The following is a 144,179-nucleotide window of genomic DNA, read 5'->3' on the forward strand; positions in this document are numbered from 1 at the left end:
TACATTTTTTATGAGTTTGGATATATAAGAACACAATGGAACAGCATATGCAAGCGTGGGTAACTAAGAAATTGCCTCTAGAAGAAAGATGGACTGAAATATTTGTAAAAAATTCAAAGCTTCAATATTTTTTTTCGAAAAATCGGATGAAGCAATTAATTTTGCATTGTGCCTACCAGGTACAAATGCTGCGGTGAAAACTATCGTTATAGTGGAAAACTTATTTCAATCTATCATGCTCAGAATTTGTTGGTTATGTCCTTTCAAACACAGTGATTCAGTAATTTGCAATAGCCTTTGCACCACAGTAAATATACTCAGGCTATTATATTTTTATTTGACCAAATGTATTAAAATTTCTGAATTATTTATTTTTTTTGTGTGTAATACAGATATCAGATTGCTAACAAGGTATGACTTCAGTCTTTTTATTATGAATCCATCCATACGAATACTGTTAGGGATGTAATAAAGTTTGTAAAATGTAAGATTTTCAGCTGAGAACAAAATAATGAGGGTATATTAGTGGCTTTGTGATTCAAAATATTAAAAATAATTTCCTATTTCTCTCAAAAATATTTCGTGAAAATTCTGTCATAGGCCATTGCCTAAACCAAGCATTTTCTAGATGTGTAAATATGAGGTTCGATAGGAAAGTATGAACATGGCATAATACTGTGGCATGAAATAATTTAAAATTAATACACACTATATCATCAATATGCACTGAAAATCATGCCAAAATATGAGTTACATTAAACAAGACAGGAAAAGAATATACGAATAATTGCATGAAATTGGAGTGTTCACTGGATGTCAATCACATCATGCTAGTGTGACTGTAATTTCTGGCTTTGTAATGAATGCTTCTCTCAAAATACAAACAGCCAAACACAAATTAATGTTATTATTGCCGCGCTCTCATGGTTAACATGTCGGGATCATACAATAACATGTGGTGTGCTTTTAAAACAATTTTGCCAACCGATTGTTGCTCTGTAGGTTTCACTCTAACCATTACATTGTCATGTCTACTTCCTCGATAAGAATAAACACGTTTGTTATATTGTTAAATGGCTATTATTATTATTATTATTATTATTACTATTATTATTATTTCATATACGAGTACGTTGACATTCTTAACTATTAATAATAACTCTTATATAATAATTTTTAATCACATACCTTAATGTTCGTCCTCAGCACAAGACATTGCAACCTCGGTTTCAGTCCACGTGGATTAGACAAGTAGGTGTCATTTAATAATGGAAGCAGCTTATTTGTTGCAATATTGAAATTGAGGTGAGTGATTGGAGCGGCGACATAAGAAATTGAAAACAATAATGCAGTTAAATTTCAAAGACCTGCCGAATGTTATGCACGAGGCCGCTCAAAGACCTGCCGAATGTTAACCATGAGAGCAAGGCGATAATACACTCAACACACAATTTTATCATAATCAGATTCCACTCCACTGTTAATAAGTTACTAATTATATTTCACATATAGTTTTGTGAATATAAATAGAAGGGTTGAGAGTTATGAGTGGACTATATACCAAATGACCAAAAATGATGTTTGACTTTATCATTTTTTTAGTGTTGGATTCAAATCTGTCATTGTAGTTTGCTTTTTAGCCCCTTTCAGTACTGTAGACAAGAATTAACCCTTCAATTTGCCAATAATAATGGAGCTAACGACAATTTTCATGCATCTTCTAAGAATTGTAAGTGGGTTTATATTCAGTCTGCTAACAGGAAGCTAGCTCGTGTACTACAAAACTTAAACAAGATGGTTGCTGTGTGAAGTTCAATTTGTGTGTTCCTTTGGCTTTATTCAAAGTTTATGATTTTTTTGCTTGAAGTTGGTTTATTTTTATAGCTGAATTGTTGTTCAGGGTTGCCTGCAACCTACTAGTAATGAAATTTAACATATCGACAGTTCAGAGCAATACTATCGAACTATTATTATTAGCACTGCTAGTTACAATAGTATTGCTCTGATGTGTTGATATGTAATAGAATTCTATTATTTACTTAACATTCTATAAATTATAGGTGTATTAGAATATATTATAATATATCAGTAAAATTTTATTTTACACACATTAGGAGAGTTATTAGATAACAACATCTACTTCTGAAATGACTAAAAACAATTTCACATATAATGTGAAATAAATCACCCAACATCGTCATCTACAGAAACTGAGAAGTTCTGTCACTTTCGTTTTATTACTCTAATTAGAAACCTATCAAACATATCATACATTGTGCCTCCCTAGCTGTCATCTAGCCACCGGCGTAGCTCAGTCGGCTAAGGCGCTTGCCTTCCGATCCGAAGTTGTGTTCGGGGCGGGTTCAATTCCCGCTTTGGCTGATTACCTGGTTGAGTTTTTTCCGAGGTTTTCCCCAACCATAAGGCAAATGTCAGGTAATCTATGGCGAATCCTCGGCCTCATCTCACCAAATATCATCTCGCAATCATCAATCCTATCGATGCTAAATAACCTCATAGTTGATACAGCGTCGTTAAATAACTAAGTAAAATTTAAGAGCTGTCATCTAATACAGGGTGTTTATTTGTGAGTACAGGAGGTGTATGCAGTACTGAATTAATATACAATGATGGAACTTCTTCAAACCCTGATACAGATGATGACAATGACACCGAAAATGCTATTGCAAGAACTTCAATAGAAAATGAGAGTTCAGACAAAAAAAAAAGGTGTCGTAACCAGAAAACTGGAAACAGAATGTGAGGAAAATATTGAATTTTTCTGAATAATATTAACCAGCCATTGGATATGCTAATGTTCCTGCGAAAAGTAAGTAGTTGATTGCTTTTATGGATGATATTTGAAGATATCAAATAGATCAGCAATATATTAGCATTTTAAAGCACTAGGAGATCATGATCAGCAGAATGTGTATTTAATGGGACTTGTATCAAAAGCGGAAAAACCTTGTGATCAAAGTTACTACTCTAGAATACAGAACATACCTGTCTTTAACACTAAATCTAAGTAAGATGTACTCATATTTTAGACGAAGTTCAATCAGAACCAGTAAAGGAGAGGCTCTATAGAGATATATTGTTGCATGAATTTAACTTTTGGCATCTCTCACAGTGACAATGCACAAGTTTCATAATCTCTCACAAATCCCAATCTTGCAGCTTATCAGCAAGAGAAATTTATCAGACAAAAAAGCTTCAAAAACTTTCAAGAATACTGCAGTAATGGCATTCGATATGCAACAGATTTTCTCAGTTCCCAGTCATTCATAAGCCTTCTACCAAAGACAACTACGGGTTTGCAACGAAGAGATACATGTGTGCTCCAGCAATGAAACATTCATGGTTGTCTGGGTAAAGAGTCAGACAAAATGAGATATATTCTGCTCTCCTGAAGTAATGAAAACTCTAACAGCAAAGAAAGTTTTGCCAGTTTGGGAATTAATCTTACAGAGTGATGACTGTACAGGTCAGAACAAAATTGTATTTATCTTGTCTCTTTGATCTTGCCTTGTACAGAGAAAGTTTGCAAAACTATCAGGCACAGATTCCTAGTTAGTAGCCACACATACCTACCATGTGACCAAGACCTCAGCCACATTGAGCACTGCAAGAAAAGTCCCATCAACCTTATTTACACTCCAGAGGATTCAGTGAACATTATCCAAAAAGCTCGTAGGCAGAAACCATTCACGTTTTGCAGTTTGACAATGATAGTGTCTCTGACTTCCAGATGCTCAGCAGAGATGCTTTTCAAAGGCCCAAGACTTCTTAAAATGTTCGCATGAGAGAGCTAATTGAGAAAAAGGTTGACGATTTTTTCTAAGTGAAATACAAACACACACTCGGACCTGGAAGACTATCAGTCATTTGCAACAGGGAAACCAGGAAACTTGAGAATCTTTCCAGCACTGAAAAAAGGTTATTGTCAGTTCCAGTTAACTCTGCAAAAATAAAGGATCTAAAGAGCCAGCAGGACTACATTCCACATTGTAAAAAGATTTCCTGGAAGCCATTTTTTGACTTTCAAGATATAATTACCAAGAAGGAAACTTCACATGATGCAGACGAAGATGAGACAGAAGGTCAGATAGGTTACTGGAGTGAACAAGTACCTAATGCACTGTAATGCCAAATGTTAAAATGTTTAGGAGTTTATCAATCTTCTTAATGTATCCAGCTGTTTGCTGACAACATATAGTCCACTGTAGTCTATTCAGTTGTTGTTTTTCACGAGAAATGAGGGGTATTTTGATCAATGTTCATTATAGATGCCTGTTGCTAGTAGCCAGAGGCGTAGTCAATATATACTGCAGAACTGTGTCTTCTGCAACTGGTACTGATGATTTTAATTTACTTCTTTTGTGGTTTATGGATGGACAGTATAGAAGAATGTGTTCCAGATCTTCATCATGATTATTACACCACAGACAAGTAGGATTATCAGAAATGTGAAATCGGTGTAGGTACAATTGTGTGACAATGTGACCTGTTCTGGCTCTTGTTAAAAATGTTTGAACATGTCTGGGCAAGTTTTTGTACATTTCCAGGTCATTTGGTTTCTTTTGTACAGACTGTAAAATTTTTCCTTTGTCAGAAGAGAGCCAATTGTTGATCCAGAGGTTTGTAAAATAAGACTTTACTGAAGCAAAAGCATTGGATAGAGATATCACTTGAAGAGGTCTTGGTTGCAAATATGTTGCCTGTTTTGCAATATTATCGACTTTCTCGTTTCCAAGTATACCACAATGACTAGGTATCCATTGAAATGTTATTTCCTTTTGGAGTTCTTTTAGTTTACTTCGCAGTGTCTACCACGATTAAAATGTTTAGGAGAAAATATGATTCATTGTGTTATTTTACCGTGAGTTATGTTGTTTTTAACTACATTAAGTCCACTTATAATTTTTTGCCATTTCACCCATGCATATTATAAGAAAAACAAAGAAATTAGCTTACATTCTAACTTCAAATGTATTTTTGATTTTACTAACTCATGAATGAAACATTTACAGTATTTTAAAATAGTGGTAGTAGAAGTAGGTGTGGATGTGGCTGTGGTGGTGGTAGTAATCAAATGTTTGGAAGCTCTTGACTTAACATCATTGCAAGCTTTCTGGTAGTATAGCTAGAAACTTGGAATTCTTCTGTACCAACCATTTTTTGTAGTTTGGTGCAGAGTAGTAAGTGTTCCATTGCTATATTTGTATTGTTGCATATTACACAGTGTGGTGAGTCTAACAAGTTTATTTGATAGAAATATGCTGTTAACACAGTTATGGCCAGTTTTTAAGTAAAATGAGCAACTATATCAGATCGAGGACTTTAGTAGTGTTTTCCAATTTTTATTTTCACATTGTTGTTTAATCAGTTCTTCTACAATCTGAAAATAGTTGCATAAAGAATTTGCATAGGTTATACAGAAATTTATTGTAAAACTTAACTTTGTTTTTGCTGTTCTGAAAAATTAAAAAATTGTGGATAGCCTACTTAAAATTCTCAACCCTTCACTTATAAAATCATAAGTGCGACACTTTGACATGTGTGAATATTATGAAATATATAATTACAAAAGAAAGATTACTTTCTGAGTTACATCAGAGAGAACCATTAATTTTTATTGCATTACAATGTTTGTTCTCCTTCATCTTCATCATCATTATAATCAGCAGCAGCACCATCCCGATAATGATGATGATGATGATGATGATGATGATGATGATGATAATAATAATAATAATAATAATAATAAGAAAAACAACATAATTGTCGTTGCCGTCATTATGACATAAGTGTTTGGAAATGTCTAACCAGATGATCCTGTTCTCTCGAAGTAGCATTGACTACAATAGAGAAGTCTGTCATGACTGGAAGAAAATGATGACACGACACAAATCTGAGCCAAAGAATTTCCCAATGTAGAAAAAAAAGAAGTTGTGTGTTAAATAATAGATTTAAACAGATTTAAGAATGAAAGAATGAATGGTTATGGCTGAGAAGCATTTTTAGTGATAGGAACAACGTCAACAATCATGGGGGAAATGAAAAACTTACAATTTGATAAAATAAGATGGCAGGGGATTCGTGAAACCTTTAAGTGTTTCGTAGTTTTGTGATTTATGGGTTTGCAGGCTATAATGTGTATGAAATAACTGTTAAAAGGTGTAATCTTAAAGAACATTTGTTAAATTAGTTTTAAACAATCGTAGGTCACCATTTGATGACAATTATCTTAGCATAAACATAAAACAAAGAACTTGAACTTTTAATGAATATTATAACCAGTGCAAGAATATAAATGCAGCATTCACTGCCCAAGTCACTAGTAATATCTTGAATGTAATACATATATACTAGTGACCTGCAATGTTCGAACATGAGAGGGGCAACTAAGAAATTACAAAACTTCGTCTTATTTCAAATGAAAAACTAATCGCAAGATCTGTGCTAAAATCCTTAAACGGTTAAACATGAAGGAATGGGAGTGCATGATGGCGAATATTTTGAAAACAGGGTGGAACAAACACGACAGGCCTCCTTCTGGAGAGCAAACATCGGCAAATGTCGAACTTTGCCATACTTGGCAAACTGGAACCAAACATAGCGCTAGTACATACTACAGTATATATATGATGATATTCAAACTTAATTTAAGTTTCTAATAATGGTGTCTTGTGGGCTGCATCGGCCTGCTGCTATTAAGAAGTAATAAGTTGTGGGTTGCATCGTCATGCTCCTGCTAAGGAGCAACATGCGCATAGTGTATTGCTTTTTCCTTAATATTGTGCACAGGAATTTTTCGTACACTGTCTCATCTTGCATTATTATTTCAAGATACACCAAAATTCCCACTTGTGTAAATTCAAGGACTATTCTTTCATTAGACCTCAACGACGTATTCTATATATGTACACTATTTTCCTCAACATTTTACACAAAGTGTTTAATTAATAATCAAATCTATTGTCAAGTTTTCATTTTATTATTTGAAATCCATTGTCACAACAGAACAAAGAGATGTTTCAAAATATATTAATGAATTCTCGCAGGGAATGAAAAGGTGAATTTTCATTCACACCTTTAACATCAGGAACAGAAACAGGCATCTTGGCAAAAGTAACCAGTGAAACTGAAGGTATGCTGGATAAAAATTGCCAATTTCATTGAGAGAATAACCTCCGAAATTGAAGATTTTAATCAATTTATAAGTGAGTAGTCTGTGTAATTCTGCATTTTCTATGAATCAGCAAAGATGTATCATGTTTGTACATATATTATGAAACCCGTAACTAATAATAAAACATACTTTATTATTTCGGACAAATTAAATATACATGTAAATTCATTTTAAATTTCATATGAAATGGATGACCAGTACCTAGAGATAATCAGAATATAATAATTTCTGTATCATAATATATGCATTTATAACCAACCAAAACTTAGTTTTTATAACTTAAAACGGTTCCATGCCAAACTCAAAGATTTGATTAGATTTTTTAAACATATATACGTATTACATTTCCATATTTTTTATGTGGGACCTACAAGAATAGAACGCGCATAAAGTTTTAGTATATACTGTATAATAAATACCGGTATGTCATTTTATTCAACATTCCGTGGTGCAACAGCCTATGAAGAATCAAATGAGGTTAATGATCATCAAATCAGTATAGGATAATGTGTGGTCAGCATAATGATAATCCTCTCCCAGCTGTTATAGCTAGTTTTTGAAACCAGATTATACTATCTAGTGTAGCTCCCCAATTCATCATAATGCTGGGTAGCTAGCGGTCCCATACAATGGTCGAAATTTCATGAGAAAATTTCTTCCTCATGAGGACTCAAACTAGTGCTCATTCGGTAAAGTGAATCCAGGCATGATGCCTTAGACCATGACACTATGGCACAGGATTTATTCAATAATGATAATCTGTTATTCTGGTTTCTTTCTGTAAATAAGTTAAGATAATTTTAATTAAAAACATGTATTTGCTAAAATATTGTCACCTAAATAAAGTAAAACAAATTAACAAAGGAAAAAACTCTTCATAACACTTACGTTATTTAAACTTCTAAAGTAATACAATTTAGTTATTATTCTAATTTCGTAAACGTAAAAAAACACAAATTCAACTCCAAATTAAGTAAACTTATATGTACAAGAATTTCAAAATGCATCTTACATAAAATTGGGCAAAAAGTTTACTTTAATGGAAAACATGAAGTGCGATACATATATGAGAAAGAGGAGCAACAATTCAAGTTTATACAATGTTAAAAAATGAAGAGCCACATACAAAAAGTATTAAAACATATATTAAAGCTGCTTTCTTTCAGAGCACGTTCTGATAACACAAGAGGCCAAGATAATTTGCATCCCTGAACAATGTAACAACAAATATGCAACCCGTACGCCAATAACTTCACTTACATAGAGATTTATGTACTTCTTTCCAATGCACAAAAATAATTCTATGGTGCACGATAGAAAGGGTGTAAGTGGTTCTGAGTTATGATCTCCATGTAAATACAAAAAATTTACTTCTTCGGATGGTATAATGGGCATATGTCTATCCTCTTCCATAATGTTGTAGAGCTTTAGATTTCCATTCCATCATAATGCTTTTCTTCTATTGAAAATTTTCAATTTGTGACTTATGGCCTTTTTATTGTACACCATAGAATTAATGTTGACTCTGTCTACACAAATACTATGGAATTCTTACAGATATTTTTGCACAAAAGAAATTGTTTTCTGTGCTGCATTCAGAGAGATTAATTCCATACGATTAAAGTTATGATATTCAATTATATGTATAGTCACTCAATGAGGATTCACACATTAGAATTATCTACAAAAGTAACTGAACTCCGTAATTTAAGAATAGCATTAACAATATATAAGAATTTTACCAATGAATTCAAAGGGAAATTAAATTACATTATGAATGAAAGTGGATTCATACTATTAATCCAATGAAGGGTACTTGACTTTGAGTCCTTCACCCATGTAAATTACTTACTACAATACACAAATGTCTTTACTTTCCTCTTCCAACCTTGATTTCATATTGCATTAAAGTATAAAAAATAATACATTTTCAAAACCTCAGTGACATCTATTATATATTTCAACAAAATGCAGTAGTTATGATGAAGTTATCTTCTTTTATCCCAAAATTTTAAATCACTGGGTACTTTTAAACCATAATATATCTGCCATTACAGTTCGAATGATGCAAGTTAGATAATACCGGTACTTTACTTGCCAGAGCTGAGGTATTTGTGTATATTCTCGCGATCACGCTGTAACCAAGCAGCATTGAGGCGTATTGTTTCACAGCTCTGCTGCACTGTGCGCTCTGTTCCTGGTGAGTAGTGATCACGAAAGAAGGCCTCTACCTCTGTTGCATGTTCTTCACTTGCGAAATTTTCAGTTGTGTATTTCACCAGACGTGCCAAAAGGAAACCTCCCTGAAAAAGAACCACGTTAAAGGCAGTGTAGACAAATATGACTGTAACATTTAATTAACCCCTTGCTGACTAACATTGTGTCAGAGATGTGGTACGCTCCCAAGCAGTGCCGTCTAAACACGTCTGGCAGATGCTGCAACTTTCATTTTCAGTATTTTTAAGCTGTCAGTTTAGAGCAGCGATGGGGAAAAGTAGCACAGTGTGTTCCCTTCCCCTCAATCATAGTTGAACCCCTCGCACTGCTAGCTAGCAGACTACTCATTCCTGTATCTGTTCCCGTCCAAATCGCGACCACAAGTCTGCGAGTATCAGTGGTGGAATCATGTTCCACAGCAAAGTAAAAAGATACATTTACAAAGATGAATGGGAATATAAGTACCTTTGTGTTCCTCGAAACAACAAAGCATTGTGTTTGTTGTGCAACAAGGAGGTATTCTGCTTCTTGTTTAGTGTGTTCCGGCATTTTAAATCCCTCCATGAACAGAATTATAGCGAAGAGAATTTGGCAGATAAATGTATGAATTTGTATTTTTATCATGGTGACATTATTATAACAGAAATCCTAATATTAGAGTATCGTGACGGTTTTGTGTAGTCGTTTTACAGATTAAACGCTAATTTATGTCCTCTTTAAATAGGACCAGAAATTGAAAGAATTAAAATATTAATTAAAAACTAAAGACGAGCCAGCTTCAGTTTGTTTAGCAACAAATATATTTCGTGTTAGTTATCTTTTCTCAAAACATATAGTAGAGAAATTTAGATGTTCTCGGAAGGCAGTAACAACTTCGGCCCCAGGTTTTATAACATGATAATGCTGAATTCCTAAACATACAATTTGCTAATGCCACTTATTAAAAAAAAATCAATTAAAAAATTGCTGTTAACAGAGAAAATTTAAATTCAATTATTGTAATATCTGTGTTTTTCTTTTCTTCTTTTTTACTTTTTACTCTATTATTTAATAAAAATATCTTAACATTATGTGGAATGCTCCCTGAGCACGAGTATGTAACTTACTCTTTCTGGGGCTGCTAGAGTGTTTTATGTTAAAAAATCAATATGTATCTTTGTTCTGGCAATAAGGTATTATTATTATTATTATTATTATTATTATTATTATTATTATATTATTGTTTCTTTTGTAACATTATTTATATATTTGTTAATTGTTCGTGCTATCAGTTCATTTGTTGCAAGAAAAGTATTTGCATTCTATTTACTTTATTCATTACTCATTCGATCTGTCTACGGAATGAAGTAACACAATTATTATTTTCGTTCTATTTATGTAAATACATTTTAATTGCTCAAATATAAACGCTTGTTTCGTCCTATTAACATTTATCAGCACCCTATTAGTTTAGGTCAGGAGTATAACAACACAACTATTACATCGCGTTTCTACTGGGTTACGCCACTGCACAGCTTTGGACTCACCTTGTAAACAATCAAACGAAATACGCTTGACCTGCTGTTTTAGATGTGGAGTGAGTAAGTTGCTGCTTATGTTCGTTCCACCCCTTTTCCCCATCGCTGGTCTAGAGGCTTGTTGTAAGCTCTAAACAACCTTCTGTCAACAAGGGGGGATATTTTCCTACAAGTACACAGGAAAGGTTTTGCAAAATTCACAACTGTTTGGAGAAAAGTAGCCTACATTGAATTTTCCTGATGGTGCAACCCAAGCAAAAGTGTTCGCCTGGTAATGTAAACAAGTGGTTACAGTCATCAGTGATTCAGATACGGAAGAAAATAGAATTTAGATGCTACTGTACATAATTATAGTTCTAGTGACAGTGACAGCAGCAGGTCTAGCTTACTTGCAAATGGATTTTAGAGAACTCAGAGGTTCATTGCCACCCTCACATAAGCCCGCCATTGGTCCCTATCCTAAGCAAGATTAATCCAATCTCTACCATCATATCCCACATTCCTCAAATCCATTTAAATATTATCCTCCCATCTACGTCTCGGCCTCCCTGAAGGTCTTTTTCCCTCCGGCTTCCCAACTGACACACTATAATTATGTATTTCTGGATTCGCCCATACATGCTACATGCCCTGCTCATCTCAAACGTCTGGATTTAACATTCCTAATTATGTCAGGAGAAGAATACAAGGCGTGCAGTTCTGTGTTGTGTAACTTTCTTCATTCTTCTATAACTTCATCCCTCTCAGCCCCAAATATTTTTCTAAGTACCTTATTCTCAAATACCCTAATAGTAGTGATAGCTCTTGTGATAATGAAGATAATACAGTGCAGATGAACAAACATACACATAGTGTGCTAAATTGCAAGGACAAATGGCAGTGGAAGAAAGAAGAAAATAATCCGCAAGTGTGGAAATATCCAGCTCTATCTTGCACTTCCGCAACTGTGGCATGTGGATTAGGTGACGGTCCCTCTGCAAGTGACATGTTCAGGCAGTTCTGTGAGTGACGATTTCTGGGAGCTGATATCTTGCAAGACGAACCAATATGCGACATAGACTTTGTGAGATCCAAATTACAAGGAGAAAATGTATGACGATAAATGGTTTGACACAACACCAGACAAAATAAGAGCTTACTTTGTTTTGTGTATAATCATTGCGCAAGTGAGAAAGCCTGAAGTGAAACTTAACTGGTCAAAGAGGGGCATCGTGCGAACACCAATATTTGGTAAAACAGTGACCTACATTAAGTTCCTATTGCTATCATGTTGTCTGCATTTTGGAGACACTACAATAACAGGCAAAAATGACACAATTATAAAATTAGGAATGTAACAGATTTTGTGAATGATACATTTAAAAAAAAAATCTAAGTCTCAGCAGAGCATACTGCTATTGATGAAAGTCTAATGAAATTCAAATATAGTTTGTGCAGTTCAAACCAAGTGAGAGAGTCAGGTTTGTCAGTCCAGATCTGGGTATTACATCAATTTCAAAATTTAAACAGGCCAAGATGCAGATTCCAGTTCAGACGTGACTGCTAGTGAATGAGTGGTTCTTCAACTCACAGAGTCAGTCTTGGACAAGGACTACACAATCTTCATGGATAATTTGTATTTAGCACACGGGAGAGGAAGACAAATGCAGTGAGGACTGTTCGTAACAATCGAAAGAATATCCTAAGAAACTAGCTTTGATAAAGTTGAAAAAAGGGGAGGTAGAATTGAAGTCCTGCAAGGGGTTATTGGCAGTAAAGTGGCATGACAGAAAAGCTGTAGTGTTCTGTTTACAAAGGATGACAGCATTCATATGGTCGACACAGGAAAAAAAGGAAAGAAAGAAACACTGGTGTAACTGAAGTATGTAATAGAGTACAATAACGGTATGTTGGGGGTTGATCGTCAGGACCAAGTCCTCGCTTCCTTTTCCATTATGAGGAAATATATAAAGACTTACAGAACAGTCTCCTAAGTACTTTGAAAATGTCTGGAGAAGAAACCCCTGCTGATCCTGGCATCCAGGAATCATGAAATAGAAGTTGACTGCATTGATATTAGGTTTTAAGTAGGGTTGTAAGATTAATTGATAAAAATATTTAATCGAATAATCGAATTGATTAAAATTAATCGGTTGTAGTTGATATTAATTATTATTTTGTTGTTATTTCTCTCTCGCAAATTGCTTACTTAAAAGCACAATAGTACTGTTATTTTCTAACTGTATACCAGGTAGCATAGGGAAAAACTTTGCACAAACACTTCAGGAAGAGATGGAGATATGAGGACAGTGACCTAGTCTACCTCTATTGAAAGTTGAAACCCTTATTAAGTTTTATGGTTTTCCAAGAAAACTTCCATCTTGTCAGCTCATCTTCCTAGCATATGAAATACATACTTTTCTGGGATTCGTCCCCCCTCATCCCTTATAAAATAGCCATGTCTACACTGTGTGCAAGAAAGAGCATAACTACCTTCTAAAATCTGGTAATTCGATTACAATAGGAGCCAGTCTTCTGTTTCGACCGCTGTACTTTTGCAGTTGTAGTTTCTGTACTGAGTTTGTATATGAAGGTTGTATGTTTAGTGTGATAAAGAAAAAAAATCAGTTTTCTATGGTTTGTGAAAAGTGTAAACTCCCATTATGTTATATGAGAATTTGAGATGTAAACTCGGTGAAATGTTTGGATTTAAATTGAATGATTGTGGAGAAGTGCTTGACAGAAAAAAAGTTTTTTCGTGTTTAGTGATGCAGGAAACATAGTTACTAAATGTAGAGCAGCACTTAATTCGGAGCATGTGAATGCACTCACATGTTTAAAATCATGGATGAAGCAGTATTAACTAGGCGAGTCTTCATACTTTTTGTTATTTATGTTTGTCTCAAAAATTCCCTGAGAAATTGACACAATAAATTATAAACCTCATAATAAATATGTTAGTAAGTAATTAAAATAGTTGTTTTGTACTATATAACGATAGCCTATGGCTATTTAACACAAGTTAAATTTAACAATAATTGTGTATTACAGTATATTAAAACATTTTTTCAACTCGATTAATCGATTAAATTCAAGCAGTTAATCAATTAAATATTTTGATCGACCAACAGCACTAGTTTTAAGATATATTTAATACTGATGAAATAGTTTTTTTTTTACAATCTGCTTTCCAGCTGTACTTTGGCCTTGAAAGAGGAAAGTTTCCATGGTAAAGCAAGGAAAGGAGAGATTTACTGTTCTCCTCTGCACCAACTCTAATGGATCACAGAAATTAACACCACTGATACAGAATAGGAAAATTTTCGAATCTAGATGCTTTAGGAATGTGTGACAGTTACCGTATACTTAAAGGCATAATTCCAATTCATGCATGACAGCATCTCTGTTCCACGGATGGTTATACAGCATTGCTGCAAGAATGGAAGAAAAACAAAGGAAAGACTGTTGCACAGCACACATTACATTTGATGACAAACTTCGGAATATCAAGGTATCCCCCCCCACACCCCCCCCCTGCCAAATTGCACCAGCAAACTCCAAGGTATAGAAGAGGGAATTATTGCACAAATGAAAAGCAGTACAGGTGTCAACTTGTACAGTACTGGTACCTACTGAGACAAAAGGAGAATGGCAGCAATAGCATATCTATGAAGTGGAACATTATTCAATAGCTTGGCATGGGATAGTATTCAGGGAGTCCCACTCGCCTACTGCTTTAGACAGGCAGATTTTGAAGGTGCTGGAGAAAAAAACAGTAGAAACAACAATTCAAGCAGAAGAACAGAATGAAGTAGCTAGAAACTTCATTCAGAAATATAGTGAAGTTGACCATGCACTCATAACATGTTCTGCGAAGGCTGAACCAGAACCTGATGACGAAGATGAGGTGGAATTAGTAAGCTCGAAAAGAAGTGGAATTAATGTCTGAAAACATTAAACATTAGTCATGGCTGCAAAAGGGTATCTGTCGAATACAGGGGAGAGAGCCATTAATCCTTCCCATTGAAGGCTTTAAGGAACCAACCTGGACAAATACCCAATGTCCCATCCCTACCTTCCTGTGGTGCAGCTGTTAGTACACTGGTGAGAGAACATCTAGAAGCTTGAAGACCGTTTCTTTTAAGCGGTCCGACCACCCCCTCCTCCCGTACTAGCAGGTACGGTACCATTCAGCTGCAAAACATTTTCTGAACAGAAGTTATTGTATTTGAGAGCGCAGCTGGATCAGTGAAACTAAGTGGTCAACGTTTTCAGTTTGTATTGAAACGAACAATTCTGTTGTGTGTGGGCTCTTCTGTAGTGACGTCACTGAAGCCTCTAGTTGTTCTGTCCCCGGTGTAAGCATAATTTTACAAGCTGAACTATAGGGAGGGGCTACTCATCAATTAGCACTGGTCAGCTTGATGAGTTAATGACCGAATTTGGTATAATTTTTCTCTATTCAATACCTAATCTCTCTTTACCCTTTCCTATCCAGTCCTCTGACTGAACTCTTACTTTCTTCAACCCCCATGGTATTAGAGCATTCGAGGCCTAGGGGTTCATATTTCACTTTCCTTCCTACCTTTTCTACTTTTCTGTTCCTAGTGCTGACCTGCTATGGCACTAAAATCGTCCTCCAGTGGCTTAAGGAGGGAAAGCTGGTGATCAACAAGATCTCCCAATTAGGTTTATAATGAGTTTCGGTCACAACTCTGATGCAATATGATCGAACTCAATAGTAACCTAAATACTTAATTTATTCAATCCTTAAACGTTGCACCAAGCAAAGAAGCTGGCAAACAACCTGGTCTTTCTTGGGATAGGACTCAGGTCAAGAATTTTATGACAGTTATGTTGGAGTAACACTTCTCGAATACTGCTTAAGTGTCATTAAGATATTAAAAATTGACAGAGCTGATGTTTAAATCACAAAAAAACTGTGTGTGTTTGTTAGAAAGAAGCAGGGCCATGAATGTTATAATGTGGCAAAGACTTTAGTAATCCTTATTTTTGTCTGGCTCTGGGAAGCGTACTCGTGATGGATATCACCTTTCACAAATGAAAAAAAAAAACCGCCAATATGTCCTTGATATTGCTCCGACTTTGCCATGCCTTCTTCAGTTCTTCAGATATGAAGAACTTAGGCAATTTCCATTGGAAAAACTAATCTTTTGTTTCAGAGTCATAACTTATAACCCTAAACCCATGACTCATCTCTGGTTCTTACTGTTTTAAGGAAATATGGTTCATTGTTTGTGGTTTCAAGCATGTTATGTGCAACTTCAGCACGAAATTTCTTCTGCTATTTTGACAGAAGCCAAAGAACGAAATTTCCTTCATATGTTTCATGCCAAGTTTCTCCGTAAAAGTTTCTGAAAGAATAGTGTGCGAAATCCGTAGATCTTCCTTTCATTTCTGCACTGCAAATTGCTGTGTTTCATCACTGACTGCAGCCTGTACATATTCAACATTTTCGGGTCTTCCATTTGTTGTACACTTTTCAAAACCAGTGTCATTTTCAACAAATTCCCAGCCATCTCTTAAGTGTTAGTACCATAATTTTATCTGGGCTTCACTCACTGAATCATTACTGAAAGCCCTCTTAATCATTCAAATAGTTTTCATAGAATGAAGGTCCAAGCTGGATACAAAACGTGATACTGATTCACTTCATACAAGTGTGTGGACCAGTAGATTGCTTCTATTTTTTTACCATCAGAACTGAGTAGCCTAGTAACAGTAAGCGTGACTCATAGTTTTGCCTTTGTCTTTGTTCGTGAGAAAAGAAACAAAGGATTTAGTTCATCTGACAAGAACTGCAGTTTACACTTTTTCAGCTTAAAAGTTACGTTTGAACTCATGGTATTTGGATTCAGACGCACACACGATGATCACTGGACCATCACAGATGATTTTCATGATAAATATTTACTTTACATATAAAAATTATACTGACATACCACGTCCATATTTTATTTCTTTTAACAAGTAAGCAATAAGCAATTAATTATCTCTGAGTAAGTCTATATAAATTTTCCAAGCAGCAAACAATGATTACTAGTGCTGTTGAGTACTTCTTAAAATTATGCCAAGGAAACTAAAAATATTTTTAATATTACCTGATATCTATTCATTAGCTCTTGCCAGTTTTCTTTGAAGAAACTCCATGCAAGCTCTCTCCCTCGTTTAGTCATGGCAACTGAGATAATGACAAATACTGTATCTTGAGACCGTACCTCATCCTGAAATGCAAAAACAATCATACAAAAAAATATTAGCTCTAAATTGTTTTTAAAACTAGCTGTTTCGTCTTGAAATCAAGTGTGAAAGTTAACCTCTTTTTGATGAACTGGTATGATTACAATCTCTATCTATCAACCCTTTATCATTCTTCCCTTATGTATATCATCTTTTCTCATCATCCTCCTCCTCCTCTTCCTCTTTTCTGCTTTCCACCTCACTTTGTTAAAATGTTATGTCTTATTTAACGACTCTCGCATCTGCCGAGGTTATATCAGTGTCGTCGGTGTATTGGAATTTTGTCCCGCAGAAGTTCTTTTACATGCCACTAAATCTACTGACATGAGCCTGTCACATTTAAACACACTTAAATGCATTGACTTGGCCCGGGATCGAACCCGCAACCTCAGGCATAAAGGCCAGTGCTACACCAACTGTGCCAACCAGGCCAACTCTCAACTTGTTCATATACCATTTTGACACACCAGAACTCTGACAGCCACTGAATAGAAAAGTGGGTTCGTAATGCAAGAGCAGCTAGATACCATATAGTATACATGGTGGAATGATATTTTATGGCAGTGATATGGTTGGAAATTATCGAACAATTGCCGACTTCTGGAGACAGAATGTGTATTTTTTTGTGTTAGACACTGTTACAAACAATATCACACACAGATTTAAAGAAAGTTATTTAAAAATGCTTCATTTACTGCCATCAGTTTTAAGTAAAAATGACAGGGATGAAGATGTGAACTTAGTATGAGCCACCTATAAAATACCAGATAAAGAATTAAATTCAGAACTGAATGTGGTCTCATGTATACAGAGTGTCTCAGGAATGTAAAATACTTCAGGATAATAATGTAGTTTGGGTTAACCTACATCGATATAATCCTATGTCTGAAATGTAACGGTTGGGAAGTTATTGATAGACGAACTTTTAAATGGAAAGAGGCATCACAGACGTATTTCTACGTTTTAGAACATTGTGATATGATACATTATTGAAAATGAGTTAATTTCATACTTAAGTACAAACTCAGTAAGAAAATAAAATAATTACAAAAGACAAATTACTAAGGTTGCCTTTCTTAAGGATTCCATGAATTATACATTCATATCAGATACTAGTACTGGTTCTCTATCAGACTTCAATGAAACACTTGGTAGCTCGCCAGTTTCTGATAACATCTGATAAACACGGGAAAACACACAATTACATGGAATCCTTCGATTGGGAAGACGACATCTGTATTCATCAACAGCAGCCAATGCATTACCACACAAAATTCATAAATAAATGCATGTCTGCATATTCATTATGTGAATACACGAATTAAATATCAAGAGAACATGTATTCAATTGTGTGTGTTGGGCAGGCGATGCGGTACCCAGATGCTATCATGTGCAAAAGATATGGCGTAACATGTCAAGTATAGTACATAGAACCATAAGACATTCCAGTATTTCCCCCCCCTCCCAACTGTTAGACTTCGGATATAAGTATATCAGGTTAATCGATATAGGTTAACCCAAACTACATTATCCTGAAATGTTTTAGTCAGTATTAGTGGATTACCAATAAAGAACTTGAGGATGTAATTTGTAAAGTACATTAAGTAGGGAAAGGGAAGCAATCTCGACTGCTTTGTATGTTGTTCTATGAAACTTTTTCTAAGCTATGTTATCATGAAATAAAGTCGGCCTGGATGGCATAGTCGGTAGAGAGCTGGCCTTCTGTGCCTGAGGTAGCAGATTCGATCTCAGCCCAGGTTGGTGGCATTTAAGTGTGTGGACAAAATTAATAACTTCTCTGCATTCCAAAGGATTGTTATGAAACTTTGTACAGACCTTATGACTAGCACATATTTTTTGTGTACTAACTCTCACTACGTTTATGTACGAGGAACAACCCCTTTATAGTGGGTGGTTTTAGACTAAAATAATAACTTCTCTCCTATCTAACAGATTTTTATAAAACAATGTACGGAAGTTACAGGTAGAATATAATTTTTGTGTACAAACTATATTTACGGTTCCATAAGAGAAAATACTCCTTTACAGGGGGTGCATTTACGCAAAAATTAACTTCTCTCATACATAACAGTTCTTTATGAAACTTTTTACAGGAGTTACAGGTAGCATTATATTTTTGTGTACAAATTCTGTTTACATCTGTATGCTACCTGTAGGTCTAATTATTGTACAAAGTTTCATAAAAATATATTATATAGGAGAGAAGTTATTAATTTTGTATAAATGCACCACTACAAAGGGGCAGTTCCTCTTACAAAACATAATCAGACTTTGTAGATAAAAAATATATTCCACCTATAACGTCTGTATAAAGTTTCATAAAAATATGTTAGATAGGAGAGAAGTTATTAATTTTGTTTAAATGCACCTGTTATAAAGGGGTAGTTTTTCTTGTGCAAACGTAATCAGAGTTTGTACACAAAACATGTGAGCCCTCAGAAGGGCCTTTTCGGACAAACCACCTGCCGAGGAACAAGAGGAGATAAAGGGTATGGCATACATCCCGTTCTACGGCCCCATCTCGGGCAAAATTAGCAAAATGCTAAGAAAACACGGGATTAAAACCATCCATAAGCCGCCCACAAAGATCCAGAACTTACTGAGACCTGTTAAGGACGACCTTGGTCTTAGGACACCTGGTGTCTACAGAATACCTTGAGAGTGTGGGAAATGCTACATCGGGCAGACGGGACGCACTATTATGGAACGCTGCAAGGAACATCAACGCAGCATAAGACTATATTATCCTGATAAGTCTGCAGTAGCCCAACACAGCCTAGAAACTGGTCACAAGATAGATTTCGGCGCCACCACCATCTTGGACAAGACATCAGGTTACTGGGACTTGGTTATCAAGGAAGCCATCGAAATCCAGCTAGATGGCAATAATTTCAACAGAGACGGGGGTCTACAGCTGAGTACAGCATGGAAACCTGCCATCAATACGCTTAGACCACCAGCACACGGCAGACAGTCGGGACCAGCAAGTAGCTCCTGATTGGCTGCTGCATCCACCAACCAGAATGTGCCTGGCAGTCGGGACTAGCTCCTGATTGGCCCGCAGCAGGAAGCTCTACTTTTGCATATATACCAGCTAGACATGGTCCCACATCACTTCATCCCTGAAGAAGATGGCAGAGCTAGCCGTCGAAAGCTTGGAATCTAATCTCCAACTCACCTGGCTGAGAACCCAAGAAGAGTTATACTATATCAAACGACGGGAAAGCCTCAAGTCATACACGTTTTACATTTTTAATTTTTTCAGGTCCATTTAAATGGCGGTTCTGCAGCTCTGCAGTTCTTATTGTAGAGCCACCCCTGGTAAGAACGTACCTCTCTGAACAGATTCCATGTGTCACAACACAATAAATCACTAACAATTGGCTCTTTCATCCACCTAGTAAGCCTTCCTGTCTACGACTGAACAGGAGTGAGAAGTGTTAGGAAGAATTCATTGTTCATAATCTTCTAAATATAGCTTGCCGCTGATAAAACAGTAAAAGCTATTATCTCACAACATTCTTCAAATGTTAAAGAACATGAATTCATATTCACCTATGCCTAAAGAAACAAGTCGAAATTAGATTTTTTTCCACCTAGACTGGGAAAATTGTGCACTGTGCGGCAGTTGCGAGCATCATTAAATAAAACATTTTTTTTTTATCATGAGATAAAAGACAAAGAGAGGAAGGAAAATTAAAGGGGAAAACATCTAGTAAATTTCAAATCCTGAAATACTTACCTAAATGAATGTGTTGGTATTAAAACTTACATAAAATTGGGTGAAAATTATTAAGAAAGACAAGCAGAAGTACTCACTGACATAGCAAACTGCAACACTTTCTTTAGAATAGTCACGTCACCAATGGCCCCAAGTGCTCGTGAGATACGATCCTTCTCTTCATGGAGATCAGCTTCTCGATACAGCTGAAATATAATTAATCTTCAGTCAAGAAAACGATAATATGTAATGTAATGTTATATATATATATATATATATATATATATATATATATATATATAGACACACACACACACACACAGAAATAGTTCTAAAGTTTTGTATTCAAAACTGCACCCTCTTTTTGTTTTATTACTTTGAAAACAACTTGCATGGTGTCCATAAGTTTTTTCAAACAGCTCAGAACACGGAATTATTTATACTGTTATTTTTATATAAAAATTGCATTTTTCTTGAAATTTGTGTTTTATACAAGTACTCTCAATATCTTCTTTGTTAAGTGGAAAAAAAAAGGTAAATTATTCTGCCTTTTGGCAAACACATATTTGTGTCAGATTCTAAATACAGGATGAAAGAAGTATAACTGCATTAATTTGAACTATTAATAGATAATAACAAAACTAGTAGATAAGTTCGAATAACCGTTTCTCTATCTATAATGATTATGGAAAAAATCTAGTTTCTATTGAGAGATTGGAAGTGGATATGTTGCAACAGTGCAGTGCTTTGTTTACAGCTGCGGGAGTACGAAGCCTATTCGGTTGAGAAGTTTTTATCATCCAGTCCGCTCTCAAAAAAAACTGAAAGTTAGAATTTATAAAACAGTTACATTACTGGTTGCTATTTGTGAAACTTGAACTCTCACTTTGAGAGAGGAACATAGGTTAAGGGTGTTTGAGAATAAGTTTCTTAGGAAAATATTTGAAACGAAGAGGGATGAAGTTACAGGAGAATGGAGGAAGTTACGCAACACAGAACTGCACGCATTGTATTCTTCACCTGACATAATTAGGAACATTAAATCCAGACGTTTGAGATGGGCAGGGCATGTAGCACGTATGGGTGAATCCAGAAATGCATATAGTGTGTTAGTTGGGAGGCCGGAGGGAAAAAGACCTTTAGGGAGGCCGAGACGTAGATGGGAAGATAATATTAAAATGAATTTGAGGGAGGTGGCATATGATGATAGAGAATAGATTAATCTTACTCAGGATAGGGACCAATGGCGGGCTTATGTGAGGGCGGCAATGAACTTCCAGGTTCCTTAAAAGCCAGTAAGTAAGTGGTTTTTATGTTTATAATATGAACTTTTAGTCTGTCTGCGTGATGGTTATGCTTTTGAGAAGCTAATGTTTAGTCCCAAAAGCTACTGTTGAAGTCAGGACCACTGTCAGATTAAAGAGGACTGTGTGGTCTTCAGCAGGTTTTGTGTGCACCTCTTAGTTAACTTGGATTGATTTTCTTTGCTTAAACATGTTGATGTTCAACTTCAAGTGCCCTCATTGTTGTCAATTAAAACCAAATGACCTGGAAATGTACAAAAAATTGCCCAGACATGTTCAAACATTTTTAACAAGAGCCAGAACAGGTCACATTGTCACACAATTGTACCTACACCGATTTCACATTTCTGATAATCCTACTTGTCTGTGGTGTAATAATCATGGTGCTGATCTGGAACACATTCTTCTATACTGTCCATCCATAAACCACAAAAGCAATAAATTAAAATCATCAGTACCAGTTGCAGAAGACACAGCCCTGCAGTATATATTGACTACACCCCAACTCTGGCTACTAGCAACAGGCATCTATAATGAACACCAATCTCGTGAAAAACAACAACTGAATAGACTATAGTGGATTATAGGGACTTTATGTTGTCAGGAAACAGCTGGATACATTAAGAAGATTGACTGATTGATTGCTTGATTGATTGATTGATTGATTTAAGAATAAGAAACACATTCTTCTTTCAAAAAGAAGTTCATGAATTGAAAACTAGCAGCATTGTTTATAGTTTTTACCTTTCCATATCTTTTATGTTAACTGAAGGAACTCCTGCTAGGTTAGTTAAATAAAAATAAAGTACTGATATTGTCAAATTAATATTTAAAAATTGAAATACAGGGTGAACTTGATATAATTGTGCAGATTGAAGTGGGCAATATAATAAATTAAAATAAATAAAAAAAATCCGTTATGCATTTTGTAATTAAATGCATGGTTAATTAGAAAATTAGGCTGAAAGTCTGTGTAGTTTGGCAGCAGTGCATCACAGACTCACCTATGAATACAACACAAACTCAGTCTGGACAGCAGCATTCTGGCCCTTAGTCACTGCAGTAAGTTTGTCAGACTTCTTAATGGCAGAAAATAACGCTACATGTTAATCATTTTATTTAATTTGCAAACAAACTGTCCATTTCATTGAAGAGCTGTAAAGGAATAAATCATTCCTTTGACTTAGCTCTGTGGTAACGCATCTGCCTCCCGAATAGCCGACCTGACGAGATGGAAAATTTTCATGCACAGCATGGCCCGCCAAAGTGGTGTGCAACTTGAAAATGGGTCACAGTCATACCACCTATCCGCAATATGCAGAACTCGAATCACGTAAATGAAGTGGTTAGGTATTGGATACATACATACATACATACATACATACATGAAAGCTATCGTTAAAAAGAATGTGAACCCAATTGAAATGAAGGTAGGCATCAATTCATTCAAGGGACTACACAATGGGCAGTTACTAATAGAGTCAGGAAATGAAACGGACATTGATACAATTTGTAAAACTATCAATGAAAAGTGTGGAGAAGAGCTTGAAGCAAGGGCATCAAAACTAAGGAATCCCAGAATAATTATCTTCAACGTACCAGATGAAATTACTACCGACAACATAGTAGGCGCCATTACAACACAGAACCCGGAGTTGGGACAATACGAAAAAGAAGTGCAGCCAAAGTTTAGTTTTGAAGACCGAAAGACAAACACAAACATAGTTATTGAAGTAAGTGCAGAAGCACGAAAACAAATTATAGGGCGAAAGTTGAAAATTGGCTGGAATATGTGTAACTGGGATGACTATATAAGAATAAGCCGTTGCTTCAAATGCTGCAAATATAACCATAGGGCTCAAGAATGCAAAGGAAATCAAACATGTCCAAATTGCACCCAAACTCACGCACTGAAGGACTGCAAAGTGAACAAAGTAGACTACAAATGTATCAATTGCGTAAACTATAATAAGCATAATAAAGAGAATGTAGTTAACGTCAATCACTCCACGCTCGATTCAAACTGTCCTTGCCATCAGGCCACAATATTAAGGTATCAACAAAGCATTGGCTACTAACATGGCTCATAGGAATAACCATAGGATAAATTGCTTCCAGCTCAATTTACAGCACTCACGAGCAGCCACTAGCAATCTTGTGCAACTTCTAAATGAACACAGAGTCGATATAGCCTGTATACAGGAGCCATACACACTGAACAATAAACCTGCGGGATTACCAAAATCCTTAAAAGTGTACGTCTGTGGAAATGGAAGGAAGAGATCAGCTATTATTATAAACAATGCCCAGATAGATGCCACATTAATCACACAATTGTCCAGCGAGGACTGTGTCGTCGTCGAAGTAACGACGGGAGCGATCAAGTTCTGTGCTGTTAGCATGTATTTCGATTGCAGAAGAGACATAGAAGAAGATATTCGGGAACTGGAAAAAATAATAGACTACGCTAAGGGAAACGGTTTGCTCATAGCCATGGACAGTAATTCTAGAAGCAGAATGTGGCATGACACTGTAACCAACCAACGCGGACAAAATCTGGAAGAATTTTTTATTTGTAACAACCTCTATGTTATGAATGAAAGTACCGATGCTGCAACTTTCCAATCCAGTAGAGGAAGTAGTCGCGTTGACTTAACAATAACTAATAACAAATTGCTTCGTTATTTTTCTGAGTGGCAGTGCGGGGAGGAAGAAAGTTGCTCGGACCACAACATCATAAAATTCAGAATTGAAAGTTCTAACAGTGGAGAATGCAAGACGAGCTACTTGGGAGTATGTTACATCACTAAGTAGGAAAATTATAAGAAGTTTCAAACTAGTCTGGCCAACAATTTCATTTCTACCTTCAACTGCTCCAACCAACTAGAAGTAACGAAGCTCGACAAGGAATTACGAGAAAAAACTAAACAGTACAACGCTGAAGCATTAATACAGGACTGTTTCTCGTGTATAACAGCAGCATGCAATACAGCTTTTAGAATCTCAAGAAGTAAAAAGCAAATAACAGGTAGAACTGTTCCATGGTGGTCCACAGAACTACAAATACTACGGAAAAAAACAAATGCACTACGTCGAAGATACCAACGAACTCGGAACAATGAAGACCTAAGGAGCGAGCGGAAAACACAGTACATGGAAGGAAAAAGATTATACCAATCCAGAATAGAGGAAGAAAAATTTAAATCCTGGCAAAAACACTGCTCCTCAATTGAAGGGAACAATCCATGGGATACAATTTATAAAATCGCGTCTGGAAAAGCAAGAACCATGACCTGCCTCTCAACTCTTCAAACATCAGATGGAACCTTCACCGATAATGCAGAAAGCACGATTAGTCATATGTTAGATGCTTTCGCCCCCAAGGACGAAGAGATCAACGATAGTGCAAGTCATAAGCGAATTAGAGAGCTAACAACGGAGGCCATACGTACTGAAGATGATAAACTCTTCACTCGTGAAGAAATTTTATATACGATAAAACAATTCAATCCTAAGAAAGCACCCGGGGAAGATGGACTGACAAGCGAGATACTCCTTCAAGTTTTCAAAGCTTTTCCAGCATTTATGACTGAGATATACAATAAATGTCTCAAAGAAAGCTGTTTCCCACAACAATGGAAGAAATCTAACATAGTGGCGATAATTAAACCTGGCAAAGAAGAGGTTAAGGACGTGTCAAAATATCGACCTATCAGCTTGCTAAACGTGGCGGGTAAAGTCCTAGACAAATTAATGATTAACAGAATTCTGCATCATGTGCATACTAATACTGCTGGTTTGAACAGGAATCAATACGGTTTCATGCCCCAAAAAGGAACAGTGGACGCATTGATGGCGGCTAAGGAGATCATTGAAGAAAACTTAAGTGAAAATAACTGTATTGCAGTAGTTAGCTTGGACGTCCGAGGAGCATTTGATGCGGCTTGGTGGCCAGGCATTCTTTACAATCTTAGAGAATTGAAATGTCCTAAGAATCTCTTTAATCTTGCAAGAAGTTATTTCAGCAATAGAATTGCTGCTCTAGGGACTAATACTTTTAAAATAGAGAGACCTGTGACTATGGGATGTCCACAAGGTTCTTGCAGCGGTCCTGGGTTCTGGAATATACTGTATAATTCGCTGCTCAATTTGGACTTCACTCATCGTACGAGGGTCATTGCTTTCGCGGACGACTTAATGGTTCTAACGCAAGGAAAAACCACTACGGATGCAGAGAATTATGCCAACCTAGATTTGAAGAAAATTGAAAAATGGGCGAGAGAAAACAAAATGCACTTCAATGAAAAGAAGTCCAAAACATTATTAATATCAAGGAAAAGATCAGGAGACGACAAAACACTGAACATCTACTTAAACAATAAACGTCTGGAGCAAGTATCCGAACTAAAGTACTTGGGTATCTATCTCGATAACAGATTTAATTTTGACAAACATGTAGATTACATTACAGAGAAATGCACTCCGATAATAAACATGCTAGCAAGAGTAGCTAAACTCAAATGGGGTCTAGAACATCGGGCACTAAAAACCATATACATGGGTGCAATTGAACCAGTACTAACATATGGCGCACCGATATGGGAGAAGGCCTTAACAAAACAAAACAACTTAAGGAAATATCAACGTGTTCAAAGACTAATGAACATAAGAATAGCGAAGGCATTTAGAACACTTTCATATGACGCCTCATGTGTAATAGCAGGAGTTCTTCCAATTCGTCTAGTCATAGAAGAAAAGGTCAGAATTTATAGAGCCACCCACAAAAACATGGAGTACGATGCACCTCTGGAAGTGATTCACTGGCCACACCCAGCTGAAGAACCACTCATAAGAGCGCCTATGGAGGATACGGCAAACAAAATAGATATATACACGGATGGAAGTAAAATCGGAGGAAAAGTTGGAGCTGCTGCGGTCATAATCCAAAACGACATGGTCATCCACCGATCCAAATACAAACTGCATGAAAAATGTTCTAACAATCAGGCAGAACAAATAGCAATCTTGAAGGTACTACAACACATTGAGAATGTAGAAATAACAGAAGAAACAGAGAATATTGCAGTAGTTAACACAGACAGCAAAGTGACACTGGACACTTTACAGAACAAGAATAAACATAATCCAATAATTGAAAATATAAAGAGAGAATTGAAAAAATTGGAGAGACAGCAATGGACAGTTCTCTTTAGGTGGGTGAAGGCCCATGTCGGAATAGTAGGGAATGAGATAGCTGACCGTCTTGCCAAACAAGCCGCCATAGAAGATGAAGGGGAAATAGCTTATAACAAAATACCGAGAGATACCATAGTAACAGAAGAGAGAGAAAATACCTTAAGAAAATGGCAAGAGCAGTGGACTATCTCAACTAAGGGCGCAATAACGAAATCATTCTTCCCATCAATTAAAGATAGATTGAAGATAAATTTACCTGTCGGGGCAGAATTTACTTCTATTGTGACAGGTCACGGCTTCACAAGATCGTACCTTCACAGATTCAAGATTATTCCAACTCCAACGTGCCCTTGCAGACTAAAAGAAGAACAGTCTACCATATACTACTAAGATGTGCCACACTGATAAAAGAAAGAATCCTACGAGCTAGTATAATACGCACAGGTCAAACCTGGCCTCCACCTTTTGATCAGTTCACAACAGCATACCTCAAAAGCTTCAGAAAATTTATAAAATCCATAGAATTTGGCAAAATGTAACAGAATTGAAATTAGAAATAATATTAACAATGATGGTAACCTAAAATATATAGAAGTACAATTAGGCAACACTTGTATCTATAAGAATTTCAAGATCGCAATCAAAATTGTAAATATCTTGTTCTCATAAATTATGTAACTAATTATTGTAATATTTTATGTAAAGCATGTAGTATTACTCCAATGCAATGGAGCATGCTGATATACAAAAAAAAAAAAAAAAAAAAAAAAAAAAAAAAAACATACATACATACACACATACACACATACATAGGTCAGACAAGCAGATTTAGATGTTGTAACCACCATAATGAATAGGATAACCTTTTCATCCCATTTTTCACCTGAAGTCGAAGACAGAACCAATCTTCGAAACCCTGTGAATCCCTTGTTCCTTAACAGCAACAGAAAAACTCTAATAAGTTACCTCCATTGCTTTCTCCCTCTCTTAAATCAATACAAGTTTGTCATGCTTTCTTCCTCTTTTAAATCAATACATTTTCGTCATTGGCATAACTGCACTGCAATGTTCTCAATGAGCCACAACTTCAAAACACAAGAAAATTTGAAAATGATGGTAAATTCCTTTCAATTTTTCCTTATTTAGAATGATGCACAGTGGTTCCAAACTAAAATCTGACTTGACAAAAGGTATAAATGTTTGAGCTTCAAAACAACATAAATACTGCAGTTCTATAATCCTAAATGGTTATGTACCTACTATTTGCATTCAGTTTTCCATAAGAATTAATATGGTCTGCGCAGGAACAGGTAGAAGTCATGTGTTCAGCAAATTACTTCTCGTTAGCATTTCTCAGCAGTTACCTTCGGAACATTGATGTGTGACGAGATAATATATTGCCAATCCTCTTCGAGTTTTTGGTGAATAAAACTATAGGTATTTCCCTATATTTTTAGTGCACTTTCAAACTTTAACATTGTGTTATTTAGGTTACAATACTCATTAATAGACAGAGAAATGTTCCATGAAAATCTTTAAAAGTTTATTTGCTGTAGCAGGCCTGCAAAACAAAGGTCATAAAAGTCCATTGTTGAAGCAGGTTCAGCATTTACATTACTCATTTAGGTATGTAATTATAAAGGTTTTATAACCAACTTCAACCACCTTCTCCTCTTATTTATATTTTAATGATGGTGGATGGAATTCTAAGAGAACTGTTTGACATTTGGTGGAAAGAAATTAATATTATAAGAAGATTAGCCTGTATGTGTGAGTATGTATTAATTTAAATGATTTAGAAGATCCTGAGGGGCATGATCGTGAAATAGTGCAAAAAAAAAGTCCTGAATTCTGAATAAAAGTTAAACACCGATGGACTAATTGCCACTATGTATCAAAAAACTTCGTAAGGAAATACAATTGGTTAAGTGTTAAAATGACTTTTGTTTTAAATAGACTGTGTCCAGAATGAAAAAACAAAGATCGTCCACAAAAGCCGTTTCATGAACATGCTGAGAAAAGTCAGAAGAGGAAGCTGAAGCCTTGGAAACACACTCTGTTCATGAGATTGCTCTTGCAGCAGAAATGGGTTTGGGATCAACAGGCAGGCGTGATGCAGCAGAAATAGTAAAGCAGTGTTAAGATTTTACCCAGAAAGGGCCAAGAAAATGAACGAAAGAAAAGAATACAAGATCGCTTCAGTAAAGAAATGGGGCTTCTTGTCAACATTCCCAAACCAGAATTTGGTACGACCAATGACAGGAATAGCGTGTGGAGGTTCTTTGAAAGTCCAGGTTTGGCATCAGAAATTACTGGCGTAGATGAAGACTAGATTCGGAAATTTGGAACCATCTTTAAAGCCATTGGTCTGCATTCTGTAACTCGCGAGTCAACCCCTTAATATACAAGCAGGGTGGAGGGGTAAGGCCTGATCTCCCTCCCCTTAGCCAGCACTTGTTCATTCAACGTTAAGATGTTTGGGTATCCTCCTCTCCTACGTTCCCCTTTGCTATGTACTGTGGGCTGCATTTTATATGATGTAATCTTTGCCAACCACTGCTTAAAACAATCGCCAGTGGGTACAACATTAATGTTGGAGAGTTTGAAAAATACTGTTTGGGCACTGTAGAATCATATATCCAGAAATATATGTGGTATTATATGCCGCAAAGTGTGCATAAAATACTTATCCATGGTGTGCAGTTGATAAAAGAGGCCGTACTTCTTGTTGGGATGATGTCCGAAATAAAGATTACAAGAATTTCAGGAAATATCACATGCGCAAATTTTGTAGAGCCAATACGATGACGAATTTGACGCACACACTCATAATTTCCTCTGATCAGATGGTAAGCAATCTTCATATCAAATGCCAAAAGAGAAGAAAAAGTGTATCTTCTGATGTAGGCCTACTGAGACTGTTCCAGGATCATGAATGCGATAATGTGATGGTGGTGGTGATGATGATGATGATGATTGAAAATTAATAGAGAGTTATATCTCTCTAAAATATCTATAAATATTTCAAATATAAGTTTATTTAACCAGAGTTAGCGGTTTTGTTAAAATTCTATTAATATGTAGGCTATTTTCTTAAAAAAAAAATTAAATATTTGACTGAATATGTACGATTATTGTGTATTTTTAGCATCTTTCACACAGTAAAATTAAATAGAAAATATATAATGCACTTGTGATTTCGTTCTAATCACTGCAAAAATCTATTTTATAAAATTATTATTATTCTTTTAAATTCAACCCTATGAAAGGGTGGTTTGTCTTATCCAAACGTAATCACAGTTTACACGAAAATGCAAAATGCCATTTGTAACCTGTATACCAAATGTTATGAAAATGTGTTAGAAACAAGAAAAGTTACTAATTTTGTCCTGCTAGATTTGTATTTGGAACCACTGTGCGATGTCGATATTACAGGTCGAACCAGAAGCTCATTACACTAAGAAATAAGTAAAATAAAAACAAAAGCACACAATTTCACGAACACTTTGTGAGTAAATCCAACATGAACAGATGAGAGTAAAACAACTTACCTTAAGCATTGTATTGTAAGTAGACTCATCACCAACAGAGAGTACAGCTTTGTAAACAGGACTTCGCAGGTCAGCAGGTAGTAAAGCTTTTCCGGAAACATGATCCTCGAACCTCTTTTGAGCCTCAGCTACTATAGCTTCGTCTCCAAACCAACCCAGTCGACTGATTACAAGAGATCTTAATAACGTATCTAGATGACCTGTAACAGTGTGATCAATCAGTGATAAATCTTCATTACATAAAGCAATTAGCCTTTTAAATTATATGGGCTCTTCAGAGTGGATTAATAGTAATAATTGAGCCGTTCAGAGCAGAAGTGGTGTAAGTAAAAAATAGGTAAAGAGGGTTAAAGTAAATATTCTGTAAAATATAGCGCAAAGTAGCAATTAATATTCAATTTATTTAAACTATTAGTAGTCAGTGGATAGCAAGAAGGCCATATTAATTGTTTCTTTGCACTGTATTTTACAGAATTTTTACTTTAAACCTCATTACCCAATTTTGACTTACATCACTTTTGCTATGACTGGCTCAATTGAAGAGTATATACATAATTAAAGACATTTATGCTACCTTTTATATATTCGCAATATGGTGAAACCTCTCATTTACGGACATCGAAGGGACGTAACAATCTGTCCGCATCTGGGAGGTGTTCTTTATTGGGAGGGAGGCTCCCGAATCTAACAGTAAATTTATAATAATGCATTATTTATCCCTTCAAGCTTTAAATGAAACGTATTACTGCAGTTTAATTCTAAATACAGTATACTGTACTACTATAAATTCTTTGCAACTTTGAACTACAGTAGATAAAACTGAAAAAGGAAAATACATTACAGTGCCATACAATTTTATTCTAGGTCTACAGTTATGCAATACTGTAATTTACAGTTTTCAACTTAACCTTTACGTTCAAATGCCATGTCTCTCGAAACAGAACAACTGATTGAAGTGAAGAGAATAATCCTACTAACTCCATCATGTGTCGAATACAATTTCACAATCGCGGAAACCTTGGACCCATCAGAAAGGTTAATTTTATGACTTTGTTTATCCTCCCGCTTCCAGCTAACAAGGGATATCCAGCTGGGCTAATGGTAGCCTACAAGACCCTTATGTTATGTTTCATGTTAAGGAATTTCTGGACAGTTCTCAAAACTAAATTTTCCATTATTGTAACACATTTGGTCTTGAAATCCAAGTTCTGTCTGGAATCAGGAGGTACAACACCTGTCCGTGTCAGTGTCTGAGATTGTCTGTAAACGAGTGTTAAATTTATCATTATTTTTATATTATTTCAGTTGGGACTTAAAAATCTGTCCGCATATGAGGAGTGTCCGTATCTTGGAGGTGTCCATTAGGAGAGGTTACACTGTATATCTCGAAGCATGGCATTAAAAGGTTTTTATGATTTACATGACACTTTTTAATCTTGTAGATAGGTAAACTTGGAAAAGGAAGGAAGAAAAAAAAAGGGAAGGAAAGAATAAATGAAGAAGTTAGAAAAAGAAAGGTAAAGGAAAGAAGGAAATAAAGAAAGAGAAGCAGAAAGGAAGGTCCAAACAAGTAAACAAGAAGAAAGGAAAAAATAGAAAACTCCATTTGGAAATTCATGCAGCCATCGTCAATATTACAATTAAGTTTCAAAAGTTGTTTAATTAATCGTTATATTATATATTCAGTTGGAACGTAAGTAATTCATTCGGTTTGATTCACTGACCACCTGGAAACAAGGCATACTTGCTGCACAGCTAATGCTGAGAAGTTGTCAAAACATCAGACATTAGGATTTGAAATTTGTAATTGGAATTAAAAATTAAACACAGAGTCATTGAAAGCAAAATAAGTTACTATATTTTCATTAAACACATTATATTAGTACAGTATGTGCCAGTGTTATCAACATGTTGTCTGGCAGCTTAAAAATTCCCTCTCTCCAAAATGTTGCAGGTATCTGTTTGATACGGTACTGTGACTTTTAATTCACACAACAATGTTACTTTTATTCACAACAATTCTATTTCTGAATTTAAACACTCCCGTCAACAATGCATATTTCACTCCACACAGCAACACAGTATTCGTTATTGCACTCCACAGACGATAATGACAATTCACTTGGATTATTGAGAACAACAATGTACTCCTAATCTCAACAAATGTTCACAAAGCACTATTTACAAAACAAAACTGTCAGTTCTCAGTTCGTTTGCCTTGGCTAGTTCTTCTAGCTCATTCACTCAAGTTAACAGTATATCGAACCCAAGACTTCCAGAGACAGTCCACTGAACTTCGAACTCAAGACTTTCAGATAAAGTTCACTGTACGCCGAACTAAGGACTCTCGGACGCGTTGCTTCCGCCAGGACGCTGCCACAGTTACTCAGCTCATAGCTCGATGAACCCAAGACTCCTGCACAAGTTGCTTCCGCCTGGGTGCTGCTACAGTTACTCAAGTTCACTCGCGTGTCGAACCCAAGACTGCTGATTCACAAACTGAACTCGATGTCTAAATTGGCTTCACCCCGGTCTCGAAGGCTGGCTTCCTTGCTGTTTCACAAGACTGACTGAACTCGCTGTCCAAACTAAAACTGGCTATGCTGCTCCGCTCTCCTATTTATTGCTAAACCATAGTTTCCAGAAAGTACTGTTTCGAGTATCTTCCACCCGATCGGCTCGCGTCGCTTTCCAGAACAATCTGTTCGGGAGATTTCGTTCCCCCCTTCACCTCGCACAGAGCAGCACCTGCAGCTTTGCGTCCCCTTCTCTCCTCTCTATGCCGCACTCGGTGCCCACCGACTTGCGTCTTTCCCCTCTCTGCCGCCTGTCTTCTCGCATGCCCTCCTTTTGTTTGGGATGAGTGCTCAATTCCCGACGCGGCTGTCACAGTACATTCAGTGTTGATTCTGCAGTCCTCCGTCATTATAGCAACATGTGGTCTTGCATTGTCATTATGAAAGATGATTCATCAGTGCTTTCTAATTCCAGCCTTTCCTCTTCAGCAACTACATTCAGATGATCTGAAAACAGTATTTCTCTGAACTGATGGTCTCCCCATTAAAAAAAATTCAAATACACAATTCCTTTCCAATCCCACCATCAAATGTAAATTATAATCTTCCCTGGATGAAAACATGGTTTAGCAGCTGTTAGTGGTGGCTCTCCTTTCTTGTGCCATGTATATAATCCATTACATTGCGTCTGAACAAGGATGCACTGAGCCAAACTCTGTTCAATCCAGAGTGCTGCATTGGAGTTAAATCACTCGCTTGAACTCGGTTGAGTGTCATACCCTCGAGTGAGATACGATCGGTCGTGATACGCTCGTAATAAATAGAAGCACAGTACAAGATCATCTCATCGATGTGTCTTATCTTGTATGGAAAGCGACAGATAAGATACACATATGTTTTGCTCATACGGTAAAAATAAGGCTTTATTTTCTGCGTTTATAATAAACGTTTAATGGAAAAGTCAATGGAACGTAAAAAAACAGGAACATGAAGTTATAAATAAAATAGTATGAAAATCTTCGATATACAGTTATTATTGCTAATTAATAATTATTTATGGTATATTAGATTTACGAAAACATTCTGTAAGGCTACTAAATAAATAGGCCTATATCTAAAAATTTCGCTTTTCTGTAAAAAGAAGTTGAGAAAATATTTCTTTTGAACGAAAAAATCAAACTTGTGAAAAATGAACACTAAAATTAAAACTTACATTCTTATAATGCACTCATACTTCTCAGACAAATCTAAAAATTAACATGGATATAGTTTTAATAAGTTCCCTTCCCTTTATCCATTGAATCAGTGTTGGCCATCCCTGTATACAGTTCGACTAAGCGGCATATACTACCTCACTCGTCTATCTCTTTCCTTTCCGCTGTAAAGCACTCAGGCTCTCCTTAGCTCTAAAGTGCGAGCTTGTGCCTATGGGCATCAGTTGACATGACTGGTCTACACTGAAATACTGTAGCTTTGTTTAACTCTAGTTCACCATGGTTTTTTGGCAACCAAGAAACATTAGCTGTGCAGTGGGTACACAGTGTTCTCAGATGGTTACTGAATCAAAATTAATTTAGTTCCCTCACAGACCATGAGGAAGGAGCTGGAGCAGGAGGAACTTGCCAGTTCTTTTCTTTCTACAAAAGAGTTGGTAAGCATACTACAAATTTTGATGGGAAGATAGATGCTATTTATACATCGCTCCAAAATTTATTCAATTGGATACACTATTGCAAGAACATAGTCATCTTATCAGACTCCAGAACAGCAATCCAGGCAATAATATCAATAAATCACCCAAAAATGGAAGAAATTAAAGAAATACATTCTATGATTAAACAATTTCAAAATCTAAATAAACACACAATTCTTCAGTGGATACCTGCACATTGTGGCATAAATGGGAATGAGAGGGCTGATATATTGGAGAAAAAAGGCTCCAAAAATTGAACAGAATACAAGTCTAAAATAATATATCCTATGAATCTGTCAAACAAATCATCAAACACCATAACCGCAATTGCAACCACAATCACCACCACCATAACCATAATTGAAACCACCACCATCACCACCACCACCACCATAACCGTAATTACAACCACAATCACTACCACCACAACCTTAACTGCAATTGCGTCCACACCTGTGGAGTAACGGTCAGCGCATCTGGCCACGAAACCAGGTGGCCCGGGTTCGAATCCCAGTCGGGGCAAGTTATCTGGTTGAGGTTTTTTCTGGGGTTTTCCCTCAACCCAATACGAGCAAATGCTGGGTAACTTTCGGTGCTGGACCCCAGATTCTTTTCACCAGCATTATCACCTTCATTTCATTCACACATTAAATAACCTAGATGTTGATACAGCATCGTAAAATAACCCAAAAAAGAAAACTACAATTGCAACCACCACCACCATAACCATAATTGAAACCACAATCACCACCACCATAACCGTAATTGCAACCAATCACCACCACCACCACCACCACCACCACCACCACAACCTTAACCGCAATTGCAACCACAACCACCACAATCACCATAACCGCAACTGCAACCACATCCACCATAACTGTAATTAAAAACACAATCACTACCACTAGCACCACCACCACCACCACCACCATAACCACAATTGCAACCACAATCACCACCACTATAACCGCAATTGCAACCACAATTACCACCACCACAACCGCAATTGCAACCACAACCACCACAATCATCAACACCACCACTTCTACTATTGTTTTTTAAACAATATTCAGATATGTCAAGTAGCACGAAATAAACACTTTGTAAACTTGCTAAACCAATGTTCAGCTTAAGTTTCTTGTTGTATTATTATATTGTTCCATTTAACTACTAATTTTAGCCATTACTTTAACTTGAAAGTTTTTACTGTAATACATCTTGATCAATGCAAGAATTTGTTCAATTACTGAACTTCAGCTAATTACTAATTGTCATCCATTCCTAAATACACTCAAGTACTAGGTACTTACTTTCATTAGCCTGTGGATCCCAGCCCAGACGTGCAGCAACCCCTTGCATAAGCTGTCGTCCATAAGCTTTAAAGAGATCCTCATACTCTGTATGCGATAGTAGAATAGAAAGTTTACTAAGACAGTTGCTAATACTAGACCACACTGTGTAATTATCTTCATTGCTAAATGCCTTCATCAGCTTTAACACTTCCACAGTAGGCGTATGGCCCGCTTGAACCTATAAAATAAATACAGAATTCCATATACAGTTCAAAGTCTCAATAACGAAGCATTAAATAAGCAATATAATAATAATAGTCTTTTAGGTGCCCAATTTTTGTTAAATGGGTTCCATAAATGAATTCATCTTGTACATAAAGTACATCAATTTAATGTTTCTACTCATATCACTAAATAATAAATGACGTATGAGTACAAACATTGGAATTATATGAGAATTTGATCACCTCAGAATTCAACAGAACTAGGCAAATCGCTGGTTGTTGACAAAATAACACTTACATTATTGTACAGCTAAGTAATTTTAGTATTGCATATGATACAATCAGGGCTTTGTTAATCAGTGATCATTATTTTCTAGGTTTTTTTACTTATAGTATGACAAAAAATAAAGTTAATCATTAGAGGTTCATGAAATTACTGGCATCAGTGAAAAAAAATTATATATTTTAACCATAATTACTTCACTTCCACAACTACAACGTATTATTAATGTGTGATGTAAAACAGAAAGGTAAAAGTGTTCCACACTTGTATGCTAATCAGAAGGACATAAAACATAGAGTGGCCCTTTCGAATTTCCCTGAGTTTGTTTCACAAAATAAAACCAAAGGCACAGGGTCACTTGTCATTTTTATTCGGATGTAACACTCATTTTCCAAAAACAAACCAATAGTTTTCTATATTAGTTCTTCGTGTGGTATGGACAATGTTCAAGCAGTAACCAATTTCAGTTCAAGTTGGCTCCAGCATATCATGTTTGCTATTGCTTCTATGATGCATGCATATATGTAAGTTGTTAATGTTACGTGCCCTGATGGAATAGTGTCCTTGACATAGCCCCAAAGAAGAAACCTATAGTCTATTACAAATTCCTGCAATGGCAAGAGTCAAGAGCAAAACATCACTGACTGGGAATAAAACAATTCTTGAATATTTAAATACTTATATAGTCACAATCATGCCATAGTATGAAAGAAAAACTTCACAACCTCGAGCGGGATTCGAACCTGCGACTTCCTGTACTCCGGTCAGGCGCTCTACCAACTGAGCTATCGAGTTCGTTTCATGCCAAAGGCTCGAAATTCTCCTCTCATACTGGCGACTCTGTTATAGAGTACTGTCCATAGCATCTGATCTAGTCAGCACTGCTTATGGGTGGAAAGAAACATTGTAAATATATAGTCACAATCATGCCATAGTATGAAAGAAAAACTTCACAACCTCGAGCGGGATTCGAACTTTGAAGACGCAGGTTCGAATCCCACTCGAGGTTGTGAAGTTTTTCTTTCATACTATGGCATGATTGTGACTATATAAGTATTTAAATATTCATTAATATGTCACATCAACGGACGTATATACGTCATCCAACATCGTAAGATGAAGTTTACAAAACAATTCTATCTGCTTTTTTTTTTTTTTTTTTTTTTTTTTTTTCATATTTTGCATTTTCAGGTTTTACATAAGTCATTCTGTATGGACAGTAATTAAAAATAGCATTTTTTAATCTTTGAATAGTTTAAACCGTTGCTAGAAGAAAGTTCTAAGTTGTTGAATAAAAAGGTTCTATCTGAAAAAAAATTAGGTTAGCCAACATGCGACTTGTGTCACTGACTTCTTACTTTGAAGACCTTAATTTTTTTCTGTATAATTATGCTTCATCTTCTATAAAATTGAGTACCGGGTCTTTCCCGGGGGTAAAAGGCAGTCAGAGCGTGGTGCCGACCACACCACCTCATTCTAGTGCCGAGGTCATGGAAAGCATGGGGCTCTACCTCCATGCCCCCCAAGTGCCTTCATGGCATGTTATGGGGATTTAAAAAAATAATAATAATAATTATGCTTCATACTACAAAATTTTATTTTTATAATTGTTCTTGTTCATTGTAACTTAAAATAATGCAGTGAGTCAATCAGAAAAATCAAGAAACAGGATTATTTTCTTTTCTAAGTTGGAAGTCCTGTTTGCTTACCATTGCTGCAAAACGACAGTAGATTTCCTGTTTTAAAGCGATAATGTTGCTATTGTGGCTTGTTTTAGTTAAGTACCAGCATATTAGAGGCATGGCCATGCATGGCGTAAGTAGAAGCATAGTTGCAAGGAGGGATCTCCTATCAAAGTTAAAAGTTCATAGCTCTTCGTGGATTCCAGAAATAGAAAAACTGATGCAAACAAAGAGATATTCAGTTTATGATAAAATGGATGTCAAAAGTGGACAAGGACTATCATTCTTCTATGTAAAAACTTAACTGAGAACAATCGCTAAGGGTTGGGTGCTGTGATTTCTGATTTTGTGTCACTGTGAAATTTTACTGAAGAAGTGAAATAGTTACATTAGTGCTATTATTTCATGTTACAGTTTATCCTTTCTTTCAAATTATTTACTCAAGAAACATGGCTTAAGTTGAAATTAACGATGAAGTTTAGCCCATCTTTTGGTACTGTAAGTTGAATTTTGATTAGTGTTCTATTTTATGTCAATCTCATCCCAAAACAAAAAATCGGAAGTAATTAAGAGATAAATCATAGGATGTCTAAGCTCAAATTAACAGTTAAGTCTCACTTAAAAGAGATCACAAATATTTCGTATCGTTATTTACAGTAAGCTTTTAAATGTGTTTAAAAAAAGGTTCTAATTGCAAAGTTGTTGTCTAGTGCCTTGCATTTGGCAATGAAGCCATTAGCAGTTCTAATTGCAAAGTTGCACTTAAATATCTTCAAACTGCAATATGAGAGAGATGTGAGAAATAATGGAAAAAGAGAGCATGTCCATACATAAATTTAGGACAAGTTAAATTTATTCTCCGAATATATATTATGTTTTAATTTTAGAAGCTGAACTTAAGCGTGCTCTCCTGAAAAGTGAAACTGAATGAGACAACCCTCTTATTTTTGCCCAGTGATATTGCAACACACCCCTATGAGAGAGGAAGAGGGAGTGCAGAGAGAGGGAGGGAGAAAAAGAAAGAAAGAGAGAGAGAGAGGGGGGGGGAAGTAATTTCCGTGTTGCATTCTCTCAGAGTATCTAACAATGTACAGATACATGCAGTTAATAAGTGAACAAGGGTTATTGTACAGGACTGCTACTTATCCCTTACTGACTAAAACTGTCCCGAAATTGAGTATTTTGACTTGATGGCAATGTCCTGAGCTTTTCTGTTGAATTTTACCATTACCATTACAATAGGGAGAAATCCATAAGATCTATATATATAATTTGAACTGGTAATGGAAATTACGGGAAAAACAGCTGAACAGATTTTAATGAATGATCCGTCATTTTGAAGCTTGGCATTTAAGGATTTTCAGAAAAATAGTAACTTTCAGTGAAGCGTTAGTTTTCCTACATAATTTTGCCATTTTCCAATATCCATCTTTCGTCAGTTTTGAGAACTAATTGCATTTCAGAATAAAACAAAACACACACTACAATAAATAATAGGCTATTACACGAAGGCCATGACCTGCAGGATTCCTGACATATTTAGAGTTCAAATTCAATTGGTTATTAAGAACTTCAAGACTTTGCTAAAAATAATTTACAGGTCTGATTCTGCGGTGTGTAATTTTCGGAGTACAACTGTGTATTGGATACTAAAATCTACAAAACTTGAGGTGGTTTGATGACATTATTACCATTAGAAATGAAATATTATTATAGGTTAATGCCATGATGTGACCATTTTTAATCAATTATACATATTAATGCTATATTGATGATATGAAAGTGAAACGTTTTGGGGTTATGTAAGTAGCTGTAGAGAATATCTTAAATTAGATCTTCATTTCTATAATTTACTGAGTGGCGGTTATTATATATTATATAAACTACAAAACTTACGTAAGATGATAATATTGTTATTAAAAATAAAGTATTTTTATAGTTATTAATCAAGTGAGGTTGGGTCTTTTTCATATACTTAATGACAGTGTGATGTAGATATTTATATGCGTCATGCTCTTCAGTATTGGCTCGAGAGAGCGCAAAAATTGCAGTTCCTAAGGAAAGACCAAAAGGTATTACTTAATGATAAAATAAGAGGCTTACAAAATTTTGTAGTCTCCCAATCATTTCAGCAAGATCTCTTGGCAGGATAAAATGATTTTACCCTCTATGACCTGAAATAGCTATTGCACTTCCACATGAAAAACCCACTGATCGATCTGGACATTGTTACTTGCGTTTTCGCGTTGAAACTCAAAAAACTGAAGGTGGATAGGTTCAAGAAAACGTATTTTGATAAAAAACATTCAGAGGGAGTATGTTTCATTATTATGGAAGCAAATAACTTTCAAAATGTCTGGTATTCTTCATTGAAAGTAAATCTGAAAAATTTTTGTTTCAATGTCTAATGAACTTAGTTCGCAGCATTTGCTGCACAAGCCACTAGTGTAATAATTATAAACCAGTACTGTACACATGAAAATGTTCAATTCATTCTTATGCAAGTATACGACATCAAAAGCATGACAGATCCTTGAATGTACGTTGAATTTAGATTGAGTAGTTAATTTTTAATCACAATATAAAACAAGTTTATTTAATACAATAATATGTTCTTTTAGATCATGCATTTTGAGTGGATGGTTGGATGGAAAGTGCATATGTATCCACAGAACCAGGAACTTCTTGTGGTGCAATAGGACAGAAGGGAGGGCCACGACCAGTGAGTAAGCAGAAGCATGTGTCTTTCATTTCTTATAATCACGCATCTGGGCAATGCAGGGGTTTGAAGCAGCTCTCTATTTTGAAATGCAATACATACTTATAAGCTCCTACACTTGGAAAGGAAATTAATACAAATGCATGGCACTGTGTTTTGTCTACTGTGGCAGTAACAATACCTACCCAAGAGCATTAGAAAAGAATTATTTCTGTCACAAGCTGGCTTCTTTTGCTCTGTCATATGTAGCAAAAACGTTTAATTATACAGCAGAAACAGTTTGAATTTTTTTTTGCACGTAATTAATTTCTAAATTAATCCTCTTTACACCTGGTAAGCTACGGAATTTCAGAATGCAATATTTATACCTGAGTGCTAACTGTTCTCCTTAATAGCAGAGACATGACAATGCTGACTAGGCAATGCCGCACGTCTTTGATTCACTGCAGCTGTTAAGCCTTTTGAAGGTCATATGCAGAAGGTTTGCAATCTAGAATAACAAAATAAAGTTGGATGAACGAGGAGGCCATGCTACTGGACTACTGCACCCAAACCAGTGATGTTCAGAGTGGTACAAAGCACTGTCATTCCAATGGGCGCTATCTAAGGAAATGTGTATTATTCCAACATGTCTAGGTGCGTAAATGATACAGCAGTAGCCTCCTTGGGGGGAAAAATTTATTATATGTAAAAACTATGAATGAATGAATGAATAATATTATTTATAAAACCATGTCATACACTTAATTTAGAGCTATCTCAAATGTATTCTTGGACTAACAGCTACATGAGAGTATTCTATTCGAAGTTAGTGTCAGTTAACTTTCCCAGACACATGGAATTTTGCTTTGTCAGGAAATATAACAAGATAAGGAATCATGGTTTTGGTTGATGCATTCTAAAATGTCAATTACAAATAATTGATTAAATGGCGATCTTACTCGTGGTTTGACACCATCCTCAGAGCCTACTAGATCTTGGCACTATTTCAACTTCGCTGCCTGTTGTGTGGGTGCGTTCATGTGATGAAGAGTTGTGTCAAATAGTGTGTGTGTTCTGAAATTGATCTGTGTGTTGAGAATTTGATTAGGGTGTGTTTTAGTGTGTCTGTATATTTCATATTGTTCTATTGTGTTGAGTTTTTGGTTTTTGGGTTGTATGTGTAGTAGGATAACCGCATCTGTATTTATGTTACTGTATGTGTGGTTAGCATTAGTTATGTGTTCGGCATATGTAGATGTACTGTGTCCTCTGGTTATTGCTTTAATGTGTTCTTTGTATCGAGTTTGGAATGATCTGCCGGTCTGTCCAATGTAGAAACTGTCGCAACTATTGCATGTGAGTTTGTATATGCCTGTGTGGTTGTATTTATTTGTTTGTGTTGTTTCTGTGTTAAGATGTCTTTGTAGTATGTTTTCTGTTCTGTATGCTATGTTGTATTTCTGTTTTCTGAATGAGGATGCAATCTTGTGTGTGTTTTTGTTTTCGTATATTAGTGTGATGTATTTCTTGTGTTCTTGTGTTTGTGTTGTGTTTTGTGTTTGTTGAGTTTTTGTTTTGTCTTCCTTATGATGTTGTCTATTATGTTTGGGTTGTAACCATTTTCTTGTGCTATGTATTTGATTGTGTTCACTTCTTCATTGTAGTGTTGTTGGCTCATAGGTATGTCGAGTAATCTGTGTACCACTGTCCTGAATGCAGCATGTTTGTGTTGTGTTAACACGAGTAAGATCGCCATTTAATCAATTATTTATATTCAAGTGTTAAAAGTAGTGTACGAAAGATTCAACATGGATTATCAATTACAAATTCTGTCATTGTTGTTTGTCAACAAGTATGATTTCTTGAATTAATTTGCATTTTATACATGTATAGAAGTTGTTTTGCAATGCTGTATGGGGACATCTTCAGTTCATCTGGTGGATTTCTGTGGCTTACAAGCAAAGAAAACTCTAACCTCTTCTATTCACTCTACAGAGACAAGTCGACCTGCTTCTTGCCACTCTGGAACACTACCTGTCATTAAAAAATTCACGAATCAATGCCTTATAGACTCTGGGTTACGAGGATGTTTCTGGAATACACGTCTAAATTATCTCTGAACAACGATCATAGATTTTTTTTCTGTAAACCTTACCACTCCCTGCACTTTCTCTTGCACTGACGTCATGTTTTAACTACATTATTTCAGCAACAGCCACATCAGTAATGGGAAGTTTAAGAAAATTATTGATGAAACTTGACCTTACCTTCGTCCTTTAAATCTTACTGGAATGTTGTCAGCAACAACCAATTTAAAACCACGTTAAAATCAGAGAAATTCGAAAAAGTCACCCTGTATAATCAAATAGTAGATTAATTAGAATAAAATTGTAAGTGAATAGTGGAAGGTACACTCCTGAACACAATGTATGATGCTTGCAAATGACAACAAAATTTTTAAGGACAGAAACAACATTCCTGAACAAATATCTTACAGGTGAACTATTCAAAAAGTCATAAACACTGTAAATATGTCAGTGAACTTGTTAATCAACATATTTTATATAGGCTTTATTTTTGTATTGTATTGTATTTATTAACGTTCCATGGTATTCATACATTGCTTCACAGCTAGAATATAGAACAAGTCAAAAAACTTAATACTATTATAAAGTCTTAATTTATAGTCATAATCTAGATGAAATATATACAGAAGAGATTTACAATATAGTCTACTAGTACAACACAAAGTTTTAGTATCAATTTCATGAAGTGTTATTGAATGTAATGAATTCACCTACAGAATAGAAGGCGTGAAAAATTAGGTACTTCTTTAATTTGCCCCTAAATAATCTTATGTTTTGAGTTTCATTTTTTATATCGATAGGGAGGCTATTAAAAATTTTTACTGTCATATAACGCACTCCTTTTTGATAGCATGATAGACTTGCCGATGGAGTATGAAAGTCATTATTTTTGACGTGTATTTATGCTATGAACTTTTGAATTAGTTACAAAGTTTTCACGATTACATAAGAGGAAGATTATTAATGAAAAGATATACTGAAAAGCCATGGGCATTATTTGTAGTTTTTTGAAAATAGTCCTACAAGATTCCCTAGATTTTGCACTTACTATTATTCTAATTGCTCTTTTTTTGTAATAGGAATATGCTGTTCCTATCTGTGGAATTTCCCCAGAATATTATTCCAAAACTCATTACCGAGTGAAAGTATGCAAAGTATATTGTTTTTAATGTATTTATATTTACTATCTTTTGCATAGATCTAATAGCAAAACATGCTGAATTTAGTTTGGGGGTAATTTCTTTAATATGATTTTTCCAGTTTAACACATTATCGATTTTTAAGCCAAGAAATTTGGTTGTTGTTGTTGTTTCTAATAGGGATCTATTTTTAATTATTGCCCTAGAAATTTGCGAGGTTGAATTTGGAAGGATTTAAATTGAATTATGTTAGTTTTGTCACAATTGAATACTAATTTATTGACTGAGAACCAGTCACATATTTTAAAGAGAATTTCCTCTGTTGAAGATTGGAATGTGTTGGAGTTATTGGCTGTAATTACTATATTTATATAGGATGACCTACATCTTCTATTAGGGGGGCAAGATCATTTATGAACACTAGAAAAAGTAGGGGACCTATAATTTAACGAGTAATACAATCCCTTTATGTCTATTCTTGCAGCAAATATTGGTATATATTTACAAAAGAAATGAATTAGATATGAATATGTAAAGTATGCTAATTACATTAGGGACTATCTTCTTCATTGGATCATTTCTTTCTAAAATAACAGAATTTGTTTCCTTTTCAGAATTATTTATTACGTAAGAAAGAAAAAAAAATGTTTCAACTGATTTCAAGTAAATAACAATTTCAGCCAAACAATACTATTTTCTTAATACAAATTTTGAAATTATATGTATACAAGTCTGGGACAAATCGTAAATACTGAATATGAATTATGAAAAAAGTCGTACAAAGACAGACAGACAGACAATTTGCTAAAATCGAATTTAAGATGTTGGAAATTGTATTTCTGCCACAAATTCAAAATCTTCTTCAAGTATTAGAATACAGTAAAAATTCATTCATACGTTTTTATGGAAGTCTTACTTGTAAGTGAGAAAAATATAACTGAATGGCATTTAATAACATCTGAAATAGCATTTGAAGACTATATGGGAAGGACACCTTAAATCAATTTAGTATAATTCCTACAAGAGAAATTTAGAACTTCATAGCTAAATTAATTCTGAGTCTATAATACAGTACTGAAATTTATAACACATATTCTTGATTAATGTAAGACTATTTGTAGAAAATTTTAGCTGCTTTGAGCCAAAGCTGGCTGATGCATTACATTTCCATCTCCAACCCAGAAAATTTACGAAATTGACTTACCTTGTTAGGAAAGTTATTTTGTACTACTTGCTTTTGTTTGCTCCTAAGGAATAAACCATTCCTCAAATTGTTATAATTGTTCCCTAATCAGTTACATAAATATGTATTAACGAAATGTTTCACTGTTTCTAAAGCAGTAACAGCATCATTAAAGGACACAAGATTGATTGAGGCTGGCTCATCATCTACATTACTGCCATCTTCCTCACACAACTCCTGCTGAATGCCTTCAACAATTTCGGAGATTGTCATAGCTTGGGTAGGAAACCTAATTTCGAACAAAATTGATTTTGAATGTATAAATGACGTATAAGTGTAATCAATCAATCTTCTTAATGTATCCAGCTGTTTGCTGACAACATAAAGTCCACTATAGTCCACAGTAGTCTATTCATTTGTTGTTTTTCACGAGAAATGAGGGGTATTTTGATCGGTGTTCATTATAGATGCCTGTTGCTAGTAGCCAGAGTTGGGGTGTAGTCAATATATACTGCAGGGCTGTGTCTTCTGCAACTGGTACTGATGATTTTAATTTACTTCTTTTGTGGTTTATGGATGGACAGTATAGAAGAATGTGTTTCAGATCTTCATCATGATTATTACACCACAGACAAGTAGGATTATCAGAAATGTGTAGGTACAATTGAGTGACAATGTGACCTGTTCTGGCTCTTGTTAAAAATGTTTGAACATGTCTGGGCAAGTTTTTGTACATTTCCAGGTCATTTGGTTTCTTTTGTACAGACTGTAAAATTTTTCCTTTGTCAGAAGAGAGTCAATTGTTGATCCACAGGTTTGTAAAATGAGACTTTACTGAAGCAAAAGCATTGGATAGAGATGTCACTTGAAGAGGTCTTGGTTGCAAATATGTTGCCTGTTTTGCAATATTATCGACTTTCTCGTTTCCAGGTATACCACAATGACTAGGTATCCATTGAAATGTTATTTCCTTTTGGGGTTCTTTTAGTTTACTTAGTTGTTTCTGAATTGGAATAATTCTATGTGCATATAGGTTTGGTACATATTTAATTATATTAAATATAGCCCCCTTGGAGTCGGTAAGTATGCAAATAGATTTTTCAGAAATTTGAGTAACACACTGAAGAGCAGCATCAATAGCTAGCAATTCAGTGTCAAGACTGGAGAAGATGAACATGGTATGAAATAACTTTCTTGATATTTTGGAATATAATACCCTGCTCCTGATGTCCCATTATTAGGATTTAGAGATTCATCTGTATAAATTTGAAGGTGATCCTTATATGTACTGCAGAGTAGTTCCATGGCATCTAACTTAAGAATGTATGGAGGATCATTTTTGGAATGATTTCCTGGAATTTGTATGGTATGTTCTGGAATCACCCATTTCCTTGGAGGAATTTCGTTCACAACTGGAGTTTTAGCAATGAGTGTGTCTGTGATATAGATTGGTATTTCTCCTTTTTTTATTTTATAGAAATTACACAGGATATCATCTGACAATTTGAAGTATATCTGAGATCTGGATGAGGCTTGCAATTTTTTTAATGTATTTTTAGATCCTTTTGTAATATATAGTGTCCGAGTGGTTGAATATTACATTCAATTTCTAGGGCAACAGTTGACGTGGTTTTTGGTACTCCTAGGCATAATCTTTAAGGCTGAGTTTTGAAGAACAGAAATTTTTTGTAGATGAGTTGCTGATGCTCCTTCCCATATTTCACATCCATAGGTCAATTTTGATCGTATATAAGCATTATAAAACAGACGCACTGTCGTGATATCTGATCCCCATTTCCTATTAGCTATGATCTTCAAGAGATTTAATGGACGTATAAGTGTAAAAAAACCTCAGAAAAAAAAAATAAGTATTAAAAATGCATAAGTGCGAAATGTAGAAAAGAAGTTTCACTTTACAATGTCGAATGATCAGACCTAAGCAGAATGGCTCACTTCAGCTTTCATTTGTACAGAATGTATTTTATTTCCCTTCAAAGTCTATTGCATTCAACCATACTTTTTAATCTAGTCATAAACACAAATGAGAACGTTCAAAACTACTGTCATTACATAATATAATTACATGCAGGATGTAAGTAATGAACTTAGTAATTACCATGGCAAATAGATCATCAAGCAATCCTAGTCTGTCTAGTGGTGGAAGTGTCTTATCACGAATTGCATCCACAAATTGAGCCAACATGTCTGGTGGATATTGTGTGCGATAATAGCCCACTGTGCCTGGATTCACTTTGACCCACTCATGAGAGGCCACATTCTTTAATATCACTTCCACAGAATGTGTTTGAAGAACTGTATGATGGACTACTTCACCTGGTTTCTCAGATGTACTGATCATGACAGGGATCATCCAAAGGCACCCATTACCTTAAAGTAAAACATAACATATTAAAAATACAGACTACATAAAGAAAGACAATAGAAATCATCTTTCACCTTCCAGAACACAGCAAATGCCCATCACAATGAGGGATGGCTGTCGATAATATCATTCAATATATAAACACTTCTGTATTACAACTGTCATAAAAATGGTCATTTACTAACCTACATTTAATTAATAAGTCTTTCAAAATAATATACAGTGTACTCTCGACTATCCAGACTAATGACTGGGAGACTGGATACAGATAATTTGGAAACACAAATAATCAAAAAATTCTGCTTTTACTGCAAATATTTGCAGGGATCATCAGTGTATTTATTTAGCTTTAAATTTCAAATTTATTTTAACATAAACTAAATATTTTACATGTAAGTATGGTACATGTAATAATAATAATAATAATAATAATAATAATAATAATAATAATAATAATAATAATAATAATAATAATAATAATAATAATGTCTAAAAATGGAAAACATAGTTCACTTTCAGTAACTGAAATTATTATGTGAAAGATTTTAGAGAAACAAAACACGATATGTCACTATTAAACTTAACAGAAATTTAAAATTAGATGTAATAACGTTTGCAGATGATCTTGTTTTACTAGCAACATCAGAAGATGATTTGCAATGGTCAGTATATCATTTAAGTTTAGTAGCTCAAAAATATTCAATAGAAATATTCATTAACAAAACAAAAATAATGGCTTTTTACGGTAAATACCCAATACCAAGCAAAATTTGTTTAAATAACACCATTTTGGAAAGAGTTAATGAGTTTAATTATTTAGGATATAAACTTTCTTTTGTTGAAAATTTGGATTTATCAGAGAAAATTGTAAAATTTAACAAATCAAAGGGCATCATTAATAGAGTTTTAAAACCTTCATTAGTACAAAAATCAACTCGTACTCGTCTTTATCAAATAATAGCTCGACCAGTCTTAAGTTATGGGAGTGAAGCGTGGACTGTAAGGACAAAAGATGAAAACAGACTAACAGCTTGCGAGATGAGATTCATGCGCCGAACTAAATGGGATCGAAAGAAACATGAAGATATCCTTCAAGAACTTAATGTGTCATCAATACTGGACTATATCTCCAGATATCAGTTAAACTGGAAGGAACACGTTTCAAGAATGGTTTCATCCAGGATCCCTAAGGCAATAATGAAGTATCGTCCAAATGGGAAACAGTCACTTGGTCGACCTATGAAAAGATGGCAAGAAAATCGCTTTTTCAGGCCGTAACAGTTCTTTTGGGACTAGTATTTGACAGGATGATGATGATGATTATATACACACACACACACACACTATTTGCATTAGTTAGGATACAAAATACGCAGTAAGGCGATTTCAATGTTGTGCATGTTGAGTTTAGAGAGCAACACACTTCCCTCATCCTCCAAGCCAAGTTAAACATCATTACGACATAAAAGTAATTACTAATAATTACTGCAATTTATTGTGAAAAGGTAACTATCACACTGTGTGATGTATCAAAGTGTTTTTTTTTTTCGTACTTTCATTAAATTTATACAAGTCATGAGTGATGACAGATAACACCTCAGAGTGGGGGGGGGGGGGAGATGCGCAAGTGCCTATGGACAGCAAAATTCCAAGAACGTCCCTGAGATATTTAAGTTTTGGGAAATCCTCAAATACGTATGGTACCACATTACGAAGGAAACGTTTTATGGTTATTCTAATACTAAAATCAGCTTCTGTGAATGTCTGCTGCAGAACATGACGCTTTGCTTGGGATTCAGAGTCCCTGGTTTGTCCCTTTGGCGACAAATCGCTGAACACCACTTCTTCCTTGGTCCATTGTCTTGTGGAAAATAATGAAATGACAAATCACATTCATACATGTGTGCGTGTGTATACAATGTCTACTCACTTCACTTGCATGGTATGAGTTCCCCATATTATGGATAGATGGCAGGACTGTGACCCATTTCAAGTTGCACACCACTTTGGCAGGCCATGTTGTGCATGATGTGTATCTGTGGGAAGTTATGTCGTGTACTAAGGTGAGTGTATATGTAATTGTTCGTGTAAGTTTAGTGTAGGGAATGGGTGAGGATGATGAGGAAGAGAGAAGGGGAAACTCGGTGCTGGCATGTTGTCTACTCCTGTTGAATAGCACCAAGGGGGCTGGCAGGCTTAATATCCCCATTTGACAGACGAATCATTATCAACAGTGACATACAGTATATATATACCTTTTCTTCATGTGCACTGTGGAGAGATTTGGGATTTAAGCCAGGCATATTGGTTCACAATCTAGTGATCAGAAGTTGTGCACCATCACCTCTCCTAGTCCTGAGGTAGAAATTTTACACGAAAATCTCTGACCCCACTAGGAATCGAATCCTGACTGGCTAGTCTGGAGGCAGACGTGCTACCACAGATCTAACCCGGCGGACTTGGAGTATATTTGCATTTCACACAGTTTTAAACAAATTCAAATATTTTGTAATGGAGGGCACTGGCTTGATCTATAATTTATACACACATATTATATATGATACAGTAAAACATCTGTAATTTGAAATCAGTTAATTCGAAGGATTGTGTTTTCCTCATTTTGAAGTATAATACTGGTGACAGACTACAGTCACTAATCGCGATTATAGACCTAATCGCGATCGGGTTTGTAGTGTGTCACTGTACCGATCGTGATCAGGAGCTAAATCCTGTTTCCAGAACAAGATAATTGCGCTGAGGCATGGTCCAGTGGACGAGAGTAACTTTTTAGTAAACTTTGGTTTCGAATCACCTTGATTTATATTATTTAGGAAATCGTGATAGCTTCTGCTGTGGAATTTTGTTACCCCTTCCATTGTATTATATGAAATAGAAACGAAAATGAATGGCTAGAAAATTAATTTGGCTCCTATTAGACGTAGTGGAGAAATTTAATGCAGATATGAGAAAAGTAAAAAGAAATATATTAACAAATGTCAGACGAATTATTCATATTTCATTTATATAGAGAGCAATAGAAGGCTGCTGAAAGATGTTTAATTTCAATAAATAATGGATTACAAACTGGAACTGGTTTCTTTTTCAGATTTTCAATTTCAGTCTCCATTACGATGCTCTCATTGAGGTTAGGGTTGATTTTAAAAATATGTTTTATTACAAAATAATATAAATTTTTGGCATGATGATATAAATTTTATAGATTATAAAAGTTCTTTTCAAAATAATCTAAATAATAATTATATAAATTTTAGAGGTTATAAAAGTTCTTTTCAAAATAATCTAAATAATAATAATATAAATTGTATATAACAATTTTAACAAATAAATTCCCATAACAAGCAGCATAAAAAAAAAAAACCAATGAACAAACATCAAAAGAAAGTATGAACTTTAGATGTTGTCCAGGAGGTACACAAACATATACATATGTACATAGAGAAAATTGTTTCCTCTATGGCAGCGTTTCTCAAAGTGTGTTACCCAGAACCCCAAGGTTCCGTAAGCAACTCTTAGGGGTTCCGCCAATTCCTGATGTGTAATTATTTACTTTTTAATCTCTAAAATATAATGTTATAAAACATGAAAAAGATTAAGAACAGAACTATAACTGTTTATTCAGCCATTCTATTGACAATTATCAGGACAACAATGGGTACCGTTTGTTGAAATAATAGTAGGTGCGCTTGAAGTAACTTAAGTGTTTGGAGCTAAAACATTTTCCAACAATAATGCACATGTGTAAATTGTAGGCCCCTACGGAATTCATTGAAAATTCTGTGAAGGATATTTCGCAGAGTTGTTTTGACGTTCCTTCAAGAAAACACAGGAAACTTCTTCTAGAGAGGAAAGACCATTATTTTGAAGTTCAAGGTGAGTTATGTGTTAATTTTGTCTCAAGGTTTATTTAATAATATCAGAAAATGATCAAATGTTTTAAAGAAAAATTGTGAGTTTTGTCATCCTTCTTCAAAATTGTGTAAATATAGGGTAAGACCGATCATTGTGAACTACACCATCGGATTTTAATACAGAGTGATACCGGTCCTAACTCTACTTTCTTTAATACAGAGTGCCACCGAATCATGGATCGGTGACTTAAAACAGGATCATTAAAACAATCAACATCCAAGTGTGCCACTACAACTTCACCTATCCCTAAACAAGTATATGGGTCTGATGAAGGCGAAATGGAAACACCAGGTTTAGAAAATAGCTACTCATCATCTGAAAATGTGAAGGAGCCAACATCCAAAACACAACATGAATCTGTAATTAAAAAACGTAAATATAATGAGTTACTTAGCATTGGGTCCATGGATGCTGAAAATTGTCCTAAGTGTGTAATATGTAGCAGAATTTTATTTAATAGTTCGATGACACCTTCAAAATTACGTCGCCATTTTGAAACAAACCATGCTCAGTTTCATGACGAGAATATTGATTTCTTTGATAGGAAACGTCGTGAGTTACAAAATTCACGAATGTTTTTAGCTCAGACATCTTATATTACAAATGAAGAAGCAACAGAGGCATCTTTCATTGTAAACTACAGAGTGGCTCAGGCAGGTGAGTCCCACACAGTAGCCTACAAATTAATAAAACTCTTCGCGATTGGCCTGGTTAAGTGCATGATCAAGGAGGCTGAACAGTTATCTTCCGTGCCGCTTTCAAATGACAGAGTGGCTCGTCGCATTCAAGACATGACACCTTATGTCAAGAAAGAATACAGTAAAACCGTCTGTTCAGATCATGTGAATTTGCACTACAGATAGACGAGTCAAGTGATGTAGCAGATCTGGCAGTTGTAGTAGTGTTTGTCCGTTACCATTATGAAGATACTATTGAAGAAGATATGCTATTATGTAAACTGCTGCCAGCTAATGCAACAGGAACTGAAAGTTTTTAGACATGTTAGTGAGTACTTGGCAGAAAGTCATATACCCTGGGATAATATTGTATTCATATCTGCACGGACGGTGCAAAGGCAATGGTTGGGAAAACAACTGGTGCAGTATCGCACATAAAGTCAGTTGCAAAAAAATTTAAAAGCAGTCATTGTATATTGCACAGTCAAGCTTTGGCCACATCAAAAATGCCACTTTCCCTCAAAAATGTTCTTAATGAAGCAGTAAAAATCGTTAATTTTATCAAATCCAAACCACTAAATTCAAGACTCTTCAAAATCATTTGTGAGGATATGGTAAGCCTTCATAAATCTCGTCGCCCTGAGTAGCGCAGTTGGTATAGCGCTGGCCTTCTGTGCCCGAGGTTGCGGATTCGATCCCGCCCTAGGTCAATGGCATTTAAGTGTGCTTAAATGCGACAGGCTCATGTCACTAGATTTAGTGGCATGTAAAAGAACTCCTGCGGGACAAAATTCCGGCACACCGGCGACGCTGACATAACCTCGGCAGTTGCGAGCGTCGTTAAATAAACCATAATTTTTCATATATCTCTACTTCTCCATACAGAAGTGAGATGGCTTTCTCACAGAAAAGCTTTAACTAGGCTCTTCGAACTTAGTGCTGAGGTGATGACTTTCTTAATTGATCACTATTTCGAGTTGGACGATTGTTTGAGTGACAAACAATGGCTCTTGAGACTTGCCTATTTAGCTGACATTTTTGTCAAAATGAACGAAGTAAATGTGTCATTGCAGGGGAAAAATGCTAATATATTCACTGCAGCAGATAAAATCATGGCTTTCAAGAGAAAATTGTAGTTCTGGATGAGAAGTCTAGCCGGCCGTGAATTTGAGAGCTTCCCTGCTTTGAAAGATTTCCTTGAGGAGAACGGAGAAACTCTCCTAGAACTTGATGAAATCATTGAAGACTTTGTAAAGCGTTTGGAGGATATGGGCCATACAGTAGTGCAGTAATTTCCAGAACAGAAAAGTGAAAACAATTCTCAAAACTTGTGGATCAAAAATCCATTTGACATCAAAGAAAAACCTTCTTCCCCCGCTTCTGAAGAGTACGAAGCGTTACTGGAATTGATGTCAGATTCATCCTTGCAACCTCAGTTTAAGAATCTCCTTATGATGGATTTTTAGCACAGCCTGAGAAGAGAGTATTTAGTGTTATCACAGAAAGCTATTACAATTGTACTTCCTTTTGTAAGTACTTACCTATATGAAAATGGGTTTTCTGTGTATACGTGTATCAAAACTAAATACCGAAACAGACTGCTTACAGAACCAGACATGAGACTTCAGCTTTCCAACATTAAACCCGATATTAAAGAAATATGCAGGCGTAAACAACAAAAACACTCGTCCCACTGATCTATTTCAAATAGGTGTTCTTTCTGAAAAAACAAAAGATTAAGTACCTGAAATTTAGTGTGAATTACAGTGTTAACAATGGAGGTGGACTTAATTTCATTTATGCTTGTTATATATTTACTGATCTCTATAACAGTAGGAAATATATTTCAGAAAACATTATAATTTTTAAATACGAGTATGTATAATGTGTGAGTTCAAAAAACATGTTTAATGTTAGTGGTAAAAATAAACCAAGATTATTAATCTTTGTAATAACAACAAATACAGTTCAACAACATTATTTATAATTTTTAAATATGTATAACATGTGACATTAATAAAAATATGTAATGTTAGTGGTAAAAATACATTTGGTAATTTAATATTTGTAATGTATATACTATATATACACAAATCCCTAATATTCCGCTGGGTTCCACAGTTTCATTTTGAATTTAAAAGGGTTCCGTGAGTAGAAAAGTTTGAGAAATGCTGCTCTATGGTAATTCAGCTGTTGACCAGACAGGACCAAGCATGACCTAGTGTGTCACCACTTTTTCGGTAATCCCGATAATGCTGATTGCGATTAGCAACTGTAGTCTATCACCAGTATAAGGTTTCATATTTGCTTAATTCACCTAGGATTACCACAAAGTGAGTTCTTAGTACAACAATTTTTAATATCAATATCCATAACCTACCACAAACAATTAAAAAATCTGAAGTAAAGTGTGCTCTTTTAGTAGATGATTTAGCAATGCGGACCTCCAAACCAAGAAATAAAAAAGCAATGAAGTTAAAACAAGCAGCAGCCCCACTCTTTTGACACAACTGATAGACTTTCTGTCTTAATGGAAAAAAAAAGTGACTTAATAGAAAGAAAAAATTAAGCAGGGTTGCAAAAATGCTTCTGACTATACCCAGATCCTAAGTTCTGTTGCCATTTCACCTTCACCTCCATTTGGATGACAGCAAGTCAAAGAGCACTTTTTTATACTGAGGATGCTGATAACGTCCATTTACATTAATATTTCAATTTTTTTGAGGACTACAATAATTACTCCTCTCAACTTTGTGAATTTATGAGGTTAAAACAATTGTAATTTTATTGTACTTCCTGATCACATGTTGATAGTTCCGATCTTTCACAACATAAAGCACAATGAAAAATCCTTTATAAAAATTAACAATATCCATTTCTCAGGTGACTTAGAAATGAAACTTACTGTTAGAACTTCCATCGGCACAGAATTTTTCTTGAGTAATTACAAGTTTGCGGTCATTTCCCATTTGCTCATTAGTCACCTTGACTACTGGGAAGCCCATCTGCTTGGTCCAAGTTGACATCACAGCACCAACAGGCTTATTACTAGCTTCCTCAAGAGCAGACCAGAGATCTTCTGTGAAAGTATTCCTGTACTGGTGACGTGTCAGGTACAGGTTCATTCCTTTTCGGAAATCCTGAAAAATTAATGTATAATTACGTACACTCAAAGTTCTTCAATAATGATCCAAAGCTAATTAGTATATTCTTGTACTGTAATTGAATATCGTGTATTACATGACAGGAAGTTACATCTCTCTTTTATGGATGGGGATGATATATGATAGTTTCCATTCACCTGGTAACTTTTCCCCTTTCCAAATTTACAAAATCAGTTCAAAAATATATTCATGTAATAACACTCCACTATATTTCAGAAGCTTTTATATATTATTATTATTATTATAATCCAACAGCTTTGTTGTTTTTCAATTTTTCAATACATAGTTCTATATCCATCAAGTCTGACTCTTCAATATTTTGTTCACTGTTTTGTACTTGGTGATTATTTTTATTATTTACTAGCCATACCCGTGCGCTCCGCTGCACTTATCAGAAATAAATATAAAGTAATTACATAATTAAAATAGACATTTGGTCCAGAGAACATCCGTGTTTGATAGAAGGATAAATCGTTTAATATGTTACTTAATTTAAATTGTATTTAAATAATTAAAATGCGATCACTGCCACCACCACTCGTTTGGTGCAATGATAATTCCTTTAACATGTTTCTTAATTGTTATTACTAGAGAAGGGAGATGCACTATCACCTTTACTTTTTAACTTCGCTCTAGAATATGCCATTAGGAAAGTTCAGGATAACAGGCAGGGTTTGGAATTGAACGGGTTACATCAGCTTCTTGTCTATGCGGATGACGTGAATATGTTAGGAGAAAATACACAAACGATTAGGGAAAACACGGAAATTTTACTTGAAGCAAGTAGAGCGATTGGTTTGGAAGTAAATGCCGAAAAGACAAAGTATATGATTATGTCTCGTGACCAGAATATTGTACGAAATGGAAATATAAAAATTGGAGATTTATCCTTCGAAGAGGTGGAAAAATTCAAATATCTTGGAGCAACAGTAACAAATATAAATGACACTCGGGAGGAAATTAAACGCAGAATAAATATGGGAAATGCGTGTTATTATTCGGTTGAGAAGCTCTTATCATCCAGTCTGCTGTCAAAAAATCTGAAAGTTAGAATTTATAAAACAGTTATATTACCGGTTGTTCTGTATGGTTGTGAAACTTGGACTCTCACTCTGAGAGAGGAACATAGGTTAAGGGTGTTTGAGAATAAGGTGCTTAGGAAAATATTTGGGGCTAAGCGGGATGAAGTTACAGGAGAATGGAGAAAGTTACACAATGCAGAACTGCACGCATTGTATTCTTCACCTGACATAATTAGGAACATTAAATCCAGACGTTTGAGATGGGCAGGGCATGTAGCACGTATGGGCGAATCCAGAAATGCATATAGAGTGTTAGTTGGGAGACCGGAGGGAAAAAGACCTTTAGGAAGGCCGAGACGTAGATGGGAGGATAATATTAAAATGGATTTGAGAGAGGTGGGGTATGATGATAGAGACTGGATTAATCTTGCACAGGATAGGGACCGCTGGCGGGCTTATGTCAGGGCGGCAATGAACCTTCGGGTTCCTTAAAAGCCATTTGTAAGTAAGTAAGTAAGTAAGTAAGGATTCGTATGTAGTAAAAACTAATATTTTTAGTCGGTATAGTTTATGAAGATGCAAGTCATGCTCCCCACTCCTTATACTTGCCATTTTTGTCATTCAGTACTTCCTTTAGTTACAGTTTAAGGGTCTTTAATTCTCTTAACCACCACTTACAAAACAGCGGGGGGGGGGGGGGTTTAAAAGCTACATAGTCTAGTTCTTGTGACTTTTCTTATATTTCGAGTCTTGTCAATTGGGCTTAAAACCTTAACCGGCATCACATCGACTCAACTATACTCGGCGTCATTCGTAACTCTTACTACATATAAATCCTAGCTCTAGTTATTGTATGCAAATAATTAAAATATGATCATTTGGTTCAGAGAACATCCGTGTTTGGTGCAAGGATAATTCGTTTAACATTTGTCTAAATTAGTCTTGACTGCATCCTTTAATAAATCACTCCAAATTAACGGAGTTGATTGTCTACGAAGAAAATTTTATGTTAACCTTACTGTGCATCTTTTTTTTTTTTTGTTAAGTTTCTTTTATTCACACCTTAACATCTGTGGTCATGTCGCGTATTTAGAATGTGTGGCTATATCAGCAGGCCATTTTTACTCTTGTTGAGTTCCTGTTTCTATTGTGTGTTGTAGATGGCTTGTGTTCATGTAACTAATTATAGACTATGATTAATGTTTTTGGTATTGGTAATTGAGGCGGTGATGAATCATGGCATGTATCTTTCCAATCCGGCATTTGTCTTTATGACTAAGTGAAATCATGAAAAACCCCAGTCAGATTGGTCGGCCACGGGGTTTGAACCCGGGACCTTCCAAATGTGTGTCTCAAATGCTACCGTCTGAGCCAACTCGCTCGTTTGTATATCATTGTTTATGCAAATAAAAAAATGAAGTATCCTACATAAATATTATTTTAAGAAACACAGGAAATTAATATGGTAAATTATGGGTGCAGAAATGCCATTTCGTGACACCTTTTAAAATAACTCAGCTCCAGTGAGCTCTATGGTAAAATGCTTATTTATTATGGGCTATATGGTCCAGTAAAAATACTCATCTTTACGACAAAACTCTTAACTATTATGTTCTGTGAACAAAAAGAAATTTAAGTGTATAAAATTAGAGTATTTTATGTGGAACTAAATAAAGTTGCAATAATCAAGTTATACAATATTTCGACAGAATATCAAGTTTTCTGTGCGTAAAGCTCTATTTTCATCTTACCGCAGTCCTCTATGTAGTATTACATCATCTAGAGACACTACAAATTTCAAATAGTGAAGGAATTATCCAAATTAGCTTCTGAGATTACTTCATACAAACACACAAATATTCTTTGTATAGTATTATTGATAAATGTCAAGGCCGCCTTAAATAGATGGAGTCATTTGTTTTTATTTCATTATAGCCATTGATATCATTCCTGAAATAACTCCTATGTGATGTATCGATTTTCAGATTTTTGCTCTATTAAATAACTTAAATAGTTATACAGCAAATAATACAATCTCCTATATGTATTTATATTTCTTTCTTTCGAAAATGTAAGAATTCACGATCCCCTATGTATCACTGCCATAGAATGAATAAATCTGTTCTTTCTTCCTACTGAAAAATTTTATATTTTGCACATAGGAGCTACGGAACGACACCATAATCTGAGGCGGTGGTGAAAATGTATTGTATTGTTATTTTAAAACTCTTGTATATTCTTAAATATCAGTCCTATCAAAATTTTGCTTGGAATAAAACTTACCGGAAATCATTTTTAAAGAAACTTTTGTTATGTAACATTTTTCACAAATTGTTCCGGGGCCGGGTATCGATCCCGGGACCCTTCGCTGAGTGCACGAATGCTCTTCCGACTGAGCTACCCCAGGAACTATACACGACACCATCACAATTTTTCCTTTGTATCCACATGACTCAAATAAGCTGACAAGACGCCAGAACTCAACTATGAGTGCACACAAATACTTGTGTGACTTAAATTGTGGCTTTCTGTTAATGTACCTCCAGTCGATACCCGGCCCCAGAACAATTTTTCCCTGAAATTATTGAAACCTGCTTTACAGGGAGCTACTACCTGAAAGCCAGATTTGTATAATACATTCGTTACTGGAGATACGTTAACAGAAAGCCACAATTTAAGTCACACAAGTATTTATGTGCACTCATAGTTGAGTTCTGGCGTCTTGTCAGCTCATTTGAGTCGTGTGGATACAAAGGAAAAATTGTGACGGTGTCGTGTATAGTTCCTGGGGTAGCTCAGTCGGAAGAGCATTCGCGCGCTAAGCGAAGGGTCCCGGGATCAATACCCGGCCCCGGAAGAATTTTTCCTTGAAATTATTTTTCACAAAAATCAATAAGCGAGATATTTTGATTTATTTAATTCAGGCCCCTTTATAAACCCCCTTTTAAATAAATTATTTTGAATGTCATATAGCCTAAAATCTAAGTTACAACGAACTTAATTTATATTTCAATTTTCATTGAAATCCGTTCAGGCATTATCGCGTGAAAAGGTAACAAACATCCAGACAGACGGACGGACGGACGGACAGACATACAGACAGACAGACAGACATACAAACAAAAATTTCAAAAAAGCGATTTTCGGTTTCAGGATGATTAATTATACATGTTAACGCCAATTATTTTTGGAAAAGCGAAAATTACCAGAAAGAATTCGGTTACAAATTTATTATTAGTATAGATTCCACACGCGGGAAATCTGGCCATCATCTACAGCTGACCACTAAGATCCAGAATACAAAACAAAGGTTAACTTAAAAAAAAAAAAAAGTTAAATTTGGTCTGTGGAGGAACACGAGACAAAAATTCAAAAAGGAAATAATAATACTATTAATGTTATACAAGTGATTGTGTAAAATGGATAATGAACCTCAGTACCATATTAGACAAATCTTGTTAATATCCTTGTTAGAAAATTTAAGAGAAAGGAGGATGATTTTAGTTAACTTAAATAAAGTTCCCATAGCACCAAAAAGAAGCCCTTTCACTTCCCATGTATTAATACTCACTTTGTATTTCTAACTAAAGTGAGGAATACATAGGCTGTAAATAGACTTCTTTTCACTGTTAATATTACTAGCTTGTTTAACATCCTCCTCAAACTGGACAGTGAGATCAAGAATGAGGCTTCTTTGATTCTGGCGACGGATGGCTTTATGCAGTATCTATGAAGTTGTCATCTATAAATTAATTATATAATTCGATTTGATGAAAAATTACCTCATCGCCTATATACTTGTGAAGCATTCTGATAACTGAAGCTCCTTTATTATATGAGATATCATCGAAAATCTCATCAATTTCTGAAGGATGTCCAACAGGAACCTAAAACAAAATAAATAAAAATCAGTTTAATGAGCTAATGACCTAATGAGGTACATGTAAGATAGACAATAAAACACTCAGCCACAGTATGTTTCCATAACGTGCATATAAAAAGCTATACGTTACAGAAGGGAAGGGGAGGCAAAATTACTCATGTTTGTAGCAGCCCATAAGCAACATGTGTCCCCTGGGTGGTGTTAAATGAGTAACAACTACTGGAAATTGCTGACTTCTCACAAAACAGTCAACAAAGCAAAAAGAAAATTGTACTTTTGAAAACAAGAACATCCAACTTAACATACTCCACTGGAATACCAAAGGACTGCCATCACCAAAAATGATAGAAATAAAACACACTTTGGAAAAAAGATAATAGAATTTCACTAATAAATGAACAAATGTTCGAATGATAATTCACGATATATTCACTGAACAAAGGCAGAGAGGTTGGTTGGTTGCTGATGTTCGGCATACTTGGGTTCTTCCATTTACCTTCTTGCTTCCCAGTATCGTAATGACAGATCTTTAGCTGTTGAATTTTTAGTTCTTGAGGTGTGTCATATCCGTTATAGTATTATCTTCTTTACAAAGTAAACAATTAGGAGTAGGAAAAATATTTATTTTATATATATATATATATATATATATGAATTTGTAATAAAATGAACAAAGGTAGATCAATAGTAAGCAAAATACTGATTACTGTGAATATAATATAATAATTTTGTATCAACAAAAGCCACCCTAAATAAGGGTTCAATAGATCGGCCTACTAATTAATTCACAATGAACAATGATTAAAAACAATTATGTGAGTGACAATTTGAAAGAACAAAAACATTAAGATAAATGATAAGAAAACATAGGAAATCATTCACAATAAAAGTTTCCTGGGTACAAATGATTACTAATTATAGCTAAGGATGATTTTAACACAAGAGATCCTATAGCATCAATCATTGCATCAGAAATGTTAAATTAAGTTGATTTAAAGTTTCTCTTGGGATCATGCCACGGGTACCGAACATGAGTCCAAAAACTGTCCAATGTGTGATGTGGTATTGTGCTCCGAGATGCTGACAACAGGGCTCATATATGACTTAATTTAAAAACAGAATTCAAAGTAATTAAACATATTAATAATTTTGATACAGCAGAAATAACAGAACTATCAACATGAAGAGAAATAAGTTCAGTATATACTGTGTATAACTTACCTAACAAAAATCTAAACCTAGATGTGACAGATATTTCAAATGCAACTGCAGAAGATTTCAACACTGCACCCCCAACTTGCATATATAACTACATTAGATGTCCATTACAGCACAGTTGTTGGGAAACATAGTTCACCCCCCCATGATATAACTTAACTGTGGTACATCGGAATATGGCTATAGAGAGAAAAATGATGTGATGAAAGATAAGGCAAAGTACTATAACATAACACTCTTATATAAATTACATACTGTATATTGAAATAAGTAGTTACACAGAGAAATTTAAGTTTATGGCTGCCTGATTTGTTAATGGCAAAAAGGAGGTAACTCTATCTTTATTCACTTTTAAGTCAGATTTGTTTATTGAATTCTTTATGTCTACAATTCTGGTAGGAAACAATCGAAAATACAGTGCAATTGCATTACAGTTATACATTTGACGGTTATTTAAATTGTTATCAATTCTCACTTTATTTCATTCCTGCAGTGCTGCAGATCCTCTGTTACATGATCATGCTTCCCTTCAATGCTTGTCTGGCTTGTGATTATTATTAAATCACAAACACAGCAATGACCCTAGAAAAGAACTAAAAGTAACAAATACTAATGTTACAGATACAGTTAGATAATACAGACGAAGATGGCAAGAATATGTGTTACATGTGAGACCATCTATATTGCCTCATCAGCTATAAGCAGTCCCTACAGGGCTAGGGAAAGAGGGGACCAAGAAGACCAAAGAAACGATGGAGTGATCAATTTTGAGATATGTGGAATCAGAACAGGCCTCATGGCCTAAACCGAAAAGTTTATGACGAACAAAATGTAGAACAAAAAAACATACAGATAACATGGATTCTACAGAGTGATTTATATAGAACTGACACATATCTTTCTTTAATTATTCCATTGGAAATTCATTCAATGACTCAATTTTAGCACCAAATTAAGCAGAATGTTCTGGAGTTTCGATTCCTTGTCACTAGATGCGCAGATGTTTATGTTTTATTCCTATTGTTGGCAGCTGTTTTCGACATTTTGTGACCAGATAAGGATAAAAGATTGAATTATTGTCGTTGGTTTCGGACGTTCATTGTGAAAAATCCTGCCATATTGTCCATCACATGGTTCACAGACGAAGCATGGTTCCATTTATCCGGTTATGTGACGACCGAATAATTTCCAGGAACCTGTGGCCACTGAGATCTCCGGATTTGACAACGCCGGACTTCTTTCTATGGGGTTACTTAAAAGACAGGGTTTACGCCACACGTCCCCAGACATTGGACGATCTGAAGCACATCACATAGGAGATTCAAGCTATTGACAACAGAGTCCTCAAACGAGTGGCCAGTAACATGGAAAGATGTGTTGAGTTGTGCTTTATGCAGGATGGAGGACATTTTCAACATCTGCTATAGAGGTAAATAATCTCCCAAAATTCCTCTACATTTTAGGTATAATAAGTTGTCGCTAGCACAATTCGTTTTGAAACAATTAATGAAAGAAATGTGTCAGTTCTATATAAATCACTCTGTAATAGGAAAAACCAAAAAGAGAGACTATAGTCATGTTTAGTCTAATATTGGCCACGCCTGCCTTGTAGCTCATCTTCACAAAATAAATACACAGGACCACCTTATGGAATCCAGAAGCCTTAACCACCTGCAAGCACCAACTCTGACCACATTGTAGTGGGAAGCCAGAAGAAAGAAGCCTCCCATTCATCAACAAAAACACTTTACAAGGGACTATGACACAATCAGTACACTCAGGTGTTCAGAACACAAAAATTGCTTTCAAATATAACGGACTGCTTTCAGAGAAGGATATGCGTATATATGCAATTTTTTGTGGAAAGTGATACGACATGTTGACTGGCCAAGAAATAGCCTTCATGTTAATTTCATTGAAAATGTTAGGGCAAGAAAAATTAACTCAATCAATCTAGGTAAAATTCAAACTGAAAACATACCTAGAAAATTTAAAGTACTGTTAGTTATAAATACCACGAAGATGCATAAAAGAAAAACAGATGAAAAATTACTGCAAACAAATGTGGTTAACAGTTAACAAATAATACTAACAAAAATGTTTTTCATATGAAAATTAAATACTTATTCTGGCAATCTGCACATGTCTCTGTATATTACAAAATTTATAATAATAATCGAGCATTAAGGCATAGTTCAGTATGTTAATAAATAAATACAGCTGGTTCTTCTAAACTAATGAATCGCACAATTTAAAAAAATATTACTCCTTACCTCAATTGGATGGCTGTTTTTTAAACAATCCAACTCCAGTGCTCGTATGTATGTATCAGTAACAAACTGCGTCCAAATGTCGTACTCCGGGAACAGATGAGCAACACACAAAAACTCAACAAAGGATGCATAACCTTCATTCAACCACAAATGTGTCCACCATTCCTACAAAAAATTATATAAAAGAAATACTTTAAAACAGAGTTTCTCAAAGTGTGTTCTGTGGAACCTCGGGTATTCTGCAAGCAAATCCTAGAGGTTTCACAAGTCCTAAATGTTTTTTTTTATTTTATTTTATACTTACAGGATATTATAAAATACATACAAAAATCACAACATGGATCAATAATAACATGAAATATCACAAATATCATCATCATAAACTAAAGTCTAAAAGAAAAATACCGATCACTTATCACTTTCATCACTGGATTTTCTGCATATGTGTCCACCAAAACAAAATACTCCGAAACCCCACAACATATACATAAGTGTGCAACACACACACAAAATACAACTCACCATTGTGACTAGATTGCCAAACCATTGATGAGCTAATTCATGTCCTACTACAAGTGCAATCCATTGTTTTCTCACAGCAGATGTGTTCTCAGGGTCCACTAGTAGACATGTTTCTCTGTAAGTAACTAGACCCCAATTTTCCATAGCACCTGTAAAAGGAAGATAAGAACTTAGATTTCGGCATCACCAAAAAAATAACCAATTTTAATTGTTTATTACTAAACAAAGAAATATAATAATACATATCCCACATTTACTTTTTAAACAAACTTGTTTCATACTTTACAAATGGCCTCTTACAGTCTCACGGTTGAATTTTCAATCAATAATTTATTGAATGACCTAGAGATCTCTTCCCATTTGACAACAGTGAAACATAGCTTTTGAAATTCAATTTGTATACATGCAATGCAAATGATTTATCCATTTGTTCTGATAATGTTGTATGTGATGCATTACAGGTTCTATAGTCCCGTCACTCTTATTTCCGGCAGCCAATCACGTTGCAGGTAGGCTACATTTAAACGTGTGCGTCTTGTGATTCGCTGATAATGATGTTATGCATTTCCTAAGGCTCGATAAATACTTAATATAATCGCCCGCCATTTTGGCTCTTTCGTTGGCGTTCGCAGAAAGCACACGAGGACGTTATTTGCCGCTCAGTTATTTGCTGAATTACAGTGTATTTGATTTATTATCATAGGAGCTGCGACATGATAATGATTAACAGTGTGGCAAATAGATTCTCGTCTGGTAGCTTGGCAATGAAAGAACAAAAATGGCGAACGATACTACCTACCTAGACTTTATAGAGCCTTCATTTTCTAAGACGTAAGCAAAGAGGAGGAGTCACGTCGGGAATAACAGCGTCGCGACTATAATAATTGTATTTCTTCCATTACATCCTCATTACATTTATAATCCCATTTGGTGTATCCTGCTGTATATCTCATAAATTTCCTTTCATTAGCCATTATTCTGCTTTAGTCCTTCTTAATGTCCGTGCCTCACTACCATAACAGAGTATGGGTCTTGCCAAGGTCTTGTATAAGTGAATCCTAGTATGTCTTTGTATTAAAGGTTTCAAAATATTGTTAATCTTCTTCTTCTAATGGCCAACATTGGAGGATGTCCATTTGTTGCCTACAGTCCAATAGAGTGCACTGATGTTCCCAGCTGCTTGTAATTTTCTGTCAAGACCAGAACAGACTATATGTGGTTGTTGTCCATTCTTCTGTTGGGTCCTCTGCATATGGTACGTTCGTCAGATGAATATATGCCAACATTGTAGAGGAGAGCAGCTAGGCTAGTATGTTCGGTGACTAATCCAAAGGCAGCAATACTTTCTTCTTTTGGTTGGTTTTTGTATTTTTCCCAAAGCTTATGTTTTTCCACGATTCTCCTTGTGTCTGATTTCGGAGACTTGTGTTGTAGTGTGTCTGCTGTCCTTTTAACTAACTGCTGAAATGAATTTTTTGTCAAGTTCTGTAATTTGGTGTTGTAATTTAGTTCCCTTTTTGGCAAGTAGATCAGATGCTTCATTGCCCACTATTCCAGTATGCGGTAGTATCCTCTGGAATATTACTGTTTTTTTTTTTGTAGGTTTTATAAGGTTTTAATTTTCTTCCCGATTTCTTCTATGGTTGAGTTTGGGTGTTACTTGTTACTGCTTGGATTGCTGCCTTGGAATCGACTAGAAAGACCACTTTCTTGAATGCGTTTATTCTTAATAGGTATTAACCGTTGAATGGCAAAATGTATGGCCTCTATTTCAGCTATGAAGTTTGTCTGGTATTTCCCCACTGAGATATAATGGAAAAACAAGTTTGCAGTGTATACCTGTTCCTGAGTTATTTACTGTTCTTTGTTGTTGATCGATCAGTATAGATTTGAAGCCAGTCTCTTGTAGGAGGAATGGTTATATAAAGTTTCAATTTTTGTAGGTAATTATGGATTTTTATGATTAGTGTGTTTTGCGTTTTTAATTTTGTGAGCTGCTGTGCGTTATGTACTCATTTTATCTTGGAGGGACTTTGTATTTACCGTATGTATGTTTTTGTTGCTTGTTTTATTTCTTCACTATGGGTATGTTGCTTGTGTACTTTTGCACTGTTGTAATTGGTGGTATTTTAACTGTTCCTGATATTAATTTGAGTGCACTGTTTTGACTTTGTTCAAATTGTTATTGGATTGGCTGTTATTAGGGCTTCACTGCCATATTTCATAATAGGTTTGATGTATATATTGTAGGTTTGGTTCAGCATTTCATTTGTACTTTCCCACTTGGCTCTACTTACACGTTTAAATAATTTAATATTGTATTTACTTTTTCTTGAACTTTGATAATGTATTGTTTCCACTTTAATTTACTATCCAGATAGGTATCTAGTTGTTTCATTTGTTGCTAGTTCATGTTTTTTAAATTTACTTTAAGATTAAATGTGTTAGTTTTATGTTGGAAGGTGAAAATTTCATATACTATTGACTTTCACAGAGCACAGGGGAACAGGTCCTCTGGGCTTTCCAAGAGGCCCGCACTCAGCCCCGCTCAGCACACGAGAACATATCGACCGTGTTCATACCAGGGTCTGCACAGCCTGAAACACAACAAACCAATCAGCACCTAGCTCCTCAGCTGGCTCCTCCCCCCAGCACTATAAATACAGAGTACAATACTTCCCCAGTCATCAGTTCAACCTGAAGACGAAGATGATGAACATTTTTGAAAAGTTGGTTAATCATCAACTATTTACCTGGCTGGAAGCCCAAGAGATTTGAGTTTTCATATTGTTTTGTTCGATCCAATCTTGCAGTGCTTTTAATGCAGAGTTTATTTGTTTTTCACTCTATTATGTTCAGATTTTGTTTTCATATGTAGTCCATATTATAATATTGTCTGCAAATAAGCAAATTTTGATTCCTTCTACTGTTTTGAATCTTGTGTACACCACTTTTAACACTTGAATATAATTAATTGATGAACTAGTGGACTTACTCGTGTTAAATATGTAATATTTGTCCGGCTTACAGCTGTTTCAGTGCTTCACGCATCCAGTGATCTGATGATGGTGCGTGAAGCACTGAAACAGCTGTAAGCCGGACAAATATTACATATTTAACACGAGTAAGTCAATTAATTACCTTCTACTGTTTTTCAATTAGATCATTTATATAATGTTGAATAGGATTGTACACTTAATGGCAAAAAGAATGGGCCGCCGACAATTTCTAAGTTCCAGAGACATAACATTGCGCATGCTCGTCTCGTCAAAGCTGTAGTTCACCAGGTAACACATAATTAAACCATTTAAATTTGCTGTATTTTGTTTAAGAGTCTAAAAAATCGAATGGAGGGTTGATTCTAGATACATCATGGCCTCTGGAGAGTGAAAATTGATAAATACAAATCAACAGAAGCGAATATGAACAGGAAAACCACATATTATGCCGAAATAATATTAACAGTCTCAGCAGCGAGTCGTTATGGTCTATTGAACGAGTTAATAGTAATAGCTCAAGATTCGAATCTCCCACAATCTTCTTTTTTAATTACAAATTTTCCATCATATATGTCTCGCAAAGCTATATTTATGTGGCTACATCTCTTAGAATACGCCCAAACTCTAATAAACAATAAACCTCCCTCGCTCTTCCAAACAATACTCCTGTTAATAAAACGTTCTGTCTCATCATGACGCTTGAAAATGGCAGAGAGACAACTCCGTCAACAAGTCATTGCCCTGGTTCGCGTAGGTTATTCTGCGTCGATGGTGGCCAGAGAGATTGGAGTCCCATAGTCAACTAACTGCTAAGAAGTGGGCTAAATTTTTTATCGAGAATTGTGAAGTTGTGAATCATCCCATTTCTGATCGGCTGCTCATCTCTATAAGAAAAGAGGACACCATGTTATTTAGAGAAATTGAGAACCACCCCTTTAGAACTGCCTCTCAACTCAAGATGGCGTCCAAGTTTCCAAATTCCCTACACACCATGAGATGTTTTAGAGAGTGTGGCATTCGGTGTCGTCAAGCTGTGAGGTGAGAACATTTGACGATGGAGCATGCCGTGGACCATTTAGTGTATGCTACTCTCCGACAGGACTTCGATTGGAAAAATGTCATTTTCTCCGATGAGGTAATTGTCTCCAGTAGCAATGATAGTTCTGCCCTAGTTTATCGTATGGATTGTCACCAATACTATGAACGCTTCGTGAGACAACTTAACAGGTCGGATAGCATGAGTGTCACGTGTTGGGAGTGGATGTCATACAATGGGGCAGAACTTCTGGAACGCATCTACAGTCAGTTTACGGCAGAAGTCTACAAACACATTTTTGGCAAATGTAATGATCCCTCCAGTCCGAGAACGATATCCAGAAGGAACACTTTTCTTGCAGCAGAATAATCACCCAGTATACATCGCCAACCTGATTCAAAGATGATTTATGAGGAGGACTGATGTCGACCTAGTCGACTGGCCTCCAAAATCCCGGATATGAATCCTATTGAAAATTTATGGGCTACTGTCAAACGGATCCTACACTCTAATTGGGCAGAACCACACGTTCGGACAGCCGAGAATTGTGGGACAGAGTTCTAGATGTGTGGGAGGAGGTGGCCATGAATTTTGACCTGTTTCATAATCTTGTGGACTCCATGCCGCGCAGACTGAGAGCAGTTGTTGATACTAGTCCCCACCACAGGACTTTTTTTCTTGTTAATATATTTCCAAATTGTTTGTTTTTGTTTATTTAACTATTTATTTGTGTTTGATATGTGTCCGGTTTTTTAGAATATGAAACAAGTATTTTTGTTTATACAGGCCAAGTCTTGCCTATTCATAAATCCATAGGTGATGGGCAATAATATTTTTACAAGGCAGGCATAACAAAGTTCATGAACAAATGCCATTTCACATTTAAACTGATAAATTAATTAAAAAATAATAATTTTACCATACCAGGAGACGAACTGTCAAACTCTGGTACGAATGTTAGACATCTTATCACTGGGCCTCACACAGCTCGTAAGGTTGACTACATTGTAGATGGACGACTTTCAATGAAGAGACACCACAGCAATGCCTTGAAGTGCAGTGTGTTTAAAGGAGTGAACCGCGCGATAAAACTTAGCATTTCTATCGACCAAGAGTCGGCCCATTCTTTTTGTTGTTAAGTGTACATGTGACTGCTCTTTGTGGTAGTCCTACATTCGTTTGTTGAAGTTTTGACATAAATTTCTTCTGTTTTGTAGCTATCTTTGTGTGAGGAATCTTTTAAACTGCATGAGCATCTTACCTTTTAAGTCTGTGCCTTTTAGTTTGTTTCTCCAAATGGTGTCATAGACTCCTTACAGATCTATGAATACAACTAGTGTATTTTATATTTTGTTGAAGGTTTCTTTTATTTCTTGTGTAATTTTCATGATTAATTGTGAAATTGATCAATTTTTCTTGAATCCTGTTTGTTCTGAATGTATGATGCTGTATTTCTCTAGATACCAGTTTAGGCATGTATTGATATTTTTTTCAGTTGTTTTTGCTATAATTGAGGTATGTGCAACAGGTCTAATGAGCTGAGTTCTTCCTTTGATTTGTCTAGTTTGAAAATTGGTATTATTTTTGCCTTCAGCCAGTTTGCTGGGACGTACACAGTTGAGTTCCAGATTTGACTGTATATGTTCAGTAGCACTTCCAGAACTTTGGGGCCTAGATGCTTTAAGAATTCATGGAAAGATCTGGGCCTGACTGTTTCTTCATTTTGAGATTCTTATACCAGTAGTTTCTTTCAGTTCTGAATACTAAACTCTTTTGTAAAGGTTCCTTCGTTTTGGATTTTTATTGTAGAATCATTGTTCATTTGCTTGTTTATTATTTGTAGAATTTATCCTTCCTCTTGTTAGGTTGTGTTATTTAGCATACTTTGTATTTAGTTTCTGGGCTACAACTGCATCTTCTGTACATTATTATTGTTTTTTGTTTTGAGCATTTGTTATTTAGAGAGTTTAAGAATATGTGTGTTTTGATTCCATCTGTTTTGTAGTTCAGAGCATTAAGGAATTTGTTTCACAATTTCTGTCCCCCCCCCCTCCCACCCTTCTGTGATGACTTTGCATAATATTACTGATTTTTTTCTTCAGTTCTGAATGTTTTCTTTTGATGAGTTTTCTGCAGCTAATCTTGCTTGATCTCTACTTTGCTTTAGTTCTTTTAATTTCTTGGTCCAAAATGGTTTGTAGTTGTGTTCTTTTCCATACTGTTAATTATTCCCATTGTTTTGTTGTATTTAAACATTTTCTTCAGAATGTCTACCTCATAAAATGATAATGTGTATATGAGATATGTAAATAAATCTACTCTTTCTAATATTTTTGAACCCAAACAGATTTTTTTTTTTCTGTATTGCTTTCCTTATCATATTTAAGTCCAATTTTGTTAAAATTATGTTCAATGTTGTTAAATGATTTTCTGAGGATGCCATCAAAGCTAAGTCGTCCACAAAAAGTAGTGAATCTAACTGTGCATTTCTATTGAGTTGTAAATATCCGTGAGGCAATTGCTTCCATTCTCTAATTATTTGATTCATATATATATATATATATATATATATATATATATATATATATATATATATAAAGAACAATAGTGAAAGGCCGACATCCTTGTCTTACTCCTGTAAGTATTTCTGCTCACTGTGATAATCTAGTGTCACATCTTACTGCAATTAGATTTGTTTACAAAGATTATATGTATATGTTTATTCTAAGTTGTTGTGAAACATGGTCTGTGGCTAATAAATTTAACAATTTACTTCTATTCAACTTATCGAATTTTTTTTCAAAATCATGAAAGCAGTATGTATTTCCAAGTTGAATTCCCTATATTTTGCCATTAATAATTTTAGTGTAAAATATCCATCACAACTTGATCTTTTTCTTTTTTTCAGAAGCAGTTTTGTTCTTCTCCAAAGGTGTTTCATAATGCTTATTGAAGTTGTTCTTGATTATACTGCTAAAGATTTTACATCCTATACTCAATAAAGTGATACCTCTATAGTTACATGATTTTATATCTCCTTTTTTAAATATAGGAACTACGACTGATTTTATCCAACTAGTTGGTACATCATCTCCTGTTCATATCTTATTTAGAAAGTGAAGGAGTCTATCTATGAATGTCTGGCTTGCATATTTAAAAAATTCAGTATTTAATAAGTCCTCTCCTGGGGCTTAATTATTATTCATTTTCTTTCAAACTTGATTAAGTTCTAAATTAGAGATAGGTTTAACTTCAGTATTATCAGAACTGGTAATTTAAGAATTAATAATTTCTGAAAATAATGTACCGGTAACCAATTTTATAATTTAGCTTGATATTTTATTTCACTTCGTTAAGATTCTTAAGGATCTTGTATGTTCGTGGTTGAGGTCTGTATACAAAGCAAGTGAAGATAATACCAGTAATTTCAGTTTTTCCTTTTATGAAGAATAAGGAAAATACTGTGATGCTGCAAATCTCCGATTTCAGGATTTCACAGAAATACAAAGTTCAAACAAGATATTTCAGCATGTCTTTTGTGTAGAGCCTTTGCTTCTACACTACCGAGCAGATGAACGTCACATTCAACATATACTAATCCATTCGTCCAGAAAATATGCACATGACATATTACTCCAAAAATATAACTTATTTGAAATCACTGTGCCAAAAGACCCAACAAATTATATTCAGAATAACATTTACAGTATCTACAGAATTATGCTCATATTTATAGCTTCAAATAAAAAGTTTAAGACTTAAAAATGTCTACACGAAATACTTGACAATATGACGTAAAGTTAGTGACTTAAGAGATGAATTAAAAATGGCATGAATATCACATGTTGATTACTCTGACCATCTGAAAACCTATGAGGTGTTTTAATGAAGTAAACTTCACATTAATAATATAATATTGAAATACATACAACATAATCCTGTACTAAAAAATAACATATACTTATTTCTAGCACTGCTACCCACCAACACAAACATTTAAGACTATTTACAATAATCATTTGTGACATAACATAATAATTATTACGAGGATATTACTGATGTACCTAATTTGAATCTCTATTGATTTTAACTATTCGTTACTTTCTTTTTCTCCCCCCCCCCCTTTCTACATCATCTTTTCTTATTTTTCTCTTATTTTACATTCCAATAAAAATTTACATAAATAATCCAAAGTACATATTTCACTATTAAAAATGTTGTTTATTCATTCATCTAAAATGCTGTCCTAAGAGAAGTTAAATACACAAAGCAACTAGATAAGTGGAAATTCTGATTTTCCTCATGTCAGAGCAAACACTTTTAACAATATAATCATTTTCATGTATGAAATACAATGCATGAAAATTAATCCAAGTCTTCATTATTTTCATTAAATATATAATTGTGGAAAAAATGACCAGTGCACAGTGGACCAGATGTTAAAACTGGCGGGAAAAAATTATAATTAAGTCACAAATACCTTTGATAGGTATTATATTAATAAACATATTACAAATTAATATATACAAATATGTGGCTAGATAAAGGTAAAAATAATATGTAACTTACGTTGTTTCTCAAGTTAAGATTTCTTAAGGAATATAAAAATTAACTTTGTTAACCACAATGTTATTAAAAACAGACCTGGCATGTTCAAAGTTTGTGTTAAACATTCTAACAGTCACCATCATAATCATCACTACCACAATCATCTTTGTCATCATCACTGTTGTCTGTGTTGCTATCATTCTCTGTTTTGTCACAGCAGTCACTCCTATCAACTTCCGACCTTTCCACAATTTTTGGTTCCCTTAATAACTGTCGAACTCCTACGGAAAAGATTCTTATGTCTTCTGTGGGAAAGAAAAGCATTTAAAATCACAGGATCAGAGCTTAATAGAAGAAAGTTCAACACATTTCTAATATCGTCTTGTAACAATGTTTTTGTGCATGCTCTTCTCTGTATTACCAAATTTGTTTCTCTTTCTAGCTTCTTTAGCTTTTTTGGAGAGCAGTGCAATTAGTAATACTGGAGATTTAATTATTCTATCCCCATGTATAAAAACTTTGTGCACAATGACCAGCATGAAATACCACGAGTGAAGTTTGAGATATAATTCTGTGGTTTTCAAAATAAATTCACCAAATTTTCCTATATCAACTGCAAAACCACTCAATGTAATCTAAATGAGGGGTTGGAAAGCAATGGTGGATTGTTAATGTTTAGGTGAGGGGTTTGGACTTTTTCCATTGCTGGTTGTCACAATCAAAAAATTAAGACACAACGTTTCGAAGGGTGGTTCTCCCTTCGTCTTCAGGTGGAAGGAAGGAGAGAAGAGAAAAAACCTATTGTTGGGATCGTTTACGTACAGCTATTCTGTATGACTGATCAGTCATTAAGACACAACATTTCGAAGGGTGGTTCTCCCTTCGTCTTCAGGTGGAAGGAAGGAGAGAAGAGAAAAACCTATTGTTGGGATCGTTACGTACAGCTATTCTGTATGACTGTCTCTTCTCTCCTTCCTTCCACCTGAAGACGAAGGGAGAACCACCCTTCGAAACGTTGTCTTAATTTTTTGATTGTGACAACCAGCAATGGAAAAAGTCCAAACCCCTCACATAAACATTAACTCAATGTAATGCATAGAATAACAGAAAAGTGCCTTTTAACTGTTCGATTCCTGTAATTGATTCAGATTTAGCTAGCTCACTGAAGAATCACTGAGCATTCTTCCCATCATTAGAGTTCTATTCATCAATTTCTGTAATTGATGCAATTTAACTGGCTGGTTGACGAAGAATCACCAAGCAGTATTGACATTATTAGTGTTTCCAACACCTTCAGTCTGTGATTGGTCAACAATCCATTCTATTTCAATACAAAAGCATTGTATTACCTTTTGCCTTCTTATAGAGATTTTTTCTTTTTCTTTCGTTTTCCCACCAGCTACTTTTGTATATCAAGTTGGTAAATAATGTGTAAAAGGCATTCAAAAAACTTAATCCAGGGATGAAAGATAGGTAGTCCAAATCTGAACAGGGTACAGTTCTCTGTTTCTGTCCTATAATGAATGCTCATTGTTTTGAGGATAGTGCCACACATGTAGCACTTTTGTGCTGATGTTTTTGTCATAGAATTGCACATTTTACAGTCAACCATTGTGGATATTAGTTATGAAAAAACATTTAGTTCTTTGTCACACCCAACTACTTTGGTAGGGCTTGAAGTTTGTATTTGCTCTTCAATCCAATTGATTTCTCCCTTAGCTACTGAGCTGATTTTCTCTCGTACAGAAATTTGATTGGCTAGTAAAATCTTGATTAGGAGGGTTGAAGGTTTTACCACAAAACTGTCCTGATGGTATCACGATTTATAATGAACAAAATTGATTACAAGCATATAGGAATCACTGCATTCTGCTCTGCCAGTTTCAAATTTCTCCTTGTATACACTGTGAATGTTGCTATCCTATTTAATTACTGCTTTTATAGTTTCATCACCACTAACACACTTTCTAAATAAATTAATCTTCTTGCACAGTCAGTATAGTATGATTAACTATAAACTGCAGATGTATTTCAATGGAAATATCAGTCACTTCTATACTCTCTATACTGTAGTTTGCTTCTCTTTCCATATTGTATCCAGGACAAACGTCACATCACTTTTTAGATGGAGGCAAATGTCAAAATACAACATAATTTAATAATGGTCTGCTGTCAGACTAGCCTAATCCTAGATATTTGAGAAGTATGTAATATATTTATATATATTATAAACCATTACTAGCTTTCAGTATTTCTATTAATTTTTTTTGTAAATAACAAGATAAAAGTAGATGAAATAAAAATAAAATAATAGCTAGTTTATGTAAATTGATGCAAAATTAATTCGTACAATGTACAAGTAAAGTGATATCTTACTTTTTTAATTAGGCCTATATAAAAATGTATTCTGTATGCAAATAAGAAGCGAAATTGTGTCTTATTTGAGTGTATAGAAAATGATTTCATTATGCATGTCTTTTGAATGATAGTTCAAGAAAATAAATTATAAGCTGGAATATCAATGGTAACACGAATTACTGCAAAATACAACATATAGCTAATGGCAGAGTTATGTGTCATCTTCATGATCAGGGCACTCGTCTGGCCATCTGTGTAACAAGTGAAAATTTTTACTTGAGTTAAAAAAAAAAACTTCTACAGTTCGACCATGCTGACAAGTAGAATTTTTACCTGACTGATGAGCCACCATAATAGTTTTAAATCCCTGTTCATGACATAATTTTTTTATAAGCATACTTTTCTGAACACATAAAACGCTCTTTAAAGAATTTAACAAACTCTCTTATCATTCTTTAATACAATTTAAAGTAATTAAAATTTCAAACCCTTAATAAAAAATCATTTACACGAAATTATGTGAAGAAGTTGGGTAGGGTTATCACTGTCAAAATTCCTCAAAATTCTTAACTATAAAGTTACATACAATATGAAAGAGAGAGAGCACGAGAGAAGAGAGCGAGAAAGTGAGAGAGAGCGAGAGAGAGAGCCCAGGAGAGAGAGAGCGAGAGAGAGCGCGGGAGAGAGCAAGAGCGAGAGAGAGTCTAGTTCCAAAAGTTTCAGAAAATGAACCTTAGAATATTATTTTCAGAGAATATCATTAACTCCAGCAATAATACATCTAACTTACTCCAAGACTAAGAAAACAATTTATTCTTTCAATACGAGGGCTTTTCAACAAGTTTTCGCACTGTGAATCTTGCAGTGGAGACGGTGTGGTAGGATCTAGTATGACGAGTCATCATAGCAAGTCTGTTGTCTTAGCAGTTAGTCTGACGGTTGCTACGCGAGGTAGAACATGGCAGTGAAACTTGAAAATTGCACCAAAGTCGAACAACGTTCAGTGATACAGTTTTTTGTGGGCAGAAGGTGTACTAGGTTCACAGATCCATCAAAGAATGTGTGCTCAGTATGGTGACAATGCTCTCTCATGTAGAGTCGTATATGAGTGGATAGAAAAATTTGAAAATGGCAGAACAAGTGTGACTGATTCCGAGCGCTAGGGTCATTCGGTGACAGCCTCAAGCATTGAAAATGAAGAACAAGCTAGGGATATGATCCTAGAAGACCGAAGGGTGATGATAGAGGAAGTTGCACAAAAACTAGATATCAGCATTGGATCTGTGTATTCTCTGGTCCATGATAATCTTGAATTCCGGAAAGTTTCTGCCAGGTGAGTTCCAAAGCAACTGACAGATGAGCATAAGCGCAACTGAGTATACATGTGTTCCCGCCATTTGACACGTTATCGTGAAGAAGGTGACAACTTTCTGCAGAGGATTGTGACAGGTGATGAAACGTGGGTTCACCATTATGAACCCAAAAGCAAGAGGAAAAGCATGCAGTGGAAACATCCAGCATTTCCTGTCTCCAAAAAATTCAAGACAACCATCGGCAGGCAAGATGATGTTGACTGTCTTCTGGGATTCTCTAGAGCATATTCTTTAGACATACCAGGAACAGGGAGTATCCATCTCGAGTGGATCCTATTCTCACATGCTTCAGACGGAACTGAAACCTGCAGTCCGCTCTAAAAGAAGAGAGTACACTACTTTTAACACTTGAATATAAATAATTGATTAAATGGCGATCTTACTCGTGTTAATTATGTAAGCATGTGCAGCTTACAGCTGTTTCGGTGCTATTCGACACCATCCTCAGAGCCTACTAGATCTCGGCGCTTTCTCAACTTCGCTGCTTGTTGTGTGGGTGCATTCATGTGATGAAGAGTTGTGTCAAATACTGTGTGTGTTCTGAAATTGATCTGTGTGTTGAGAATTTGATTGGGGTGTGTTTTAGTGTGTCTATATATTTCATATTGTTCTAGTGTGTTGAGTTTTTGGTTTTTGGGTTGTATGTGTAGGATTTCCATGTCTGTATTTATGTTTTTGAGTTTTTGGTTTTTGGGTTGTATGTGTATGATTTCCATGTCTGTATTTATGTTACTGTATGTATGGTTAGCATTAGTTATGTGTTCGGCATATGTAGATGTATTGTGTCCTCTGGTTATTGCTTTAATGTGTTCTTTGTATCGAGTTTGGAATGATCTGCCTGTCTGTCCAATGTAGAAACTGTCGCAATTATTGCATGTAAGTTTGTATACGCCTGTGTGGTTGTATTTACTTGTTTGTGTGTTGAGATGTCTTTGTAGTGTGTTTTCTGTTCGCATCTTCATTCAGAAAACAGAAATACAACACAAAATCGCATCCTCATTCTCAGAAAACAGAAATACAACATAGCATACAGAACAGAAAACACACTACAAAGACATCTCAACACACAAACAACACAAACAAATAAATACAACCACACAGGCGTACACAAACTCACATACAATAGTTGCGACAGTTTCTACATTGGACAGACAGGCAGATCATTTCAAACTCGATACAAAGAACACATTAAAGCAATAACCAGAGGACACAATACATCTACATATGCCGAACACATAACTAATGCTAACCACACACACAATAACATAAATACAGACATGGAAATCCTACACATACAACCCAAAAACCAAAAACTCAAATACATAAATACAATATGAAATATACAGACACACTAAAACACACCCCAATCAAATTCTCAACACACAGATCAATTTCAGAACACACACACTATTTGACACAACTCTTTATCACACGAACGCACCCACACAACAGGCAGCGAAGTTGAGATAGCGCCGAGATCTAGTAGGCTCTAAGGATGGTGTCGAATAGCACCGAAACAGCTGTAAGCCGCACATGCTTACATAATTAACACGAGTAAGATCGCCATTTAATCAGTTATTCAAAACTTTTTATTCTGATGGCATTAAGTTGGTAGGATACTGGGAGAAATATATTGAAAAGCTCGGTGATTGTGTGGAAAAATAATTTTGTTTGTTTGTGTATGCTGCAAAAAATAAAATAATATGTCGCAAGTGTGGAAACTTTCTGAAAAGCCCTTGTAGTAATGCTAATAATTGGCTGATGTGTTTACACATACTGTGTGCAGGATATATTTACCTTATTTCTAAACAATTCTCTTACAATACATACTATTTAGAAAATGATAATTATAAACGTCTCATAACAGCATAAAGATAGAATTGCAAGGGGATAAAAATAAAGAGTACGTAGTCACATATCTCTCTAAAAATTGTTTGCTTTTTTGATACAGAAAAAAGATCTGAACTGTTGTACTTTCAAACCCTTATGCTTATTTTCAGTTTTACTAAACCATAACATTATATTCATATATTCTGAAATCATTATTGGTTTAACATAAATTATTTCAGGATATCTGTATGTGTACAGACCTGCTGTACGGAATCTCCTGATGAAACTTAAGTACCTGCTGAGAAATCTGCTATAGCGATGAGATCAATCTTTGGCAATGGATATGCGATCTGAAAGTAGTCCTTGTAATATGGGAGCACTTTGGTGGCGACATACAGTGCAAAACGACCTTGTTCACGCTTCCCAACAGGTGTATACACACGCACCAATACACCATCATGCGACTTGTCTTCCACATAATCATACTCTCCTACTACAACTGCTACAAGGTATGTTGACATGATTGGTGTAGTATCAAACTTCACCACTCGCAGACCAGTCTCAGCTTCTATGTCCTCAGATACTGCCGGCTGGAATAATGTTAAAACATTACATCACAAAATTGAATAAGGCACAAATTATTTCATTACATGAATAAAGAAACATTCAGAGAATTTTTTCATTTAATCTTTCTTTGTAACATTTTTAATTATTATTTGGAAGTTTTAAGAAATTCGGGTGAAAGATAACTTTTAAAGGCATTTTCATTTACAAGCCATGATTTTCTACTGAATATAAAAATTTATATAGAAATAAATAATACCAACATTTTGCAAGAATTAATAATGTAATCACTAATCACTAACATTTTTACATTGACAAATGCAAAATCTTCATATTCACTGAGCACATACTCCTTGGCAGATCCTAAATTACCATCTAAGAGGTAAAAGATGTTTGAGGATATCTCTAAAATGCTAGTAGGAGATCAGAAAAAGTCACCAGACTCAAAAAGTGGCAATGATGATATTGATGTTTATGTTGGTGGTGCTGGTTGTCTCTCCTAATTTAGATCACTCCAGGTATCCTGTAGTTGTTTTGCTTATCTTGATTTTTTAACATATATAAGAACAGCTATAGGAAATGGAAATCAATAAGCAAATAAATTTGTTAGTAAAACAAATTCTACAGGTCCAATTTGGAAACAATCATTCTGTCGTGAAATTAGCGTTCAGTTTTTCGATCTAAGAAATTAAATTTGATAGATATATAACAGACTCCCCTTTTAAATATTTATACATAGATACCCATTAACTTTTTCATCCTGAATACTTGGGACAAACTACAATGACACAGAAGACAAAAAAATGAGGTAAATACCTCCATATAAGTAAATATCAACACGCAAAAAAAATAATACAAAATAAGGGATATAAATGACAGCTTGAACATGCAGGTTCACATTTTCATATGGACAGCACTTTTTCACATAAAATAATTTATACAGAGTGTAAGGGGTATAAGTTCCATCCTTCTTACAGTGGTCGGGGATGGTCTACAGCATCAAAAAATGAGATTGAAAGTTTGTATTTTCTGAGCGTTTTATGTAAACAAAAGCTGGCCTGGTCCAGCCCTGCATTAGAACAGAGCATCTGTTTTGTACCAGTACGTCTGTTCCCACTTCAGCTGTACTGTGTACCTGTAAACCCCCTCCTCCCATCCAGCAACAATGCCAAACGTCTAATATTGTAAACTTTAATAATTCGTTAAATATTGCAATTATAAAAAAATGTGAGGACATTTTTTGTTCCTCATGACATGACTAATCATCAGTTAAAGTAATGGCACTTATACTCCTTACATCCTGTATAATGAAAGAGGAAGACAAATTTCCACATCTAAACTGAAACATGCATAAAAAAATTGGTATACGAGCTCTGCAAAATCTATAAACTTAACAGCCGACATTTTAACATGGGTAAATATTTATTTTCTTACATGCAACAATTTAGAAAACAAAACTCTCACAATGTAGAGAGGAAGAAAGGAGGAAAGATTTAATTTATAGATATAAACTGAAATATAAGTTTAAAAAAAAAAACACGAGATAAATGATCTGCAGCTGATCAGAGATTTCCAAAATGTCTCTAGAATGAACTATTTTAGATTCAAAACTTTAGGAAATGTGGAGGTGAGGTGTGATGGAGGATCTCTTATCCTCGAGTCAATAGCCATAAAAAATATCATTAAAATATAAAACTATGAACACCATAAGAATTCAATTTATTGAAACTGCTTGTACAAATCGACTGTTTGTGTGAAATGTGCATAGACTAATTAAATAAAAATATAGTTGAACCTGCTTCATAAGTAACTCTGTTCTATGTAATTTGTATTTATACGTACACTTTTGTAGGTCCCGGCAAAATTACATTTAAATACATGTTAATTAAACCTTATCTATACGTAATTCGAGGTTATATGTATCAAATTTCAGTGAAATACAATTGAGTTCTGCGAAACTGTAATAAGCACATTATGCTATTTTAAAAGAAACTCTGGGTGAATTTTCCTTATATCTGTTGACGTAGATGCAAGTCGAGTGGCGGTTTTCGGCGTGAAAATAAAGACAAAGATTGCAATTAGAGCTGGCGGCTTTCAGCGGAGAAACAAAAGACAAAGAGTGCAAGCAGAGCAGGCGGCTTTCCGAGGGAAAACAAAAGACAAAGAGTGCAAGTATAGTGAGTGGCTTTCGGCGTGGAAAAAAAAAGACAAAGAATGCAAGAAGAGCAGGCAGCTTTCGGCGCAGAAACAAAATACAAAGAGATGTGTTGACACTTTTGTTTAGAATATGAGAATTTCTTTTGTGAGAACAATCAAAAAGTAAAGAGTACAAGATAAAAACTTCCAGCATCAAGTGTATATTGTTGAACAGTGGTTGTCATTCAGCTGCCTTCGATCAGCCAGGGAGAACAGAAAAAGAAAAAGCTATACACTATACTTCGTTCCATAATGTCTGACAAGAGAAGTAAACATTGCCAGCAGAGGAGGAGAGAACTATAATTGCTATTCAACCAACAGCAGAGGTCTCATTCCATGCTTGACTTGAAATGGATGGGAGGTAGAATGCTTCAGACGCCCAACTTCAAGTCAAGCGTGGAATGAGACCTCTGCCATAGGTTATAAAGCAATTATAGTTCTCTCTTCTCTGCCGATAATGTTTACTTCTCCTGTCAGTCATTATGGAACGAAGTATAGATCAGAAAGTAAAATTCATATGAGAGGTGGGCGATAAAAAAAACTGAAATTGCTTCACACTTAGCAATTTCTTATATCACACTATGTACAGTCATCAGTAAAAGAAACGCTATTTTGGATGAGTGTTTAAAATTGCGTGCAAAATCAACAAAATGCAGTTGCCAGCAAGGGAGATACGTAGATTTGGAAAAGGCACTTTTCACATGGTTCCAGCAAAAAAAGGGCTGCAATCTATCAATCATTGGCGACATGCTGAAAGCAAAGGCGATAGATTTAGCTAAAATTATGAGCTATCACTGCTGATTTCAAGGCTTCATCAGGATGGTTGTAAGGATTTAAAGCTCGTCAAGCGAGAACAATTTGCGGTGAATCAAAAGCTATGGATGAAGTTATGATGCAACACTGAAATGAAGAGGTTTTGCTGGGTATTATAAGTGATTATCAGCCTCAAAACATCTACAACTGTGACGAGACAGGCCTATTCTACAATCTTCTTCCTAATAAAACATTAGCTGGAAAGGGTGGCCATGGAGGGAAGAAAAGTAAAATTCGCGTAGCAGTTCTTCTCGCCACCAATGTAGATGTATCTGACAAACTTCCCCCACTTGTGATAGGAAAATCTAAGAATCAGAGATGTTTTAAGGGTGTGAAAACAAAACCTACGGAATATGAACCCAATAGAAATTCTTGGACTATGATTTTAATGAAACAGTGGTTAAAGGAACTGAACTTTAGAAAGAAAAAGAAATTGAATAAGATCCTTCTTCTTATGGATCAATGAGCAGCACATTCACCTCAAATAGTTTTGGAAAATGTTCGAGTGGAATTTCTCCCTTCTAACTGTACCAGAGTTCTACATCCCCTTGATTTGGGCATCATTGCAAATTTCAAAGTGGATTATGGTTCTACATTGAATAACACTGACTGATGCAGGAAATGAAAATCTCTCAATTAAGTTACTACAAGCCATGGAATTTATTTTGGCTGTCTGGAAGCAGGTGTCATCCTCCACAGTCAACAACTGTTTCTATAAATTGGAAGGAGCTACCTATGATGATGGTGATGGTGATGGTGATGATGATGATGATGATGATGATGATGATGATGATGATGATGATGATGATGATGATGATGATGAAGAAGTTGAGTCTGGCAATGAGCTAGCTCTACAGAAGGGTGCAGATTTCAATACTTCTGTGCATTTTGATGATAATCTGGCTGTGTGTAGGGAACTACAGGATGAGGAGATAAACAACGCGGTGGTGATCAAGAAAGTGGATCAGCTTCAAGCGACAGTGACAGTGATGGAGATGACGACTTTAATCTTGAAACACCTAAACTAAGTGAAGATTCAAGTGTAATCGATGTTTGTAGGCATTACATCAATGCGAAAAGTTGTAGTCAAAAAGCTCATTAATAAGTTTGCAAAATAAGATGTATACACTTAATGCAAGAAAAGTGAAACAAACCAAATTATCTGATTTCTTTGAGGCAAGATCAGATTCAAAACAGTAATACTGTACGGCATTTTCTCTTTTAATATAGTATCTTTGTTGTTTGCTACACATGTAGGCCCATTGTATTTGTTTTTCAGTAAAAAATATCTAAATCTGATTTCTAAGTAATTCTGAGTTACAAGTAGTCTTTTCTCCTTCTCTTGATATAAGCATAAAGGTACAGTCACACGTCGCTACTTTTGCTGTGCAACTTTTGTACTGCAGCTGCAAAAGTTGCGTGTCGTGTTCACACGTAAGCCTAAAGTAGCGTGCTGCATGCTACTTTTCGTGCTGCGCAACCCGAGTGCAGCAAAAGTTGCAACTGGAGGTTGCGAGTCTGTTCACACACAAGGCGCTACTTTTGCAGCTGCAATCTTGCTGCAGGTTTCCATCTCCGTGTTGACTTCTCAATATACATTTTGTGGTTATGTTCGCATTATTAAGAAACTCATGCGAAAGCTTACTTATCTATTATTTGCTTTTCTGACCTAACCAGTATTCAGAAATTGGCATTATTTTTACTATAAAGTTTTTAAAAACGCCTATATACTTAAATTATAACCAACAGCATATTCACGTAATCAATGTTGGCAACCCTTCTGTTTGAAAGTACACTACGGAAAATTAAAAAAAAATGAATTATATCGTCAGCAAATATACTCAGACTGTGTTGTACATTTAGTAACTGTTACAAATAATTTATTTTCATCACATCTAACATTAAAATATATCCAAACAATAAAAGTATCATTGGCACATTTGGGTGGCAACACTGGTCGCAACCGCAGCAAAAGTTTCAACAAAACCGATATAAAAAATGCTGTGCCTGCGACCCTGAGAACCCCGTTCACACGTCACTACTTCTAAGCTGCGCCCAGCATGAAAAAGTAGCGGGCAGCAGGTTCGGCAGCCGCTACTTTTCGCGTTGCACCGTTGTTCACACATCGCAGTACGAGAGGTGCGCAGTTTTTTGTACTGGAGCACTGCAAAAGTATCGACGTGTGACCATACCTTAAGTCAGGTTCAACTGTATACATTCACATATATATCTCTAATCTTTTTGAAAAGAATTTAATGATTTTACAATGAAAGAAATAATAATAATAATAATAATAATAATAATAATAATAATAATAATAATAATAATAATGATACTTACAAATAGCTTTCAGAGAACCTGGAGGTTCATTGCCGCCCTCACATTAGCCCACCATCACTCCCTATTCTATGTAAGATTAATCTAGTCCCTAGCATCATATCCCACCTCCCTCAAATTCATATTAATATTATCCTCCCATTTACGTCTTGGTCTCCCCAAAGGTCTTTTCCCTCCGGCCTCCCAACTAACACACTATATGCATTTCTGGATTCGCTCATATGTGCTTCATGCCCTGTTCATCTCAAATGTTTGGATTTAACGTTCCTAATTATGTCATAGACTCTTGCCAGAGGAAAATGGAGAGGAAGATTCTAGGAGTAAAGGCTGGTTCACAATAAACCAGGAATGGAAACGACAATGAGAACGAGAACGGAAAAAATTTTAAAATGCATGTATATAACATTATTTCCTTTCTCGTTCTCGTTGTCGTTTCCATTCCCAGTTTATTGTGAACTAGCCTTAACCTGGAGGGACGGCATCTCCAACAGGGAACTGCGAAGGATATTTGACTCCAAGAGTGTCGAGCAGCATGGCTGGGAGATGAAGTGGAAGTGGATTGGTCACGTGGTGCAGCAAATGGGTTCATCTAGCAACGATGTGGGACCCTTACGAAGGGAAGAGGGCACGAGGCAGACTGAAAAAGAGATGGGCATACACACTGGCACGGGAAGCGAGGCACACTGGTCCTGAGCTGTCTGCGACTGGGCAACATGAAAAGTGCTGAGGCATGAACTGAGAAGAAAGAACAATTAATAAAAGTGTAGTGTTTAAGTGTAAAATTAATAAAAATAGCCAAAGAAGCCAGGATCAAAAGTGTGGAAAGTGAAATGCACTGTGTAAACTATAGCAAAAACAATGCATGTGCAAAAAACTTAAACCCGACACAAACCGCCCCAAAAGTCAAAGAGCAAACTATGTAGTAATCAAGCTCACGTGGAGTAGCTCACCATAGGTGCTAAAACCATGAGCTCCCCCTCCCCAGCAGGAGGCAGGAGGCTCTAGCCCTTAATGGGATCCATTGGGCTTATTTTATTATTTATTATTTATTATTATTATTATTTATTATTATTATTATTATTATTATTATAATTATGTCAGATGAAGAATACAATGCACGCAGTTCTGCATTGTGTAACTTTCTCCATTCTCCTGTAACTTCATCCCTCTTAGCCCTAAATATTTTTCTAAGCACCTTATTCTCAAACACCCTTAGCCTCTGTTCCTCTCTCAAAGAATCCAAGTTTTACAACCATACAGACAACTGGTAATATAATTGTTTTATAAATTCAAACTTCCAGCTTTTTTGAGAGCAGATTGGATGACAAAAGCTTCAAAACCAAATAATAAAAGGCATTTCCCATATTTATTCTGTGTTTAATTTTCTCCCAAGTATCATTTATATTTTGTTACTGTTGCTCCAAGACATTTCAATCTTTTCACCTCTTCAAAGGATAAATTTCCAATTTTTATATTTCCCATAATATGTTCTGGTCACGAGACATAATAATAATAATAATAATTATTATTATTATTATTATTATTATTATTATTATTATTATTATTATTATTATTATCCCTAACAAGAGATTCTTCAAAAATGTCTAGATATAATACAATGTGAAACATGCTAAACTGACTAACTGTTCTTGTCTCAGAGTTGTGAAGAGAGAGAGGGCAGTAATCCTACTTAGATCATTTCTGAAAATCATGTCATTATTGAAATATATTGCATCTTTATTTGTGTCATTAAAATAAGCTATTTCCTTATTCCATGTAGGGTACCATATATATATATATATATATATATATATATATATATATAAACTGTAATATAATGGCAATGTCTCCTGAAGCATGAACTTATTCCTGACAGAACAGAAGAATTATTTAAAATGAATATCATAACATCTTAAAGAAACTAATGTCAGAGGATACCCAAAGTGTACTCTGTTCCAAAGCAACGGAGCTAACTTCAGGAGTGTACAATTTAGGTAGTGTGAATACAGTTTCATGGATTAGTGGTGAAAATATTTCAACTGTACAAACAGACAAGGAAGGACGAACCATAACAGTCCAAATACGTCCTATCCTCCTTAGTCCTGAGAATATAGTATACTTTATTATATTTCATACATGATTATGATATAAGCTGTATGTGCAGATCCCCGAAGTATAGTATAATATACCTGCAGAATTTTTTCAGCATTTTTCCTCATGTCAGTGACTTTTTCTTGAAGTGTAGAATTATATTGATGTTTAAAAATAAAACAACAAATATCTCAGGACTCAGGAGATAAGACAATAATTAAATAAAGAATGGAGAGAGATGGACAATGTGAAAAGCCATGAGTCACACTATTTACAGAATGGAGTGAGACAGACCAATGGAAAGTGATGAGGACCTCTGGCATGTTACACACGAATCTTACGATGGAAAGTGATGAGGACATCTGGCATATTACCTACAAACCTTACACATTCATTCTCTGATTCCGTTACCTGGTCCTATCATAGGGATTTCTCTAATGACCTTCGATGTAGATGTATTTATGTCAAAAAACACAGTGTACTGAAATTTAATTACTGCATTATATATACATCACTGAAGAATTTCATGATTTTACAATGAAGGAAAATATCCAATTGAGAGAAATGTTATGCAAGTAATGGGAGATAAACTAATTATGAAGGTTTTCGAGGTAAGATCAAGAAAGAACTGGTTTTAAATGTAGAGAAAGTAAAACATGTCTTATAAAAGGAAGAGAAGTTGTTGCCAATCATGTTAATAAATTCATCTGGAGATTAGGTAAACTGAAACCATCCTGAGTTGTTCAGTCTAAATAATAATTGCACAAGCCCGGCTTGATCAAAACCATTCAGAAGTATAGTCGTTTCAGTTTTAATGGAAACAGCAATATAAAAGTTCTACAATGAAAAGAAAAGAGAGCTACAGAGTGGTCTATGACATTCTCTATAGCACTCGATGGCAAGCAGATCCAGCATCAGAGCTTGTGATTCCCAGTGAATGGGGTCTGCTACAGTGGCATGCTACAGTCTTTTTCTCTCTGTCCCTGCCTTCAAGGACACAGCACAGGGTCACATTGCAACTGACAGCTGCTGGTTCAGTTGCCTATGACCTCGGTTGACGTTTGTATTGATGTATGTACGTCTTAGTTGAAGATTGATGAAGATTGTGGCTTAATATGGCACCACAATAGTTTACATTACAACAAAGGATTTATCTTGTTGAGTGTTATTTGATAGCGAAGAATTGTGGAACAGTGCAACGACATTTTCCAATGCAATTTCCTAATATTCCCTTACACATAGGAAGATTATATTAAACCTCGTAAAAAAGTTTAAAGAAACAGGGTCAGTTCTGAATACACGTGGAATGAGAAATCCAAGTGTACTTATTGAGGAAAAACTCGATGAGATAGGTTAGAACATCTCCTCGAAAATCTCTCCACCGTCTCTTACAAGAAATGGGTGTTTTGAAAACCACAGCATTTAGAGCCACTAAAATTCTTAAATTTAAGCCCCCACAGTGACAACAGTGCATGAATTACAGCCTAAAGATAATGTGAGTCGTGTGAATTTTTGTAACTGGGTTTTACAAAGTGTTGCTGATGGCATTGTGGATCCTACAGTAATTATTTTCACAGATGAAGCATGGTTTCACTTACATGGCCATTTTATAACGCAAAACAATAGATATTGTGTAGTAAAGAAAATCCTCATCTCATTCATGAAACTCTTTTACATGATGAGAAAGTTGGCGTATGGTGTGCTAAAACTGCACATAGGATTATAGGCCCTATATTTTTTGACAATACAGAACACAGTTAATAATCTGGCCTAACAAAAAAATATTAATAACTCGATAACATCATTAACATCTACAGTCATTTCTTGTTCAACATACAGCATAAGGGAATCTATTCACTGTTGTAACATTATTAGTGATCCTGATCATCAATAAAATCTTGACACTCTGTGTTTAAAGACAGACGCTTTCCCGTAAGTATCACAATATTAACAGTTACCTGCTCATACCATAAGTCAAATTCCAGAAGTCATTACATCCAGTAGAGGATAATATAAATTTTTAGTTCATCTTTGGTGTCAAAATAGTGTGATTTCGAATCATTTACCAGTCTAGACACCTCCCTCCTTTCTACTGGTATATTTTCACAAATTTCTTTTTCATAAGCAAAAGACATTGGCGTTAAGGTCTTACCTTGCCACGTCTATGGCCAGGTTCGATCCCTGGCCAGGTTGTGATTGAATTTGTGGTGGACAAAGAGAAATTCCAGAAATTATTTTTGGGGGCACTCCCATTTCCCTCTATCATTTCACAAACACTTTCCACCTTCCCTTCATTTCATCTGTCATCTGCAAGAGTTAAAAACAGACTGGAGTGAAGTCTTGTGGGTTGTATGGGTTTATGATGTTCATGTGGGAAGAGCTTAGGGCTCCAGGCCCTGGAGCATATCAAGTAGAGGTTAGGACCTGGCTGTTAGGGCTGAGGTAGGATGACCCAACTGCCAACATCAGATTCATGAATGCCACCCAGACCACCTGTCGAACTTGGACACTCATGGCATATATAGAGCCAAAGCAAGCCTGCCAGGATCCATCCTAGTCCAGTCCTCGAAAAGACAAGCCAATATCTTAGCTCCTCTCATTGCATCTAGTATATCAAGTTCTCGTGTTTGAAGAACTTTGCTGACAAACATCTGTAGCACTGCATCTGACGTTGAAAAACATCTGATTTTTACCAACATCTGTAGCACCGAATCTATCATCTAAAGGGCAAATATAAAATGAAAGGATTTCTTTTGAAGGAGACTACGATCTTTTGCTTTGACCAAGGAAAGATGTGCGTTTTTAATAATTTCTTGCAAAGGTCGCTATAATTTTGTTTTAGAGCATTTACTACCTCAGCCCAGCAAACCAATGTGTATTGGAGAGCGATTTTTTTTATTACACTTGTATTGCAATGTTTCTTATTGTGGCATGCCTCCCAGTACTCCATTCCATGAGGACATTATAGAAGCTGAACAACTGAACTGAAGTTCAATATATGATTCAGAACAGTGCTTTTCTTGTTCAAGTTTACAGTTTCATCATGCCATTATTAAATAGTACTTTCCTCCTCACGTGACTCTTATCTAAATGTAAATAACACTCAGGAGTGCAGGAGATAGCAAAGCAAAAGTGTAGGATTACGATCAGTGATAAACAACAATAAATACATGCTGGAGCATGAATCAGCAACACAGCATTTGTACTGTTATGTCTATTGTAACTTGAAACATAGCCTATATTATATGGGTTTTTAGGCTTTCATGGTGACAGTGATCAGAATTAAGCTTTTGAGTATTCCACCATGTCCTGTCGAATATACTCAAAATACATATAGGTAACTCACCATATCATGTGAAAAATTCACACTCATTCACTGAAACATTAAGTAAACTAAAACTAGAACAGTCAGACCTACTAGGATCTCATTATTCCCTACAGAAAATCATAAAATTATTGGAAAACATTTACGACCCTAATATAATTATTTCATTATGTCTTGATGTCGTCTTTTTTTTAATTTAATGAAAATTACAAGTGGTGTAGCTATGGGTTCTCATTTATCTCTTATTATATATTATAACCAATATCTACATGGAACATTTCGAAAATTCAGTTATCAGTCAAGTTAAATATAAACCCATAAACCCAGTTGCTGGTTTCGATATGTTGATGACACATACATACAGTTTGGCCACACAGTTTGGAGAAACTAAATCTATTTCAAAATTACATCAACAGTCAGCTCTGAATATTCAATTCATCATGGAAACAGAATCACAAGGTCATTTACCCTTCTTGGATTCCATATCATTCAGATCGAAAACTTCTTGTTATGCAACCAACTCTATTGCAGATTTCGGAAAGACTATTCTAGACTAAAATGGCCAACGTAATATTTGAAAACTAAGCTCAAACCTATCTTTAAGCATGACACAATTAGGATCAAAGACAATGTAAGGTAGTTTAAAATATTTCTGACCTGAGAGGATACAGTCATCATTTTCTTCTGCACAGTTGTTTATCACTTGCACTTCGTTATTAGATGATCAACATACTTGTCCTTTTAGTACTGCTAGTTGTCTGCTCCAAACAACATTACTTACTTGAACTTATTGCATTTCTACAGTCTGTTTCGTTTTCTACTTATCCTAATCACAAAGTTATCCAAATTTCTTACCAATTAAGCCATTAAAAGAAGAAAATAAATCACCAACACTACTTCCTACAGCAAACTTAAAAAAAAAAAAAAAATTTAACTAAAAATAACAATTACTGAATAAAATGAAAGAGACATATCACACAAGATGGCTGTAACAGACTGCGCAAAAACTAATTTTCTACCTGCTTTACAAAGCAACAAACATTACACAATAAACATTTGTTGTAAACAATTTTGTGTGTGTGTGGGGGGGGAGGGGGGCGCATGTTGAAGACTGTCCATCTAAAATGGTCACCCTATGACAAGCTCAATGGAAGAAAGAAAATGCGACAAAAATTTGTGAAGATGTTCTAAAGCACTACTGACACATAACAAACACCATTTTGCAAATCACAAATACTTCTGGAATTTACGAATTTTCAATGAAAATCTATCTCAACATGAAACACATCCTGGAAGAGTTTGTGTTCCTTGCCTTCTTACAATGAACAAATAATGACCAATTGCGTGAATCTGTACTATGAACTTCAAGAACTCAGAAATGGCCCATTTTTCCTTTTGACGATCATTACAAAAAAAGCTCAAGTGCACTCATACATTAAAAGCATGCAGATTTAAGTTTTGGGTTCGAGTTCTGATGACATATAGCACTGTACACAAAAGATCAATGCACAACCAAGCCGTTGGAGTGGATATACTGTATTTCATGAACTACTGCTTAGTGATAGGTCTTCCTATTGTTTTGTGCTAACATGTTATTTCTTCTTTCAGGTTATGTCACTTCAAAATTATCGAAGTCCCTTCGGTGTGATGGTGTGACCAGTGTGGGACAAGTAGCCAATGGGATTGGAGCTAAGGCAAGTATTCTAACATTCACAACAACCTACACAAATCATTATGCGTATCTGTTAAGACTTTTCTTATGCTCATTTTCGCCTCTTTTCTTATTATTTCTAGGATGTAGAGTCTAAACGAAACTTTTTTAATATATACAATCCAATATAGATTTGTAGAAAAACTTTGTTATAAAGTATTATTTATTGGTAACACTTTCTAATTCATTCATTCATTCAGTGTTCTGCCCAAGGGCAGGTCTTTCATTGCAAACCCAGCTTTTTTCAATCTTTCCTATTTTCTGCCTTCCTCTTTGTCTCCTCATATGATCCATGTCGGTTTCTTGGTAAAAAGTGACCAAGTCCAAAATGCAAAATTGTTGGGAAAAGGCATTTAAAGGTTTAATGATCCATCCACAGATAACTGTACTTCTTTAAGACGTTAGTAAATAGTTATTTTGAAGATAAATGTGCTATATTATTACTTTTTAATATAAAATTATGTCTTAAATTTTCATAATGCCTGGAAGCCTTCAATGTGACTTGGTCACTTTTACCAAGAAACCGAAGAATTATATCTTAAAACAGTTTATAAAAAAAATTACATAATTTACATTCTCAGACTTGTGTATAAAGAACAACATTTCTGTCACGTTTTGATTCAGCTATGCAAATAAACGAGGTGATTGTAATTAAATTGTCCCTTCTCGACTAGCTTTAGATTGAGAACTACTGACCCAAGGCTACCAAATTTAGTTAAGAGGAAAGTCTAGACTAAGCACTTCATAATTATTGTGGTTACACATTGTGCAGCAGTTAACACGGCATGTCGATTTCAATTTTCGTTAATGCCTCCTGAGCTTGGAGTATCCTGTGGAGTGATGAAGCATTCTTTCTCGTGGTGGTGGAATGAACATTCAAAATTGTCGAATTTGGAAATCATGAGAGAGTCATGAAGTTCCTCTGCATAGTGAACGAGTTAGGGTTTTATAGCTTAATGGTTAATCTTACCATTGACCATTTTTCTTTAAAGAGATGGAACAGAAGTCTAAGGGCAACAGTGTAACAGTGACATGTAAACTTTACTGCATGGGTCCTAATGCTATGCCAATCTGTGATCCTAGATCTACATGGAAAGAAATTCTTTGGGCAGAAGTGTTATGGAATGTTCTTCAACAGAATTGTCTGCTTATAATTTCTCTTCTGCATGCCCTTCAAAATGTTCACATTAAATTTCATGATCCAGTGATTAATATTTCATCCAGAACTAGTTAAGTTTTCTGTCAGATGCGTCTCCAATTCACTGTGGGCTAAAGCAAGGAGATGCACTATCACCTTTACTTTTTAACTTTGCTCTAGAGTATGCCATTAGGAAAGTCCAGGATAACAGAGAGGGTTTGGCATTGAACGGGTTACATGAGCTGCTTGTCTATGCGGATGACATGAGTATGTTAGGAGAAAATCCACAAACGTTTAGGGAAAACACGGGAATTTTACTGGAAGCAAGTAAAGAGGTAGGTTTGGAAGTAAATCCCGAAAAACAAAGTATATGATTATGTCTCGTGACGAGAATATTGTACGAAATGGAAATATAAAAATTGGAAATTTATCTTTCGAAGGGTAGAGAAGTTCAAATATCTGGGAGCAACAATAACAAATATAAATGATACTCGGGAGGAAATTAAACACACAATAAATATGGGAAATGCCTGTTATTATTCGATTGAGAAGCTTTTATCATCCAGTCTGCTGTCAAAAAATCTGAAAGTTAGAATTTATAAAACAGTTATATTACTGGTTGTTCTTTATAGTTGTGAAACTTGGACTCTCACTTTGAGAGAGGAACATAGGTTAATGGTGTTTGAGAATAAGGTTCTTAGGACAATATTTGGGGCTAAGAGGGATGAAGTTACAGAAGAATGGAGAAAGTTACACAACACAGAACTGCACGCATTGTATTCTTCACCTGACATAATTACGAACATTAAATCCAGACGTTTGAGATGGTCAGGGCATGTAGCACGTATGAGCGAATCCAGAATCCAGAAATGCTGGGAGGACGGAGGGAAAAAGACCTTTAGGGAGGCCGAGACATAGATGGGAAGATATTAAAATGGATTTGAGGGAGGTGGGATATGATGATAGAGAATGGATTAATCTTGCTCAGGATAGGGACCAATAGCGGGCTTATCTGAGGGCGGCAATGAACCTCCGGGTTCCTTAAAAGCCAGTCAGTACTAGTTAAGTACGCACAGTTTAATTATAATCACCTTATAAAATGAATGTACAGGAAGATGCCACAAACAGAAAATAAAATACATTACACATGAAGAAATGACATATATTTCCTTCTTTTCACTCTACTCACCATGTTGGACAAAGCAACTTTGCTCTCAGGAACAATCAGAGTTATATCAAATGTTGCTTTGATGGCAGGTTCATCCCAACAAGGAAAACAACGTCTAGCATCTGTAGCTTCAAACTGAGTGACACCAGCATAACGTTCCTCTCCATCTTGACTGTAAGTAGACAAGGGAAATGATGATGAACATTTGGCTTACCATGTTTGACAGTGCTACTGCAGCACTTGAGTCCACTCTAACGGTGATATCAAATGTGGCCTTTAGGGTTGGTTCATCCCAGCAAGGAAACATGCGACGTGCATGTGTAGTGCATAGCTGCGTCACTGCGGCATATGATGTCAAAGGCTCACTTCCATCACCAGCCAGTCTGAATCCCAATCACCAGTAACATGTAATGAAATATCAATCACCCAGAAAATTATCGTAATAAAAACTAACCATTCCCTATATTGGAACAAAAAACCTATAAAACAATACATAAATACATGTCTTACCGAAAATTATATACTGCAGAAAATTATAGTATTAGTATTAGTATTTACCAAGGCCGTCAGGCCTTCTCTGCCCCTCTACCAGGAGATTCCAACTATATTATACTTCAGTAAGATATCTAGAATAGCACAAAGATGAATTTTTCTTTGCAGTGCTAGTATTTTTCATGCAACCACTTAATAATAATAATAATAATAATAATAATAATAATAATAATAATAATAATAATAATAATAATGGCTTTATTTAACCTGGCAGAGTTACTTATAATATAAAGGATAAGTGGCATGTAACAATGAAATGTCAGTATGAGAATATCTGCTCTTATATAATTACAATCTTTAAAATTATACAACACAAAGTTGTAGTTTGGGTATAAGATGGTAAAGGTACTATATTTGTTCTGTTAAAAACATAAAATTGTTCAGTCACACGTTAAAAAGTGTTAAAATTTTTTAAAAAGGTAATATACCTTGGACAGACGGCCAGTTTCGACGTGATGTTACATCTTCATCAGTGTCTCCTGAACTACTGGTGATCTTGAATTCTGCGATGTGCATTTGTCGGTTGTAGGAGTGGGGGTGTGTTGCTCTTATGGTGGGAGCTGGTTGTTTGTGTGTTATGACGTATCATGACATCGAATATTGTGTATTAAATATATGTTGAGGTTGTGTTATTGTATGTTTATATATTTCGTATTGTTCTAAGATGTTTAATTGTGAACTTTTTGGTGTGATGTGTAAAATTTCCATATCTGTTTCTATATTATTGTAGTCATGATTATTGTTGATAATGTGTTCTGTGTAATTTGATGTGATGTAGGGTTTGGTTATAGCTTTAATATGTTCATTATATCTTGTATGAAAGGATCTTCCTGTTTGTCCTATGTAAAAATGTGGGCAACTATTGCATTTTAGTTTGTAAACTCTAGTTGAATTATATTTATTTGAATGTTTAATGTGATTATTTAGATATTTCTGTGTTGTGTTAACACTTTTTAACGTGTGACGAGAACTATAATCAATATATTTGTTCTATTCTATAACAGATGGCATGCACTGTAAGTTCATGGCAGTGGAAGTGTATCACACTGAAATGGAAAGGAAGTGTAACACAAATGGTGTCGGTGTCTACTACATTTTGTCAAAGTATCACGATTTAGCCAGAATACTCGTATACTGGATACAAATATTACTGTCTTCTCTGTATCCCAAATTACAAACAGTAACTGGAAACAAAAATATATCTGTAACAAAGTTGGCTGTGTTTAGTTAGAAAGAATCTTCATTATAGTACTGAAATAAGAATGAATAAAAACCCATTCAAAAGAAAATGTTCATTCATAATACAAATATATAAGCAAGAGTTAAAAGAATTGCGATATGCAACACCACTATAATCGGGAGGCAATTTATGTCTACAGAGTCTTAAAAATAGAGAGTTTTCACACAATTCCAACACAATTTGTACATCAATTTTTGTAGACATAGCAATACAAAATAAAATTTTGTTATTTTAATATTCTCATCATATCTTACTTTAAAACAACAATCCCTGAAATGAATTTGTCTTTGAATTTTATGATGTGTTTAGCTTTCAGTCTGCAATACTATATATAAAATAATTTATTTTACTTTGTCATTTATTTTAAAAATATAAACACTTTACTACAAAATTTAAAGTCCTGTCTTATGATTAGAGACAGTCATTTTTTTTTTTAATACTCTCAAATTCTTAGGTAATAAGGGTAAAATTTCTTCAATAAATTGATATAATTCTTAAATGACAATGAAAATTTTTGGATGAAACAGGAATCATGGTAATGTTTCTTTTCTTTACCTTTTTTTTACTAAAGATGAGCAAATTGATGTTTGTCATTCACACATAACAAGCCATTTGTGTATCCCATTTCACCAAAAGTCGTTACCCAGGATGTGTCATAGGAAGCTGGTCTATGTTACACAGGTGATAAGATGAAATGATGATGGAGATTTGTTGAGATTCCACAGGGGAACTGGAGCTCCCAGAGAAAAGCCCTGTGTTACCTGGACCACCGGCTTGTCCAATACAGTCTTAAATCAGGAGTATGCCAGAATCGAACCTGGGTCCACAGGATTGAGTCCAGCACTCTACCTACTGGACCACCATGGTGAGTTTAATGTAGTAATGTTATATTTTTTACTACCATATCCCTAATGAATGCATTGGATTCACAAAAAAAATGGGAAAAGGCCACTGATGTGACAAAAGCAAATGACAGCAGTTCTAAGTTTGTCATTGTAAGGTCGGTTCTGCGATTTGTAAGTATACAAGAAAATTAATAAAAAAAAAATGCATCCACAGGCTTCATTTGAAGTTGGAACCTATATTCCATCCACTAATTTCCTGTAATTTTCTCTTAAGGCCTCCAGGCCTTCGGCAACAGAAAGGGTAGGATTCTTCCTGACTGAGTCTTTCAGTTCACAGTTTGCATGAACTGCAGTATCAGAAGAAATTGCTTTAGGCCTGGCACTTTAGCAACCAGAGGCCTGAGATTACTCTCTACTGCATTCATGTTCAAGAAAGACGTTCTGCCTACAAAACAGTTCTGATAAAGGTTCGAAAAATTTTCGGGTGAGGTCTTCCAACATCATACTTTCTAATTTAGTGAACATAATACTTGTTGCATTCTTCATTACAGCTAATTTTGAATTCTCCAAATTTTGAGCAATTTATAAAAAAAAATTGTGAATATATATACGTTATACTAGAATTATCTTGGAATCCACTTAAAGAAAGAAGATTCTTCAACTCCCTCTTATTACTATTTAAAATCATCAACACCTCCACACCTTCTTACCTAGCATCTCGTTTTGTTTCTTTCACTACCGTACCTCGAACCCGGAACATGTACCTTCTCTCTATTCCTCTGCACAGAACATCCTTCTACTCATCATCTTTCAGCATATCGATTCCACTCCTCTGGAATTCCCTCCCTGACCATGTCAGAGACTGTCAGACAATAACAAAATTCAAATTTAAATTAAAAAATCACATTCTAGTTCATGGAATTGCTTGTTGAACACCTGTCAGGTTGCGCAACTTCGCCTTAACCAATGACGTAGTAAATATTGTAACTATGCTGTTGTAAAATTGACAATTAACGTGTAATGTATTTATTATTATTATTATTATTATTATTATTATTATTATTATTATTATTATTATTATTATTAGTTATCACTATCATCATTGCTATCTCTGTTTTTCTTTCTTTTTTTTTTTCTTGTATTAGCTCGATGAGAGCTCTATAGTGTTCTTTTGACTCTGTTGACCCTCTATAGGGCTTTAATTTAATATGTATTATTTTCATCAGTGTTTGTATTTCTTTTTTGTATTTATATGTGCTATCTGGTAGGATGGAAGAGAAGACCTCATGGCCTTAATCCTGTCAGATTAAATAAATAAATAAATAATAATATTTTAAAATTTGTGAATAAATGCAATATGTTAAAATTCGTAAATAAATATAATAATACGTTAAAATTTGTGAATTCCAGTAATTTTACCATTTTTCGCGAGTCCTAACCAACAAAAATATGAATGGAACAAAGGTAAAACATGTTTAACACCACTTTTTACACATTTAAAAATTTTCCCGATTTCATGAGTGGTGAAATTTGACTATTTCTACTTATGATATAGGCTACCTAATTGAATTGTGTACCTATTTTAGAAGGAACTAAGTAAAAAAAGTCAATTATCTACTATGGCCAAACCCGATCATTTGGTATAGAAAGGAATTAAGTCACTCTTCTCTTTGTGGGAGAAATAAGACAAAGCTATTGAGTGTGCTCAAAAGAAACGCACAAAGTCAGTGACTTAGTTCCATTCTCTGCCCGCAATGACCATACTGTGATAAGAATGTGTCTAGGTCTGACAGCATTAAAACGACTTAAAAGAGATTACACAATACTTTCCTGAGAGGGGTCATTCATTCTTTTCTATCCTGCAACAAGGACTTTGGGTATTTAAGAAGCAACTTAAAAAGGTAGATCGAGTTTACTCCATGAAAGAGTACATGATGATAATTGTCAATAACACAACAAGTGTTATATGTAAGCTAGTGGACTCTACAATGATACTAAATTTTGACAAGCAGTGGCTATTTTTTTTTAAGTTTACAATATCAGATTAAACATCAACAAAGAGTACCCTCGTGATGGAAAGATTAAATTTCCTCATTTAAGGAATTCAGGTACAGTGCAGATAAAACTGGTGTGTTGAAGTGAGAAGGTTACAGAAGTTCCAAAAGACTGGAGTATCAGAAGAATAGAGAAAAGAAATTCCTCGTGCAAGTAACTACGTATATGATACATAAACCCAAGCAATTAGTAAAAACTGTGGGATTTTGTCATCACCAAATCCTAAACAAGTAGGAGCTTGGACTCAAATGCTGCTGAGACTGTGAAGAATTTTTACTGCAATGATGGTGTCAGCAGAATTATGCCTGACAAGAAACAGATTGTGACTGTAAAAACAGGTGGTACAAAAGAGCACATACAAATGAGGCTGATTTAAACAATCTTGCAGAAATATATGTTTATTTCAAAGAGTCACATCCTGGTGTGAAGATTGGTTTTTCAAAATGTGCCCTTCTGCAGCCTAAACATTGTGTTCTTGTTCAGCAAGTTGTACACACACACTACTACTTTTTCTTTACATAAGAATGTGACATTGTTACTGGAAGGGTGTAAATTCAACAAACTAATGGAAGAACCACTTTATTCACTTATTACCACCCTACCTGGCGAATATGATGTGCATTACACTCAAAGTTGAGTGTTAGTTCCAACAATGTACTGAATGTGTAGGATCTAATAATGTTGTTGTTTTCTAATGCCAGGCGTTTGACAATAAAGTCATTTGACCTCTTGCACTCCAATATTTTTCAAAGATATTATCATGGTCAGCCACTGAAGCACAGATTTTGAGGTGTTCCGAATCCATTTCTTGGTTTGAGTTGCACAATGGGCAGTTAGGGGACTGATATATCCCAATTCTATGCAGGTGTTTGACCAAACAATCATGGCCTGTTGCCAATCTAAATGCAGCTACAGACGATTTTCATGGTAAATCGGGAATTAGCTGTGGATTAGGATCTAATAATGTAAACTGCATGTACTAGAAGAGATTGCCATTGAAAGTGTTACTTTCAAACAATCACAGGTATGCACATTTGAGACATTTACCAAGTCCACCGAAGATTTCATTGAGTTATTCATTTATAAGTTAATGTAACTACAGACACTCTCTTTCATTATTGTTCAACAGTCATCATATTTAAGAAACCCGAAAGATAACAAAGAGAAAGATGTAATCGTGTCATGATTTTGCAGAATATTATTCTTTCATATTACAAAACGAGATGCAGGGTTTCCACTGGAATAATGCCCAAACAGACGAGATGCAGGATTTCCACTGGAATAATGCCCAAACAGACTGTTTGCAAAACAGTACAATAGAGCTCTGTAGATAGAGTGGCGTGTTTAAAATAGTTTAAAACAATATCCATTAGTTAAAACAAGTTTTAAAAACAACGTTTAAAACTATATGTTTAAAATATTTTTAAGATACCCTAACAAACAGAAAAAAAAAAGTGGATCACTTAACATTTTTTTTAAAGTTCTAAAGAGTTGTAATTTATGCAAAATTTCAAGTGTTGGTAATGCATTTCATGGAGTTATAGGCAATGGCTTATATTAACACATGATTATGCCACTGAAACTGTTGTTGTACATTTATTGTGTGTTACCAACCCTAGTAGCGATGACAACCTCCATTCGTCACGCCATGCTGATCACCAGATCCTGCAACGTTTTCTGAAGGATGAGATTCCACTTCTGCAATGCTACCCGCATTTCGTTCTGGGGGTCGAAGTTGCGATGTGGGATACTTTGACCGAGCATACCCCACAGGTGTTCAATATGATATAAGTCTGGATTGCATGCTAGCCAGTCCACGGTTGGTATCCCAATGTCGCGAAGGCAGTGAGCAGCATAGGGATGGGCATTGTCATGCATAAGGATGAAGTTTTCGCTGGTGAACGGAGAAAAGGGGATTACGTCGTCAGTTAACACTTTCACTATGTGTCAGTGCATATTCAGAGTGCCTCCATCGAAGAAAACAAGCTCTGTTGGGGCTCCAAAACTGATATCACCCTATATCATGACTGAGTCACCACCAAACAATGTTCTTTCGGAGAAGGTGCAAAGTGAATATCGCTTCCCATGCTTTCTCCACACTCTCTCTCTCTTCCTTTCTCTACCATCAGGTGACTGAAAGCAAAATCGTGACTCATCCATGAACAGCACCACTGACCACTGGTCCACAGTCCAATTCCGGTGTTAATATGCAAGCTGTAATTGAGCTGCCCAGTGTTGGAAGTGAGTTGTGGAGAAATTGTAGGTCTTCTTGAGGTCAAATTGGCTTCCCGGAATCTTCGTTGACACTCTTTCTCACTCTCAATGACCTTTCTCACTGTTTCGAAATGATCTCTGGCTTGGACTGCAGTCGTGTGGAGATATCGTAAGACAAGGGGAATCAGAAACATGTCATCCCTGGTGGATAGAGATCTATCACGGCCTGATTCCGGTCATCTGTAATAGATACTCAGTTCACAGAATCATCGCAGGGCATGCTGGATGCATCCAAAAGAGGCTCTGATGCTATCAGTTGCATAACGAATGATTCATCCAATCTCAACCAATGCAACAGGTCTTGCAATGTCTTCTCAAATAAAGAGGCATCTTAACTTATCAAATTCAAAACTGAAACTAAAGAAACATGTTGAATTATGATAGAGCAATGGTGGGCATTCCTGCGGCATTGCCGCAGTGACGTCAGACCTCAGTGAAGCATCAAACTTACCCCCTACCTTCCCCTTCCCCCACTCCATGAAAATACTGCGTGTGTACGTGGCAGTTTATACTGGATTGCTATACTTCGGAGCTTCATTAGTGATACAATGTCTTTTGCAGAATCATATGAATCGAAAGGATATCACACTTACAAGAAAGGCGGTTCTTTCATTTCTCATGTTTAGGATTAGTTACAAATATTCAGGACGCGAACTTAAATATGTACATTCTTAAAATAGATCACCTGTTATACGAGTTCAAAGAACACAGATTCAGCGATTTTCAAAGGATGGAGAAAGATTTCAATATTTCTGCCACTCCTTTTCTTGTTTAAATTGAAAATGTTATCCCAGAACTGCAGTTAGAGGTACTGGATTTGCAGAATGATGGCTTCTTGAAAGCAGAATGTGAAGGTCTACTGGGGGCTAAAATTTTTTAAAAGATGTCCAGTACTACATATCCACTGCTTAGACAGTTTGCTTCAAAAATAATGAGTACTGTCATTTCCCATAACTATGGTCCTGGAACATAACTACTGTCCACGATACAACTATTCAAATTTTGTACTCCATAACATAGTACCTCGTTCATCATATAGATGAACGAGGTACTATGTACGCTGTACTGTAGTTTGACTTCAAGTCACTGCAGCTATCTACGAACGGTCTATGTTACTTCTACAATGATCTTTGAATGGTTGTATCGTGGACCATAGTTGTGTTCCAGGACCATAGTTATGGGAAATGACGGTATGTATTCATCAACCTACCAGTGCGAACAACTGTTTTCTAAAATGAAATTTATAAAGTCCAGCCACAATTCCCGCTTAAGCGATGCTCATCTCCTTGCACAACTGAAAATAGCATGCACAGATATAAATCCCAATTTCCAAGAAATTGCTTTGAAAAATGATTAATTAAATATCACGTGAATGGACTATTCTAATTACATATGGTAGGTAGGAGTGTAGTGGCGCAACTGTCTGTAAATCCGTCACTGCACTGTAGAGTGCAACTCCTCCCACAGTATGTAGTTGCCATTTAAATCCTGTCTTGCGGGTTGCGTTCATTTTGCCCACCACTGTAATAGAGAATATGCTAGGCCTACATAGGTCTATTGATAATTTATCAATAGTGGTCACTGCACAACTGTAGGCTATAACTTAAAAAGGTTTTATTGCTGCACCGTGTTGTAAAACCATAAAGCACACTGTCTGGTGCTGAGGTAGAAAGTGACTCATGGGGTGGCATTTTATGAACTCTTAACATCATATTCATCACCAAAAATGTCGAATACATCTTTCCTTAGTTACAAAACCTACTCAGTTTAATAATATTGTCTAAATTGATGTTTTATTGACAAGGATTCGATTTTTACTTAGTGATCCACTTTTTTTTTTTTTTGCAGGTCAGTGTATTTCATACAAGTTATTTCTCTCGTTTTCTGGTTGTTTTATTTTAGCCTAATTCTTTAAAATATGTTGTTGTTTCCTAATGCCAGGCGTTTGACAATAAAGTCATTTGACCTCTTGCACTCCAATATTTTTCAAAGATATTGTCATGGTTAGCCACTGACGCACAGATTTTGAGATGTTCTGAATCCATTTCTTGATTTGAGTTGCACAATGGACAGTTAGGAGACTGATATATTCCAATTCTATGCAGATGCTTGGCCAAACAGTCATGGCCTGTTGCCAATCTAAATACAGCTACAGACGATTTGCGTGGTAAATCGGGAATTAACTGTGGATTATGATGCAGAGAGTTCCATTTTTTTCCCTTGAGATTGTGTTATCAAATTTTGTTTGTTGAAGTCTAAGTATGTAGATTTAATAAATCTTTTCACAGAGTAATATGTACATTTAGTAACAGGTCTGTAAGTAGCAGTGATGCCCTTCTTTGCTGAAGCATCCGCATTCTCGTTTCCCAGGATTCCACAATGGGATGGTATCCATTGGAATACAATTCTTTTACTGAGTGTTATTAGTTGAGAGAGCATTTCAGTTATTTCTGCTATTTGAGATGAAGGTGTGTGCCTAGAGACTATTGATAGAATAGCTGCTTTGGAGTCTGACAATATAACTGCATTTTTAAATTTATTGATGTGGCAGAGAAGATTCCTGAGACTTTCAAACATAAAATCATGTATGCCTTCTATTCAGGCCTTTACAAAATTTACAGTTTATAATTTTACAGTAACTTAGTGCTCCTGACTTTATTGAGTCATACTTTTACATTTCCCAAATTAAATTAGGGCCTTCATTTCACTTTCATGTATGAAATCAGACCATATACTGGGTACTGCATTTGTACTTACTATTCTGTATTTAAAATTAAAATATAATTTCATTTTCTTTCAGGCTATGAATTTAAATTTACCTACCGATACTGGCTTAATTCACTTTATCACTTGATTCTCTTGTTTAAGGTAAACAAATGGAAACATCATGAATGAAGATGAAAAAGTGGCTTCGAAGGATGGAATGCATAACATTTATTAGGCCTACATTCCACTTCCACTCATTCACCCAAAAATACCCAAACTTGTCTTATGCACATAGCCTATATAGGCCTAGAATTCATTCGTCGACGTGCCTATCTTACTAAAATGTCTTATCTACCTAAAGTAACATCATAGAAATCTTTTTGTCCTAAACGAAATATTGACCATTTACTAGACCTATTATGTTACATTCCTTTTCCATTGAGATTAATAAAAATGTAACTTATAATTAGCTCTAATTGAGTATAGGCTAACTTACACTATTTGGTTACATCTCTACAATTATATCCTACTGAATGTTAATAACAAATATAACTAAAGAACTGAATATTATAACAATTCACTGCAATCTTAGTAAGCACACCAAGCACTGTAAGGTAAAGCAATAAGTAAAAATTGTCCATAAAAATAATTTTCATTGCTACTCACAAATGTACGTACTTAAGTACATCTGCTAACAGGTCTACTTATTTGAAAAAAAAATTATGGTTTATTTAATGACGCTCGCAACTGCAGAGATTATATCAGCGCCGGTGTGCCGGAATTTTTTCCCGCAGGAGTTCTTTTACATGCCAGTAAATCTACTGACATGAGCTTGTCGCATTTAAGCATACTTAAATGCCATCGACCTGGGCCGGGATCGAACCCGCAACCTCGAGCACAGAAGGCCAATACTATACCAACTACGCAACCGAGGCCGACACTTATTTGGGATTTTCTCAAAATATGAGATCAGATCACTATATTTACACTTATAACTGTCGTTGAAACGTAGATAACTGGAAGAATTCTGACACTGCAATCTTCACAAATACATTCTACAAACAATAACATAAAATATAAATCACTCGAATTTCCTCACCTCACATATTTACTTCTGTAAAATCCTTTCATCTTATCATTAAGTTCACCAGTGAAATGAAGTTCAAGATATCCTTCGCCAACGGGAATAATTTCACCAAAAGATAATGTAAGTGTCTCATCTTCAACTGATATGTTGGAACTCAAGGGTTGAATTGAGTTGCCATTTAATAAAATATACTTTGCACTTTTGATGTTTAAATCCAGAGAGTTGAGTATAATCTTGTCTGTGGGTTGTTTCACCTGGGAAAAAATAATACAAATGTCAAATTTTTTGACATTACATTTCTATTATTAAGCAGCAGGGTGGGAGAACACATGGGATATAAAATACTAATGAGCAAGTGATAAAATTGTGTTCAGTTTACAACAAATCACACATGATCCTAAGCAATAACTTACCTCAATCTTTACTGTTTCTTGGCCTTCAAATATAAATGTTTTCAAGTCAGGTTTGAGTTGCAGATCATAATGTTTTGGAATCACTGTTTTGGGCAATCTTTCAAATGGTTTTGATTCAGGCATGCTCAAAGTATGTATAAAATTAACTGTCCCGAGAGCACGAAATACAGAATACTCGAAGTCACGCGAGATATGTAAATATGGAGCACTACTCTCGTAATTTGTACGGCCTTTGATGCAAGAAGTGGAACGTTGATCACTAAGCTTATACCCACTTCCTCCCAGTTGAAGTGTTGTAACACCACTGACACGTATATCAGTAGGTCTAAACCTATTTTCCTGCTCGAAGAGAGAATAACGGTAACGGAACAGTCGGTGTCCGACAAAAACCGGTTCTCTAGCCCGTCGTATAATACAGCACGCTATTCTCACGAGAGGCATAAATCGAACCTTACGGCAGGTGTGCTCTTGGGCTTATGAGAGTTCTGTTTATCTATCTTCTATCACTGTTTATCAGAGGAAGGTGAAAGTCCAGTTTTGACAAGATAAATATTGCTACCGTGCTAATGGTGTCGTGTAGACAGCAGAACTGCTTACAGCTCACCGCTATTTATCCAGATTATTTAACGAATCACCAGTAGTAATGAACACTCCAAGCATCACGATGACTATAACGAAACTACACCTTCCATTTAATAAAACAAAACACTATTCATATGCGCTCTTCACAGATACAGTCATGAACAAATATATGTAAAATCGGCTATTTCATTCCTTCAAACGACGACTAGATTTCACTAGAATAAAATGTACTTCGTCTTTAACAACGTTGCCAGCTGCATGAAACGTGATTATGCCAACATAAGGCTTAAATAATTATAGATTACACGAGATGATGCTAGATTTTCAGTAACAGCAGCTTTATTGCAGAAACTTGTTTTATTTTGGCGTATTTATGCATATAATCAATTCAACTTATCTAATTTGTAACTATAAATGAATGTACATTAAAATATTCTATTGCTTGCAACTTAAATTCGAGTTTTCATGTTGCCAGCGCTGCCGATGTTCGCGCAATAGCGGGATTACTGTGACAATGGTAACAGCTGATCGCTTGGAAATTGTGAGCTGCCGCTTGCCAGCGCGATTTGCACAAATCATCATTCAGATATGTTTTAATGAAAAACAAAATAAATGGCCATGCAAAAAAAATAGACTTTCAGATATTATGGAAGTTGTGCAGCTACCACACATCTTATTCTGCACTTTGTAACATAGCCTACATTATCTATTACAGTTCATACTATCTTAATATATAAAATTGTATGTATGTATGCATGCATATGTATGTTCTCTATACAAATCTATACGCTTTGACCGATATGTGCCAAAGTTCGCACATTTAATTTTCATAACCAGGAGAAGAACTAGGCTTCATTAAAATTGTGCAAATGGACCATAAATTAATTAAAAAATAAAAAATAGCAATAAATACGATTAAACATTCATGTATAATGTTAAAATGCAATCTTCTATACTCAATTGTTTTTTATTATTGTCTGTTGTATTCAATATCGACTTTCACAAGGCCATGGAAATTATAACACGAAATTAAATAACATTGTTGATACACATCATGAAGGCTAAAACTAGATAATTCGTGCAATAAGTATCTTTACGCAGCAGTCCAGGACCGTATTATGAATTTCTCGATGCAGTTGTAAATAGTGAGCAGACTGTGTTTTACTCAACTGAATTCAAGAATTCTTTCAAACTACAAGGATTGCTACAACTAATTTACTTAATATTGAATAACCAGAAGTAATATTGTGAAATATTGACTCACCAAAATTATGCACTAGCAAGAATTGGTGTGAAGAACTTATGCGAAACGTAATAGAAGTGGCAATATTAAACTGGAAAAACGAAAGGAGAAGATGTTTTTCTCACGTATTGCTATGATACCCATTCGATTTTAAGCAACTGCAATTTCAGTTAACATTTGCAATGGCCTTATTAAAATGAAGTTCAAGGACAGTAGCCCTAAGTTGCAGACATTGACTTAAAACTGCGTGTTTTTGTCACATCCTCGACTATATTTTATACAAAGGAGCGGAAAAAAAAAAAAAAAAGATTTTACACATATCAACAAGCAATTCAATGATATTTCTGTCATGTTGCTAATGTAGTATGTGAATGTACATAAAGCGACTGAAAATAACATCTATGTTATCTTATCCAGTAAACAAATATTGAAAAATAAAGCAATTTAGAAGCCTAAATAACGGAATGTATACTTCGGTCATCTCCACTAAGACAAAGAAAAAAGGCCATCAATAAAATTAACACAAAATTAATGAAAAAATGAATGGACCACAATTCAGAATTTTGATAAATTATAGTTGTCTATTAATATAAAAATAGCAAATAGAATTTTCATTGTCTCTAGCTATTAGCACTCTCAAGATCTTCAATGAAACCCCGATCATTTTCATCTTCAGATGGCAGCTCAACTTGAACATCACTGACAGTTTTAAGTTGTTTGTAAAATTCCAACTATTGCAAGTTATCCCGGCCTCTCCAAAGTGCAGGCTCAGTAAGCGATGGACCTTTTCCCTTACGTGAAGGTGTCACTGCACCAGATACTCGCTTAACCTCACGCTCAAAACTTGTAGACCGCTGAAGTCGTTCATTCATATTCTTGATAAAAGTTATGATGAATTAAAACATAATAATTAATGCAAAACTGAGAATATTTGCGTAAAATAAAGTACGATAAGGAGAAATAAAAGTCTACAATTCACCACTTACCTAAAAAAAAAAAAAGAAAAAAAAAACAAGACAACTTTGAATGTTATACAGCTGTACTGATCGTTCAAATTTATGTGTTCCTTATGCTCTGTGTCTATTGAGGTACTATTAACAGAAACATGTGAAATTATTTTATAAGGGTGTTTAATTCACTGTACAATTAAGCATTAAACCTGAGATGACAAACCCAAATGAGAAATGGACAAGGGAACTTTTGGAAGTAAATATCACATTCTTCATAAGCTCCGCCATTGGACAAATTCCATTTGTTCCTGTACTAATGACTGCTCCTATAGTCAACCATGATTGATTCTCTGTTGTGGACAAGGGGCATTTTGAATCTGTTCGTAATTTTCAAACGATTTTTATACAGGTTTAAAGGCGTTTTGGAACTGTAAGACTTGTATATTTAGATAGAGAATGATCACCTAAATGCTGGGGTACCAATATCTCAATTTCGAACATTTATGGACAAGGGCGCATTTGGAAATGGACGCCTCAAGTATAAAGATGTATGAAAAACTGCAGAAACATACCTTTAACATAATACGTAACAAAACAAATTATCTATTACGTATGTGAATTAGCGTAAACTCAGTGAATTTTAAATCCTGTAAATACTTTGTAAGTGGAAAGAAACATGTTTATAACTAATTTATTACAATAAAAAATAATATTAATAAACAAACCTTGAAAACCAACAAAGTGAGTGTATAAGTTACATCTACAAATTATAGGTAGTTCTGACGTATAGCAGGCATTCCGAATCGTCAACAAAACTGCAACATTTATGGAATCACAAAACAGACGTTTACAATGAACTTGAAAATCAACGGCGTAACTTTATTGACATAAGATGTAGCTGGCGAGACCCAACAATTTGGCTATATAGAATTCTGATACACCACAAACCACAGTAAGACTATAAAAATGTAGTTTATACAATACTTAAAATTTAGAACAGGCCTGCACAAACAGCGCTCAACGAGCGCGCGCGCTCTTTCGGAGCGGGAGAGCGGTATTTACCGCTCGCCGAAACGGGGAGGAAGATACTTCAGAATGACAGACTTGCTATAGGTAGAGGAGAGGGAAACGACCACTCAGTTATCTAGTGGAGTGCAATGTGTAGGCCTATTCTCAGTAACTGTTTCACATTGCTTACCTACTGCTACAGTATAGTATGGAGGAATCTAAAAGACGGAACATAACATTTAACGATTTACAGCTCGAACTTATTGATCTTCAATGTGACCTAAGAGCTAAAGATCGTTTGAATAATACTACTAGCTGGTTGAGTTTTACAAGACTAAACATTAGCAATAATATACACGACTACACAGGCTGGCTGTGAAAACGATTGCTATGTTTGGCTCAACATTTATATTTGTGAGCAACTGTTTTCTGTTATCAACTTTAATAAAGGCAGCATCGAGCATCTGTAACTGATGTTTCATTATGATCAGTAGGCTACTGTTCCTTTCAGCTGCCAACAGCATAAAACCTCGTTTTGATGTACTGATAAATAAAAAAATGATATTGTACATTTAAGTAGCTATATAATTTCCATTACTTCTGTAAAATAAATATTTATTTATTAATTAATAATAGTCCAAGATAGTTTTGCAAACACTGAACGGGAATTTATTTCATAAGTACTCGTAATAGTACTTTCTTTTGTGTACATTTTGTACGAGATCACCCCTTCTTCCAGTCCACCCTCATAACAGAGCACAGCTAATATCTGCATTCCGCTCATGAGCTGTGAGCGGCTCGGAGAGCGCAAACCTTGTGCAGGCCTGATTTAAAATGTAAATTACGAAAAAAACTTTGTCATCATTAACCGTAAAAATTGTCAGAGACTGTAACCATTTTATTTTCATTTGTTGTCTTCCTTTTATCGCCAATACGCATTTAGTTTATAACACATAAACAATAAACGTTTGGTACGAACGAGCACATAATTTCATCGACACATACACTTGTTTACATTGAAAATCGATATTAACATAAACACGTGCTTTTGTACTGTAGGTCTCCGCTTGGCAGTTAATTAGTGTTGCCGACTCAATGCTCCGGCTTTGTATATAGATGGCTCTGGTATTGTACATAACATACTCGAGTACCCCTACCTTTCAATTTAATTTAATTTTTGCAGACTGCAGTACCTATTCGAATGTTTAATTATTTAATCAGTTTTGTGAGTCCTCAGATTAGTGTGCAAACTTTACATCAACCTTCTATACCAACCTCCTTGCCATCATCTGGAGCTTCCTCCAACCAACCCTAGAGTAAGAAATAGTATTCATTCATTATTCATAGTCGACCTGGTGGGAGTTGGTATAGCGCTGGCCTTCTATGCCCAAGGTTGCGGGTTCGATCCTGGGCCAGGTCGATGGCATTTAAGTGTGCTTAAATGCGACAGGCTCATGTCAGTAGATTTACTGGCATGTAAAAGAACTCCTGCAGGAAAAAATTCCGGCACACCAGCGACGCTGATATAACCTCGGCAGTTGCGAACGTCGTTAAATAAAACATAACATTAAAAACATAATACACACTTAATCTAACCCAACCTGTCACATAATACCACACACCTGTAGTAAAATTCCTCACGTTTAGTATCATTTCGTTTGCATGTGTTACTAACCTTGCTACTCGTGTCGTGGGCCATCTAGTGGAAGTGGATAGTATTTCATCGTAATGGTAGGAAGAAAATATGGCGACTTTAATAATAATTACATTTAAATGTCTTAATGTAGTTATAATTCCATATTGAGTGCAATAAGAATTGAAATGTGTTGTGGCTGTGATAAAAGTGTTGAAAATTGGTTTATAACGCCACATTGGCAGTGATAAAAGTGTGCAATATTCCTTCAGTGGCCTGTCAGTACTCTACCTTGACCCATGAAAATTTTATTACTCGCCGATTGACCTTCTCAAGTAGCGATAAATTGCTCAATCTGTTTTACATTGCTTACGTAATATGTACAAACTGGTGCATCGCACACTCATATTTCATAAAGCTCTCAACTGATACCTGCGTAACGCCAATTCGCCGTTAGGATTGTAAAGTACAGTGGCTCTATTTAGACCAGTGAGCTCGTTTAGTATAGAGTGGCATAGATATAGTAAATAGATCGGCAATGCCGTATCTTTAACTACAAGTGGCACTGAAGCCTTCGTAAAGGTTAGACTAGACGGCATTTCGGAAGGCGGTCAGCTGCTATATGCGCCGTAGCATTTCTGGTATGTGACGTCACAAGCTTGTACAGTAGAACCAATCGGAATCAGTCTATAACAAGTAGACTACCGGTACTTCCCGAGTTCGTTTGTTCACGTATGAGTGTTTCAATACATTAAATAAGTAAAACTAACATTTACTGTGTGTGTGCGTGTGTAAAATAGCCACAACAAATTAAAAAAAGTTTCTATAATAACTATAACGAAAAATAGATCCTCTCGCTATAATTATCAATACACAAATTCATAATCTTTGTGTGTGTGTGTGTGTGTGTGTGTGTGTGTGTGTGTGTGTGTAAGACAAATAAAGGGAAGAAGCGACTGTAAAAAGGCAAGTATTGCACAGGTAGGCGCGGAAAATAGTGTTTAAGGCGTATAATTATTTTAAAAACGTTGATGAGCAGAACGCTGCCGGCCATCTTGATGCTGGCTGCAACGTTGCGAACGTGCAAGAAACGACTGCAGAAGCATGTGGTGTGGGACTGAGAACCGTGCAAAGAACATTGTTAGTGAAGGAAAGAGGGTTTGTTTGGTGCCATGCTTACAGTAATCAACGACTAAGGTTATTATTGTCTTCTGATAATTTAAATTCTCTCCTGCACTATTTGTATTGCACGTGCGCGTGAAGTACGATGTGGTAATGTTTTACGCGGCCTTGCTCTCTCTATCTGTCTCTCTCGACGCAAACGCTAGCAGACTACCGCCTTCCGAATTGCCATCGACTCTAGTGCGGTAGAGAAGCAGTGCCAGCGCCATATTGTAATCACTAGAGCCCTGCCTTTGGTCACCTCTCACCTAAACGCTCGAGCGCGCTCCAAGCAACCCGCACCAGTATACGTATGTATAGAGTATAGCGCCGTGGCACAATTACGTTCTGCTGTTCAGGTAATGAAGTACACGGTCTACATGCCAAAACAAACCGAAGGTAGGCGCTTGACGATCAGTGCTCTGATTGAATAATTTGGTAACGAGCATTTCATGCAGGAAGAAGAAAACATTTTCTGTAAGGTATGCAACATAGATTTGAAATAAAAACCAACAAACGGCGTTTTATAGAGAAACATTGCAACACGAAAACACATGTTACGCGTTTAAAAGAAATAACCACAAAGCATGGAAACGTGCCTTCCACTTCCGGCTTTCCCGCTAATGGGTCTGAATTTTACAATGACTTGCGTAAAATTGGTATTAGCGGATATTCCATTTGAAAAGGTCGAAAATAGTCACTTTCAAGAATTCATGGAAAAATATACAGAAAGAAAACTTCATTGTGCAACAACATTATGTAGATATCATTTACTGCCCTGCTATGAAAATGTGGTTGCTAGCATACGGGAATCTGAAAATGTTTATGGTAATTCACTGTAATGCATAGACGCTCGTAAAGTTCATAGAAGATATATTTTTGTTTAATGAGATGTATGTCTTTTCAACTAAACCTATGTGACGTCTACAGTATGTAATTGCAATATATTTATTGTAAAAACAATATTTGTTTGACTTAAAATAAATAGTTTATTCTTATTGAGTCTTATAAAAAATAATTTGACGCATGACTACTGTAAAATATATCGTACCTACTATTCACAACGTACACACACAGAGACGCAAGATGTAAACACACAGTGCAGATGACTGATTCGCTGCTGCTTGCACTGTTTTGATTGACAGGGCTCTCCGTACACAGCGAGGTTGCAAATGCTCGACTTATACCTAACTTGTATCCAAAGTGACTGAAGCCAGGGCTCTAGTGATCACCCAACAGCTGAAGTTGAACTGAGCTTATGATCCGTGATTTCAGAAAGTTGTGATGTATTCGACATTTTGTCATATTTTGTAGTGAAAAAAAGTAAAATGGTGAACCACTGTGTGGTTTGGGAGTGTAATTTCAAATACACTAACGAGAAAGAACTCAAAAGGCGCAAAACGTATCTTTACATAGGTACGTAAAATACCACTATTGTAAACTGTAACGAATAACGCAACCCATTGCCAGTTACATTTTTTCTTTAAATTAGGTTTAGTTGCTAATATTATATATATTCTAGGATAGATTCCGAAACTTTCGGAGTTAACACAATTATATTCTGGACTAACAAATGAAGTAACAATAAGCCTACATAAACTGTTTGAAACTGGTGGCCTAAGAGAAAATATATAAATATATTGATAATCCATTTTGAATCTTGCGTACACCACTTTTAACACTTGAATATAATTAATTGATGAACTAGTGGACTTACTCGTGTTAAATATGTTTAAATATGTTTATATTATATATATTTAACACGAGTAAGTCCACTAGTTCATCAATTAAATATATTGAATAAAATTTAATTTGGTTATTTCCAATTTAATTTCCAGATTTCCAAATGAAACGTCCAAAAGATATTTAAGAGAATCATGAATTAAGGCAGTAAGAAGAGAAGGATGGCAGCCAACGAAATATTCAGCAGTCTGCTCCCAGCATTTTCGTCCTGAAGATATGGACTGCACAGGACAAACTCGAAGACTGAGAGATGGAGTAAATCTCTCAGTGTTTCTGTCATTTCCTACTACTTGCAAATTGACACAAAACTTTCTCGAAAACCTACAAAATATTGTGCACATTCAACCAATACAATGGAAGAAACACCTAGTACAAATAGGGATGATTCTAATGAATCATTAGAACACAAAACACATTTGGAGCAATAAATGCAAATAACTGATTAAATGGCGATCTTACTCGTGTTAATGATAATAATAATAATAATAATAATAATAATAATAATTCTTTATTTATACTGGCAGAGTTAAGGCCATAGGGCCTTCTCTTACACTCTACTGTACAAAGAACACATTAAAGCAATAACCAGAGGACACAGTACATTTACATATGCCGAACACATAACTAATGCTAACCACACATACAATAACATAAATACAGACATGGAAATCCTACACATACAACCCAAAAACCAAAAACTCAACACACTAGAACAATATGAAATATACAGACACACTAAAACACACCCTAATCAAATTCTCAACACACAGATCAATTTCAGAACACACACACTATTTGACACAACTTTTCATCACACGAACGCACCCACACAACAGGCAGCGAAGTTGATATAGCGCAGAGATCTAGTAGAATGGTGTCAATTAACACCGAAACAGCTGTAAGCCACACATGCTTACATAATTAACACGAGTAAGATCGCCATTTAATCAATTATTTATATTCAAGTGTTAAAAGTAGTGTACAAAATATTCAACATGCAATAAGTGCAGTTGTCAGGTAATTGTGGCAATGATATGTTAAATAACGCTGACTTCACACCTCGTAAAAGAATATTGGAACATAAATTAAACGAATGTAATAAAAGTTAAATTAGTGTTAAGGAATAAATTAAGGTGTTGCAACAGAATGTGAGGAGACAGAATAATACAATTAAATGTATTTGTGAAATAATTGATTATCTAGTGGAGAAGAAACTTCTAACAGAAAATGCAGTAGACATCTTAGAAAAAACTTTACCACCTGGTGCTTACAGTCTTGTGAAGAGAGCAGTTCAGGAACATGAAAATCAAAGTAATGCAAGTAATGTGTATGATGTTGACTTGGTTTCATTTGCATTAACTTTACATTATTACTTGCCTAAAGCTTATGGATATGTTAGGTCTACCTTCAACAATGCTTTACAAAGTCCACGGACAATGCGAACGCGGTACCTACATGAAACCAGGTTTCAGGCAAGAGTGTTTTTATGCTATTGAAATGAAAGTTAAGGATGCAAAGTTAAGAGGCATTGTTCCTTGTGTTTGTATTTCAATAGATGATATAAGTCTAAGTGAATATATAGTGTTTGATGGGGTTAAAGTAATTGGATATGTTGATATAGAAACATAAAATATTGAAGATGACAGTTTGCCAACAGAAAATGGCATGTGTTGTTATGTGTACTTGTGTTAATATGTCATGAAAAATTCCAAGTGGATATTTTTATTCACTGTCTCTCTGATAATGAACGAACCAATATTATTACACATACTATTGAAAAGTTGAGTGAGTTGGGAGTAGCTATTGTAGCTGTTACATTTGATAAGGTACCTATTGCAATGGCAAATGCTTCTTGGTCATAAGCTTATCATCACTCGTTTGTGTGTAAATAACAGCATCATTGCATTGCATTGTGAAATTTAATTCTGAATTAAAACTGTTTCAAAGGGTATATGTTGCTTCATTGCCATGCCTACTTTCTTTCCTCGCGTACAAAATATCGTAATCTATGTGATCGCAATATGGCGGCGAAGCGTACTCTTTGGCTTCAGTCCCTCCTCTCCCGTTGCCGATCTAATGAAGTATATATCTGTACAGTGACTCTATGAATAAAGTGTGGCCATTGGATGTTGCGGTCACGTGGTACAATGCCGCCTTCCAAACAAATAGTTGGAATCCGTGTTATTGTGTGTGTGCGCGTGTATTTTATTTCGTCCTAAGGATCATACAGGATGATTCTAAACTAATACACATTTGCAAAATAATACTGCAAATGAACCCAAGTCAACATCATATACATTACTTATATAATATAATATAATATAAGTAATGTAGAGAGGGCGGATCAGAGTGACCAGGTTCGGTGGCTTCATGTTACTGATGCAGAGAGCATAATGGCTCGGCATGTGTTCCCTAGGTACAGACAGTGGGTAAAGAATTATACAGAACGTAATAAGAAGTCGAACATCACATTCCGCTTCGCAAACAGGTGGCGTATGCTACTACTAGTGAAAGCAAATGCGAAATTATTATGTGGGAATACGAGGTAACCGATGAACTACGCATAGTAGTGGACCTACAGTTAAACAGAGCAGTTAGAAACAAGCGTGCGCTATTGGTGTTGTTATTTATAAACTGTCAGAATGCCTAAGGAAAAACGTGTACAAAGTGAAAAAGTGAACGCTTGTACACCAGTTCGGAGGTAATATCTTCAGCAGTGAAGGATAAATAATTACATGTAATATGTAAATTGACGTTAAGAGCTACGAAAAAATGGCACTTAGAAAGGCACTGCAACAGCAGACATCACAGGGAATACATACAAGAAAATCCGTCAACTTCGGATGTAAATGTAATTGTAGGGACATTTATATCTAACTCTACTGGAAATAAATATGTACAAACGTGTGACACTATAGAAAATGTGAACCACACAACAATGGCAACTGTATTTTCTAATGCCATGAGTATTTTATGTCCTACTGGTATCAGGTATAATAATGTACTTCTTTTAGTCACAGATGCTGCGCCCTATATGATAAAGGGGCCAAGGACATAAAATAATATATCCTAAGTTGGTTCACCTTACTTGCTTAGCACATTGACTCCATAGGATAGCGGAAGTAATTCCCTCTTCTTATAGCGACGTCGATAGCTTTATAGGCAATGTTAAGAAAATGTTTCTGAAAGAACCTTCCCGAATACAAAAATTCAAGGAAATCGCTCCCAGGGTTCCCCTTCTACCAAACCCCATAATAACAAGATGGGGTAGTTGGCTGGAGGCTGCCTTCTATTATGCCACATATTATGTTCAAATTGTGAAAGTGATCAATAGTTCAGATTCTACAAAGGCACAAGTAATTGAAATAGCAAAATCCTTAATTTCAGATGATCTTGCGAGCAGTTTAGATTTCATACAGAATAACTTTTATCACTTCCTGAAAGCCATAACGTTGTTATAAACATCTGATTCAAACATGCCAAAGGCTATAAACATATAGAAGAAATATCTGTAAAACTCAAAGAAACCAAAGCCGGAAGTTACGAAAAAAGTGAACGAGAAACTTCAGAATGTGTTTTCAATCATGTGTGGCGTGCGAGATACGTTGCTGCAAAAAACAAACAGAGCCCTCGAGATCAAACAGTGAAAGAAATATATCAGATATTGATATTCCTGATATAGTATATTATTCGTATGCACTATTACGTCTTGCAATGTCGAAAGGAGTTTCTCACGATACAATTTTTGTTTAAGTGAGAGACGCAGAACGTTCACTTTCGACAATCTCCGCATGTACATTATTGTCCACTGCACTGCACAGACTATGTAGTATTCACTTTACACGTAAATACAAGTAGTGTTTTATAACGGAGTACAAATTCACAGCCGTCATGTACAGCACAGTGTACGCATTCTTTTGACACAACTGTACGGACATTGCAGGTACGCGCCCGTTGTGTACTTCTGGAGTCACCGTCTCTGCTTCAACATAAACAGACTATAGTAAATGGTTAGTAAACTCGTAAGAACAGTCACTCTGATCCGTCCTTTGGTAATGTGTATGATGTTGACTTGGGTTCATTTGCATTAACTTTACATTATTACTTGCCTAAAGCTCATAAATATGTTAGGTCTACCTTCAACAAGGCTTTACGAAGTCCACGGACAATACGAGCGAGGTGTATATATATATATATATATATATATATATATATATATATATATATATATATATATTAATAACATGGTGTATAATATTGACAAATGTATATAATATTGGTCTTCAGAAAATGAAGAAATAAGGGATTATGTCCGATTATCAGCTCATTTTACGGATATACTTTCAAGGTAAGAAAATTAAATTCCTTTTACATATGTAGATATAAGTATTCTTACCGTAATCCACGTAATATTTGTGCTATAGTGCAAAAGATGAAAACATAGTACATCAGTTGTTGGCATGATATCTGATTTTATTATTTCCTTTACATGATTAAATATTTAAGCAGTCGTCCAGATAAAGTCAGAAATTATATTAGGCTGACGTATACTCTATTATTACAGTGTTTATTTTCATTTTCAATCATATTTAACAAGTTGTGAAACAGAAGATCGAAGATTGACCAGAATAAATTAATAATCACATTACAGAAATTCGGGATAATATCGTTTTACAAAACTAAATCATTTAATACAGTAGTCATTAGCATCATCCTTGTCATATTCACTTTGAGTATTGTATTAGAGTATACAATACTGTGGAACTAGTATTAAACTGGAAACTATTATATTATTAAATATCCGTCAAGACGAAGTATAATTGAAGATAAGGATATACTTTCGTCGAAACGATCCTCCTACCAATACAGGTATGTTACAGGCTACGGTAGTTTAGGGTACACCATGAAGAAACATAAGTGAAATAATAATTTACCTAAATAAATATGTATTAATTACATGACATTTGGTTATAAATTCTTTGATTTTAGTTATTTATATATTTTATTTTACATAGGTACTAATAGAAATCAGCAATTAGTAGAAATTAATTTCCGTTCGTGAACATCAATAATAATGCAATAACTATAGTAACATTTTGTATTTTTTTTATTATCGACTTCATTACGTACCTACAAATGTTATAGTAAAACAATTTAACGAAGAGTCTATCAGTTTTTATATGATTCCTAAGTGGATTCCATTTTCTCTAAACAAAACCGGGACATCTATATGAAATACTGGAAAAGGGAAGAGAATGATATAATATGCATTAAGGAACAAATTGCATTATTAACTCAAAGCAAATGGATGAACCTATGAAAGTAAATTAGCATTTTTATTGCACCAGTGGCAAAACAAGGTCAAAGTGATTTTTTCTCCAAAGCATTAAATATCATACTTCATTTTGAAGAGCTGTAAATTTAAACAACTTGTATGTACAGTACATACATACATACATACATACATACATACATACATACATACATACATACATACATACATACATACATACATACATACATACATACATACATACATACATACATACATACAGCACTGTTGGAAGTAACGGAAGACATCCGAAAAGCTATGGACGAACGTAAAATTACAATACTGACACTACTAGACTTCAGTAAAGCGTTTGACACTTAAATATCGACTTACTGACGAGAAAATTACGATCACTCCATCAGAACGCACGGTTTCTTGGTTCTCCTCTTATCTCAGCGAACGTGAGCAGTGTGTTTGCATTGGAAGTCGAACTTCCTCATGGCGTATCGTTGATTCTGGAATCCCACAGAGATCTATTCTGTCGCCACTACTATTCACTATTTACGTAAATGACATCCCCTCGACTCTACAGCACTGTAAGCATCACCTCTACGCAGACGATTTACAAATCTATATTCATACAACCCCTGACATACTCAATGACGCAATACAAAATCTTAACGAGGACCTTGAATCTATATCTGCATGGGCCAGAAAGTTTGGTTTGACTCTCAATGCAAGAAAATCACAAGCAATCCTAGTGGGACATCAACGTCTATTATGCAATATTACTCCTGCTCTTCCAGTCAAGTTAAACGACACAATAATCCCTTTTTGCTTCCTGTGTTAAAACCCTTGAAGTTTATTTAGATACGCATTTAAACTGGAATAACCAAGTAACCCATATTACCAAAAAAGTGCTTTCCATACTACATTCCTTAAACAGCACTCGAAAATTCCTTCCACTATCACTCAAGAAAATACTAGTGGAAACATTAGTAATGCCCCACTTCGATTATTGTGATTTTCTACTGACTGACCTCAATGTCAACCAGTCGCAAAAGTTACAACGAGTTCATAATATTCTTGTGTTCGCTTCGTCTGCGATGTCAGTAGCGCTGACCACAATACCCCATCCTTCCAAAATTCTAAACTGGCTACGGCTTAACGAACGTAGAAATTTTCATTCTCGTGTTCTCCTTTTCCAAGTCCTTTACACCTCTACACCTACCTACCTTGCCTCCCGTTATCATATCATAATCTCTTCACTCGCACGCAAAATAGCCGCATACTAGCCATACCAACATATAAGACATCATCGTATTCATCATCATACACAATCTCGCTCTCACAACCCTACCCAGTGACATCAGAGACTGTCGGAATTTATAGTAGAGTTCAAAAGCAAGCTTATTAAGCATTTTCTTACTGCGTAGAGTAGGTTTAATTTTTACTTAATCAATAAAAGAAATGTTTCCCTCTTCTTAAATTTACAATAAACTGTCTAGCTTTTATTAATCTGTTAATCTTTTAGTACTTTGATTTTTATTGAATTTGTAAATTTAATATTAATTGTAATTGTATTCCTAATATTATAGTTGTAATCCCCTGGTAGAGGGGAAGAGAAGATCTGATGGCCTTATCTCTACAAGGTTAAATAAATAAATAAATAAATAAATAAATAAATAAATAAATAAATAAATAAATAAGTCAGTAGTCAATACAATAAATTCAATTAAATGAATAAAATAAAATAAAATGAAATAAATGTAATAAACTAAATAAATTAAATTAAATTAAGTAAATTAAATAAATTCAATAAATAAATAAAAAACTAAATAAAATAATTAAATAAATAAATAAGATTAAATAAATGAAATAAAATAAAATAAATTGAATTAATTAAATTAAATTAAACATATATATTAAATAAATAAGTAAAATAAATATATAAAATAAGTTACATTAAATAAATTAAATTAAATTGAATAAATTCAATTAAATAAATTAAATTAAATTAAATTAATTAAATTGAATTAAATTAATTATATAAATAAAATAAATAATTTACATAAAATAAATTAAATAAAATGAAATAAGTTAAATTAAATTAAATTAAAAAATAAATAAATAAAATAAAATAAATTAAATTAATTAAATAAGGTAAAATAAATTAAATTAAATTAATTAAATTGAATAAAATAAATAAATAAATTAAATTAATTAAATAAGGTAAAATAAATTCAATTAAATTAATTAAATTGAATTAAATAAAATAAATAATTTAATAAATTACATTAAATAAATAAAATAAAATAAATTAATTAAGTAAATTGAATACATAAATTAAATAAATTAATTAAACAAATAAATAAAATAAATAAATTAAATCAAAATGAAATAAATAAATAAATAAATTTAAATAAAATAAAATTAAATTAAAGTAAACAAAATAAAATAAAATGAATTAAAATTAAATTAAATTAATAAATTAAATAAATTTAATAAATGAAATAAAATAAAATGAACGAAATAAAATAAAATAAAATAAAATAAATAAATTAAATTAGATTAAAAATTAGATTAAATAAATTAAATTAAATTTATTAAATTAAATTAAATAAATAAACTAAAATAAATAAAATAAACCAAATAAAATAAAATAAATAAATTAAATTGAATTAAATAAATTAAATTAAATTAAATCAAATTAAATTAATTAAATGAATAAATAAATAAATCAAATTAAATTAAATGAATTAAATTAAATTAAATTAAATTAAATTAATTGAATAAAATAAAAGAAATGAAATGAAATAAAATAAATAAATAAATAAGATAAAAATTGAATAAAGAAATAAATAAGTATAGAGGTAAATAAATAAGTATAGAGGTAAATTAAACAAATTAATTAATTTAATTTAATTAAATAAATAAAATAAATAAATAAAATAAAATGAATAAAATAATTGAAATTAAATTAAATAAATAATTAAAATTAAATAAATGAAGTAAGATAAAATAAAACAAGATAAATGAAATAAAATAAAATAAAATAAATTAAATTAAATTGAATAAAATAAATAAAATTAATTAAATAAATTCATTTATTAAATAAATTAATTAATTTATTACATAAATAAATTAAATAGGATAAATTAAATTAATTTATATTAAATAAATTAAATAAATAAATTGAAAATAAATTAAATAAATACATAAAATAAAAATTAAAGAAATAAATTTAAATAAAATAAATATAATAAAATAAAATTAAATTAAATAATAAAATAAACAAAAAATAAAATAAATAAGTTTACTAAATTAATTTAAATCAATTAAAGTAAATAAATAAAATAAATGAATGAAATAAATAAATGAAATAGAATAAATAAATGAAATAAAATAAATTAAATTAATTAAATAAATTAAAATAAATTAAATTAAATAAATTAACAACACTTTCACAAAATTTTTCTGATAATGCATTTAGGCATAAGCTTTGTAACTGGCGAGCGGGTTGATTCTATGTAGTACATAGATAATTTAATTGTGGATGTGTAATGTGTATTTGTAATGTATTAATTAATTGTGGATTTGTAATGTACTTAAGCATAAGATTTATAATTGCTAGTTGATCATATATTGTGTAGAGTAGATAATTTTATTTATTTTAATTTTTGGATTGTAATATCTATTTTAACCGACTCTGTATATTGCAATAATGTACCGCTATATGAATATCAACTATGAACTATGAAATATGTAACATAAACATAGCATGTAGTATTGCAAATATTATATGCAATGGAACATGCTGTTTTAGCACAATAAATGAAAATAAATAAATAAATAAATAAATAAAATTAAATAAATAAAATAAATAAATTACATAAAATAAATAAAATAAAAGAAAAGAAATTAAATTAAATTAATAAATGAAATAAAATAAATGAATTTAAATCAAATAAATGAAATTAAATAAAATAAATTAAATGAAATTAAATAAATTATATTAAATTAATTAAATTAAATTAAATAAATAAATAAAATTAAATAAATTAAATTGAATTAAATTAATTAAATTAAATAAAGAAGTAAAATAAATTCAATAAATAAATAAATTAAATAAATAAAGTAAATAAATGAAATAAAAATTAAATAAATTTAAATAAAAAATAAAATCGAATAAAATAAAATAACATTAAATTAAATTAAATTAATAAATTAATTAAATTAAATTACATTAATTAAATTAAATTAATTAAATTAAATAAGTAAATAAATTAAATTAAATAAATAAATTGAATTAAATAAATTAAGTTAGATTAAATAAATTAAATTAATTATATTAAATTAATTAAATTAAATTAAATAAATAAATTACATTAAATTTAATGAATTTAAATTATAGTGAATTTATTAAATTAAATTAAATAAAGAAATGAAGTTAATTAAAATAAATAAATAAAATAAAATAATGAAATAAAATAAAATAAATGAATTTAAATTAAATAATATAAGTTAAGTTAAATTAAATGAATAAATAAATAAAATAAATATATAAATAAATTGAATAAATAAATAAATTAGATAAATTAAATTAAATTAACTAAATTAAATAAATTTATTGACATTAAATTAATCGAATACAATAAAGTAAATTGAATTAAATTAAATTGAATTAAATAAAATAAATTAAGTTATACTGTATTAAATAAAATAAATGAAATAAAATAAATTAAATTAATTAAATTAAATAAATAAAATAAATAAATAATATAAATAAATAAATAAAATGAATGAATGGAATAAATAAATAAATAAATAAATAAATAAATAAATAAATAAGTAAATAATTTGTAGTTCTTAATTCTTAAAAAGAACTGTCCCTTCATCTTTAACACTAATTACATTCTTTACCAGTCCCCCGAGTTAGTTCTGTGATAGCGTGTCTGCCTCCAGACTAGCCGCCGCGAGTTAGTTTTCCGGCTGGGTCAGAAATTTTCTTGCAAAATTTCTACTTCGGGTCTAGGAGAGATGGCGGTGTACAACTTCGAATCACTAAATTGTGCACCAATATGCCTGGATTAAATCCCAAATCTCTCCGCAGTGCATATGAAGAGAAGGCATATGTCACTCTTGATAGTGATTCGTCCGTCGGATGGGGACGTAAAGACTGGCGGCCCCCTTGGTGTTATCAACAGGAGTAAGCTACGTGCCGGCACCGGGTTTCCACTTCTCCGTTCCTCACCTTCATCATCATCGTCACTTAACATACACTCATCCTAGTACACGACATAACTCTTCACAGATACACATCATGCATAACGTGGACCGCCGAAGTGGTGTGCAATTTAAAAATGAGTCACAGTCCTGCCATCTATCCGCAGAATGCGGAACCCGAATCACGTAAAGTGAAGTGAAGTAGGCATTAGACACACACACACACACACACACACACACACACACACACACACACACACACACACACACACACACACACACACACACACACACACACACACACACACACACACACACACACACACACACACACACACACACACACACACACACACACACACACACACACACACACACACACACACACACACACACACACACACACACACACACACACACACACACACACACACACACACACACACACACACACACACACACACACACACACACACACACACACACACACACACACACACACACACACACACACACACACACACACACACACACACACACACACACACACACACACACACACACACACACACACACACACACACACACACACACACACACACACACACACACACACACACACACACACACACACACACACACACACACACACACACACACACACACACACACACACACACACACACACACACACACACACACACACACACACACACACACACACACACACACACACACACACACACACACACACACACACACACACACACACACACACACACACACACACACACACACACACACACACACACACACACACACACACACACACACACACACACACACACACACACACACACACACACACACACACACACACACACACACACACACACACACACACACACACACACACACACACACACACACACACACACACACACACACACACACACACACACACACACACACACACACACACACACACACACACACACACACACACACACACACACACACACACACACACACACACACACACACACACACACACACACACACACACACACACACACACACACACACACACACACACACACACACACACACACACACACACACACACACACACACACACACACACACACACACACACACACACACACACACACACACACACACACACACACACACACACACACACACACACACACACACACACACACACACACACACACACACACACACACACACACACACACACACACACACACACACACACACACACACACACACACACACACACACACACACACACACACACACACACACACACACACACACACACACACACACACACACACACACACACACACACACACACACACACACACACACACACACACACACACACACACACACACACACACACACACACACACACACACACACACACACACACACACACACACACACACACACACACACACACACACACACACACACACACACACACACACACACACACACACACACACACACACACACACACACACACACACACACACACACACACACACACACACACACACACACACACACACACACACACACACACACACACACACACACACACACACACACACACACACACACACACACACACACACACACACACACACACACACACACACACACACACACACACACACACACACACACACACACACACACACACACACACACACACACACACACACACACACACACACACACACACACACACACACACACACACACACACACACACACACACACACACACACACACACACACACACACACACACACACACACACACACACACACACACACACACACACACACACACACACACACACACACACACACACACACACACACACACACACACACACACACACACACACACACACACACACACACACACACACACACACACACACACATATTCTTTACCAGAAATTTATTGTTGTATAAGATTATTTTAAGTATGTATGAATTATTGTAACCGTAATTCCGCAAGTATTTCCAGACGTTCAACTGCAAATTAACTCTAACTCTGAATAATATAAATAATTATCAAGAAATAGTTTTCCTCTGTCTTCCAATTATTGTTTTCTCCAAGAGAAAGCTATAGCGGAGTGAAACAAGTATTTTGATAGGTGGGAGAGGCATGCATTATCTCCGGAAACCTGTCTTCGCTTCCATTCACAATGAAACTCAACCGTTCGTGTAACACAAATGTAAACGAGAGCGGCCATTATTGTCAATGAAACCATTCATGATTCGTAGGAGTAAATTTAAAAGCACAACACACATTAGCATTTACAAACGCCATACTGTGTAAGTTAATTTTGCTTTAAAATGAATGAACCAGTCAATCACAGGACACACAATATCAATATGTTATTGACCTCATATCACGGTGCATGCAGGTCTGGCATTGAGTGGATGCCACAGTTGTGCGTTCGAAAGACGACTAGAACATTAATATTTTATCTGTTGCCATGTATTGTATTACGTTATATGAAGGCTCGACCTCATAACATGGGAATCCCGCCATTTTGTCTGCCTAAATTGGAGTCGAGGAAAGTCCAAAACATTGGTTGAAAGTAGAAAAACTGCCATTGAGATGGAAGCGCATTCTATACAAGTGTATGTGAGGTAACTGCTGAAACTGCTTCACGAAAAAAAATTCTTCCTGGTTCATTCAATTGTAATTTAATTTCAAAATCTGATCTTGACATCCGCGTAATTTAAAAAAAAAAAAATATATATATATATTTCGGCCAGCTCACTTCCTCAATCACGATTCTAATTTCATCCCTTCCTTTGTGATATTTGCTTATCCAAAATGAATATGTGCGCAAATAGAAACGAGAAGTGCGCAAGAGAATCTGCAGTTTTAACTGGCAACTGTTGTTTGCCTCTCATTATTCCTGCGCAGTTGCAATAGTGGAAACGTGGCTTTAAAACAACTGCTGAAAGGAGAGAAAGTGTGGATTGTGGACTTAAAGAAGATATGATAATATTGTGGAGCAGATTATCCGAGATCATATATAATGGAAGTTGGTCAGAAGAAGTTTAAAAGGAACAATGTCACTTAATTCCAGCAGGAGAAGGAAAGAAACAAAATCAATCAGGGATACCACGGGAAGTTGGAGAAGAAAGGCATGAAGGTGTTGTTCAGGGAGATAATAAAGAAAGTGTCAATTGCAGGAAAGACGTAACAGACGGGATTTGCTAAAAGTGACAGAAGAATTGTTTAAGAGAATTTTTTACTGCGTAAAGAATGAGAGATCTAATATGATACAGAGATGACCATGGTTGTTATAGAGATGTGGTTATTGATTTGTATTAATTGTTCTTTTGAATAAATGTTCATGTTAAAACAGTAAGACCTTACGAAACATCTGTGCGCATACAAAAGATTTATTCCTGCAGTTGTTTCGTGGTTCCTCTAGCGGCTGCAAGCGAGCAGAGGTGCGAGGCAGCTAGTCTGTTAAAGGGCGTCAATAAATTTATGTCACTTTTTCACATGCTGATAATTACTTATATAAGATTACACATTTCAGCTGTCGTTAAGGAGGTTGCCAATGTTCTATTGTTTGTTTCTCCTAGAGTCATTAAATACGACCTTCCGAAACTCCGCCTGCTAAAATGAGAGTGGGGACTAAGCCTTTAAGAATGATGGCAGCCAATGGGAACTACATCCTTCATTTCGCATTACGAATATTGTACGTACAGTAGTAATAAATTATGGAAACAGGCAAGATAGAAATGGTGTAGGCCTGCATATAGCCTCAAGTTCGTCGATCTAACGGGATTTCTTTCAAGGCCATAACCGCAGCTGGCCATGTGACGCAAATTAAATTCAGAACGCCGCATCGCGTCGATCAGTAGTCGGGCCGGCGGACCGGAGATGCTGGGGAGTGAGAGTGAAGAATAACGGGATGTGAATACCTCGAGAGAAAGCGAATGCGTAACGTGGAAACGCGGCAGATGTAATAATGCGATTCCTCCTTTCAAGATACGAAAGCTATCCAGGTATGATTATAGGAAGAGAGTCTCGAGTTCTGTAGCATTATATTGTAAAATACTGTATGCATCACACGGTATTTTGAAAGGAGTGACTCGAGACGGGAATTCTCACATTAAAAGAAAAATTATAAACAGCAATCCTTCAGTAAACACAATGTGTACAACTCGTTCATCTTCATAGCTATTTTTTATTTGTTCTGAAAGTCTGGCTAGGGACCTCGCAGATTGCGGTGATGGAGTGCCGCATCCTCGCAAGAGAAGGATCTGAGAACTTGCGCTGTGCGAGTGACCTCGAGTAAGCTCGCCCTGTGACGACACGTGAAAATCAAGGCTCTGATTTACAGAAGGCTTCAATTCGGGAAACGCTAAAATTCATTGGAGGGAAGATGTAGGTCCATGGCTCATTTCTTTTAGAGCTCATCTCGACACATTTGTCTTTGCGCCTTAGGAAAACACAGGGGCGTATTTTGCGGGCTACCGGCAGTAGCCCAAGGAAATTACAAACGAAAAAGTTTATAATATAACATAATGTAATAATTTTGTATTATTAGTTTTACCATAGTAATTAAAATTAAAGTAATTATTAGATATATTTTGTGTAATAATAGGGTCAGCGGTAGCCCAAACCCTTTAACCAGTATACGCCACTGGGAAAACTACGGGAAACCTCAAGCAGGATGAGTTGTCTCAATTTAGGAGACTAGCCAATTGAGATTATTATAATCAAATTTGGCCCGCTCGATCCCTATACTTATTTTTTTGAAAGATGGGACATGACAGTTAAGCGGCCGAGCTTGGAACTACAGTGCTTTGTTGCCAATATGGACTACCACGTGCCAGCTGATGGAAGCTAGCAATTGTCGTTAAGATGGCTGACGTTAAAACATTTCTTGACAATTGACGCGAAGGTAAGAAAACAATACAAAAATCGACAGAAAATCAAAGACAAAACGTACCACTGCTAACATTGTGTGCACAATAATGTCACCAAGAGAGCCATTAAGCACTCACCACGTGGGAACTGTAAGTTTGGCAACTCAACCGTTATTACCATAGCAACAGGCCTACCACGCTATGTGACATTCAGTTGTTTTTCCGATCGCAACGCTCCTGTCATGTCCCAGCTTTAAAAAAAAACAAGTATAGGGCATGGTATGGGAAAAGGATTATTCTCATCAAGGAGGAAAGAAATGTGTATCCCTGGCTGTAGTGATGGGCGATATCGACAGTACTATCGATGCTATCGATAGTTACGACTTCAACTGTCGAAACTATCGATAGAGTGTTTCGATAGTTCTGACGACTATTGATAGTATCGAAAAATGGGATGATCATTCATACTATTATAAGGATTTCAAACTGGAGCTGGACAACACAATTCTTTTTCAGCGATTCAATCAGACATTACAAATCGTTTGTAACAATTCATTCACGGTTTGTTTAGAACTCATCCCAGTCTATGATTCTAAGTATTCTTTTGAATCGTAAACGAACGACTCACATGATTCTTCCCTTTGCAATCAAGAGTAGAATAAAGGGGTTCTACATCTCTCGTACAGATGGCAGAGTAGGCCCGGAATGGATCAGTGAGCTCTATACTTTACTATAGAGCTCAGTGGGATGGATACGGTCCCTTTACAGCTTAGACATTGGATGATCTCTTTCTGATTGGCTGGAATCAATTTTCATGACCTCCATTAATCTACAAAATTATGGAAGATAATTATTCTCAATTGTAATTTATAAAGTCGACCTTACTATCAAGTACATTTTTTTTTACATTAAATCTTTAATTAAGTACTACGTAAATTTCAGCCACGCACTCATTATTTTTCATATTTAACATAAGTAAGCAAATCCAGTATTTTGTTTCCACTTATCCGTTTCTTTTATACATACATTATTCACCCATAACTAAGTAATATGGTCAAGAAGTATCTGTGTTCACTGGGATCCTCAGTTTCCTCGGAAAGACTGTTATCCAAAACTGGAAACTTAATGTAAGGCGAAACCGTTTGCATCCCAACAAAGTGGAAATGCTCATTTTAAGGGGAAACTTATCCTTGGGAGCAATGGCCATACGTTTAAAAATAGGCAACGTATAACGATGGCTAATGTTGAGACTTTAAGGACAGATTATAATATTGTGTTATTGGTATGTATTTCAGATTCAATTCAGTATCTATTATTAAATTAATGTAGTTTAGTACATGTTTAAATATAAATTTAGAAATATATTGTTTATAACCAATTTACAAAAAAGTTTGTAATGACTGTCGATAATATTGATAGTTTCGATTATAACTATCGGTAGGACTATCGATAGTATGAATAACAGTCGATAATATTGCAAATGAGACGCCCATCTCTAATTGGCTGGGTTGGAACGTGTTTGCCATCCTCATTTTTAATATAAGTGATTCAGTTGCTGGCGACAGCATCCGTCATCGTTCAGCGCCCTCTTTTGCTATAATTGTAATAAAATAAATATAATTTTTAAACATAGGATCCGTCTTGTTATTTTCAGAAAAAGCCACAATACCGTCGATATAGTAAACTGACAGTCATGTCACCTTTTCTTTTACTATATTGGGTGCTAAGAAGAAACTGCCTGCTGAAGGATGCACTGGAAGGAATGGTGAAAGGAAGAAACGTTCGGGACAGAAGAAGATATCAGAAAGGCAAAGGATGCACTGGAAGGAATGGTGAACGGAGGAAACGTTCGGGGCAGAAGAAGATACCAGAAAGGCAAAGGATGCACTGGAAGAAATAGTGAACGGAAGAAACGTTCGGGACAGAAGAAGATACCAGAAAGGCAAAGGATGCACTGAAAGGAATGGTGAACGGAAGAAACGTTCGGGACAGAAGAAGATATCAGAAAGGCAAAGGATGCATTGGAAGAAATAGTGAACGGAAGAAACGTTCGGGACAGAAGAAGATACCAGAAAGGCAAAGGATGCACTGGAAGAAATAGTGAACGGAAGAAACGTTCGGGGCAGAAGAAGATACCAGAAAGGCAAAGGATGCACTGAAAGGAATGGTGAACGGAAGAAACGTTCGGGACAGAAGAAGATATCAGAAAGGCAAAGGATGCACTGGAAGAAATAGTGAACGGAAGAAACGTTCGGGGCAGAAGAAGATACCAGAAAGGCAAAGGATGCACTGAAAGGAATGGTGAACGGAAGAAACGTTCGGGACAGAAGAAGATATCAGAAAGGCAAAGGATGCACTGGAAGAAATAGTGAACGGAAGAAACGTTCGGGGCAGAAGAAGATACCAGAAAGGCAAAGGATGCACTGAAAGGAATGGTGAACGGAAGAAGCGTTCGGGACAGAAGAAGATATCAGAAAGGCAAAGGATGCACTGGAAGAAATGGTGAACGGTAGAAACGTTCGGAGCAGAAGAAGATATCAGAAAGACAAAGGATGCACTGTAAAAATGGTGAACGGAAGGAACGTTCGGGGCAGAAGAAGATACCAGAAAGGCAAAGGATGCACTGAAAGGAATGGTGAACGGAAGAAACGTTCGGAACAGAAGAATATATAAGAAAGACAAAGGATGCACTGAAAGGAATGGTGAACGGAAGAAACGTTTGGGACAGAAGAAGACATCAGATGGACAACATTAAGATGCATGGATCATATGCCAAGAGTAAGAGAAAGGCGGAAAATAGGAAATATTGTAAAATGCTGGGTTAGCAGTGAAAAACCTGACCTTGTCAGAACGCTATGAATGAATTATTACATTTACAGCACTTTACAGCTGACTGTCCCAAATACTGTCTACAATGCACGGTGAAATATCTAAGAAATGAAAATTCTCAAATAAATATATACATTACTGGAATCAAAATACATGCTTCTTACTTGTGAAGTATAAAGATTTCCTTTGCATTTTTTTCACAGAGAAAGCATTGATGATGTCACCAAAGTTGATCTGACGAAGCACATCAGACTCGATGCAAAGAAACGAAAATTCTCAAATAAATACATTATTATAATTCATCCATGACATCGCCGCGACCCGAAGTGGACTATGAAAATATTCCCGTAGTCGTCGACTTCGTCTGGTCGTCGTCTTTGGCTCGTCATCGAATTCATCTCGTCGTCGACTTAATTTCTTCGTCGTTGTTGATTTCGTCTAGTCGTTGCCGTCCACTTTGCCTCTTCGCCGACGTCGACATCGTCTCGCCTATGTCGACTTCGTCTCGTCGTCGTAGTCGATATCGTCCCGTACTTGCCGTCGACTTCGTCCCGTACTTGCCGTCGACTTCGTCCCGTCTTCGTCGACTTCTCGTTGTCATTGTCGTCGTCATCGTCGACTTCGTCCCGTCTAATTTCGTCTAGATGGCATTATCGACTTCGTCTCTTCGTAGTTGAAAAGTCATCTAGGTCTCGTCTTCCAATTCATCTCGTCATCGTCGTCTACTTCGTCTCGTCGTCGAAATTGTCTCGTCTCCGCCGTCGTCATGTACTTCCTTTTCGTCGTCGACTTCGGCCAGGTTCCCTGTCCAGGATGCCGGGATCTATGTACAGGCCTCCGCTTTCAGGATTCCGGGAAAACTACTTTGCGTTCCGGGTCCAAGACTCGCGAACCTGGATAAAAAACAACCGGTTCCGGTTAGGGTTCTGGTACAACACTATCTTCCGCATCCAGGACAGCGAGTTCCAGGTTCAGAACTCAGGTTACGAGTGGACACCCAAACTCCCGGTTCCGGTTCCCAAACTCCGGGTTACGGTTCCCAAAATCCGGGTTCCAACACCCCAAACTATGGTATCCGGGTAAAACTCCGGTTTCCGCTACCCAAACGACGGGGCCCAAACTCTGGATTACATTTCCCAAACTGCTGGTTCCGTCTCCCAAACTCCAGGCTCAGGTTTCCAAAACTCCGGGTTCCGGTTCCAAAAATCCGGGTTCCAAACTACGGGTTCCAGATCCCAAACTCCGGGTCCCAAACCGCAGGTTCCGGATCCCATACCACCGATTCCGGGTCCCAAACTCCGGGTTACAAAACTCCGGGCTCCGGATCCAAATCTACGGGTCCCAATCTCCGTACACCAAACTCCGGGTCCCCGGTCCCAAACTCCGGGTTCCGGGTTCCAAACTCCAGGTTCCTGCACCAAATTCCGGGTTCCTGTTCCAAAACTCCGGGTTCCAGTCCCCAAACTGCGTTCCGGAACCAAAACTACGGGTAGGGGTTCCAAAACTCCAGGTTCCGGGTCCCTAACTCCGGGTAGGGTTCCAAAACTCCGGCTTCCGGTTTGCAAACTCCGGATCCAAAACTCCGGGTTCCGCTTCCCAAAATCCGGGTTACGGGTCCCAAACCCCGGGTTCCGGGTTACAAACTCCGGACCCAAACATCGGACCACAAACTCCCAGTTCCGGATTCCAAACTCCGGGTTCCGGTTCCCAAACTCCGGGTTCCTTTTTCCAAACTCGTATGTATTCCATCCATAATTGGATCACATATGTAATCCACGTATTTGGATCACATGTAATCCATCCATAATTGGATTACGTACATAATCCACACAGATTTGGATTACGTATGTAATCCATCCAAAATTGAATTACACATGTAATCCATCCATAACTGAATTACACATCTAATCCATCCATAATTGGATTACATATGTAATCCACACAGATTAGGATTGCGTATGTAATCCATCTATACCTGGATTGCACATGTAATCCATCCATAATTGTATCACATATGCAATCCACTCTGATTTCGATTACGTATGTAATCCATCCATAATTGGATCACATATGTAATCCACGTATTTGGATCACATATGTAATCCATCCATATTTGGATTACATATGTAATCCACACAGATTTGGACGTCATATGTAATACATCGATAATTGGATTACACATGTTTTCCACACAGATTTCGATTACATACGTAATCCATCCATAATTGAATTACACATGTATTCCATACAGATTTCAATTACATACGTAAGCCATTCATGATTGGACCATATGTAACCCACGTATTTGGATCACATATGTAATCCAACCATAATTGGATTACGTATGTAATCCACACAGATTTGGATTACGTATGTAATCCTACACTCCGGGTAGGGATACAAACTCCGGGTTCCGGTTCCCAAACTACGGGTTACGTTTCCCAAACTCCGAGTTCCGGGTCTCAAAATCCGGGTTAAGATCCCTAACTCTGGGTTCCGCTTCCCAAACTCCTGGTTCTGGGTCCCAAACTGCGGGCAGGTTTCCAGAACTCCGGGTTCCGGTTACCAAACTTCGGGTCCGGTTCCAAACCCCGGGTTCCGGTTACCAAACACCGGGTTTTGGGTTCCAAAACTCCGGGATCCGGTTCCTAAACTCCGGGTAGTGCCCTAAACCTCCGTGTACCGGTTTTCAAACTCTGGGAAGAATTCCAAATTCCGGGTTCCAGTCCCCAAACTCCGGGTTCCGGTTCCCAAACTCTGGGTAGTATTCCAAAACTCCGGGTTCCGGTTCCAAAACTCCGGGTACCAAACTGAAGGTTCCCCGTCCATCAACTCCGGGTTCCGGTTCCCAAACTCCGAGTCACGGTGTTCCAAATTCCGGGTTCCGGGCCCCATACTCCGGGTAGGTTTCCAAACTCCGGGTACAGGGTCCCAAACTCCGGGTTCCGGATCCCACACTCCGGTAGGATACCAAACTCCTGGTACCTGTTCCCAAACTCCGGGTGGGATTCCAAGACTCGGGGTTTCGTGTTCCAAAACTTCGGGTTCCGGTTCCCAAGCTCCGGGAAGAATTTCTAAACCTCCGGGTTCAGGATCCAAAATCTCCGGGTTCCGGATTTAGAACTCCGGGTCCCGGATTCAGAACTCCGGGTCCCGGATTCAGAACTCCGGGTTCCGGATTCCAAACTACGGGTTCCCTTTCCCAAACTCCGTGTTCCGATTTCCAAACTCAGGGCAGGGTTACAAAACTTCGGCTTCCGGGTCCCAAACTCCGGGTTCCGGGACCCAAATTCCGGGTTCCGGATAAAAAATCCGGGTTCCGGTTACAAAACTCCGGGTTACGATAAAAAAACTCCGGGTTCAGGGTCCCGAAATCCGGGTTAAGGTTCCCAAACTCCGGGTTCCGGTTCCCAAACTCCGGGTTCCGGATCACAAACCCCGGCTTCCGGGTCCAAACTCCGGGTTCCGGTCCCAAAACTCCGGGATAAGTCCCCAAAACTCCGTGTTACGATATCAAAACTCCGGGTTCCGATCACAAACTCCGGGTTCCGGTTACCAAACTCCGGGCAGGATTCCAAAACTACGGCTTCTGGTTCCCAAACTCCGGGTTCCGGGTCCCAAACTCCGGGTTCATCTTCCGAAACTCCGGGTTCCAGATCCAACATTCCGGGTTCCGGTTCCAAAACTCCGGTTTCGTTACAAAAACTCCGGGTTCCGGGTCCCAAACTCCGGGTTAAGGTTCCCAAACTCCGAGTACCGCTTCCCAAACCCCGTGTTCCGGGTCCCAAAATGCGGGCAGGGTTCCAAAACTCCGGGTGCCAGATCACTAACTCAAGATGGGGGATCCAAAATCAGGCTTCCTATTTCCAAATTCCGGTTTCAGCTTACCAAACTCCTGTATCCGGTTTCAAAACTCCGGTACCCAAACTCCGGGTTCCGGTTCCCAAACTCCGGGTCCAAAACTCCAGGTTCAGTTTCCAAATCTCCGGGTCCTGTTCCCAAAATCAGGGTTCCGAACACAAGGTTTCGGGTCCCAAAAGTCGGGTTCGTAACCCAAAATGCAAGTTCCTGTCATAAACTCAGGCTTGCGGGTCATAAACTAAATATAATTCAAAAAACAAATTGAACAAAATCATAACGATTTCCAAAAAGGCAATTTTCAAAAAATAATTTAAAACACTTAAAGAAATATTTTCAAAAGGTTTTCAAAAATTTTCAAAAAATTTAAATAAAAAAAATTTGAAAAGAAACTGAAAAAAAAATAATTTTTCAAAAAACATTAAATAAAAAATTTAAAAGAAATAAAAAGAATTTCGGAAAATTTAAAAAAAAAATGTAATTTCAAGAAAATTTTACAAAAAAAAATATCAAAAAATTTTTATAAAATAAATTTGTTCGAAAATAAAATAAAATAAAAAAATAAAAACTCTTAAATACTAAAATTTCCAAAAAAATTTCAAAACAAAAAAATTAATAAAATTTGTTTTTATTTCAAAAAATTTTGAAACAAATTTTAGAAAGAATTTCAATTTTGAAATTTTGTTTCTCAAAATTTTTTTTGTTTTTCTTAACTGTTTTTTAATTTATTTTTGAATTTTTTTATTTTTTCTTTCTTATTTTTTTGAAAATTTTTTTTTCTAAAATTTTATTGAAAATATATACATTTGTTTAAATTAAATTTTTTTTATTTTTTTTTTCAAAATTTTTAAAATTTTTTATTAATTTTTTTAATTATAATTTTCAGTTTCTTTTCGAATTTTTTTTAATTTTTTGAAAATTTTGTTGACAATTTTTTCTAATTTTTTTTTGTAAAAATTTTTTTGAAAAAAATTTTTTCAAAATGTTTTTAAAGTGTTGTAATCATTTTTTGTAAATTGCCTGTTTGGAAATCGATTTGATTTTCTCAATTGGTTTTTTGAATTATATCCGAAGTTAGTGACACGGAACTCGGAGTTTTGGAAACTACCCGGAGTTTGGAACCCGGAACCCGGAGTTTGGGACCCGGAACCCGGAGTTTGGGAATCTGAACCCGGAGTTTTGGTCCAGGAACCCGGATTCTTGTAACCTTACCCGGAGTGTGGGACCCGGAACCCGGAGTTTGGGAACTGGAACCCGGAGTTTGGTAACATGAACGCGTAGTTTGAGGCCAGGAAACTCGATTTTTTAAACCTTACCCGGAGTGTGGGTGAAGGGACCCGAAGTTTCGTACCCAGACCCCGAAGTTTGGGAAAAGGAACCCGGAGTTTGAGAAACTTAACCCGGAGTTTTGGGAATGAAACCCGGAGTTTGGGAACCGGAACCCGGAGTTTGGGACACCGAAACCGGAGTTTGGGACCCAGAAACCGGAGTTTGGACCCTGAACCCGGAGTTTGGGACCCGGAACCCGGAGTTTGGGGACCAGAAGCCGGAGTTTTGGAATCCTGCCCGGAGTTTGGGAACATTAACCCGAGGTTTTGGGATCGTAACCCGGAGTTTTGGGACGTATCCCGGAGTTTTGGAACCGGATCCTGGAAATTTGGATGCGGAACCCGGAGTTTGGGACTCGGAACCCTGGGTATGGGACACGGAATCCAGGGTTTGGGACCCGGAACCCGGGGTTTGGGACCCGGAACCCGGAGCTTTGGAATCCTGCCCAGAGTTTGGGAACCGGTACCCGGAGCTTGCAACCTTAACCTGAAGTTATGGACCCTGTACCCGGAATTTGGAACTCTACCTAAAGTGACCCGGAAACCGGAGTTCGGGACCCGCAGTTTGGAAAAAGGAATCCGGAGTTTCAGCACGGGGAACCGGAGTTTGTGATCCGGAACCCGGAGTTTGTGGACAGGAGACCGGAGTTTTGGAAACACTACCCAGAGTTAGGGAAACGGAAACCGGAGTTTGGAATCCTGCCCGGAGTTTGGGAACCGGACCCGAGATTTATAACGCTACCCGGAGCTTAGGAACAGGAACCCGGAGTTTTGGTACGAAAAACCCTGAATTTGGTAAACGGAACCCGGAGTTTAAAAAACGGAATTTTAACCGGAACCCGGAGTTTTGGAACAAAAACCCGGAGTTTGGTAACAGGAACCCGGAGGTTAGGAACGGACCCGGAGTTTGAGACCAGGAACCCGGATTCTTGAAACATTACCCGGAGTGTGATACCCGGAACCCGGAGTTTGGGAACAGGAACCCGGAGTTTGGGAACAGGAACCCGGAGTTTGGGAACCGGAACCCGGAGTTTGATAACATGAACCCGTAGTTTGGGGCCAGGAAACCCGATTTTTGAAACCTTACCAGGAGTGTGGGACACGGGACCCGGAGTTTCGTACGCAGAACCCGGAGTTTGGGAACCGGAACCCGGAGTTTTGGGAACGTATCCCGGAGTTTTAGAACCGGAATCCGGAGATGGGAACCGGAACCCGGAGCTTGGGACCCGGAACTCGGAGTTTGGGAACCAGAAGCCGGAGTTTTGGAATCCTGCCCGGAGTTTGGGAACGGGAACCCAGAGTTTGGGAATCTTAACCCGGAGTTTTGGGATCGTAAACCGGAGTTTTGGGACGTATAACGGAATTTTGGAACCGGATCCTGGAAATTTGGATGCGGAACCCGGAGTTTGGGACCCGGAACCCGGAGCTTTGGAATCCTGCCCAGAGTTTGGGAACCGGTACCCGGAGCTTGGAACCTTAACCTGGAGTTATGGACCCTGTACTCAGAATTTTGGAACGCTACCTAAAGTAAGGGACCCGGAAACCGGAGTTCGGGACCCGGAGTTTGGAAAAAGGAATCCGGAGTTTAAGCACGGGGAACCGGAGTTTGTGATCCGGAACCCTGCGTTTGTGGACAGGAACCCGGAGTTTTGGAAGCACTACCCAGAGTTTGGGAAACGGAACCCGGAGTTTGGAATCCTTCCCGGAGTTTGGGAACCGGAACCGGAGATTTATAACGTTACCCGGAGCTTAGGAACAGGAACCCGGAGTTTTGGAACGAAAAGCCCGGAATTTAATAACGGAACCCGGAGTTTTAAAGAAAACACCGGAATTTCTTACCCGGAACCCGGCGTTTTGGAACAAAAACCCGGAGTTTGGAAATCGGAACCCGGAGCTTAAGAACGGACCCCGGACTTTGGGGAACCGGAACCCGGAGTTTGGGAAGCAGATCTAAGAATTTCGGAACCTGAACCAGGAGTTTGAGACCAGGAACCCGGATTCTTGAAACATTACCCGGAGTGTGGTACCCGGAACCCGGAGTTTGGGACCCGGAACTTGGAGTTCCGGAACCGGAACCCGGAGTTTGGGAACCATAACCCGGAATTTGTTAACATGAACCCGTAGTTTGGGGCCAGGAAACCCGATTTTTGAAACCTTACCAGGAGTATGGGACACGGGACCCGGAGTTTCGTACCAAGAACCCGGAGTTTGGGAACCTTAAACCGGAGTTTGGGAACCGGAACCCGGAGTTTTGGGAACGTATCCCGGAGTTTTGGGAATGTAACACGGAGTTTTGGAACCGGAACCCGGAGATGGGAACCGGAACCCGGAGATGGGAACCGGAACCCGGAGTTTGGAACCGGAAGCTTGGGACCCGGAACTCGGAGTTTGGGAACCAGAAGCCGGAGTTTTGGAATCCTGCGCGGAGTTTGGGAACCGGAACCCGGGGTTTGGGAACTGGAACCCTGAGTTTGGGAATCATAACCCGGAGTTTTGGGATCGTAACTGGAGTTTTAGGAACGTATCCCGGAGTTTTGAGACCGGATCCCGGAATTTTGGATCCGGAACCCGGAGTTTTGGACTCAGAACCCAGGGTTTGGGACCCGGAGGTTGCAATCCTGCCCTGAGTTTGGGAATCGATACCCGGAGTTTGGGAACTTAAGCCCGGAGCTTGGGACCCGGAACCCGGAGTTTGGGACCCGAAATCCGGTGTTTGGATCCCGGAAGCTGGAGTTTGGGACCCGGAAGCCGGAGTTTTGTAATCCTGCCCGGAGTGTAGGATTAAATACGTAATTCAAATCTGTGTGGATTACATACGTAATCCAAATCTGTGTGGATTACATACGTAATGCAATTATGGATGGATTAGATATGTGATCCAAATACCGGAACCGGAACCCGGAGTTTGGAATCTTAACCCAGTGTTATGGACCTTGTACACGGACTTTGGAACCCTACCCGGAGTAAGGGACCCGGAACCCGGAGTTCGGGAACCGGAGTTTGGAAACCGGAATCCGTAGTTTAAGCACGGGGGAACTGGAGTTTGTGATCCGGAACCCGTAGTTTGTGGACGGGAACCCGGAGTTTTGGAAACACTATCCAGAGTTTGGGACCCGGAACCCGGAGTTTGGAATCCTGCCCGAAGTTTGTTAACCGGAACCGGGAGTTTTGGAACGAAAAACCCGGAATTTGGTAACCGGAAGCCGGAGTTTTGGAACGAAAAACACGGAGTTTGGTAACGGGAACCCGGAGTTTGGGAACGGACCGGGAGTTTGGGAACGGACCTGGAGTTTGGGAACCGGAACCCGGAGTTTGGGAAGCGAAACTAAGAGTTTCGGAACCTGAACCAGGTGTTTGGGACCAGGAACCCGGATTCTTGAAACATTACCCGGAGTATGGTACCCTGAACACGCAGTTTGGGACCCAGAATCCAGAGTTTGGGAAGCAGAACCCGGAGTTTGGGGCAGGAAACCCGATTTTTGAAATCTTACCAGGAGTTTGGGAACCAGAACCTGGAGTTTGTTAACTGGAACCTGGAGTTTGGGAACTGGAACCCGGAGTTTGGGAACCGGAACCTCGCGTTTGGGAGCATGAACCCGTAGTGTGGGTCCAGGAAACCCGATTTTTCAAACCTTACCCGGAATGTGGGACACGGGACCCGGAGTTTCGTACTCAGAACCCGGAGTTTGGAAACCGGAACCCGGAGTTTTGGGAACGTAACCCGGAATTTGGGAACGTATACCGGAGTTTTGGAACCGGATCACGGAATTTTGAATCCTGAACCCGGAGTTTTGGAACCGGATCCCGGAACTTTGAATCCTGAACCCGGAGTTTGGGACCCGGAACCCGGAGTTTTGGAATCCTGCCCCGAGTTTGGGAACCTTAACCCGGACTTTGGGATCCGGAACCCGGACTTTGGGAACCGAAACCCGGTGATTGGGACCCGGAAGCTGGAGTTTGGGAACCGGAAGCCGGAGTTTTGTAATCGTGCCCGGAGTATAGGATTACATACGTAATCCAAATCTGTGTGGATTACATATGTAATCCAAATGTTTGTGGATTACATACGTAATCCAATTATGGATGGATTACATGTGTTCCAAATACCTGAACCGGAACCCGGAGTTTGGAAACTTATCCCGTAGATATAAACCCTGTACACGGAATTTGGAACCCTACCCGGAGTAAGTGAACCCGGAGTTCGGGAACCGGAGTTTGGAAACCGGAGTTTGGAAACCGGAATCCGGAGATTAAGCACGGGGAACCGGAATTTGTGATCCGGACCTGGAGTTTGTGGACAGGAATCCGGAGGTTTGGAAACACTACCCAGAGTTTGGGAACCGGAACCCGGAGTTTGGAATCCTGCCCGGAGAGAGTTATAACGCTACCCGGAGTCTAGGAACCGGAACCCGGAGTTTTGGAACGAAAAAACGGAATATGGTAACCGGAACCCGGAGTTTTTTAACGGAAAACCCGGAGTTTGGTTACCGGAAGCAGGAGTTTGGGATGCGGAACTAAGAGTTTCGGAACCTGAACCAGGAGTTTGGGACAAGGAACCCGGATTCTTGAAACATTACCCTAAGTGTGGTACCCGGAACCCGAAGTTTGGGAAGCTGAACCCGGAGTTTGGGGCAGGAAAGCCTATTTTTGAAACATTATCCGGAGTTTGGGAACCGGAACCCGGTGTTTGGGAACTGGAACCCAGAGTTTGGGAACCGGTACCCGAAATTTGAAACCCTACCCGGAGTATGGGACCAGGAACCCGGAGATTGGGACTCTGGGGCCCGGAGTTTGGGAAGCGGAATCGAGAGTTGAAGGACGGGGAACTGTAGTCTGGAATCCAGAACGTGGAGTTTGGGGGACCGGAACTTGGAGTTTGGGAGCAGGAACCCGGAGTTTTGGAATCCTACCCAGAGTTTGGGAACCGGAACCCGGAGATATATAATAGTACTTGAAGTTTAGGAAGCGGAACCCGGGGTTCTCGAACCTGAAACCCGGAGTTTGGTAACCGGAACCCGGAGATATGGAACGGACCCGGAGTTTAGAAGCGGAACCCGGAGTTTGGGTTAACGGAGATTTGTAACCTTAGTTTTGGATCCGGAGCTCGAGGTTTGTAACCCGGATTTTGATACCCGGAAACGGGAGTATGGGATCCGGAACCAGCGGATTGGGACCCGGAGTTTAAGAACAGGAACCTGGAGTTTGGGAACTGGAACTCGTACTTTGCAACACGTTGTTTTTCGACCCGTATCCCGGAGTTTGTGAACGGGAACCCTGAGTATGGGAACGGGAACCTGGAGTTTGGTACCCGGATCCCATGGTTTGGGACCAGGGACCCTGAGTTTGGGACCCGAAACCCGCAGTTTGGGACCCATGACCCGGAGTTTGGGAACCTGAATCCGGAGTTTGAGGACGGGGAACCAGTTTGGAATCCGGAACCCGGAGGTTGGGGACCGGAACCTGAAGTTTGGGAACTGGAAGCCGGAGTTTGGAATCCTAACCGGAGTTTGGTAACCGGAACCCTGAGTTTTAGAACCCTACCATGAGTTTAGGAACCGGAACGCGGAGTTATGGAAACCTAAACCCAGAGTTTGGGAACCGGAACCCGGAGTTTTGGAAAGGAACTAGGAGTTTGGGAACCAGAATCCGTAGTTTTGGAAGCCTGCACGGAGTTTGGGAACCGGAATCGGGAGTTTGTATCCCTATCCGGAATAATGAAAATCTGTGTGGATTACATACGCAATCTAATTATGGATGGATTACATATGTGATCCAAATACGTGGATTACATATGTGATCCTATTATGGATGGAATACATACGGGTTTGGAAAAAGGAACCCGGAGTTTGGAAAACGGAACTGGGAGTTTGTGGCCCGTTGTTTGGGTCCGGAGTTTGTAACCCAGAAGCCTGTGTTTGGGACCGGAACCCGGAGTATGGGACCCGTAACCCAAAGTTTGGGACACGGGACCCGGAGTTTGGGATACAGAGATTGGGACCCGTAGTTTTAGAGTCGGAGTCCGAAGATTTTAACCCGGAGTTTGGGACCAGTAACCCGGAGTTTGGTGACGGAACCAGATGTTTTGTGCCCGGAAACCGGAGTTTGGAACTCGGAACCCGGAGTTTGGGACGTGAACCCGAAGTTTGGAATTCGGAAATCGGAGTTTGGAACCAGGAACTCGGAGTTTGGAACTCGTAGTTTTGGAGCCGGAGCCCGGTGGTTGGAACCTGGACTTTGGGAAACGGAACCAGGAGTTTGGGGTACGGAAACAGCAGTTTGGGACACGGAGCTTGGGAACCGGAAGCCGGTGTATGTTACCCGGAGTTTGGTAACCATAACCCGGGCTTTTGGAAGCGTAACCCGGAGTTTCGGAAGAGGAAACCGGAGTTTTGGAGACGGAGTTTGCAAATCGGAACTCGGAGTTTTAGAACCCCTACCCGGATTTAGGGACCCGGAACGCGGAGTTTTGGAAACCCATACCCGTAATTTTGGTCCCGGAACCCAGAGTTTGGGAACCGGAAACCGAAGTTTTGTCCAGGGACCCGAAGTTTGGGACTCGGATCCCGGAGTATGGGACCAGGGACCCTGAGGTTGGGAGCCGGAACCCAAAGTTTGGACCCGGAACCCGGAGTTTTGGACCCTCAACCCGGTATTTAGGATACGGATATTGGGTCCCGTAGTTTTGGATTCGGAATCCGTAGTTAATAACCCGGAGATTAGTACCGGAACTGGGAGTATGGGATCCGGAACCAGCGATTTGGGACCCGGAGTTTGAGAACAGGAACCCGGAGTTTGGGAACCGGAACCCGTACTTTGGAACACGGAGTTTGGGAACCGTGTCCCGGAGTTTGGGAACCGTGACCCGGAATACGGGAAACGGAACCCGGAGTTTGG

At 36.2% G+C, this 144,179-nt stretch overlaps 1 protein-coding gene and 1 long non-coding RNA gene across 3 annotated transcripts; one reads left to right on the plus strand and one right to left on the minus strand.

The window, feature by feature from the left end:
* Positions 1-367: 367 nt before the first annotated feature.
* On the minus strand, positions 368-106,333 carry Psa (puromycin-sensitive aminopeptidase). Of its 2 annotated transcripts, none has more exons than XM_069841417.1 (14): positions 105,498-106,333; positions 105,097-105,338; positions 94,540-94,708; positions 79,278-79,572; positions 64,839-64,987; positions 64,317-64,481; positions 60,725-60,829; positions 55,662-55,896; positions 47,883-48,154; positions 36,486-36,705; positions 30,964-31,163; positions 21,011-21,118; positions 17,031-17,153; positions 368-9,498 (listed from the first exon to the last, which is right to left on the minus strand). In XM_069841417.1, exons 1-14 carry the CDS (start codon positions 105,936-105,938, stop codon positions 9,286-9,288), a joined length of 2,937 nt encoding a protein of 978 aa, XP_069697518.1. In that variant the 5' UTR covers positions 105,939-106,333; the 3' UTR covers positions 368-9,285. The 2 variants fall into 2 exon arrangements, with proteins under 2 accessions (XP_069697518.1, XP_069697519.1); XM_069841418.1 differs by lacking the exon at positions 94,540-94,708 and adding an exon at positions 94,347-94,497 and having other exon boundaries at positions 105,498-106,331.
* Positions 106,334-111,341: 5,008 nt separating this feature from the next.
* On the plus strand, positions 111,342-116,010 carry LOC138710491 (uncharacterized). The gene is made up of 3 exons (XR_011335250.1): positions 111,342-111,495; positions 113,350-113,490; positions 113,913-116,010. It is a non-coding gene; the product is annotated as an uncharacterized lncRNA (long non-coding RNA).
* Positions 116,011-144,179: the final 28,169 nt, after the last annotated feature.

This window comes from Periplaneta americana, chromosome 12 (genome assembly GCF_040183065.1).
Source record: "Periplaneta americana isolate PAMFEO1 chromosome 12, P.americana_PAMFEO1_priV1, whole genome shotgun sequence".
Lineage (NCBI taxonomy): Eukaryota > Metazoa > Arthropoda > Insecta > Blattodea > Blattidae > Periplaneta > Periplaneta americana.

Excerpts from the sequence above, each read along its gene's own strand:
- Psa (XM_069841417.1), bottom strand. The coding sequence starts at position 105,938 with ATGCCTCTCGTGAGAATAGCGTGCTGTATTATACGACGGGCTAGAGAA. Across the intron at positions 48,155-55,661 it reads TGCCGATGGAAGTTCTAACA|GTAATGGGTGCCTTTGGATG; the intron begins GTAAGTTTCATT and ends TTTTACTTTAAG. Across the intron at positions 36,706-47,882 it reads TTGATGATCTATTTGCCATG|GTTCAAGCGGGCCATACGCC; the intron begins GTAATTACTAAG and ends TTTATTTTATAG.